Source organism: Anabrus simplex, chromosome 7 (assembly GCF_040414725.1).
Source record: "Anabrus simplex isolate iqAnaSimp1 chromosome 7, ASM4041472v1, whole genome shotgun sequence".
Taxonomy (NCBI): Eukaryota; Metazoa; Arthropoda; class Insecta; order Orthoptera; family Tettigoniidae; genus Anabrus; species Anabrus simplex.
The window spans coordinates 59883269-60027447 of record NC_090271.1 but is presented as its reverse complement, the minus strand read 5'-3'; the positions used below and the strand labels follow the sequence as shown (position 1 = coordinate 60027447).

Here is a 144179-nt window from a genome sequence, read left to right as displayed (position 1 = left end):
CTACGTTGCCCCTACTTAATTTGCAGCTCTCGTATACCGAGCGTACTTCTTTTTCAGTATCGCCACAGTTTCAAAGTTCATAAAACCTAATCGGTAATGCAGTGTGAACAAACTCTTTTACACCCCATGTATAAAACCATGCAATGCTTACGGATTTTGCGTAATGGCTATTTTCAAATTTGAATACGCACAATTTTTTCCGTAAGTTTCAGAAAAAAAAATTCACGAGATCAACTTACCTCAGATCAGATGCAACGCGGATTTTCAGCCAATCTCTTCTAGAAAACCACGTTTAAAGGCAGTAGATCCTTTTTGACGCAAAGCGTTTTGTGGAATTTGGCACGAGCGTGTTTGAAGTTAACTTTGGTTCTTAGTATCGCTTTCAGGGTGTTTATGGATAGCTGAGTTTCATTAGTTGCCCACAACGCCTTCATATGTGAAGATACTCGTTCGTTAGGAACATTAGTTCTAGGAAAGGAAAAAAGAGAGATTCCAGTATTTGAAGATATTTGATTTGCAAGATAGTGGTAGGAGTCAGACTTCGTGTTTCAGTCACTTTTTTATAATTCTGCTTAAGTGTGCTTTTTGATCTGCTTCAGTCTCAGCGTGTCCGATTCACAAAATGTGTCGTGTGACCCCGGTACTCATTGTCGCTGTTGATAATAAATAATGTAATTAGTAACCACTTTTACGGTTTTTCGGAGATGTCTAGGTGCCGTAATTTAGTCCCGAAGGAGTTCTTTTACGTGCTAGTAAATCTACCGACACGAGGGTGACGTATTTGAGCACCTTCAATACCACCGGACTGAGCCAAGATTCAACCTGCCAAGTTGGGGTCAGACGGCCAGCGTCTCAACCGTCTGAGCCAGGTAGCCCGGCAGTTGTGCAAAGAGAGATATTCGTTTCCCGGTCTTGCCAGCTTGTAATCTTGTAACATTACTTGATTGTACTCGACTCCACCGCTAGCCCATCTGTGCACAACGCTATAATCCACGCGTTCACTGATTGCCAAAGCGCTGCTGATGAAAAATTATGTCTTTGAGCGAATCAATGGGATCAAAGAAGGCGGCAGCACTCGACGAATCGATATGTTTGCCTTCTGAGACGACAATAGATGGATAATCGATTCAACGGTGAGAACAGACCCACGTGGAACAATTTCGATCACCTCGCTAGAAGGTAGGTTCCATCACCGTAATACTACGGTACCACTTATACGGCTCGATCCCTCGATCGTTATCTTGGCCTGCTAGAGCAGTCTGAATTCATGAATTCATCCTCTTAATTGAGTGACTTGACGTTTAATTTCCCATTTTATTGAGTTTATAACAGGCTCCGTAGCTCAGGCGGCAACGAGCAGGCCTCTCACCGCTGGGTTCCGTGGTTCACATCCCGGTCACTCCATGTGAGATTTGTGCTGGATAAAGCTGAGGTGGGACAGGTTGTTCTCCAGGTACTCTGGTTTTTGGTGTCACCTTTCATTCCTGAAACACTCTCCAATATCATTAACTTTCATCTGTCAGTCATTAATTCATTGCCCCTAGAGGAGTGCGACAGGCTTCGGCAGCCGGCACAGTTCCTTTCCTCGCCGCCAAATGGAAACTTCATTCCATTTCTGACCCGGTTGAAATTCGAAACAGTTTGCGGATTTTAATATTGCGTCAGTAGTATGATACTGAACTATTTAACCCTCCCATTTTAATTATCCGTATGTCTGTACAAATATCTTACTATAACACTGTCCTTGAGGGCAACGTCAGTAGTTGAGGAGGTCTGATATTAAAATTACAAATACCGGTTATCGGTAGTTATTAGTATGCTAGGATTTGTGAATGTGATCAAATGGTTAACTTCCAAAAACCGCGTAAATTCGGCCCACATAATATAAGTGGCAAAAATGAATGCCCAAAGGCGAGTAGGGCGGCATTTCATAAACTAGCAAACAATAAATGAAAACTATAAAGATTTGATCGATGATTTCGCTACCGTCAAAGTTTCTCTGGTTGATAAATTTATTTTCATTTCAGAAATTATCACATTGTGAATACTCTGGTTCTCTGTAATTTGAAATATTGCTTGTACGGTAAACCATATCTTGTAGAGTGTAGTTATTTCTAGTACTTGACTATTGTTCCTTTTTGGTGGGGGAAGGGGGAGGGCGCATGCTATAATTGTGCCGAGGGGGTCGCAAAATGTTCAATCCATCACGGGGGACACACAATTTTATTTAAGCTGACGTTTCCTTTTATAACGTCCCACCACTGACTGTAGTAATACTTGTATACTCCACACTGCTTTACTTCTAAACTGATGTTTTGGCCGATTTTGGCTCTGCCTGGTGGTTGTGCACTGAAACAAAGACATCCAGCCCACCGCCGTCTCAATCTCTATATACTGCCTGCTCTGTGCTTAGCCTAAAAGGAATGCAAAGCCTGCTCACTCGCAGTGTTCACTTCAGAAAGTGTCCGCCTGGCAGTGCGCGTCTTGACCGCTGCAGCGCTAGTATACCACCTCACATCAGCACTCAGTAGCATTGGTAACGGGAGTTAAAACCAGCACAAATTGACCTCTATACTATACTTCCTGTATATTATATACATTACTGAGCAGAATGAAGTAGAAAATAATTAATGTTCACCTTTTACCCCTAGGAGTTCAATTCAGCTGTGGATTTTCATTTCAGATAACACATATAACTGTCGAAATATATGTCTGGCATTTAAAGGATGTAAGGTCTTTACTAGATATTTTTACTACCGCACCATAGATTTTCAGTGAGAAGGAACGACTTTAACTATTTTCCTTGATATTTTCTTCTCATAATTTTTTTTTCTTATCGAGAAGTATTCTCAGCAATACTCATCTGCCATGCCATTAGCGTAGTTAGTGACAGAGAAGTGCAGAAACTTCTGCAGTATTATTCTGCTTTGTTTCCCAGGATGATCACTTTTCCCACACTGTAGAATAGGATTTTTAGCAACACGTGGCAACTGTATTTCGGTTAATATTTGTGCTGTTTTTGGACTGCCCAGCGTTACCGATAACATTTCGTCCCTTACTTGCCCCAGTTTCATCAGCAGTGATATAAAACTTCGCTTTGGATACCTGAGGCCACCTCTGTCTTTGATTTTTATTAATGACGTTAGTGGAGATGGACTCTGGATACTACTAATTTTATCAACACACTCTTGACATGGCATGTGGTCTTCGACAACTCTTACCAAATACCCTCCAACATATGCCATTGCAGTGCTCGACGGAGCGGTCACTAAGGTTCCATAACTTATTCTTGGTACCACCTACACAACAGAATAAGGAAATTATTATCATCAGAATAGGAGCAATAATAATAAGTAACCTAATTTTTGCCGTCTCATGGTCTGCGTATTTACTGTACCATACCTGGTCTGTTTATGGCTTTAATCCATAATTCCCTAGTTGGCTCTTAGCAAGGGAATTCATGGAAACTAGTTCCAGGAACTTTATTTCTAGAGCCTTGTTTACAAAAGGAACTTTATTTCTAGAGCCTTGTTTACAAAACGGAACGCAGCAGTACACCATCGTAATATGATTGACGTTTTTAACCATATCCTTTTCCCATTTGGCCAGTGTGTGAATTAAGCAGAAGGTGTCAGGTTCCAATTCATCCTCAATTTACAAGAGTTTCACCGTTTCACATCGGATGGTAAAATTATATTCTGCGACGTTTGCAGCAAGAGGTGAGTGAAACTTGTTTTATATTTCCCCATAACGAATTATTATCAATTTAACAAAATCAACACGGTGTTTTAAATAATGCATATTAAGATACGTAAAACTGCAGCTGCCTAAAAATACTTTAGAGCCTATTTGAGAGTCTATTTTAGGCAGTTAAAATAACATTTTAGCACCTAAAAATCCGAGATATAGTAATCACTATATCAACAAACACAAACACCAGTCCCCGAGCCAGAAGACTTAATTAGACGTGATTATAATCACCCATCCGGCCGGCAATCGAATCTGGGACCTTCTGAATCGAAGGCCTCAACGCTGACCATTCAGCCAAGGATTCGGACAAAACAAAATCATCATTGAGTTTCATTATTTCTATCGGTATTAACATTCAACTTTCGTCACCAGTAAGCATACAGTGTGTAGAAATACCGCCAACCGACGTGTTCATGTGAGGTTGAATTGCCGCTAGAGGCGCTGCAATTCAACCTCACATGAACACCTCGGTTGGCGGTATTTCTACAAGTTGTATGCTTACTGGTGACGTCTACTACGAAAGTTGAATGTTAATACTGGTAGAAATAATGAAGCTCAATAATGATTTTATTTTGTTCGAATCCTTGGCTGAATCGTCAGTGTTGAGGCCTTCTATTCAGAAGTCCCCGGATTCGATTACCGGCCGAATTGGTGATTATAATCACGTCTACTTAATTCTTCTGGCTCGGGGACTGGTGTTTGTGCTTGTTCCAACACTTTTCCTTTCATATTCAGACAACACACTACACTTCCAACCACCACAGGAACTTGATATAGTGATTACTAGACCTCGGATTTTTAGGTGCTAAAATGTTATTTTAACTGCCTAAAACAGATTCTCAAATAGGCTCTACAATATTTTTAGGCAGCTGCAATTTTACTTATCTTAATATGCATTATTGAAAATACCATGTTGACTTTGCTAAATTCATTATAATTCGTTAGGGGGCATATAAAACAATTTTCACTCACCTCTTTGCTGCAAACGTCACAGAATATAATTTTACCATCAGATGTGAAATGGGTAAACTCTTGTAAATTGAGGATGATTTGGAACCTGACACTTTCGGCTTAACTCACACACTGACAAAACGGGAAAACGGTATTGTTAAAATACGTCAGTTATATTACACTGGTGTACTGCTGCGTACCGTTTTGTAAACAATGCTCTAGAAATAAAGTTCCTGGAAGTAGTTTCCATGAATTTCCTTGCCAAGAGTCAAATAGGGAGTTATGGATTAAAGCAATAAGCAGGCAAGGTATGGTACAGAAAATACGCAGACCATGTGACGGCAAAAATTAAATCTTATTATTATTGCTCCTGTTCTGATGATAATAATTTCCTTGTTCTGTTGTGTAGGTGGTACCAAAGATAAGTTATGGAACCCTAGTGACCGGTCCGTCGAGTGCTGCAATGGCATATATTGGAGGGTATTTGGTAAGAGATGTCGAAGACCACATGCCAAGCCAAGAGTGTGTTGATAAAATTAGTACAGTAATATTCAGAGTCCATCTCAACTAACGTCATTAATAAAAATCAAAGACAGAGGTGGTCTCACGTCTCAGGTATCCAATGCCAAGTTTTGTTTCACTGCTGATGAAACTGGGGCAAGTAAGGGACGAAATGTTATGGGTAATACTGTGCAGTCCAAAAATAGCACAAACATTAACCGAAATACTGCCACGTGTTGCTAAAAATCCTGTTCTACAGTGTGGGAAAAGTGATTATCCTGAGGAACTAAGCGGAATAATAGGCTTACTGCAGAAGTTTCTGCGCCCCTCTGTCACTAACTACGCTAATGGCATGACAGATGAGTATTGTCGAGAATAATTCTCGAGAAGAAAAACAATTTATGAGAAGAAAATATCAAGAAAAATGGTTAAAGTCGTTCCTTTTCAATGAAAATCTACGGTGCGGTAGTAAAAATATCTAGTGCAAACCTTATATCCTTTTAAATGACACATAAATTTCGACAGTATGTGTGTTATCTGAAATGAAAATCCACAGCTGAATTGAACTCCTAGGGGTAAAAGATGAACATTTATTATTTTCTACTTTATTCTGCTCAGTAACGTATATAATATACAGGAAGTATAGTGTAGAGGTAAATTTGTGCAAGTTTTAACTCCCGTTAGCAATGCTATTGAGTGCTGATATGAGGTGGTATACTAGCGCTGCAGTGGTCAAGACGCGCACTGCCAGGCGGACACTGTTTCTGAAGACAACACTGCGAGTGAACAGGCTTTGTATTCCTTGTAGGCTAAGCTCTGTGCCGCGAGAATTGCGTTTACAGCGACACTGCAGATGGCAGCACTTACCGCACCCACAGCACATGTTGGTTAAATGAGACTTAGTTTAGAATCGTCCCACTGCTGCATGGTACATACAAATTTCAGAATTTTCTCGACACAAGTGACGGAGCACCTTTTCAGTCATTTTCTTACTGTTATTTACCAACAGTGGACGCTAAAAGAATGTCTATCACTATTTCGCTGACCCTTTGTTCATGACCAGATTTCAGGATAAGTTTTACAGCACATAATGCGTGCGTTCGCCATGTCATTAAATCCACCACCCAATCTCACTGAACTAAATAGAGCTTCTATTGCGTCCCAGAAAATCATCTAGTGAGAACATAAAATAACCGTTTTTGTAACAGATAAGACACACATTCCACTATAGATTTCACAGTTAACGAGACAGCATCTGCCGTCTCATTAGTCAGACAGTTCAGTTTTTCACGTTTTGATCCCAAACGAATTATTTTAACGTACTCGATGAAATCATCATTCAACCATTGTAAGTATTTTATCTGCTGGTGAATAGAAATGCACACAATTTTGATTGTTTTGCCGAAAGGCATTAGAGTAATCATTTCTAAACTAAAAGGAATGGATCGGTGACTCCTAAGCCTTTAACGAGGAAGTAGGCAGCAGGACTAGAGAACTTCTTTGAAAGTCGGATTACAAGAAAACACAACAGTTTATTCGCGAGAGCAGGAGATTTTACAATATTTGTGCCGCATACACCTTCAACATTGACCACGCAAACGAACTTGTCACTGGTTCGGTCGTAGAGGAGCCGTACGTAATTAGCCATTTAATCGGCGATTACTCTTGCACTCCTCTCTGTTGGTCTGAGAGTTTTGCATTCATCTCTAAGTCTTTCCTTCACTAATAGGGATGTAGGAAGAGAAAGTTCGCGCCAGATAGCGCTCGTGTACTACTGGGTAAGCGCAAGGCGATCGTCTTACGTTTATCCCAGTCAGCTGCGAGTAATGTATAGAATGTGACCGACTTTTCTGAGCTAAAGCCGATTGTATCTTCTCTAGTTTTACTACAAGACTATATTAATTAATTGTATAGGTATATCCCCTGGTATATTACGGACGATTTCCAGCGTTTAAGCCTTGAACAGCTGCAAAATGAGCTACGGGAAACGCTAAAACTAGCGGGAGGAACGAAGAATTAGTACCGGTACAGCGGTAATTAGATAGGAGTCAGCATGCCTTTTCCTTAAGATAACAATAACTTGAGTATTGTACATTGATAAATATATAAATATACCTCCACAAGACTTAAATCATAAATAGATATTTAAACATCCACTTGCTCCCCTTGCTTATAGACTTCGATTCGTGTATCTTTTAAGGTTGATGGCTTACATGAAACTGCAGATACAGCCTCTGTACACCACCAAAGGCATGTAAATATAATATTCGGTTCCTTTGAATATTTGACCATCAGCCATAAGGTGAAGATCACTATCACAAATTTGCATCTGATGGATTATTTCGCATTTAGAAAATCGGAAATAGATGGAACACCTGTTTCCAACTACAAATCATTGTGTTATGTTGGATACAGACTTTTCAGTGGAAAGTTTGTTTTGTTTATAAAAGGTTGAAATTCTAAAATGCAGTGCTGTGAAATCCGAGTACACAAAACATAAGACCTATGATGTGAAGTTTATTTTAGGATTACCTCGTGATATTATAGGAGGGGAATGTGAACGTTTTGCTGGAGCAGGCCCCAAGGCATGTTGTAAGCATATTGCTGCTGTAAGCTACGCATTAGAGCACTTGCCCAAGACTGGCATTATTCAGTGTTCAGAAACATGCAGCCAAAATGTATAAACTTTTCAGCATCCCTCTACCAAACGGTTGAGGCCAGTTAGCCCTATGAAAGTGGAATGTTTGCTCTTGGAACAAGTGCCGGGCTGAGTGGCTCAGACGGTTAAGGCGCTGGCCTTCTAACCCCAACTTGGCAGGTTCGATCCTGGCTCAGTCCGATGGTATTTGAAGGTGCTCAAATACGACAGCCTCGTGTCGGTAGATTTACTGGCACATAAAAGAACTCCTACGGGACTAAATTCCGGCACCTCGGCGTCTCCGAAGACCGTAAAACTAGTTAGTGGGACGTAAAGCAAATAACATTATTATTATTATTATTATTATTATTATTATTATTATTATTATTATTATTATTATTATTATTATTATTATTATTACTTGGAACAAGTTTTGCTATGTATAATCTCAACTGCACCAGTTATAACTCTAGTCGAGGGGCATTTCTGTCTGAAAGCAAGGGGGCTGTTTTCAAGGATATTTTCTCTATCAGGCCAAATGTTCAACTCTTTAAATTGGCAGTACATGAAATTAATCCAAACATTAAATTTCTCCCAACAGTAGTTTTATGGATTCCGAATTTAAGGCCTAGTTCTTTGTCAGATTTGTTGTCCTTAAGCTTCATAACAGTCAAGAAGAAACACAGTCTGGGTTCGGGAGGGAATATCTGTAAATTATATCTGTTTTCTCCCAGAACAGCAAACACCAAATTACGATGTTGGACGTCTACAAAACCTGTATAAAGCAATATGGCATCACGATTACGCATTGCTTGCTCAACAAGCAAATTACCTGTAGAATTTTTTGAGTGCTGGTGTCTTTGAAAATGGGAGTCCCAAATGTAACATGCACTTCTTCGGGTATATTCACGATTTCTTCCCGTACTTCAAGGGAGGTTATTTCTGCATATTCCGATATTGTAGGCTTATTGTGGTAATCGTGGTGGTCGACGGAAAAAGCGATGGAACAGCGCCCGGTTTTAATCTTGCTCTCTCACCTTTAAATTCAAACGCATAAATTCGGTGGTTGTTATCAAAATGCCTTATCAGTTTATCGGTAGAAAATAGGAATTATTCCCCTTCGTAAATCGCACTTGCCCAACAAAATTTTCGTGAAGTCACCGGGTTAAAAATAATGGGAACACCCTTTAATACTTTCGGTCAGATTCTTCTCACCGAAATTTTTCCCTCTAACAGCATGTAACCATTTCTTCCTCATTTCTTTATTTTGTGGAAACTGATGAAAAGAAAATGGGCTTCCCTGATATTTTCAAAGAGGAACACTGCAACAGCTCGACATAGTCACGAAAATAACAATTTAAGCAACTTAAATTCGTGGATATTTAGCGGCATGAGTACCCAGGAGACAAATGAAGAGCGCATTGCGCTTACCCAGTAAAACAGCAGTGCGCTCTATCGGTGCTAGTTCTATACATCCCTATTGGGAAATCCTGACAAACACTATCAACATTTCCCATTTAGGCTACCTGCCCAGATTACTTTGTGACGGAGCTGACACTAGACCAGGAGTCCTGCCATATTCGTACCCGTTTGGGGTACTATTCACCACGCCACATAGTACCACATGATTTGTTCTGACTGTCCGGATTTTGTCTTGAGAAAATTATGAATTGCATGTTTAAAACCGGTCGTTTTTTCTTTATATTTGGCTGCTTCCTTTACTTTATTCAGACGATCAATTTCTGGGTTGCCTTCGAATTGTCTTCGTAGTCTTTTAACTTCATTATGGTCAGTCATCAGCTGTTATCGCAGTCTCAGAATTCTTGATCGGAGCCTCTAATGTCTGATTTTCTGATCACTGCTGTCATTCTTCCTCGTTGGAATACTGACTTGGATTGATACATCGTTGTTCAAATGAATTTCGTACTCGCCATCCAATGTATTTCCTGCGGCTGAAGAGCTTGTTTTATCAAAGATTTCTTCCGATCTTGTCGCTGTCTGGTCTTTCGTGGAGCTATTTTCCTGGTTTGAAGGTAATGGGGATAATTCGAAGACCGATTAGGCACGCTCTCTGTCTTCAATATATTTTTCTTTTAGTTTTATCTTCTATCTCCATCTCTAAAATTCAGGCTACAAACACGAGAATAATCGGATGGAATCCATTGATTACCCTTGGTTGATCCTTGCCTTGATTTAGCCTTAAGCCAATTTTCCTAAAGTTCTTTACTTGGGTGGATAACAGATATCCTCACACCTGAAGAATTTGGATTTCTGCTTTGTTATACAGAGAGGAACACAACAATTAATCATTTTATAACCAGAGACACACACATAAATGCTCGATGCAAACGCACTAGAACACAACAACATGGGTACGGAGATAAGTTGGGTGCTTTAGCTGGCGCTCCTAGCGGAGTTTCTTGACACTAAGAGCTCACGCTGAGAAGCACGTTAACCGGGTAGCATAGAGCAGGCAGTATGTAGGATTGAGACGGCGGTGATCCAGCCCATCCCAAGCTGCCATTAATATCGACTTATATCACCAGAGTGCGATCTCAAAACCTGGTTGCCAACTCTAATACACAGTTCAAAAAAAATAGGGGAACATGTTTTTGAACGTATGCTATGCTCTACAAAACAATACCTCACACCCAGGTATATTACCAACTTAACCTTTATTCTTTACTGTTGAAGTATACAAAAGAACATCGATAGGTTCGCGTTCATATTCAAAACACAAACGGAAATGTCCAAACAGGGGCGAAAACAAAGTGATAACAGTCCTCCAGGGTGGATTTTTATCACAGTTGGAGAGCTTCAGTCTGGTGTATGTCCACCACGAGCATTTATCAGATCTTGACACCAACGGAGGTCACGTTGCGGTATCAGGTCCCATTCTTCATTGAGAGCCTGTTCGAGGTCTTGGAGAGTCTGTGGTGGAACAAAACGCCCACGAATACTTCTGTCAAGCCTATCCTACACATGCTCGATGGGATTAAGGTCGGGACTCACTGTTGGTCATTCCATCTCTTGAATGTCCAGTTCTCGCAAGACAGCTCTGGTGATGCGCGCTACATGAGCACTGGCATTGTCGTGCATGAGTACGTATTCAGGGCCAACACCGTATGCAACAACCAACACATTCTGTAGCAGTATCTGCCCGATGTACCCCGCAACGGTAAGATTACCACTGACAATGTCAAGATTCGTACTGCCATCAATACTGATGCCACCCCACACCATCACAGAACCTTGTCCAAATCTGTCGTCTTACTGGACAACATTTGGCATGTACTGCTCACCACGGCGTCTCCAAGCACGTTGATGTCCATCACGCTGTGTCAGGGGAAATCTGGACTCGTCTGTGAACAACACACGTCTCCATTGGCGAAGTTGCCAGTTGAAGTGGGTACGGGCAAACAGAAGGTGAGCTGCGCGGTGTTGCTGCGTTAAACGGGGCACTCGAACAAGACGTCTGGGTCGTAAGGACACATCTCTTAACCTGCCCCTTACTGTCTGGTTAGACACCGTGACTCCAGTGACCCTCCTGAGGTCTTGTTGCAGTTCTCTGGCAGTTGCTGAACGAGGCCGCAATGCACAGATGGTAAGATATCGGTCATTATGTGGGGTTGTCATGCGTTCACGACCATGTCCAACCCTCCTTGTTAACTGGCCTGTCTCACTGTAGTGATTCCACAAACGTTGAATGACTGACGGAGGGACATTGAGATCCACAGTAACACGACTAAAAGTCCATCCTTCCTGGATCAAAGTTACGGCCCTTGCAACTTGAACGTCGTTAAGGCGTCTCGTGGGATGTGCTGGTTTACGCACAACGTGCTCAAATGACAGCAGTAATTTGTGTACCTCACAACGACAAACGGACGCACCGCTATTCACTTTGTTTTGAGGAGTCACCTGACAGTTTAATGAATATTTACGCCTACAGTTGGAGTGTAACTTCGATTTGACATACCCTGAGTAGCTAAGATCTCAAGGTATGCTGTACGACTATTGAAACCCCATCTACCAAATTAACGTTCACATGCCAGACGTTACAAAACATGCCCCCTATTTTAACTGTGTATTGTATGATGATAGATGATGATGATGATGATGATGATGATGATGATGATGATGATGATAGCAAACACTCGTAATCGAGTAAATTTGTCTTCCAGGCAGGATGCCTCTTCATCTATGTGCTCGGAGGTGACTATACAGTCCAATGCGGGAGTTACACAATTTGCCACAGCGATGACAGGTAGTCCCAGGTGGAGCAGTTATGTTATTTCTATGTCTCCTCAGCACTTCTTTTTCTTTCCTACGTTGCCTCTTGTCATTCGCTGTACGTCGGCGGTTTTCTTCAAAGGATAGTGTGCCGTAATGGACTAATGATCCCGAGGATGAATGATCAAGGGCTAAGTTCTCCCAGTTATCAACATCAATGTTACATCTCTTCGAGTTAGCCTTGATTATATATTTAAATCGCTTCCTCTGACCGCCTACACAGCGTTTGCCTACTGACAGCTCAGAGTAAAACATTTGTTTGGGAATGCGATTATTGGGCATGTGAACTACGCGCCCTGTCCATCGTAGCTGGCTTTTTAAAACCATCAATTTTATACTGGTGGTGTGTGCCTCTTCAATAACGCTGATATTTGTGCGCCTGTCTTACCAAGTTATTTGCAGTATTCTCCTCAAGCAACGCTGATGATACCGTTCCAGCTTCTTAAGGTGTCGACCGTAGCATGTCCAGGATTCAGGTCCGTAGAGTAAGGTTGGAACTACAACAGAATTATACACAAGAATCTTTGTTGTGATATTGGCATCATGATTGTCAAAAACTCGAGATCTTAACTTAGCAAAGGATGCTCCTGCACGATTAATTCTGTGTTGGATTTCTGAAGCTGTATTTGCGCTTGATGAGAGGGTGCTGCCAAAGTATGGGATGGTGTTTACAACTTGAAGGCTCACTCCATCAATTGTGACATTGATATCCCTTTGACCATCCCCAGGGGCTGGTATTTGTGTTTTGCTGGTATTCAGTTTGAGTCCGATCTTGTTATACTCAGCAGAAAAATCATTGAGGATTATCACAAGCTCTTCTTGTGTCTGAGCTACGACAGCATTATCATCAGTGTACTGTAACTCAACTAATGTTGCAGACGATGTCCGAGTTCCTGCCTTTAAACGGCTCAAATTTAAAAGTTTACCATCCATCCTGTAAATTATATGAATTCCTGGAGGGATTTCGTCTCTGACAAGTTCCATGACAGCAGCAACATACAAAGAAAACAAAGTGGGGGCTATCACACAGCCTTGCTTAACACCAGTATTGATATGGAATGGCTCTCCAATACAGCCGTTGCCAATGACAGCTGCCATCATATCATTTTAGAGCAATTTCAAGATGGCAATAAATTTCTGCGGAAAACCATATAGAGCTAAAATTTTCCACAAAGCTTTTCGGTCACTGAGTCAAATGCCTTGGTAAGATCAACAAAGGCAATATAAAGAGGTCTATTTTTTCCTGAAGTTGACGAGCTGCGAATATCACACCTGTTGTTCCTCTAGAAGACCTGAAGCCACATTGACTCTCTGGAAGTATTTTCTCCACCAAAGGTACAATACGATTTGCCAAGATTCGAGCAATAAGCTTCCCCAGGCACGACAGTAAGGATATTCCCCGATAGTTATTGGAGTTTGTTCGATCCCCTTTCTTAAATATGGGAACTACCAGACTGTCTCTGAAATCAGGAGGTATTTCTTCTGTGCTCCAAATTTTGACAGTCAGTTCATGTACACTGACTGACAGAGCAAATGCAACACCAAGAAGGAGTGGTCAGAACTTTATGCCAATTGCAGGGTAGACTGACGTCACTGAGGTATGCTCATGATGTGAAATGCGCCGCTGTGCTGCGCACGTAGCGAACGATAAATGGGACACGGCGTTGGCGAATGGCCCACTTCGTACCGTGATTTCTCAGCCGACAGTCATTGTAGAACGTGTTGTCGTGTGCCACAAGACACGTGTATAGCTAAGAATGCCAGGCCGCCGTCAACGGAGGCATTTCCAGCAGACAGACGACTTTACGAGGGGTATGGTGATCGGGCTGAGAAGGGCAGGTTGGTCGCTTCGTCAAATCGCAGCCGATACCCATAGGGATGTGTCCACGGTGCAGCGCCTGTGGCGAAGATGGTTGGCGCAGGGACATGTGGCACGTGCGAGGGGTCCAGGCGCAGCCCGAGTGACGTCAGCACGCGAGGATCGGCGCATCCGCCGCCAAGCGGTGGCAGCCCCGCACGCCACGTCAACCGCCATTCTTCAGCATGTGCAAGACACCCTGGCTGTTCCAATATCGACCAGAAGACCAGAACAATTTCCCGTCGATTGGTTGAAGGAGGCCTGCACTCCCGGCGTCCGCTCAGAAGACTACCATTGACTCCACAGCATAGACGTGCACGCCTGGCATGGTGCCGGGCTAGAGCGACTTGGATGAGGGAATGGCGGAACGTCGTGTTCTCCGATGAGTCACGCTTCTGTTCTGTCAGTGATAGTCACCACAGACGAGTAGACGAGTGTGGCGTCGGCGTGGAGAAAGGTCAAATCCGGCAGTAACTGTGGAGCGCCCTACCGCTAGACAACGCGGCATCATGGTTTGGGGCGCTATTGCGTATGATTCCACGTCACCTCTAGTGCGTATTCAAGGCACGTTAAATGCCCACCGCTACGTGCAGCATGTGCTGCGGCCGGTGGCACTCCCGTACCTTCAGGGGCTGCCCAATGCTCTGTTTCAGCAGGATAATGCCCGCCCACACACTGCTCGCATCTCCCAACAGGCTCTACGAGGTGTACAGATGCTTCCGTGGCCAGCGTACTCTCCGGATCTCTCACCAATCGAACACGTGTGGGATCTCATTGGACGCCGTTTGCAAACTCTGCGCCAGCCTCGTACGGACGACCAACTGTGGAAAATGGTTGACAGAGAATGGAGAACCATCCCTCAGGACACCATCCGCACTCTTATTGACTCTGTACCTCGACGTGTTTCTGCGTGCATCGCCGCTCGCGGTGGTCCTACATCCTACTGAGTCGATGCCGTGCGCATTGTGTAACCTGCATATCGGTTTGAAATAAACATCAATTATTCGTCCGTGCCGTCTCTGTTTTTCCCCAACTTTCATCCCTTTCGAACCACTCCTTCTTGGTGTTGCATTTGCTCTGTCAGTCAGTGTATGTGGCTTATTAGTTCCAACCTCCTTCTTTGAGAGCTTCCACTGGTATACCATCAGAATCAGAGGCTTTGTGGCGCTTTGCTTGATTGACAGCATGCTTAACTTCATCTAGTGTTGGTGGGGAGCCAAGTTCTTCATTGATGGGAGCTTGTTTTAACTTACTGTATCATACGTCTGTTTATCAATAATCGAATCCTGGTTCAAGAGGTCTTCAAAATGCCACTTCCACCTATTCATGATGGAGTACTGATCTTTAAAAGTGTACTCTTATCGCTGGACGAAAGACGATTCTTCCCAAAATTGGTGGGACCATAAACTGCTTTGTCGCTTGGAAGAACTGTCGTGAATCGTTATCTGCTAGATATTGCAACTCTTTTTCCTTTGCTGTCCACCATGCATTCTTGAGTTTACGGGTTTTTCTTTGGACATTTGCTTTGGCAATACTTACGGCTTGTTTCTTAGAGTGGGAGTTTATGTCCCTTCGCCATGCTTGCAAGGCTTTTCTCTTCTTTGAGATCAATGCTTCAATTTCTTCATCATTTTCATCAAAACAGCCCTGATGTTTTCTGGTCTTATATCTTACTGTTTCCTTGCAAGTATCTTGAATAGTGGCCTTCAGACTTTCCCAGTGTTGCATTACATCAAGTTGATATTTCTTCGGCAAAGTCCGATGAAAGAGCTCTCGTATTTTGAAGTAATTTCTGTATTGCCAAACTTCTCGGTGTCAAAAGTATGTCTGAAGCTCTTCTGTTGTTTCCTCCTCTGGGTGGACAGTGACTAATGCATCACTGATCTAATAAGTCGGTGATCTGTCCAACAGTCATTGCTTTGGTGATGAGATCGCGTAGATCTTGCTGGCGGACGATTACATAGTCAATGAGGTGCCAGTGTTTCGATCCAGAATGCCGCCATGGTGTTTTGAAGCGATCCCTTTGGCGAAAGATGGTGTTGGTGATTATCAACCCATGCTCAGCACATTTTGAGAGGAGTCTAATAGCATTGGAGTTTTCACTGCCAACTCCCTCCTTGCCAATGACACCATACATCATGGTCCTTTCCCACTCTGGCATTAAAATCACCAAGCAAGATGATTTTGTCTAGGCGCCTGTTATATATTAACCACGTGGTTAACCTGTCTCGCTCAGCGTGTATGGTATCGGTACGGTTCACTATCTTTTGCGTTTTTCTCGGTAATTAGTGTTTTCCATATTAGTCTTTATCTCTCTAGTATAGTACAGTATAGCGTAGTTTACCGTTTATCACAGCATAACTTAGTACAATACAGGATTAACAGTTCAGTGTATAAAAATTGATGTAGTTCATTTACATCCGTGTTTTGATTAGTGTACTTAGTTCGTGCGTGTTTGCCATGTCTCATTGTAGTTCGGGAAAGACAAGTGGCAAGAAAGCGAGTCTGAGATCAGTGCAGTGTTCCTTTTGTTACCACAGCCTCCCTTCCTGTGCCAGCCATTAGCGGTGAATGATGTGTTGTTTCCTCATTCTCTTTTCTTCTTAATTATGTATTCTCTTTTTAGTGTCGGATGTTGTTAGTAAGTGTAGTTTTGTGCATTTTTTCAATCCCGATTCATTAGCTTTTCTGAGTACGGTATTGCATTTTACGAGGGCTGTTACCGCGGTCGTATTGTATCAGCTGTTCTCGCGGCAGTAGTGCGCTGGCAACAGAGGTAAGGCTATGCTCATGTATTTTGCGAAACGTAAAGCCGTGCAGAGCTTTTTTCTACACTGGCGGCGGGGAGGCCTACATGCTGTCAAGAGAAGTGGGGTGCGGGTAATTTGCCACTGCCCAATCAGACAAAAGTTCGCCTAGCGGTGGCCCTGAGAATTACTCAGTCGCTTAAGGAATTTGCCGCGCTCACGCTCTACAAACGTGACGTCACGCGTGGTGCTAGATGGCGGTGAATCTTAGGCCTCCCTGCAGTTATCATGCTGCTCAGCGTGAGCTCTTAGTGTCACAAACCTCCGCTAGGGGCGCCAGCAGACGCACCCAGTTTATCTCGGTACCCACGTTCTTGTGCTCCCGTGCGTTTCCATCGAGTATTTATTGTTCAGGTGTGAGGCTTCATGAAATCCCTCCAAGTAAAGAACTTTGGGGAAATTGGTTTAACGCTATATCAAGCCAGGGATCAACCACGGGTAGTTAATGGATTCAATGCGATTATTCTCGTGTCTTTTAGAGATGGAGATAAAAGTATAAAACTAAAAGAAAAATATATTGGAACTAGAGAGTGTGCCTAGTCGGTTTTCGAATTATCCCCATTACCTTCGAACCAGAACCACGAAAGACCAGACAGCGACAAGGTATCTCTTCGGAACAAATGTATGAAGAAACAAGCTCTTCAGCCGCAGGAAATGCGTTGGATGACGGGAGCGACATTCATGTGAACAATGATGTCTCAAACCAAGTCACTATTTCAAGGAGTAAGAATAACAGCAGTCATCAGATAATCAAACATTAAAGGCTCCGTTCGAGAATTCTGATACTGCAATAAAAGCTGATGACTAACCATAATGAACTTAAAAGACTACATAAGAAATTCGAAGATAACTCAGAAAGCGATCGATTGAATAAAGTAAAGGAAGCTACTAAATATAATGAATAAAAGAACGTTTATCTTTTAGATCAAATCCATAATTTTGGAAAGAAAAAATCCACGCGGACAGAACAAATCTTACGGTACTGCGTGGCGTGGAGAATACTACCCAAACGGTTACGAATATGGGAGGACTCCTGGTCTAGTGTCACCTCCATCACAAAGTACTCCGGACAGGACTAAATGGGAAATGTTGAATGTGGTGTCGGAATTCCCCAGTTAGTGAAGTAAAGACTTAGAGCTGAATGTAAAACTCTCAGACCAACAGAGAGGAGTGTAACAGTGATTGCCGATTAAACGGCTAATTAGGTACGGCTCCTCTACGACCGAACCAGTGACAAGGTCGTTTGCGTGGCAATGTTGAAGGTGCACGCGGCACAGATACTGGAAAATCTCCTGCTCTAATGAAAGAACGGTTGTGTTTTGTTGTAAACGGACTTTTAAAAGTCCCCTATTCGTACTACCTGCTTCTTCGTTAAAGGCTTAGAAGGCTCCGATCTTTTTCTTTTAGTTCAGAAATGATTAATGCCATTGACTGACAATAATAGAACCAACGTTCCTATGTTCAAACATTTTGGGGAGGGAAAAATGAGCACCTGTGTGACTCATCAATGTGATCTCAGAAGTAAACTTCTTTTCAGTTTTGACTATTACCATTTGATAACATATGTGAGATCCCAGTTCCTAAATAGAGAAATGACAGCAATGGCATCATCAGCTCCAAGTTTGTGAAAGAAGTTTATCGCACCCAGAGAGACTCGACAGTCAAGCCTGTTCGTAGTACAAAAAGAAAAGTATATCGAACAGAGGAATTTGGAAAATATGAATATTCTGCTGTACAAATATTTCACCAGCAGTTACTGCTGCTATTCGCTTTAAGAAAGAAAACCATGCCAATTTATAAACACAAATTTAGACTTTTCATACGCGAAGTCGACGGTGAGCTTAATGACATCAATTTGCAATATTTTCACATTCCACGACGTCATTGACAGAACTCAGCACGTTTGGCAAAACAATCCAGATTGTGTGCATTTCTATTCACCAGCAGATAGAATAGGCCTACTACAATGGTTAATGATGATTTCATCGAGTTCGTTAAAATAATTCAGTTAGAATCAAAACGTGAAAAACTGAAGTATCTGACTAATGAGACGGCAGATGCTGTCTCGCTAACTGTGAAATCCATAGCGGAATGTGTGTCCTATCTGTTGCAAAATTGGTTCTTTTATGTTCTCACTAGATTATTCTATGGAGACGCAATAGAAGCTCTATTTAGTTCAGTGAGATTGTGTGGTGGATATAATGACATGATGAACGCACAGACTGCAGTATGTGCTATAAAACGTATCCTGAAATCTGGTCATGAACAAAGGGTCAACGAAATAGTGACAGAAAAATTTCTGCGTCCTAAATAACAATAAGAGAACGACTTAAAGGGTGCTCCGTTATTCGTGTCGAGAAAATTCTGAAATGTTTATGTGTCATAAAGCAGGGGGATGAGGGGGATGATCCTAATATATCTACTGTAACTGGTAAAATTTTATATATTTTACGTTTCTATATCATAAGCCAAGCTCAAATGTGAAATGTTAGTTTCTGCGTGTGCATTATCTTCTCAATTAGTAACATTTTAAGGATTGTTTTTCATTTTATATTGGTGTTACGGACAAACTCTCATTTAACCATTTGTGGGTGCGGTAAGTGCTGTCATCTGCAATGTCGCTGTAAACGCAATTCTCATGGCACAGAGCAGGCAGTATATGATGATTGAGACGTACGAGTATATGAAGATTCAGACGGCGGTGGTTTGATACGACTGTCTACTTTTTATTTTTATCTTGCCATACGGACAATATGCACAGTGGCAATAGAAGAAAAAAAGCCTTTCGAAGGGAGTGTCTCGTGACAGAGATTAGCCTGGAAGTGCAAAAATACGTTAATAAATTATCTTTCTACTTGTCGTGCAGACAGTATGCGCCACGGCCATAGGAAAAAGCTTCTCGGAGGGAGTGTGGCCACTTGCCACTGTTCTCATGGCAGAGATTGGCCTAGATGTGCAAAAATACTTTATAGCTACTAAATGACATGGTTTTTTCTTTCTTTCCGTAAAGGAGGAATTGAGAAAGTGTAAGGTTATTGTCCGACGCCATGACACTTTCAAACTTCGCGGGCCTCTTTAGCCTTATTTCTTCTGCAGTGGTTGGTAACGAAATCTCTGTCTTTTCATCGGTGATAATGACGTCTTAATCTCGGCCAATTTCCATGATCCTTGACAAAAGCAATGGATAATAGCACCTGGACCATGACTTTAGGTTATAAAAGTAAACATACATCTTGGGGCGGGTGGTCCCTGTCAGGCGTAATGAGCACATCTCTCCTCCAGAATCATTTCTAGGTAAGAAAAGCAGCACTGAAACAAACAGATGGTGGTGATTATTGTTTTAAGAGGAAGTACAGCTAGGCAACCATTCTCTATATAACACGAATCAGAGAGAAAACAAGGGAACCGACACTTCGAAACGCAAACTTTGGTACTGAACCCATGACCTTTGTGCCCTAAGAACATTATGCATAAATTGACAATTCATTTAGAAGTTCGATCCTTGATGGCATGGATTTGACACGTGACGAGTGGGTGATTACCTTCGGTCCCACGCTCTGGGATACGTGACGTCAGCCGCACGTGTCAACGGCGGAAGAATCTCAAATCATTTTTGTGAACTATTTCAAAGCGCGTGTATATGGCGTGCCCCAAGCCAAGTCAAAAAAATATAGTGCCTATCAAAGGAGGTCATTTATCCCACTAATCGAACACGTATAAATTTTAAATGTCCATGAACACTACTGCCAGAAATGTAGCAAGTATGTAGTCACTTTCAAAACTCTCGTAATTACAGTTTAGTTAATTCAGAAAATTTATAGAAATTTTCTTGGCGGCAAAGGGAGATACCCGAAGAGAGGGGGTAACTGGTATAAATATGAAGGGACGCCATGACGAAGCCTCCTTCTCCTGCATTTTATGTACGAAGCGGACGATGAAGTGTTGAGCTGCTCTGTGAAATCAAACAACAAAAGTAGACTGAGTTCAACTGCAGATTTTAGCCGTTGTGGCTGGGGTCTTGACTTCATGAGGAGATAGTTTTCTTGAGTGAAATTATTGTATCAGATAGGACGGTTAAGGTACCGAATAAATTTGTGAAGAAAGTAATTCGTGTGCGGAAAGAAATTACAGTCCATCGTGTGCGCTCAACAAAAAAAGTGAAGGGCATTTCTTTTTTTATGCTTTATTCCAGGAAACCTGAAGAAATATAATAATGATCTGTAAAGCCATGAATGTAAAAATGGCTAAATAAAATGCCAGGGTCGCAGGTGAGCCCTATGACGACCACTGGTGTGACTACATGAGGTAATGTGACTTTCCATCTTACTACCTATTATATGTTGTTTCATGATCTCTAAAAGTGTATTTGAATGGAGATATACGACGCAGAGGTCACCCCTATTAAGTTTGTAAATGTTAGAGTACGACTAAAAGAGTCATTTGTTTATTTTCCATTTGGATAAATTTTTGAAGTCTTGCGAGTGCCGTATAATGTTATAAAAAGTAATTGAATAGGGTTTCGAAGTGATATCACGTCCAATGTAGATCGTCATTTCCGTGTGCTTATTGCCTATATTTTGTGATGTCAAATTAAGATGTTTATTCGACGTAAAATTTTCTGTCTGTAATTTTGACGTTAATAATATAGAAATCCATGGTTACTCATTTTCAATCGAGTGTAAGCGCGCTGTCGGGTGAGAATCTAGTGTGATGAATTTGGTCACGGAGTGAAACGTTTTTCTAGGCCCATTTTAAACTGTGTCTGACTGACAATAAAAGATCTAGTAGAAATTTTCAGTCATTTTTCGTAAAAATCAAGTTATTAAAAATACGATATCATGTTATGCGAAGCTGTTCATCATTAATGCATTTGCGTATTAGACGTCGTGAATTCTAGTAAGGATTTTATTCCAGTTCTTTGTCGATGATAGTTGTGGAGTTGCTAAACGGAGGTTAGTTGTCGTGTGAGTCAAGATGAGATTTGTGAATCAGGTTAGAGTCCTGTCATTGAAGCCGGGACATGGAAGCCTGAGGAATATTTTATAATGTTGGGAATGGAAAGAAATATATAGAAATCCATAGCGGTATTAATTTGCGACGCGTATAATTAGTGTGGGCATCTTGAAGCATAATCTGTGCATTTTGTTGGTTAGAATATTGTATATGTTTAATTATGTCGGCAGAGTTTAAAAGGGAGGATTTTGAGAAGCCAGTCAAGTAGAACAAACCAGGTGTTTCATGTTACTGCCAAGCGAACTTGGGGACGAGAGGCCTCAGCTGAGAGGGTTTCACCGTAAGATAACGGGACACGTGTAGGATTGAGATTTCATTCGTGGCGACGGAGACAAATAATTATGGAATCTAGTTGAAATTTTCATCCGGTAATAACCTGAGTGGTGGAATACTGTAAATTTGTTTAATTGGGGATGTAATGAACATTTGAAACCACAAACTTCGAGTATAAGGAACAAGAGTAACCAAATTCAGGGTTGTCCAAAATATAGAGCAATGGTTGTGATTATGGTTTGTCTGTGAGGGGTGCGCAAAATTTATAAATGGTATGACGATGTATGACATCGTAATTATATGCCGAGTTGCTTTTGGTTTGTACGTAGATTATTAGGATATCCAAGTGTTAATAATGGCTAGGATTAGATTAGATTTAAAGTGTGAGATCATGAGACAAGATATATAACTGGACATGAATTATGTAACAATTCTTTTCCAGCCAGATAAACATCACAGGATTGAATTTACATCACAGCTGCGTAGGAATTTGTGAAGAAACCAGAGTCCGCGGAGATAGAAAGTGTTGTTCTTTAACATTTCATTAAATCATTTAAATTTATTTAATTATTAAATTCAGTGAAACCGCATTTTGAAATAACTTTAATCAAGCGAATAACTTGGAGATGCATTCTGGAAATCTTAGTTTGTTTTCTGGGGAATATATAAATGGTAAAGTAACGATTAAGGGGACATATCCGAAGGGAATGGATTTTACTGCCACAAAGTTTGTGAGCATTGCTATTGTTGTAATTATTGGACTTTGATTGATCGAGCAGTGAATGTGCTGGGGATAGTAAAGTGGAAACTTTGGTCATCAACCGATGTAACTTAATTATGTTTGGCCCTCAGCTTAGAAACTTGGATGGTCAACGGGTCATCAACCTCAGTGACTTAGATTAGGGCCATATGCTACTGTAGCATCATTTTCCTTGCGGTCATCATCCACAATGACTTTAAAGTAACTTAGAAGTTTAGATGTCCGTCCATGACATAGACGCAGGTCACATCGATTCAATTAAGGGTCCATGCCGTAGAACCACTGTGTGGCATACACCGATTGGACTGCCTTAATTATACCCAGAGTCCAGAGTTCGTATTACGAGGGCTGGACCATAACGAATCACTATGATGGTACATGTGGTCTCACATGAAAGCCGAATTTAAGGATTTCCAGGCTTTCCTTTCTTTAATAAAAAATGAGACAATGGCTTCTAGTAAGAATGCCCATCAGACAGATACGCCAAAGGCTCACCAGTGTTCTAACCTTCTATGTAACAAAATGATTGTGGTGTCCAGTGGACACGTGTAATTTCAGTAATATCGTTGACATATCAGAATGCTCCAGAATTTGCTGAATAAAATGGAATCTTTTAAACAGACCTTTCATTCAAAGTAGATAGATTAGAATTACTGAACCCTACCTTTACCTCAGCAAGTGACGAAGAACCCGATACGACCAAAGAGACAGATCTCATGAACTTTGCTGATAGGTAAGAAAGGTAGGTATCCCTAAATATGGACCCAAAGGGTTCAGTACATACACGTTGCAATGATTTGTGCAAACCTCAGTTTATTTTTTAAATGCTCGGGAGAGGGTGTCCGATACAGAAGCAGCTTGCGCTGCGATAGTTATTCTTGTTTGATGGAAAAGAAAACAACAAAGCGAAAAGCAAAGCAGAGAATATGGATGAAGGAGAGTAGTGACTTAAGCCGTGATCGTTTAGTAACAGAGCTAAAAATAAGTCCTGCACTAGATTACAAAAACTATCTTCGAATCGATTTGCATTAGAGTCTACTGGTCCCTCAGAAAACCTTCTTCTTCCACCGCTTTTCCCACATCTGTGGGGTCACGGTTGTCAACACTGTGAACTGTATCAAACATGTGGATTTAGTGTCGTATGAGTTGCGCCGAGTAAAAGTTGCGCCGTGTTAAAATCAGTAATTCTTGCGCCGTGGTCATTAATCATTCTAGGAACTAGAGGTCTTGTTTGGGAATTCCACAGGGAAGTTTCGTGTTTCAGAATGTGACAGTGTCCAGTCCCTACTTACCCCTTATCAGGGTATTAAATCCTCGTCACGCACGCATAAAACTGTTCGTAATTTCTTACCTGGATCTCGTTGTGCATCGTTTGCTTGAAGAACGCGAGCGATGGAGCTCATCAAGACCACAAAGCGAAGAACAAACTTAGTTTTGGAAGGTTTTTGTTACCGATAACGAAGAACAAATAAAGACAATTCCGTTGTATGGCAATGTATCCACGAGAAAACCAAATGTTGTAAGGGGGCAGTAGTGAGCCTAAAAGATCAAGTAATCAGTAATCATGTGTGTGTTCCGAACGAAGCTGCCGTGGATGTGTGCGTTGCAGTCTCAAAAGCCAAGAAAAGGGCCAGAGAAGATGCCAGCACTTCAATTCCTCAGGTAGGTAAATGTTGGTTATTTCTAACGTATTCTAATTATGCTATTTTCGTAATCTGTCTTTAATATTATATCAGATTATAGTAGATCGAAACAACCAATAGTTGTGTACATAACATGTTAGTGAAAGTTGAATGAAAGTTGAATTTTGAAAATTAACATCTCCTTTTCAGATATTCAAGGAAGAATTGGAACCTCTCCAGAATAGAGGGCACGAGCTGATCACAGCAATGCCACAGTATGAGACCATGAAAGCGAAGTTGTATTCACTACGAAGGAAGGAGCAAGGAATCCTTAGGGAACCAGAACGTTCGGATGATATATGCCTTGACGAAAACATTCGTAATATGTCTGATGGAAGTTCTTTTCTTTTGGCTGACTATGTGGATGGTGAGGAAAGAATAATGATTTTTTGTACTGAACAGGGGAAAGAGATTATGAAAGAAAATAATACTTTCGTCATGGACGGCACTTTCAAGAGCTGTAGCAGGCAATTTACGCAGCTATACACTATCCACGTGGATTTAGGCAGCACACAGGAAGAGACGAATATCACTCCAATTATATTCGCACTTTTACCTAACAAAAGGGCAGAAACATACAATAAAATGTTGGTAATGTTGAAGGAGAGAATTGCCGACTGGAAACCCGAACGGGTGATAATTTATTTTGAGTCTGTCAGCATTTGTGCTTTTAAACAGTCATTTCCATTAGCTGAAATACAAGGATGTTTCTTTCATTTTCTCCAGTGTATTTGGAGAGAGGTACAGGAAATCGGACTGACAACACTCTACAAAGAATGTCAAGAAGTGAGCCTGACAATTCGGAAGTGCGCGGCCCTTGCCTTTTTGAAGCCTGAAGATGTGGAAGAGGGCTGGCTCTATATCCACGAAGAAGCGCCACAGAATCCTAAACTTGTCCAGTTTTTGGACTATTTTGTGGAAGAATGGCTCGAAAATCATAATGTACCACAAGCAATCTGGAACTGCCACGGAAGGCGCCACAGAACAACAAATGCTGTTGAAGGGTGGCACCACAAAATTAACAGTATTCTAGGGAGACCGCACCCACGAGTTAAAGATCTCATTTTGTGTCTCAAATCCGAAGCAGAAAGCTCGAATTTTAAGATTGCCAGGAATGAACTTCATCTTGAGGGCAAAAGAAGAAAAAGAAGTTACGTGCAATTAGACCAAAGGATCTTGAGAGCAACGGAGGTCTATTTGGAAAGCGGTAATGTAAAGAAATTCATCAGAAACATGTCTTACATCCTCCAACTGGATTAGACATTTAGTACTGAACCGTTCATTCAACGGTGCTTACTTTGTAAATATACAATGTAAATATTAGGTTTAAGACACTGACAAGGTTATACCGAAAATTTAAATCATGTATATAGGCATTAGTTTCCATAAGGATGACAAGGCCGAATGGCCGCTTTCTGTATTGCTAGACTTGGTTTGTTAAATAATGTCAAATCATTCAAGTAATACTTAAGCGGCTGTTTTAAGTTCAACGGAGATCGTCTCAATAAGACATAATGAAACAACGCTGATAAAATGAACATTTGCGACGGAAAACTGTAAATTTCAGTTACTGTTAAGATTTAAAAAGCTTTTTCATGACGCTGATGGAACGTAGGCTTCCCATCACTGGTCTGGGGGTTAAATCTACGATCACTTTAGATAGCGTTTATGCTGGACAAAGCTGGCGTTCAAAATATTATTTCTGATTTCTTCATATTTATATCAGCATCACTGTTTGAAACAATTTCATTTGTCATTTATTAATCTTTTATACCCAGGGGAATGCGACAGGCCTCGCCAGGGCACACAATTTCCTTTCTTTGGCAGTAGCTATGGTTCATTCTTGAGCCCTGTCACTTTATAAGGGGTGAATGTCAGGGAAACGTAGGGTGAGACAGTTTTTTTTCTGTTTTCACTGGTCATTCTTTATTCAACAGATTCGCTACATTTCATTTGCCATCTTTGTCCGCAAAAGCACGTCAGATCTCGCATTCGGCAGTAATTTCTTCGTTTAGCGGTATTTCATTCTTCATTCATTCTATTCCTGACCCTGTCAGTTAGCTACAAACAGGCTGTGGATATTCTTCATAAGACTGAAAGACTGATTCCATGTTTCCATACTTGGTTTGTAAATTAAGTCAAACTACGTAGTTATACACATTTCACCCACTGATATAAATACGATGCAGGTTTTCTAAATGCGCAAGAAACCAACATTGATAGACTGAATACCGAGCTCGATAGCTGCAGTCGCTTAAGTGCAGCCAGTATCCAGTATTCGGGAGATAGTAGGTTCGAACCCCACTGTCGGCAGCCCTGAAAATGGTTTTCCGTGGTTTCCCATTTTCACACCAGGAAAATGCTGGGGCTGTACCTTAATTAAGGCCACGGCCGCTTCCTTACCACTCCTAGCCCTTTCCAGTCCCATCGTCGCCGTAAGACCTATCTGTGTCGGTGCGACGTAAAACAACTAGCAAAAAAAAAAGAGTGAATAATAATTTTTATGTATTAATTTCAAAATCTCAGTACTACAGATATTCACAGACATTCCGTGAACTTGGAAATAACCCCCTGCGGTGCAGCGCAGGTAGCAGATACTTAAGACAGTTTCAAACCACTTCTACTCCCGGCGGGGAATCTCCACGGCGCAACTCATACAGAACCGTGGATTTGGCCCTGTTTTACGGCCGGATGTCCTTCCTCACGCCAACCCTATATGGAGGGATGTAATTACTATTGCGTGTTTCTGTAGTGATTGGTAGTGTAGTGTGTTGTCTGAATATGAAGAGAAAAGTGTTGGGAGAGACACAAACGCCCAGTCCCCGGGCCAGAAGAATTACTCAGACGCGATTAAAATCCGCGACCCGGCCTGGAATCGAACCCGGAACCATCTGAACCGAAGGCCTCAACGCTGACCATTCAGCCAATGAGTCGGACTCCCTCAGAAAATCTATATCGGTGAAATACCATAAATTGGGTACATAAACATCTTCACATCCTGCACCACTTTTTTTTGCTGCTACTGAGTTTATTAAGTTATCTGCGGTACCAAGTACGAAGGGTATGAATTTCGATACTCACTAGCGCCCTATCTGCTTTGGGGTAAATCTTCAACTTCACCAGTTTCTAATACGCCGCATCCTTCATATTCCTTATTTTATACACCTCACGCTTCACAGTTCGGGCAACTCGCGATAAACTGAGATGAACTCTCACCAGAATTCTTTATTAGCGTTTTTTGTTGACGCCATACTAAACCGGACCCAGGTATAGACAGGAAATGTCTTCACACGGCCAACTGTCATCAAACACTACCATAGACGTTCAAACCGCTTGTCAAGCAGCGTGTGTTGCCCAAGTTATTTCGGTCTCTCCCGATTTGTTTCAAACAGTTGTTCTACCAGTCAGTCCGTGCCATACATCATTAAAATGTTTGTGTAAAACGCTTTGTTGCGAAAATTGCTTTACCGTGTATGGGGGCCTTTACTGACCTCTTACGCCAGGCCTTTCCAACTCGAGCACTTAGTGCCGGGGTGCACCAGAGCTGCACTCGGCAACTCCTTTCCCCTCATTCCCCACCTGCCCCAAGCAGTGGTCGCTGCATGTGTACGTAAGAGACAGTACATTCATTCTCTGTGTGTGTGTGTGTCATTCTCAGTAGAATCTATTCGATAGAACAGACAGTGGAGCAGTTGGTTTCACCTTCATTAAAAATGTCGTTTAATCCTTCATGGGTGGATTCATATTTTGTTCTCACTACCGAAGGGAAAGCTCGGTGTTTAATTTGTCATGTCATTTTAAGCGTAAAGTCTTCAACCATTCGACGACACTACCACAATAAACATGTTTCACCTATGATGACATTGTTGGCGCAGCAAGAACCGAACAAATTGCTAAGTTAAAATCGGAATTGCTAAGTTCTTCAGAGATACGTAATAACTTACTCATTAGGAACTGTTTTACTTGCAAGTTAGGAGATTTGTTTTCGTTTTTGGTTTTGTATTATTAATAACGTCCGCCTCTGTGGTGTAGTGGTTAGCGTGATTAGCTGCCACCCCCGGAGGTCCGGGTTCGATTCCCGGCTCTGCCACGAAATTTGAAAAGTGGTACGGGGGCTGGAACGGGGTCCACTCAGCCTCGGGAGGTCAACTGAGTAGAGGTGGGTTCGATTCCCACCTCAGCCATCCTCGAAGTGGTTTTCCGTGGTTTCCCACTTCTCCTCCAGGCGAATGCCGGGATGGTACCTAACTTAAGGCCACGGCCGCTTCCTTCCCTCTTCCTTGCCTATCCTATCCGATCTTCCCATCCCTCCACAAGGCCCCTGTTCAGCATAGCAGGTGAGGCCGCCTGGGCGAGGTATTGGTCATTCTCCCCAGTTGTATCCCCCGACCAAGAGTCTGAAGCTCTAGGACACTGCCCTTGAGGCGGTAGAGGTGGGATCCATCGCTGAGTCCGCGGGAAAAACCGAACCTGGAGGGTAAACAGATGATGATGATGATGATGATGATTAATAACAGTTTAGAATTAGACTTAGATGTGCTGCTGAGAAAAAAACACCGGGCAAATTGGCGGCGCGGTTAGGGGCGCTCAGCTGTGATCTTGCATCCCGGAGATAGTGGGTTCGAACCCCATTGTCGGCAGCGCTGAAGATGGTTTTCCGTGGTTTCCCATTTTCAAACCAAGAAAATGCTGGGGCTGTTCCTTAATTAAGGCCACGGCCGCTTTCTTCCCATTCCTACCCTTTTCCCATCCCATCATCGCCGTAAGACCTACTGCAAAAAGAACCCACAATGATAATTATTTTAAATATTTTATCTCCCTGTCCCACATATACTTGAACCCAACACTTTAGAAGGCTCAGTTCAAGCACGTTATGGGCCATTGTTGCTCTGGAAATTGAAAAAAAAAAAAAGTTTTCTATTCTGAATTTAAATCAATGGAGAGCGCGGACTTAGGGGTTGTACTTAGAATTTCTACTGCCAAATCGATTTACCCATTATTGGTAAATTAGTTGCCGCAAAACGATGTCAGCGATCGACTTAAACGCTAAATGAACACTAAGGCAAACGCAAAGTATGTACAAAATAAATTGTGTGTTTATGTGTTCACAGAACTGTTATAAATACTATTGTTTTCATAAGCTGCGCGCTGACTTGACGACCTGCCTCTGCCACTTCCCCTCCTTCCCCCTCCACCACAACGGTGCTATAGCACGGCACCGGGGCTGCTGCCGGGGCCGTGGGAGCACCTCAGTTGGAATCGCTTGTCTTACGCCGTGCTGGATTAGTCGGACCCCCCGCTCGCCACTTCCCGTGACAGCATTTAGGCCGCCCGCCATTAGTGTGGAAAAGAGCTATAGTAGCACAGAACGCTCAGAGAACCTAATGTGTTATAACACGGGTTTCCAATTTGTAAGGGCTCGAGAGTCATAATGGAAACCTTAGTATTGATCGCGGGCCGCACTTGAATAATAGGGCAATTTTCGTAAAATTCTGCAGATAGTACAGAAGTATCAGTATGAATTATTATGCATAGTCCAATGAAAATGTAGGTATAATAATTTTAATTGCTTTAAAACATGATTTCACAATTGCAAAAGAGAGTGAAATTTGGAGCCCGGCTGAGTGGCTCAGATGGTTGAGGCGCTAGCCTTTTGACCCCAGCTTGGAAGGTTCGATCCTGGCTCAGGCCGGTGTTATTTGTGAAGGTGCTCAATTACGTCAGCCTTGTGTCAGTAAATTTACTGGTATGTAAAATAACTCCTGCGGGACAAAATTCCAACACCTCGGCGTCTCCGGAAACCATTAAAAGTAGTTAGTGGGGAGTAAAAACAACAACATTATTATTTTAAATTTGGATTTTAAATGTTTTAAATCAAAAGTAATCCATTCCGATCAAGTGAATACTTAAAAACGGGAAGTAATGTTACAGAATGAATTAGTTCTGATTTGGTTCTATAAGGCCCGCGGGCCACCATTTGGAAACCCCTGTGTTATAACTATCGAAGTGAAACATACGATATCCAAGGATGAACACGGCATATTGGGTACAAGAAGCTAGTTCGCTGACCACTTAGGCACCATGGACACATTCATCTGAGGAATCTGAATTTATGGTAGATATTTTCAAATATTAGAGTCGACATGACACCAGTAGGTTTTCGAAATATTGATGAATAATATTATTTAATATCAATAATGGTGTTCGGAATCAAATATTCCACTTTGCTTTACATATCACCAGTAAACCGGACTTTTTAATGTCCATAATCAATCTCCCTTCTTTCTTCATGTACGTTCATTTCCTTCTTATATCGTTATGAATAGAAGCTTCATCTTTGCTCGATTCCTTCTTTCTTCTTCTTCCTATTCTGACAGTTTCTCCTAAATATTTTTGGAGTCCGCTTCAATATGCATTTCACTGAGGATCTGGAGGTCCTGCTATTGTATCCTGTTCTTTCACGTCTTTCTTCTTTTTTGTCTTACCTTTATTTGTCTTCTTTGCTGTAGTTTCCTCCACTTCTTCATCCTCCTTGTTTTTTGTCTTACCTTTATTTGTCTTCTTTGGTGTAGTTTCATTCACTTCTTCATCCTCCTTAACAACCTTTTTCCGGCGGAACAATTTTCCTATCAAAGGATTTGGCTCCTTATTTTCTTCACCCTCTTCAGGAATTTCCATAGACGTCCTTTTACTGAAATTCCAAACAGTATTCTTACGAACCGTTCTCACTGTTTGAATTTCTACTTGTATCTCCTGCAAACTTTTACCTTTTGTTTCGATAACGAATGTGTATAAATAGAGTGTTGATAGAGCACACGTAGCAGTATAGAACCAGTGAACATGAATTACGCCCCAACTTTCCACCATTGCTGGAAATGTTCTAGAAATGACGAAGGAAAGTAACCAGTACACAGTAACACAGATGGATCCAGCAATTACTTTCACCTCGGCGTTAAACATTTCTCCCACTGCGAGCCAAACTATTGGGCCACTGCCAAGAGAATAGGCCATAAGATAGGCATTTGTGGCAACGACCGCCGGCCATCGCAAGTACCTTCTATATTCCACAGTGAAGAACAATGCCATAATGGCCATGCAGAGAGTCATGATAATATATGACACGAGCAACAACACCCTTCGACCAGCTAAGTCCACAGTGAACACTGCGATTAGTGCAGTTATCACCTGCAAGCCCGTCATTAGAATGGAATAATCCGCTTCTGACCAGTCAGTGCTCGGGTCGAAGATGGTAAGAGCGTAGTAACGAACCACATGACAACCACTCAGTTGTTGGCAAGAGATAAGGAGCAGCACTATTCCCAGCGCTTCACCGAACACTGAGAGAGAAGGGGAGGTCACCAGTCTCTTAAAGTCCTTCTCACGCAGAGTGGCTGCTATTTCTGCTTTCGCAGCTTTACTATCAGCCACCTGTAGCTTCATTTCTTCCAGTTCCTCTTCTATTCCACTCTTCCTGCGGAACCACATCAAAGCAATCTCGGCTTTGTTTATCTTGCCTTTCTTCAACAGGAAGACTGGAGATTCTGGTAGAAGGATCATGAAGATAAGTATCACCGTGGAAGGTACGAGACATGCCACAGATACTATAGTGATGCTGAACATGGAGCCGAAGCCGTATGTATACAGCATTCCTAATATAATATGAAGATAAAACAGGCATATGAGACCGCCGCGTATTTTCTTGTGCGCGATCTCTGCTACGTAGATAGGTCCTACCAAACAGAAGGCTCCTCCGGACAGTCCACAGAAGAGACGACCGAAGAGTATCATATAAATCCCCTTACTGAGGATCAGAAGAAGCCAACTTCCGAACACAAAGGGAATGAGTGCTAGTATCACCCACTTCCGGCCGACGAAATTCATGACGACGGCGAGGATAAGCATGGCGCATAGAGGGCCCAAGTAGATGATGTGGCTTATGTCAGGCATGGCGTCTTCGCCGGGGTCCAGCCTCATCTTCATATCCTCCAGACCAGGGGCCCACCAGGCTAGAGCACAGCCTAGTGAAAACCCTCCTTGAGTCGCTGCAAATATCAACAAAAATTAGAAGTCAACTTCAAACAAATCGGATAACGTGCGTGCACCGTGGCCAGGAAGTTGGCAGTTCTGATCCCGAATGGAATGTTGGCATGGTCTAGACGCTTACAAAATATTTCAACGGCCCTTAAGTCCAAGAAATGGCATACCAACTAAAAGTTAACTCATGAAAATACATAGTAACTCATAAAGATTCATCTAAGGTTCCAAAACCCCTGACTTTATCTGACTTGATGATTCAGTGTGTACTATCGGCCCTTCCAGTATAGGAGGTGAACATTATTTCCAACGCAAACGTGTACTAAACAGACAGAGAATTCTCTGCTCATTTAGACAATTTAAGGGGAGTTGGAATACTTTGACAGTTTCGCCCCACATAATAATTTGAACACTTGGGATAAATTTGACGTATCATTTTTTTAATGGATCTAGAAACACGTTTTTGACGTTTACTATGTTATAATACCATAGAAAATAACTTTAGAATGGTACCTATAGTTCAGACAGCCACGCAACATGGCATGCACTTACACAACCATCAAAATAGTCACTGTGGACCACTGTCCACGTTTGCTAGCGTTAGTATAGCTGTTGGAAACATTGCTGAAATATATTGGTAGGAAGATTCTGTATGGATGATTACAGTGATGTTCTTCTTGGCAGAATGAAATCTGCACCCACGTAGCTTTACTTTCAACCAGGAAAAAGGAAAGAAATCATACGATGCGATATCAGGTCAGTATGGAGGCTGTGGTAAAGCTGTGACTTGTTGCCTCGTCAGTTACTGTTGTACAAGCACAGAGGGATGAACAGGGGCGTTGTCATCTTGCAACAACCAGTTCTTCCCACACCAAAGTTCAGGACAATTAAGACGATTTGAATCACAAGAAGGATCTCCCTGTAGTTGTTTTTTTTTCCCTTGCAGTCCCTCCTTATGGGATGAACTCTATGTGCACAATTCCCAACGAATCAAAAAATATTTCAAGCATCACCTTGCCTTTTGACCTTTCTTATCGCGATTTAACGACCAGATGATTTGGGCGATTTCGGCTCTTTCATCGGCCAAGTTTTGCTAGCAGATTTGCCTGATTTTTGGCAGAACTTTATATTTGGCCATTGCTCAAACACAGACTTTCTCGCGTTCTGCCATTCGCGTTCATGATTATCATTACTTAAAATTCTCCATATGCATATATCTTTATCTTTTCCTCTCTCTTTGTCTTGCTTTTCTTCACACTGTTATTAATTTTCCAGTCTTCCCATTTCTCAGGCTGCTCTTAGAATCTTCTCACATTCTTTCCTCAAATTACAGTTTCATCAACAAACAGTACTGTGTCCATTTTTGTACCTTTGTGACTTCCTTGTACTGCCCTTGATGATATAATACATCACAATTACAAACAGTAAAGGTTGCCATGCATTTAATAGCTCCGAAACAATTCAATAATTTGAAGACCTAAACTTTCTGCATTGATATAGAACAGAGGTGCTCACGCTGGCATTCCGTCCCGCAGGCGCCCAGAACTGTAAGTGGGCGGGCTGGCAGGCTTTTAGTGCCGAGAGTGTCCGAGGGCATGTTCGGCTCGCCAGGTGCAGGTCTTTCTGATTTGACTCCCGTAGGCAACCTGCGCGTCATGATAAAGATGAAATGATGATGAAGACGACACATACACCCAGTCCCCGTAGCAGGGGGAATTAACCAATTATGGTTAAAATTCCCGATCCTGCCGGGAATCGAACCCGGGACCCCTGTGACCAAAGGCCAACACGCTAACCATTTAGCCATGGAGACGGACATGGCATCCACAGTGACGTTGTGGCTACGTCACAGGCCGTGAAGGCTGAGCGAAGTTCTCTCAGTCACTCTCGATCACTGCGGCGATACCCGAGTTTGAAATAAGGGCAGAAAATAATGGAAAAAAGGAGGACAGAAATAGACGTTATTTTCAATTTACGTTGTAATAAATAAGTTATTTATGTTAATTGCAGTTCATGTATTTTGACCGGATACAATAAAGAGTTAGACTAGACCTACCAGCTCAAATACTTTTATAATGTACGTAATGAATTACAGTTTTCACTAAACCAGTTTAAGAGGTGCTTTAGAAACAGTTCTAACATAATACGGAGTTAACGTGGATAAGCCGTGGCTTGTGGTTGTTTGGGTTTAAATAATCTGACAAACTCACCAACAATCCAATCGTGCTTACCGGGAATAAAATCAATGAGGTTATTTATTTGAACGCATACAAGTACATCCGGTAGATAAATGTATATGGTTGTTGTACTTTAATCTTGGATAGTAAATATCTGTCCTCACTCGTGATGAAACTCCCTCTCACCATTTAGAGCAGGGCACCCCCCAAAATCTCACGCGTGCAAATCGAGGCGGAAGAGCTCCTTGCACTGTGCATCGGTTCCACTCGGCTCGGCTCGGACGAACGCTTCGTCTCTGGGCTACTCGGCTAAGCTCGGCTCAACTCGGCTCGGATAAGGGGCGCCACGGAGCAAGTGAGGAAGAGGGAGACAGGGGGAGCGGGCGAGACAGGCGTGGGGAAAGAGAGAGACAGCGCTATTGCTCCAAATCGAGGAATGGGGGTCTGCACTCTGGTCAAACAAGCGAAGTCGTCTTTTGCACCGTGTACAGTGCATGCACCCTGAGAGGCCCTGATTTAGAGACTAGCTATTATCACCGGACGCCTGTTAAATTTTAAATACTATTTTCAGAAATTCAGTGAACAGGGAAAGTCACACAACACTACAACACTGTGTAAAATCGTTGTTGTATTATGTAATTATATTACTTTTTTGCTTAATGAATAACAGGAATTTTACTTTTTTAATGGAAATACTGTCATCCCCATCCAAGGAATTGTAAATCGTACCTTGTACGCTTAAACCCTGTACTTTTGCAGATTGTAACACAAGAATTATAACGTGTCAGTTTTCTTTGAATGAATAAATGTAAGAACATGAAATTGACTGTTTATGTTGAGCAGAGTATAAATCAAACCGGAATATCTTGAAAAGGTCACTTTTCTTTGTTGCGATTATGGAGTTTTATTTCAAACTAGCTGTTACCCACGGCTTCGCTCGCGAGGATTTCGTAAGTTGATAAAAATTAATTGTTCCTCGGTACTGCACTAAGACATTATCTAAAAATTCCTAAAGTATAAAAACTCGCCGAAAAATTGCATTTCATTTACGCTAGAACCTCTTTGTAAACCACGTTTGTGGCTTCGAATTTTGGGGCTAAGATGACCAAGCTACTGGCAGAGCTAAATCTGGAACATGCGACGTAGAACTCTACAAGTAAAAAACAGTAAAAAGAACGGGGAGGGGGGTTCTTTATTTCTAAATAAGATTACAAATACCAATTTTCACGTCTGTAACATGTTAAGTTTATGAGATATACTAACTTCATAAACTGCCCACTTGTTGGCTGAGAGTTCATCGTTGAGGCCTTTACTTCACAGAGTTCCGGATTCGATTCCCGGCTGGGTCAGATATTTTAATCGCGTGTGATTAATTCTTCTGGCTCGAGTACAGGTAGTTTGTGTTTGTCGCAACACTCTCCTCTTCATATTCACTCAACACACATCACCAACCACAACAGGAATGCGCAATAGTAATTACATCCCTACACATAAGGTTGGCGTCTGGAAGAGCGTCCAGTCGTAAAACAGCGTCAAATCCACATGTGCTACAGAGTTCGCACCCGCGACCCCACAGGTGTGGGAAAACCAGTAGAAGAGAAGAAGATACTCATTTTAAAATATCACACGCTTTTTTTAAAAACAAATTTCACCCCCTTAAGTAGATTTCCGCCAACGGCCGTAGCCGTGTTGAAACACCGGATCCCGTGGGATCTCCGAAGTTAAGCAACATTGGGCGTGGTCAGGTGCTGGATGGGTTGCCACGCGCTGTTGGTGGGGGGTAAGGGAATGGAGGAGCGGCCACCCTACCGCACGTAAACTCCGGCCCAGGAACACCTCTGCGGAGGTTCGGACCTGCCTTCGGGCTGAATAACCCTTACCTTACCTTAAGTAGATTTTCCAGAAAAAGTGCGTTCGTTTATTTTTAAAAGAGATTCCAAGTACGGCCTACCAATTTTAACGTATGTAACATCTTCCGCTTCTGAGATATATGTATCCTCATATAAATAATTAAATTCCTTCCTCAATTCTTTTCAACCCTCATCCCTTAAGTGGATTTTCTGAAAACAAAAATTTGTGTTATTTTATTTTGAGATTACAAATACCTAATTTTATGTCTGTAACATGTTAGGTTTTTGTGATATATTGTAGATAATCTCGCTGCTGTAAGCATACTGGAGCTGATGTTGCCGTGGTTACGGGAGTTCACTTCTTTATCCGATTCCTAGAGCAGAAGGCAACGGGAAACCACTGCATTAAAGATCCTGAGAGATATTCCAATAAATCTACATTGCATGGCTGCAACGTCAAGATCGGAGCTGGCCGTGTGGATCGTCTAACTCCGTTTGGAGACGATGGCTTAAGAAGAGGAGCAGGGGTAGTGTGGTGCCAGTATCTCAATAACGGTTGGTTTCAGGACCTTAAAACATGGTTTTCGGGCCCGCAGGGCTTACCGAGTTTTGTTCTTTGCGTCAAGGGGCTTAAAATGAGCTTTGTCTCGTCCTTGTACGACAAATTCGTTATTTCGCCTATATAGGCTAGTATTTTTATATCGCCACACGTCAAACCCGCCCCCCTCGAATTGTTTTGAAAATAAAATATGGCCTATAGCACTCAGGGATAATGTATCTTTCTATTACTGAAATAATTTTTAGAATCGGTCCAGTAGTTCCTGAGATTAGCCATTACATACAAACTTTACCTCTTTATATATTATTATAGATTAATATCGATAATGTACCCCAGTCAGACACAGATAGGTCTTATGACGACGATGGAATAGGAAAGGCCTAGGAGTGGGAAGAAAGCGGCCATGGCCTTAAATAAGGCACAGCATTTGCCTGATGTTAAAATGGTAAACAACGGAAAACCATCTTCACGGCTGCCGACAGTGACGTTCGAACCCACTATCTCCCGGGTGCAAGCTGCACGGCCAACTCGCCCGGTAAATAGATGTTTGAAATTATAAGATTTAAATAACAATATATCTTCGTTATTGAGATCACGTGACATATTATTCGTTTGAATGTGTTTGGTATTTATTTAACAGCAAACAAATGTGAGTGACTGCTCGACGTACCACCCTATTCGACTTATCTGCCATAGACTGAAGACATTCGAGCGAGTGCTGGACAGTAGGCTCAGAAACATTATCAGCGTAACACCCATCCAGTGTGGATTCATCAAGGGCTGAAGCACCATTGATGCAATCCATGCCACCCGCCTATTAATGGGAAAAAACACGTAGAAAGGCAGAAGAGTGTACACATGGCATTTCTGGACCTGGAAAAACCATTCGACCGAGTCCCACACGACCTTATTTGGCGCGCTCTTCGCTGTCATGGTGCTCCAGATATCTATGTCTGTGTGTACGTCTGCATCACAATATCACTAGTGTGGTTCAGAGACCAGTGGGAATCTCCGTCGTTTGATATCACTCTGGGGGTACATCAGGGCTCTGCTGTATCACCACTATTGTTCACCCTCAGCATGAACACAGCATCGGCTGATACACAGACACCCCACGCACATAATGTGGTACTTGCCTATGAAACACGCCTCGAACACCAAAAACAGGCGCAAACTTGGACGGAAAGAGTGGGTCTAAACATCCAGAAGACTGAATGCGTAGAATGTGGCCCCCAAACCAGTGATACCGTCAGAATTAACGATCACGATCCGCAGAAGACCATACTTTTTGAATATCTAGGATCCGTCGTCACCTCAAATTGCGATGTCTCTTCTGATGCCCGAGCGAGGGTAAACACAGCTTGGCTCAAGTAGAGACTAGATACCGGAGTCTTCTGCGATAAAAAGATGCCTCAACATCTAAGATCAAAAATTTACAGCACCACGGTACGTCCAGCAGCCATTTACAGGGCAGAGTGTCACCCAATTAAGGAAAACATGAGCAGGCTCTTCATAACATGGAGTTGAAGATGCTTCGTTGAACCTACTATCTACCGAATACTGGATACTGGCCGCACTTAAGCGACTGCAGCTATCGAGCTTGGTCTAGTTTTTTTGTTCGTTTTTTTTATGCCGTTCAAGTACTTCGGTGTTCCATACGTCATCCACCCCAGATATGTGGTAGATGTCTGTAGCACCACACTTTAACAAATTATAATGTTTTGATGGAACTGTGCAGGTCTCAGCACCGTGTATCAACACTGAGATCCAATCTTGATTTTGGTTTCCTCATCCGGATCCCACTCTTGCTTTAGCTGATAGGCTAGGTACTTGAGATGGTGATGATGATAATGATGATGGTTATTGTTTTTAAGGGATCTAACATCTAGGTCATCGGCCCCTCTAGGTACTTGAAATGTGGCACCCTTTCCGTCCAGAATGATAAGTGCGTTGATTGTCTGCTGATTGCTATGAATTTTGTTTCCTGAATGTTAATTTTTAGGTCCAAACTTCTTCCTTACTTCGTTGATGTTCTTCATAAAGGTTTGAAATTTTTGTAGATTGTCAGCAAGCATCACAGTATCATCTTTCCGGCTCCATGGTAAATTGGTTAGAGTGCTGGCCTTTGGTCACAGAGATCCCGGGTTCGATTCTCGGCAGGATCGGGAATTTTAACAATAATTGGTTAATTCAGCTGGGACGGGGTCTGAGTGTACGCTCGTTTTCATCATCATCCTCATCACGACGCGCAGGTCGCCTACGGAAATCAAATCAAAAGACTTGCATCTGGCGAGTCGAACTTATCGTCGGACTCTCCCGGCACCAAAAGCCACACGCCATTTCATTTTACAGTATCATCTGCATAGCGGGTGCTGTTTATTCACTTCCTGTTGATCTTATCAGTGTCATCAAGGGCAATTCGAAAAACAACTTCAGGGTATAAGTTATGAAGGAATGAAGAAAATATACAATCTCATCTCTTCCGGAACACGGACTTCTATTTTGATGTGAGCTATCTGATTCCAGGACGGCATCATGACGTTGTTACCAACTTTACTGGAAGACCAATATATTTCAATAAATCAATCAATCAGTCAGTCAAACGAATCATCAACATTGATCTGCAGTTAAGACTGTCGCCCAAGTGGCAGATTCCCTATGAATTGTTAAACCTAGCCTTTCCTTAAATGATTTTAAAGAAATTGGAATTGCATATAACATATCCCTTAATAAATTATTTAAATCCCTAATTACTCTTCCTGTAAACGAATATTTGCTCCAATTCTTCCTCTTGAATTCCACCTTTACATTCACATAGTGATATTTACCTCCTTTAAAAGCTTAGTTGTATACTAATGTCATTCCATGCCATTTCTCCACTCCTCATCAGCACTTCAACATTCGTAATGTCTCAATAACTAAAGTTTGGAATTCGTTTCAAACACCGTTGGTGACAGACGTTGAACGTGAGAGCTGATTTTACAGACAGTGACGCCAGACAAATGTCGCATGTTTAGCCATCGGTAGGATGGTAGATGAGTACGGCCGGAGCTTTATGGGCGTGTTAATGGACTATGGCAAATACAAGTATATGCATCGTATTCCTTGAAGGACTGCAGAAGCGTTCCCATTTCTCTTGGTGATGTCTGCACCTACTTCCCCATTATAACAGAATGATTACGGAAATCAGTCAACATCTTGCAATACATGCAGCTGCACTGTAATTCGGTCGGATACATTTCGACTATTTATACGCTTTGTACGCTTCGTATTCATCTTATCAGTATTTATGCGTAGCTCTGTAAAAGTGGCCATCATTTCTAGCTCGGTATTCACCTGTTGTAAATTTGGCGTTGTTCTGTTAGAAGAACAATGTAATCTGAAAATTTTAGGTCCGTAAGGGGATATCACTCTTTACAGAGGATGCCCATGTTGGATTTTGCCATTGTTCTTCACATTGCGAAATCCATAATTAATATGAAGAAAACGGTGACAAAATCCAGCCTGTCTGACACTCATCTGTATAATGAAGGAAAGAGTGTTCAGCATCTCGAATATAGGTACAAGTTTCTGAAAATAATTTTGAAGCGATCAGGAATTAGATGTTCCACGGTGATTCTCGGTTTATGCTGTCAAACGCTTTCCCAAAGTGAATGAAGTTAAACGGAGAGCTGAACCATCTCAATGCAATGCTCCATGATGTTTAGCAGACTGAGCAGTACCTAGTCTGTTCTTCTCGTTGCCTTTGATATGCCACGTTTCGTATTCGTTTTAAGAGAACAAGACTCAAGTATTTTCCAGATACCTGTCCAATTTGAATATTCAGTTAGATTTCCCTTCCTTTTAGGTGGTTTAACCATGCCGCCACGCCATCAATCTTCTGGAATTTGCTCTTCTTGTCAGCAAGTATCGATTGCACAGTCTAGTGAGACCTCCATATTTTAAGAGTCCGGATGATGACCCAAAACCAGATGCTTTGTTTCGTTTGAACGTTCTGATTACAGTGAGCACTTCTGTTTATGTAACAGTACCTGTGCTTACCATTAGATCTTCCGTTTTTGCCTCGTTTTGAAAATTGTAGTAAACGTTTTTTGGACCGTGTTGTTTCACGTTTCTATAAAGTATTCGACCCTCCAAACAGTTTGTTCATCCTTTGTGAGCAGCAATTTGCCATAGCTATTCTTTATAGAAATACTTCAACAGATGCTGACTCCATTAAGCTCCAACACGATATAATGTTTTGCTGTCATTGTGACGCTATTTTTTTTTTTTTTTTTTTTTTTTTGTATCTTGACCTCTTTGTTCAAACCACTCGATTTTGTCGGCTCGGCAACTTCTTTTGATGAAAATAAAATTTTTACAAATATAAGATCTGAATTACATTAATTCTCTAAAAGATTATTGACCCTCGTGTCATGATTCAGGGAATTGCAGTAATATATTTAAGCAATAACAAAGTCTTCCTGACAGAAAACTTACAAGCTATAATAACAGTTAACAACAATCCAATTATACTCTCATACATCTTAAGAAAAAGGAGTTTTGAAGAATCGACTGTATTTCCACATTTAGCCTTATTGTTCATAACAAAACACGATTTACATTGGAAAATATACATATACTGACACTCAAATTCGAAGAAAGGTTTCAATAGAAGTGATGTTGATGTACCGTAGCTTAATGAGGCATTGCACTATTACAAAAGTGTAAATATGAACGATTTTATCATTTATATTGCTTGGGGTAAATTCAAATGGAGAATTTGCATTATAGGACTCCTTTAAAATCCTAACCATAATATCCAAGAAATAAAACTGACTACTTTGCTGTATACAATGATAGAAGTTCCTAGACTGCAATGCTCCCATTATTAAACGTTGTTGAACGTAGCACATAGGAGATATGTGATGATGGAGTAAATGGTGCATGCTTATACAAAGGACTTTAAAATAAATGTACACGTTACTCATTGCAATAATTTACTTCACTGTATAATAACATATTCCACCATACACTATTCGTCAGATCATCATACAACCTGCAATACATCGCGATCATTTCACAAGACGACAAAAGAACTACAAGCTTACTGACATTCATAGACGAATCTGCGCAAAACAGATAGGGCTACTTCATTATTGATTTAAGCAAATTCGAAGAAAGGTGATAACAATAAATTTCAAAACAGTTAAATATAGGCATTACCCAGCAGCTTCAGTTTCGCCACCAGCAGTTCCGCCTCCAAATTCCCTCTGTATTTCTTCTAAAGTCTTATTTTTTGTTTCTATGACAAAGAAGAATATTAATACGGTTCCAGTGAAGCAAAAGGCAGCGTACAGCCAGTAGCAACCGTCACTGTTGATGGCATTTCGTATATCGTAGAATGTTTTGGTAACAACGAAAGCAAGCATCCAATTTACGAATGAACAGAAAGATCCAGCAATCCCTTTTATCTCAGCAGGAAAGAGTTCTCCCAACATGGCCCAAGGGATAGGGCCACTTCCCAGAGAGAAGGAGAGCAGATAAACGCATGTACATAGCACAGCAAGCCAGCCGATGTTTGCAGCAGCCTCCATTTCACGCTCCTTCATGTGAAAATAAACCCCCAGCACTGCCAAACAAACTCCCATTCCTGCGTGAGATATGATCAGGAGTATCCTACGGCCCACTCTGTCTATCAATACGGCCGCCACTACAGTCGCAAACACTTGACTCAATCCCAAGATAACAGTGCTCAGATCCTCGTTCAGTCCAGTTTTGGCATCTCTGAAGATGTCCGTAGCGTAGAACATGACAATGTTTATACCGCTAAGCTGCTGGCAGAACATGAGCAACAGCGACGTAGCAGTGGCTTTCTTACTCGCCTTCTGTTTAAACATATCCTTGAGAGTTCCTTTCCTTTCTTTACTAGCCCGAACTGATTCTTCCATCTCTTCTAACTCCGCGTCTATATTGGTGTTCTTCCCACGGAACCACTGCAGAGAGACCTTCGCAGCATCCTTTTTCTCTTTTCCCAAGAGATACATTGGTGACTCAGGCATGAAAATCATGAGAATAATGAACAACACATTCGGTATTATATTCATATATGACAAGAAGTCTAGTCTCCGAAGCAGCCCCAATGCAAAGGAGTACAAAATACCGATGACTAGAAGCAGTTGGAAGAAAACACCCAGTGTTCCGCGAATTTCTTTCTGGGCGATCTCTCCAATGTAGATAGGCGCCACAACGCAGAAGGAGCCTCCGCATAACCCCGAGAGGAAACGTCCGATCAGCAATGCAGGAATGGCTGCCCAGAAAGCCAGGATAAGCCAGGAGAGGATGAAGGGGAATGCTAGGCCTAGCATGACAACCTTTCGGCCAATACGATCGACGATCAAAGCCATCAACACCATGGCGGTGCACGCTCCCAGTGGCATGATACTTCCCGTCCAGCCCAATATGTACTCCGCCTTCTTCATATCACCATCGTAGAACATCTGAGCGATGGGGTAGCTGGCCGGAGCGTTCCATCCGATCACGGTACCGAGAGAAAATCCGCCCAAAGTTGCTAAAACACAAAAAATACTGGCTTCATACTCTCTGGAATACAAATCTAAACATCCCCTTTCACCCTTGTCCTTATAGGAACTAAAAACACTCACAGGAATTTATAGAATGTTTATCTATTTCTCTGCCTCCTTTTATCTCTCAGAGATATCCTAATATCACCTCCATTAACTATTTACATCCAAATGCTGAAAATCACCCGTAATCTACTGTATATGATCATTTTTCGAAACTAACAATACAATATTTTCCAAATGAGACGTATTAAAATGTGATGCTGGTGGAGGATGGAATCTACCAGAAATTTCTGAAATTTAAACATGAATGAAATGGATTAAAAACCAGCAAATTATATATGAAGACTGTCCTCATTGTGATCTGGTCTGCAACCACTTCCAGACAGCGACACACGCACGTTACTGCAGATATACAAATAACACATGGAGATGGAAAAATGTACCTGTTTACAGGAGTCGACTCAAGAAACAGTTGTGTGTTCAATCTGATTATTTAAACAAGTAAGGCATTTGAGAAAGTAATGAGACAAAAGTATTGAAATAAAAATAATTTTATTCAGCTAGATTACATCATGTTTTTCAAACTATCTACTTTTTTTTTTACATCCTGCTTGAAATGCGACTACCACATTGCAGATACAGGAACCAGATTTGTAGATTTCATCACAACTTTAATGGCCCTTATCTTTGATGTAAAGTTATTTCAGATACGGTACTCTGCATGTGAAATCCAATATATTAGTGTAGTTCTTTCTTAATTTAGCGACAAATTATTAAACAAAAAATCAAGCAATTTATACTGGTAAATTAAGCCCATCGTAATTTTGATTTTGATTTTATCCGCCAGTATTTTCAATATTTGTGTGTAAAACTGACTTATAGTGATATCTTAATGTTACATCGCTAATTATTTAAAATACGATCCAATTAATTTTATTATTTTCTTAACAGTTAAAAGAAGCCTTAGATTATCTATGCAAATATCGTGTGCTATGAACGTTACCTTGTATACCACCACTCTAAAGACAAACTCAGTTTTTATCAGTCAGTCATCGATCATCAATGATCTGCATTTAGGGCTGTCGCCCAGGAGGTATATTCCCTATCAATTGTTCACCTAGCCTTTCCTTACACGTTTTCGAAGAACGTGGAATTTTATCGAACATGTCCCTTGATAAATTATACCAATCCCTTATTCCTCGTCCTATAATTTTTTTTTTTTTTGCTAGGGGCTTTACGTCGCACCGACACACATAGGTCTTATGGCGACGATGGGATAGGAAAGGCCTAGGAGTTGGAAGGAAGCGGCCGTGGCCTTAATTAAGGTACAGCCCCAGCATTTGCCTGGTGTGAAAATGGGAAACCACGGAAAACCATCTTCAGGGCTGCCGATAGTGGGATTCGAACCTACTATCTCCCGGATGCAAGCTCACAGCCGCGCGCCTCTACGCGCACGACCAACTCGCCCGGTGTGTCCTATAAATTAACATCTGTCCTAATGTGTCCTCTTGATTTCTTGCTTTACCTTCATATTATTATATTTCCTCATTTTAAAAGCTCCGCTCCAGCTTATCCGTCCACTAATGTCATTCGATGCCATCTCCCGCTGACACTTCGAAACATATCACATAGTTGAGCATCTCTTCTCCTTACTCCAAAGTCTTCCCAGCCGAAAATTTGCAACATTTTCGTAACACTGCTCCTTTGTCGGAAATCACCCAGAACAAATTGTCCTGCTTTACTTTGGATCATTTCCAGTTCTCTTATCATGTAGTCCTAGTGTTGGTCCCATACACTGGAACCATTATCTAATTTGAGTCTTACCAGAGACGTATACGCCCTCTCCATTACATCCTTACTACAACTCCTAAATACCGTCATAACCATGTGAAGAGATCTGTAACCTTTCTTAACAGCCTCGTTAATATGATTACCCCATTCAAGATAATTCTTTATATTAACACCTAGGTGCATATAGTGATCCCCTTGAGGTACCATCACCCCATCAATACAGCAATTAAAATTACAATTTGTAGCCACTGATAACACGCGCTGTTTTTTCAAGAACTTTTCTCTCTCGTGTCGCCCGTCTGGCATGGCAAGACTCAGCGACCAGTCAGAGCACCAACCCCCGCTGTTGAAGCATAAGGCTTCTGCTGGGTATGGTTCTAGGACGGAGCAACATCCCAGCACCTTATTCACACCCTGTGTACGGCGTCTGTGTTAGTGTTGAATTTTACTCTGTAAACGTGTGTCTCCAGTTTCATACTCCTTTTCGCTGACGGTGACTAAGTTACGTATGTTCATAACGGGATCTTTCCATGGGATTGGTCCATGGTACAGGCCAAGCCATACATGAAGCAATGGCAACAAAAAATTATGATCGTCAGCCCACACTTACTTAATTTACAACCCTCAACATTTCACAGACATCTCAGGTGTTACAACAGCAGGCACTCTTCCAGAATGACAAACATTTATGGATTTAACTGTCGATGATGTCGGTATGCTAAGTCAAGGCAGCATGCATACAAAATATATCTCACTAGATATTTCCACACAATTCGATTCTGAGCCCAGTAATGGTGATGATAATACATACATGTTCAATAAAAACAGAACACCTTGAGAAACTAAGAGACAGGAAGTTCATATTCATAGGGCATGTTCGTTAATATGTTCTGCAGAAACGATTAGCATTTAAGTTACCTAGGTTCAGCATGTGTCCTGTTACCTAGTAGGCACTGGGTCCTCCATGGTCACTGATAACTTGTTCCATGCGTGATGGCATCGACGCGTATAAGGCGCGAATGGCGTCCTGGGGTATAGCCATCCATACTGCATTCGCCCGTTTCCACAGTTCATCTTTGCTGGTTGGCATTGGGTCACAGAGCCGCACCCGTTGTCTCACCATATCCCACACATTTTCGATTGGCGACAAGTCCGGTGATCGGGCTGGCCAAGCTACAGTTTGACATCCTGTGACAACAAGAAGGCACCTGTTCGTTCAGTAACATGTGTTCCGGCATTGTCATGATGAAATATGGCCTCTGGGGTGTCATGCAGGAAGAGTGTGGCTACGGGTTGCAGGATGTCATTCACTTTCAAACTGGTCACAGTTCCCTGGACACGCACTGACGGTGATTTGGGATTGTACCCTATAGCATTCCACACAATAAGGCCTTGAGCTGGCGCTATATGTCTTGTGCGAATGCAGTCAGCGTGATGCATCTCCCCCTATCTGCAGCGAACCAAATGCGGCCATCATTTTCAAACAAACAGAACGTGGATTCGTCCAAAACCACCATCTGCTGCCGTTCCTGTCCCCAGTTACGTCGTTCCATACACCATGTTTATGCACATTAGTCAAAGGTAGGCGGAGGAATGGACGAAGCGCCGGTAACCCAAACCGTAATAAACGGCGATGGACTGTATCTTCTGATAGTGTACGACGTGTTACACTGTTCCACTGTTGCACCAGAGCCGAGGAGGATGCAGATCTGTCCTGCAATGCCACTCGGATGAGGTGTCGATCTTTCCGGGGGGTGGTCCGGGTGGTGCGACCAGGCCCATCTAGTCGTGTTCTACGGCCTCCTGTGAACCATTCTGTACACACCCGTTGCACTGCCGACACACTTCGTCCCATAAGAGCAGCAATTTCCCGGATGGATGCATCACGTTCTCTCACGCCAATAATGCGCCCTCCTTCAAACTCACTCATTTGAAGGTACGGTTCTCGCATACGTCTGCGAGGCATTCTGCACGTCTGCTCAAGTCACACTGATCAATTACCTTCGTTTTATAGCAACAACGAGAGCCACAGGCACATTTTACCAGTCGGTAGTGGTGCGCCGAGATGTGGACTTTGAACCTGAGGGCCGACATGGTTCAAACGCAAATCACTTCCTGAGGACATACTAATCCACACGTCCTCTGAATATGAACTTTATATCTCTAGTCTTTCTAGGTGTTCTGGTTTATATGAACATGAGTATAGGAATACCTAAGAGAGACCATCTTTCAAAGTTCGACAGAAGCTCCATAGGTGATGTTTCGTAGAATTCAAGGTTATCTGAAACTACACTGCTGTCTAAAACAACCGAGGACAATAAATTGCCTAATCAGGTAAAAGAGTAACTTAAATGGCCTCTGTTTTACATGAGTGATGGTGGTGTTTATTGTTTTAACAGGAATTACAATTGGACTACCATCGAGCCACGGTATGTAAATTGCCTCCTCTTTGTCTGAGAGAGCAAACGTTTTTAAATGTGGCAGGGGCGGATCCAGGGAGCGGTTTGGGGGAGGCGGAGGAGGACTTTGACCGCCAACCCTAATGGGTGTGAATATTTGGTAGGAAGAGGGGTTCGGAGCAGTCCCAAAGTGTCTGAAAGCTCTCCTAAACACCAGAAAGTAAATCAATAAATTAATCAATATGTTTTATTTGCAAATAGAGATATTAGCCCCAGGGACAAATTTCAAGTAAAATAGTAATTTAAAGGCCTCATACACCAGGTGCTGGCATAACACGCCACCTAGACTATCTGCATGTCAATTAGCACGTTCCGGTTTACTCCGCCAGATCGCAAGAGTGAACCATAATCCTCTTGGCTGATCTATGGATGAGTTTTTAATTAATTTTGTCGGGTAGATACTACATGTGCCACCAGAGATCTTCAACATACCGACATCTTACGACAGGTAATGCTCAGGATTTCTTCTTTTTTATATAGCCTTCGGAAATCTGATGCTGCCCGATCGGTATGGAAAACGGCAGGAGCAGGTTAAAGAAGCGAGGCCAAATTACACAATTAGCGACGATCAACAATGGAACAATGACTGGACGCAGCAGCGAGTTGGCCGAATCTCTCAAGCTACGATGGGTAGGCATTGCCATTATTCAATGGACAAAGCGGAAAGGTTGTGAAAGCATGTGGCATTGGTGAAGGATAGAAGCTCCTATGCTATGACACAACATTCTGTCGAAATGGCGCCTCATTTACCGACTCCGAAAGATTGTGAGATAGCATCACCTACGTAGGCCATTTATCCGATCGCATGATTGGCATCCTGGTTGTCACCGGGTCAACAATAGATCGCGTCATTTCTTATTATGCACCATAGGTAGGATTCCCAGTTGAGGAGCAATATTAATTCTAGACAGAACATACATCCACTCTAATGACGCCAGGGAACATCTATTAATCGGTGGAGACCTCAACTGACATACCAGCTATTCAAGAGATGGCTTCGAACGAGTGCATGGTGGATTCGGGTTTGGCATACGTAATGAAACTGGCAAACGCGCCTTTTAATGCGACTTGGTAAAAGTTAATTCGTTCTTCAAGAAATGCCCGTCCCACATTATCACGTACAGCATTGGTCGTCGAAAGTTTCAAATCGATTACTGGATGTTGAAGAGGAATGGTGTGAGGCTAGTAATAGACTGTAAAGTGACACCATATGACAACATCGCTCCTCGGTGCATGGACTCCTGGTTCATGAATTTCAGATTCATCTTCTCTCACCTGCCTGACCTGTCACCAACACGGAAAGCATCAAGTGATGGAAGCTTAATGACAAAGCAAGTGCTAATGGACTACTGACTGCCTTGCGAAGGATACATGGGTGACACCACTGCACGAATTCCAACGAGTGCAAAAGAAATAGTAGGACTGACGAAACCAGGAAAGCGTTTTCTGGACAAACAGATCTGTCCAGCGCGAAGTAAAGTCCAAGAAGGTTACCTACAGGAACAGACACCAATCTTTTGCGCTACAGGGAAATCATATCTATCACCAAACGAACAGCAGCAACTACCAAGGACAATTACTTTCGTGACCTCTATGAAAAATAATATCAACCCGGAGGAGAAAATGCTGCCTATAGAATCACCAGATCTCATCGTCGAGCAACTTTAGATATCGGTCATGTCATGCACATCAAGGATGAACATGGACATCTCCTTCGAAACCCATTGGATATATTTAGACACTGACGTGAACACTTTAATGAGCAGTTCTCACATCTAATCCAGTGCAGAGTGCAGTTCCATTCATCACGCCTGTCGAGGATGCAGTTGCCATCCGCGTAATGAAAAAACAGCAAAGCAAATGGGTCTAATGACAACCCTGTTGAAGTTTGGAAGGAGACGGGGCAATGTGGAACTGAACTTATAGAAAAATTCTACAACAAATGCATTGAATACAATAAGATACCATCCACCAGGAAGACCGGTATCACCATTTCCAATCTAGAAAAGCCAGGGTGGTTTTACTATCTGTGCTACCACCGAATTAGTCACCTCTGCCACACCATGAAAATATTGGTGCACGTGACTGACGCACGCCTAGAAGCAGTATGACTGTCTCGCCAAAGAGGTCTCGTCGAAGGTGTCCCGTCGAAGGCCGTAGAACAACAGATTCTATCCATGCTGTCAAGTTGCTTGCACAAAGGCACAGAGAAAGGAGAACAATGGTCCATATGGTCCTTTTACATTTAGAAAAGGCATTTGACCGGATCCCCCGTGAACTCATCTGGTATTCGCTCCGTACCCATAGTGTCCCAGAGAAATACTGTACGTCGGCTGGGTTCAGCTCCTCTACCAAAACTCTACAAGCTCTGTCTGCTCGCCAGTTAGCGTCACAGTACCATATGACATTCGAGCGAGAGTTCATCAAGAGGACGCCCTTTCACCATTCCTGTTCACTTCGTGCATGGACACAGTAACCGAGGACCTGCAAAGACCCCACCCAAGGATTCTTCTCCAAGCAGATGCTATGCTGATTAGCGACTCAAGAAACAGGCTTAATGATTTGGTTCTTCTTCTTCTTCTTCATCGTCATCTTTCCATTTGTGTCGTTAAGCGTCGGGGCATTACATCCATTTATTAAATTTCCTTCTGTCGTGCGCCATTCTCTGAACATCACCCAGGGTTTTCCCTCACTTCATGATCAGTCCCAAGACGTACTCCTCCCATTCAATCCGTGGCCTCCCTCGTGTTCTTCTTCCTGTTGGTCTGGTTCGCCACACCTGCTTCACTTTCCTTTCATCTTCCATTCTTTCTAGGTGACCAAACCAGCCCAATCCTCTCCTCTCAATGACATCCATTATCGGCTCCTGCTGAAGCTCATCTCTCACTGTGGTGTTTCTAATAGGGTCTCTTCGAGTTTTCCCTACAACTTCCCGCAAGTATCTCATCTCAGCGGCGACCAAACGACTTTCCAGTTTTTTATGCACTTTCCAATTCTCTGCACCATACAGAATGGTTGTCAGGTACACGACATGATATACCCGCATATTTTTTGTTTCTAATAATTTCTTTCTTCCCTATGATTGTGTTGTTTATACCATAATAAACTTGATTAGCTTTTCTAATTCTGTAGTTTATTTCTGCCTCTACTTTTCCATCCTCTCTGAAGATGGTGCCCAGGTACTCAATTTGTTCTACTTGCTCAATATCCTAATTTTTCCACTTGATCTGAAGCTGTATTTTTTCTCCTTTGGTGAACTGCATTACCTTAGTTTTGCTCATATTCACTTCCACCCGACGGTCCTGGAAGGCATAAGCCATTCAGTAAGAACCTGTGGGAGATCCTTCTCTTTCCCAGCCAAAATCAGTTACACTCCTTAATGACTTGGTTAATGAAGATCACAAAGAGAAGAGGGTTCAAGCTGTCACTCTGCTTTACTCCCTTCGCCATTTCAAATTCCCTGGAGCATTCACCAGCTATTCTCACCGCTCCTTGAACTCTAATGTGCATGCTCCCAATACGGCATAAATGAGTCTTGGCTACCTTTTCCTCTTCAAGTGCTGCCCAAAGCTGTTCCCTGGGGACCAAGTCAAACTAGGCCTTTAGGTAGACAAATGCAGCTAGAACATCCTTCCCACGACTGAGTCGTTTCTCTATAATGGTTCTTAGTGTGTATATATGGACGTGTGTTTGTCGATTTGGCCTGAAAGTACACTGTTCTTCTTCCAATTTTTCCTCTACTTCTTGTCTCAGCCTCCTCTCCAATATGCGAGAGTATATCTTCCCGGCCACTCTGGAAAGACAATTTGCTCGATAGTTTGCACAGTTCAGAGTGCTGCCCTTCTTATGGATAGGAACAATAATGTTCTTCTCCCAATCTTTTGAAATCTTCTGAATGCGCCATGCATGTTGGCATATCCTTGTTATCCATTTTACCACAGCCTCTCCTCCATACTTCATCAATTCCGATGAAATTCCATCCCAACCAGCTGCCTTGCCCACATTCATTTCAGTGATAGCCTCTCTTACTTCACTCTGCATAATTGTCTCCCTTTCTTTTAGTTCTTCCTCTGCCCCACTACCGGAGTCGTCTTGTGAATTCTGATCTGCACGAAACGCCCTCATAATAAGTGCTACACGTATCAAGAATGTCCCGTGGCCTCGTTTGGATCTTCTGGTTCCTGTTTTTAATGTTTCTGATTCTCTTTCCAATTTTGCCTTGGAAGGATCTTAGTATCTTCCAAAACTTCTTCTGATTATTTCTGTATTCTGATTCCATTTCCTCACCAAGTTCCTGCCAGTTCCTTTCTTTTGCCTCTTGTACTTGTCTCTTAGCTTCATTATGTGCTTCAACATAATTCCTCCAGTCTTCTACCCTTCGTGTTCTCATGTACTCCTTCCATGCTGCCTTTTCCCTCCTTAACCTTCTTTGACTTCCTCAACCCACCACTTTGTTCGTTTCCTTCGTGTGTTTACTGTAGTTTTCCCACAGACCTCCTCGGCTACTTTGATAATATTCGTCTTATATTCCCTCCCTATCTTCTAAGTTCCAGCCTCTCTCGGATTCTTCTCTTTCCGTTTACTTAAGTTTTCCCTCAACTTCTGAACATAATTCTGCCTTACCTGTTCTTCTCTGAATGCATAAATTCTTATTTTCTCGAATCTGAGATGAGAGGGGGTGGGTGTAGCCTTAAACTTTGTTTTCATAACGCGAAACCGATGTTCTGTACTCATTTCTGCACTGCGGAAGACCCTTACATCTAGTGCTACATAAGTCATGTTCTTGGTGTAACAAAAGCAGTCACTGCAACTATTTGCTCATCGGCCTACTGCCTTAAAAGTTATTTTACGGATACTTTTATGGGGGGAAAGGTGTTGTCAATCCTTCGCTCGTTATCAATACAGAATTCAGACAGTCTTCCACCACTGATATTGGTGGTACATTCTGCTCCATGTTGGCCCATACATCCATGCCCTCGGCGTAACCTGTTTTCAATCCTAGCATTCCAATCCTCCATCACAATAACATGACTACTTCTTTCCCTGCCTTTGTCTATAGCTTTTTGCATTCGAACATAGAATTGCTCCTTATCTACTTCTTGCATATCTTCAGTGGGGGAATAGAACTGCACTAGCGTAATACATTCTTCCAGTTCCACATCCACTCTAATAAGTCAGGAATTAATAGGTTCCCATCCTATCACTTTGTTTTCCACTGCTTCGGACATAATAATGGCCACTCCTTCTTTTGCCCGTTCATTCCAGCTGACTCCTGAGTATCTCATTACATGTCCCTTGTCCAAATTTATTTGGCCACTACCTTTTCTCTTGGTTTCACTGTCTCCAAGTACGGTAAGCTTGTACTTCTCCATTTCTTCAACTATTTCTACCTCCTTCCCTAACAGCGATGTCAAATTCCAAGTACAAATTCTCACATACTGTTTCGCGCCAGGTTGTTTCCTTGATATTCGTCAGGCTAATCTCATGTTTCTCTGCATAGTTAATTTCGCTCCACGTGGGTTATTAGCCCTACGGAAGCTAGCATGATGAGGGGGCTGCCCTCTTAGCTGTCATGCCAGCCCGTTTTCTGTCAAGGTATCTTCCCGTAGCCTTTGGAGTCCTCTCCCTATCTGTAAGGCAGCAGTTTGTGGTTCGCAGTTCCTGTGCCTACTCCGCCGTTGAGGTGTTTACAAGGTTCCTTCTTCCGCCTTCGTAGCCATTGACTGCCAACTTCTCATTAATTTATGGGCCATTTCCCGCACAAAGGCTTCATCTGGCCCCCTAAAGGGAAACTCCTCCGCCCGTAGGCATTGGTCCCCCTTCTGGTTGTCAGGTTTGATAATGGCCGCCTGACCCTCGGCCAGACAGTCGCAGGTCGTACCGTGTACTGTCACATACGGTAGCAGGATATTCCTGACCTGACCGCAATGAATTGGTTACCCAGTGCAAAACAAGGCTGGAAACATTTGGATTGCGACTAAACCTCACGAAAACAGAATAGCTGGAGTGCGGCACTCAGACAAAATGGACAATATTGGTCGACGACATTCCACTACCGAAGACATCTGCGTTCCGTTACCCGGGCACCCCCGTGACAGTTGACGGTCACACGCTTGTAGGCACTCGAGCACGAGTTAACGCTGCCTGGTTAAGTGACGTCAGATCATGGGCGGCGTCCTTTGAGACTGCAAGATCCCACTGTGCCTCAAATCGAAGATCTACCGCACAGTCATTCGGGCAGTGATACTGTATGCGAGTGGAATATTTGTCGGCGACAAAGAGAGACGAGCAGATCTTGAATGTTATGGAGATGTGCATGCTTGTATGGACGCTGGGAATCACGCGTCTAGACCACGCTAAGAACTAAGAGGTCAGGAACTGTGAAGATATCACTGTTTTCTTAACAGCTCTTTTCAGTCTTTTCTAGACAGGATATTTTAATAAACTGTTCTGTCTGATGTCTTATAATATTTGTTTAATTGAACACTTGCTTGTTAAAGCTGTGTCAAAAAAGGCTTGTATTCATGTCACCTATTCAACGCAACAATGGCTCGCAACACAGAGCTGGCGGCATACAATCTTGTCTCCTATAGCAATATCTATAATCTGTATCGTAACTTCATTGTGTGCATATCCACTTCCGCATTGCAAGGGTTAGCGTTATTATAAGGTGCCGTCCTCGGAGGACCGGGTTCGATACCCGATACTTTCAGAAATGTACGAATAATGGGAGGGCTTGTAATGTGCCTAAATAAGTACATGCAGCCCACCTCCATTGGGGGTATGCCTAGTAAGACACGAATGTACTTTACTTCACTGTATGCACAAATGATTGTCAGTTCTGCTGAATTGTCTGGAAATGTAGAGCATATTGGGATTTAATAACAAAATAAAAAAGTATCCATTATATCTTTCCCGACATTTCGAGGCTCACCTTGACGCAGGGTTGTTGGTCTTCATCCCCTCTATAGGTTACTTCAGTTTCTGCGTAACTTTTCAGTTATCTGATATAACAGAATAAAAATTCCCTATATCATTACAAAGCAGAAGGAGCATGCGGGACAATTGGCCCTGCAAAGTGGCTTCATTCCTCAAAAGTTGCTGGTACACGGACACCTGAAAGTAGCCTTAAAGGGACGCTACATCTTCGTGTTTAATACAGCTGTACATGACACAACGTCCAGTTTCCTGGCAAACCTTTACAGCTACTAATAGAACGCATACAAACATTTTACAGAAGTTGAAATCCTAATTATTTCTGATAATTTGCACATTATTTTGGTTTATTCGGGTAACAAATGCGCCAAAACACATAAAAGATTACTATTTCCTGGAATAATTGTTCGAGGCAGGCAGAAAATATATGTAAACTCCGAAGTTATTATATGTAATCTCGATGGGTTCTACATTTGAATAGCACCAAAGCGTTTAGGTTTCCAGGTATATACTTTCCTCCGACTTGCACATGTTCTTTCCCTGAATGGCCGCCTGAATAGACAGTGTGTTATTCCAGATCGTGCACTCTAATTGTGTGTAAAATTCAATCCTTATGCATCAATTCCTTCAGACGTGTATGTTCCACAAACATCCAAACATATTTCATATTCACATGTATTAAATTACTAGAGTAGAACGCAGCCCGGAAGGCGGTTTCGTTGCGCAGAGAGAGACAGAAGTATGAGGTGCGGTGATGCCAATTTGCCTACTCATAACAGCATGTATGTGTAAATATTTTTTCTTCCAGTTATATCTTGAATTCCAAAGCGATGACCTGTACTTTTCGTGGGCTTAAACGTTTCCTAAAAGTCCAAATTCATTTTTAACATCAAAACCCGCGAAAGTGTTGAGGAAAATTTTCGAGATATTAAGGAAGGTAAATGGACGGTCCAGTTTCAATGCCTTAGGATATTCGCTGTTTTTATACATATCAAATATTGTTGTACGTAGAACATTTTCATTGAAATCATCGAGGGCCGTCACTAGCTTCTTCCTCTAAGGGTTTTTCTCTGGCCACCTGAACACCGCATTATTTTTATTTCCGAACCTTGTTTTATCCTCTGTATTGTTCGCAGGTCGATACCACACGCGAGTGCTGTCTTCTTTTGAAGCGTGGCAACATGGCGTTCCTCACCTTCTCGGCCTATGAACGCCTGCTGCTGCATGCTTACAAAATACAAATACACTTTAAATACTATTTCCCTCACCTGTCGACGGAATACTTGTTTTTTTTCTCTTCCTGGATCTATCGTACACACGCAAATAGTTCCCTAAATTCGTTGATTATGATATTTACAAATAATACTCGAAACATTCACTTGTGACCCGCACAAACAGGCACCTCTTACTGAAATGATTCTATTGGCTCAGCGGAAAGCACGTCATACTACAAAGCGCGCGAATGTTACGGCGCAACCCTCTTCAAACCGCCTTCCGGGCTGCGTTCTACTCTAGTATGTAAAAGTATCTTTCGAAATCCGAAATTACTACGTTAAAAGTAATTTAAAATTTAAAGTGAAAATGCCAATGTATCTTGAAAATCCACAACCTGTTCCCAGTCATTTGACCGGGTCAGGAATGGATTGAATCTAGCGGTTAGGATAGGTATTGTGACGGCTGCCGAAGTCTGTCGCACTTACTAATAAAAATGACATTGGATCTAGTCATAATTACTGCAGTAGATAATGTTACTACTTGCACCGAAATGACAATGTCACCTCGCAGAATGAGAGATATTGAAAAAAGCATGATGCGTGCGGAGTTCTACCTTGCCCGAATCATATCTCTACAGTGGAAATACCTTGTACTCAGAGGAATTCATGCACAACCTGCTTTTAAAAAAATGTCGTTGATAAATGGCAGTGTTACTTGGATCAGCCAGATGTGATTCAGGTTGATTGGGCATTTGAGCAAGTGCCTCATGAACGCTCGGCATACGAGGTAGATTATGGACGTGGGTGAGGTCCATTCTGGAGGGTTGACTCAGTGAGTGTTGTATGGAGGGGCCCGGTCATATCTATCAAAGTGACATCAGGAATAGTTCAAGGTCCCCTGCTCTACCTCGTATTAATACTCAATCTTCGCGGTTGTGTAAGCGCACACGTGGCACAATATGCAGAAGAATCTGTTCTATACAAAAGTATAAAATACATAAAAGATAGCCAACAACTGCAACCAGACTTGCAAAATTTATCTGTGTGGTGTTCCGTGAATGGTCTAAACATAAATTTAAATACATGTAAATATATTACGATAAGTAGATCACGAAACTGCCTAAAGAACAAGTATGAATTAAACAAACCAAGCTGCAATCGGTTAAGTGCGGCCAGTATCCAGTATTCGGGAGATAGTGGGTTCGAACCCCACTTTCGACAACCGTGTAAATGGTTTTCAGTGGTTTCCCATTTTCACACCACGCAAATGCTGGGGCTGCACCTTAATTAATGCCACGGACGCTTTCTTACCATTCCTAACCCTTTCCTGTCCCATCGTCACCATAAGACCTATCTGTGTTGGGGGGACGTAAAGCAACTTGTAAAAAAAAAATAATAATAATAATAATAATAATGTAATACCATAGTGCTCAAATATTAAACTTTTAGGAATCATTGTCCCTAGCGATTTGAAAATGAACCTGCAGACGGAGGAGGCAAGGCAAGAAGCGGTGAAAATTGTGGGATTTCTTAGCAGGAACCTAAAAGGCTTCAAATCCCTTCGAACAGACTATCTCAGCATGTTGAGATCCAGACAAACCTATGGTTTTCCTGCCTGGAGTCCAACCACAGTTGCAAATCTAAATAAGGTTCAGAGAATACAGCGTCGTGTGGAGAGGCTAATAAATTACCGCTCCCATCTTCATTCGGCTAACATTTCCTCAGTAGAAATTATTTATTGTCAAAAGAACAGACTTGATCTTCCTTCGAAACTCCTTCGCCTGCTCCATTAACCTTGGCCCTTTTCATCGCCTTTCCCTATCATTTCGCTCTTTCCGCAGAGGTAGTAATCTTTTCCCTCAATTTACCCGTGCCACCTTCTATTAATCCGATTACTATGGCCGCTCTTCACGACTACAACCTAAACCAAAAGCCTTCCCTAGAACGAAGTTTACAATACGTGTTAACATAAGTGGTAAATCTCTGTGTGTACATGAACGGGAGTGAAAGTGAGCAATAAGTGTTAAGGAGTGAATGAATTACTGTACGAATGTAAATATGTGAATAACGAAATTATTGTAAATATTATATACAGGGTGGTGTATATTTTAATTGTTATTTTTATTGTTTTTCTTTGTAGGAAGGCAGAGGGATGGAATGACACAAGAGGAAGGGATAGAGCGGGCATATCCCAAATGTTGGTGGCAAAGGTGAATAGAGGGAGGTCGACAGGGAGAGAGGGAGACGAGGTGCATGGCGTACTGGATTCCAGCACGCGTGTGACCTGTAATCAAACGGAATTGTGAAGATATAGCTTTGTCAACTGTGTAGAGGGCTGGACGTGTCGTCCAAGGGAGGGTGGCTCCTTTTTTCCTCACCAGGCGGTGGCGGGGGGGGGGGGGGGAGGGCGGCACGGCCGGTCAGTAAGGTAGTTATAAAGGTGGCTCTTGCACGTGGCCCGGTTTTCCACCCATGTGAGAGTCCACATGGTAGATTTCGTTCATTTTCTTTTTTCTTTTAATTTTTTCTTTGTAACGGGAACATGTATTTTGGACAAAAGCCTGTATTTTTCTTCATCAATAAATACATATCCAGGGTGGAAAGTGGATAAGAACACACCGAGTCAAGTAGGCTTCTGCTTAACAGGAACTTTTAAGAGGAAGTACAAGTGGGCAACCACCCTCTATTAACACTAATCAGACGGGAATATGGAAGAGGTCAGACACTTCGAAATATGAATGTAAGAGTCGAAGAAAGACAAGGGCCACGAAGGGCCGAAAATGAAAGACTCCCTAGGATTCGTAAACCTAAACCGTCGTGGTCAAAAGAGAACAAAAGCTGAACAAGGGATATCGGATAGGAAAGACGGAAGTGCGGTACCTAATACAAGTAAGTGGAAAAAATGTGGCCTAGCGGACCCACGGTCGCCAACCCTCGCTATCCGGGTTGAGAGTTCCTGGGGTCTCCTTTCAGTCGCATCTTACCACGAGTCAACCCCATCTACAGGGGTGGAGGAGTTATTATCCCTAGGTCAAGAAGACAAGAGCTACGTATGAATCGTGAGGAGAAGTGGCGATACACAGCTACCGTCTTGAACTCCAGTCTTCGTTTCAAACCTCTCTGACCTACGGTACCAGTTTGGATTTGAACACAGCTCTTAATCTCTTGGTAGAAATGTCTTACAGGGTAATAGTGTATTCTGGCACCAGCGACGTGTAAGGCTGGCCTGGTGTCGAGAAAGATCGACATGGGTCGACGAATGGCATAGGATCGTCTTTAGTGATGAATCGCGCTTCTGTCTTGCCCGCAGTGATCACCGGAATCGTGTGCGCCGACCTACCGGGGAGAGAGGCCGCCCATATCTTATTGTCGAGAGGCACATTGCTGCAATTCAACATGCAGGACGAGTGTTCGGTTGTGCTTCTATGATTACACTTTCAGGTCCCTCTGACAGCAAGTTTGGACAACAATCAATACAGGATGTGCCCATAACGAGCTGCAATGATTTGATGAATTCGTCGAGGCATGGAATCAATAAGGCCCTGGATCGCTTGCTGAGGAAGTGTGGCCCATGCTTACTGCACTGCACGGGTCAGTTGTTCCAGAGTTGTGGGTGGCTGAGGACGGTTGGCCAGTTGTCGACCCATCATGTCCCACACATGCTCAATAGGATTGAGGTCCGGGGATCTGGCGGGCCTTTCTAAGGTTGCGATGTCGTGGAGAGCTTCTCTGGAGATGTGTGCTGTGTGAATCCGGGCATTGTCCTGCTGAAACAACCCATTAGCAATGTTCGCCAACATAGGGACAACCACTGGATTGAGTACCCTATCAACGTACTGTCGAGCAGTCATAGTGCCCTCAACAAGCACTAATTGTGATTTCACATTAAAGCCAATAGCTCCCCAGACCATAATACTCGGTGTTGGCCCTGTATACCTCTTGACAATAAGATCTAGGCGACCCCTCTCCCCGTTACGTCGGCGCACACGATTCCGGCGATCACTGTGGGCAAGACAGAAGCGCGATTCATCACTAAAGACGACCCTATGCCATTCGTCGACCCACGTGGATCTTTCTCGACACCAGGCCAGCCTTACACGTCGCTGTTGTGGGGTCAATGGAACACCTTCTGCAGGGACACGGGCTCGTAAGCCAGCTGCACGCAGGCGATTACCAACTGTTTGTTGTGTAACGTGGGGTGCCACAGCTGCTCGAATTTGCGCTGCTGTTGCATGGGGTTACATCCGGGCCATGCGAATGATGCGGCGATCCTCTCTCACAGTTGTCCGTCGCGTTGGGCCTGTGTCAGGTCTACGAGTGTGGGTACCTTCATTTGACCACTGCTGCCATACACGTTGTACCGTAGATGCCTGTCGGCCAACACGTGCAGCGACAGTCCTTAGCGATAATCCAGCCTCACACAGCCCGATTATCCGAGCTCTCTCAAACGACGACAGTTGTTGATAGCGTGCTCTTCTCTGTCGTCGAGGCATGTTTGACGGGGAATACATCACTGCACAGACTGCAAGTCATCTACGCTACACCAGAGTCCGTATACTGGAGTTGATTCCTCCGCGACCAATCACGTGGGGAGAGCTGTAGCAACAATCCAATGGGTCTGAAACTTTGATCGTTTACAAACCTACATGGCATCGTTCCATATCTTGAAAATCAACACAAGCGACCAATGCCTTCATGGTGTTGCAATTTCCATTTTCTTAAGTGTAACAAGATGCAATGAGCACTTGTTACCTGTACGAGTTAACAGATGTGAAGTTTCGCCATATTACAGTATAAACCAAGAACGTTAATCCATTAAATCATCAGGCAAACAAAATGTAAACCCTAGAAAGTATTTCAAGAAAAACCAATCGCGAGATTATTACAAAACTTTCGTCAGATATCTTCAAAAATGTGAACCCCAACATTAATGCTGTGGGATAATTCAGGAAAGATGCCCATAGCAACCAAGAAAATGCAGTGATCCTCGCAGAGACATTCAACAAACTTCTAAATTTCAATTACCCACTAGAAACGTTTCAAATAAACACCGACACACCCATTTACCCCCCACCTCCTCTTCCGATCTAATAGATCCTCCAACCATCATCGCAGTTGAACTCGCAAATAAAGAACTCAAAAATGACAAGGCAAGTGGTGAAGATCTAGTCTTTGCAGAAATCTGGGAAAGTGCCAGAAAACCTGCGATCAGAAATCTCCATCAACATCCAATAATATTCATATCACGGACGAAATTCCGGAGCACTGGACCACAGGAATAATACGTCCGTTATTTAAAAATAGGAGATAAAACCAACCCAGAAAATTACAGAGGAACAGCCCTTCTTGACTGCGCATACAAAATGTTCTCTCTCATAACATACCTACGCTTTCTGATCATGCATTGATAATAACTCTCACACCTACTGTAAATATATCAACAGTAAATTCCATCAATTTTGTAACGAGAATTTACAAAACAAAAAATGTTAAATGGAATCATTTCCAGCTGTCGGCTGAAAGATGTCTACAGAAAATAATGGAAGAAATAGTATCCTGCAGTACAAGATATGAGCTAGATCAACTAGTAAACAATTTAATCGACATTATAATGAAACTTGCTGAAAAGAATTTACCTAGAATCTCTCCGAAACCTAGTAAAAACTTCTGGTGGAATGAAAAGCTGGATCTAATGAGGAAACGGGTACTAGCTTCTCGTCGACGACACATTCGAAGACGTTGTCCATTGTTACGTGAGAGATATGTTGAAATATATTTGGCAGCCCAACAAGAATACAAGAACTTAAAAAGGAATCTAGAAATCTGGAAGGAATTTTGCTCTATTCCGACAAATAGTAATCCTTGGGGTCTGATTTTAAAACTCTCAAAAATCCAGAAAATTTTAATTAACATCTTAACACAATCATGACTGAAAATGGATTTGCTAAATCATTCAATGATAATGCTGAAGTCTCGGTCAACTCATTTTTCCCAGATGATACCACCGATTCTGTCTCAAAAAGAGCTACTAGCAACTTCTCTCAATTTCCTCCTGACACTGCTGATGACTTGTCCTTCTCTTATGAAGAGGTTTAGTGCATTATTCTATCAAAATATGATACGAAAGCTCCAAGTTGGAATGAACTATCTGCTAACATAATTAAAAATGTTCACTTCTGGTTGCCACTCCTATTTTTGACCCTATTTAACAAATGTCTAACCTTGAATTTTTCTCTACCTTGTGGAAACTGGCTATTGTCAAAATAATTCCCAAAGACAGTCCCCTTACAGAATTAACTGTCAAATGTTTTCGACCGATTTGCCTCCTTCCAGTGCTAGGGAAGATTTTGGAGAAGTTGATGATTGATCGTGTTATGTACCACATGTATTACTATCATCATCTAAGCCCAAAACAATATGGCTTCACGCCACAAAAACCCACTGAGGACGCTGTTCTTGCAGTGGTTGAATGGATTCAGGATGTATTCTCCTGAAAGAAAGTAGGTTTACTGATTTTATTTGATATAACTGGCGCCTTTGATAACGCCTGGTGGCCAAAATTCTTTCCCAGTTGAAGAACTAGCAATGCCCAAAGAAATTATTTCAGCTAATACAAGTTTATTTCAGCAATTGGAAAATAAAACTTCAGATTGGAACTGCATTCACTTCAAAAAGTATCAATAAAGGATGCCCGAGTATCTGTCTGCAGTCCTGGGTTTTTTTTATATCCTCTACGGTGAGCTTCCACAGCTGCCCCTTCCGACTGGTTGCAAGAACGTAGCTTATGCTGATGACGCTCTTCTCTTAAATGAAGCTGATAGCGCACAGAATTTGAGCAACCGAGTTAACTCAACCTTAAACATTTTATTTCAGTGGGGCACTGAAAATAAACTGCAGTTTAATCCTTTAAAAACCAAAGCTATGCTCACCACGAGAAGAAGGAAATTGGAAAAACCAAACATCATGATGAATGGTCATAATATACGATTGGAAGATCAAATATCATACTTGAGTGTCACACTAGACAAACGCTTAACTTCTAGAGGACACCTGAACAAACTGCAGCTGAAATCAAGTAAACTATTACAAGGCCTATCGATTGCTTGCAGACCATCTTGGGGTCTTCATTCGGAAGTTTTACGAGTAATCTATTACACAGCCTACTTTCTACTAATTTTTACTGTGTTTCGGCTTTTCGAAGTAGTTTGGAAAGGAAATGACTCAGGTTAAACTGCAACAGATTCAAAGGGGTTTTGCTCTTCGAATCTCACGGGCCTACCGTACAACATCTACCGAAGCTGCTCTGGTAATTACGGGAATTGAGCCATTATTTCTAACTGGGATCGGTAAAGCTGAATTGATTCTGTGTAAGAAAAACTAAGCATCACTTCTACCAGTTTTAAACACTGTTGTTGAGAGAAAGTGTCGTTTTCTGCAGTGTGGCCATCCTAGCTATTTCAAAAAACTTCTTTGCAACAATTGCTCACATGTTCATGACTGTATCATCTATACAGACGGTTCGCGCATACTTCATACTGATGGAATTCACAAAGTTGGATGTGCCTATATAGTCTATCAGGATGGTGTTTAAATTTTTTCAGCCCAGTATAGGCTTTCAAATAGCTGCTCAGTTTTTCAGGCTGAACTCTGGGCCATAAAGAATGCAGTGCTGTGGTGTAAAAATAACAACAAGAATGTGAAGATACTCAGTGATTCGCAACCAGCGTTGAACTCCATTAACAAGTGCAATATGAATCCGACAGCCGCTAGTACAAGGACAGAAGCTGGAGAATGTCCTCACATCTGTTTGTCTTGGATTCGTGGTCATGCAGGATTTGATGGAAATGAAATAGCAGATTCTTTAGCAAAATTAGCCGCCACATCAAACACCGGAATTACATATGATGAACCTCCAGTGTGCTATGTTAAGCGACAAATCAAGAAATATATTAGTTATTCATCGATGGAACAATAGCTGGACTTCTAGCTTGAAAGGATCTGTTACAAGAGAACTATTCTTCCCCGAAATTAAAGATCGACTTCAGAATAAAGCATTAGTGCCTAACTTTGTCCTGGCGCAATTTTTATCGAGACATGGACGATTTAAATCTTACCTTGAGCGATTTAAAATCCAAATTACAGATGGATATTTATGCTTTTGTGGTTCTACTCAGACAGTGGATCATGTACTTGTCTCCTGTCTCGTGTTTGGAATGAAAAGACTTATATTTTAGTACCACCTGAACAGTTTTGATCATGTATTTTCTAAACCACTCCGTGATATTTTCAAGAAGCCTTATTTTTATAAGCAATTCTTGACATTCATTCAGCACATCTTTAACAAACTGAACTCTTAATCTTCCGTTTTAAAATATTTTAAGATTATAAACTACAGCCCTAATGTACTCTTGTGAAATAGAGCACCATGCTATACTGGATATTCAATAATTATAATAATTTACAACAGGATCAAAAAACACTGGAACCACAACTTCGAGAATACCAAGGAGCATTTCGCCAATACAGAAGCTGCCCAGCTTCTCAGCCTGAAACTAATAATGGAATATTATAAGTGCAGAAATGAACAACTCCTTTATCGCATATAGCTTTCAAAAAAGCATGCATTAGTTTCTATAGACCCACGTTTTAAAAAATCCTTATTTCATAATATGTTCCTCACAAATGAATAATAATCATCAATCTAAGTTTAAGTGACACGAATTCCAAGGTAAAGTTCATGGGAGAAGTGGCAAAACTTTTTACAATAAACGGTGGTTTTGGACAAGGTACCGGATTATCTCCACTGCTTCTTCATTATGTCTCTCGATTACATTATGAAACTTTGGAAAAAGGAAAACTCATCTAAAATCAAAACTGGAACAAAACCCTCAATAATAACGAACTGCTTGGGATTTGAGGACGATTTAGCTCTTTTAGCCCTTGACTTAGGAAAATTTTGTGCCCAGATCACCAGTCTCCAAAAAGTCGCCCTCAAATTAGAATTACGAATATCCTTCGAAAAACTGAGATCATGCCCATGAAACAGGTGAGCATAAATAAAGTCTTCATAAGTGATCAAAAAATAACATAGTTGTGCAATATAAATACCGTGGAGAACTCATTACTGACAATTTAAACGAGAAACATGGATGAATAGAACTCATCATCATCATCACCTTCATTGGCCGATACTCCTATCCGAGTTTATGCTTCTCACCTGCAAATCCGTAAACCATTGGTCCACACGATGGAGGTGGCAATGATGGCTTATCAAACAAATTCTTGCATAAAACGTGCAGCCACACATGTTGCATCCGATGGAAGGTGGGGGGCGTGATAGTATTTGACATTGTTTCTTTTTCTGGCGACCGAGCTCGATAGTTTCTGGCGCTTAAGTGTGGCGAGTATCCAGTATTCGGAAGATAGTGGGTTCGAATCCCACTGTCGGCAGCCCTGAAGATGGTTTTCCGTGGTTTCCCATTTTCACACCAGAAAAATGCTGGGGCTGTACCTTAACTAAGGCCGCGGACGCTTCCTTCCCATTCCTAGGCCTTTCCTGTCCCATCGTCGCCATAAGACATATCTGTGTCGGTGCGACGTGAAACAAATAGCAAATTTCTCTGGCGAGTTTCCTCTTCCTACACAACTGTAGAACTACTGCTGAGATGGTAGCACGCCAACGAGTACGGTCCACTGGAAGAGTATGCCAAGTATTTGGGTTTATATCTTGGTCTGTTTAAGATGATCTTTATATCGCTTCAGAGGAGCACCACGAGCTATCTTGCCAGTGCTAAGTTCACCGCACAGGATCTTCCGAGGGAGTCTGCTGTCACTCATACAATGAGCATGGCCTGCCCATCTAAGCCGATGACCAATGATGATGGCTCCTGTACTGTTTAGCTGTGCTTTCTCGAGAACCACAACATTAATTATATAGTCATCCTATTTGATGTTCATAATGGAACCAAGATTTTGTTAGTGAAAGCGTTCCAGTTTCTTGAAGTCCTGACGGTATAGCGTCCAGGCTTCACATCCGTAGATTATCGTAGAGATAACAACAACTTGACACACCATCATTTTTATGCGAATTCTTAGATCTTTGTTCTGTAACACTCAATGTGAGAGATGTCCAAACGCCTCAGCCTGTATTCTATTCTCTACGTCCTTCTCAGAGGTACAGTGCATTGAGAAGTACAAGAAGTGATCTACCCTTTCCAGACCCGGGGATAACAAAATCTGGGATGCTGGTTCCAGGAGCGGGCTGAGCAAGCAAGCACTTTGTCTTCTGAATGTTAACAGTTAGACCAAACGTTCGTTCCTATGCTCTTTTGAAGCAGATATTGGCGTTTTTCAGGTGTATGGGCTGGAGAAGCATTGTCATCTGCATATTGTAATGCTGTAATCCGGATAGAACAGGTTAGTCTTTTAGAGCGAAGACATACATTTTCAGCAGAAATGACACTGAGAAGTGTACACAGATTTCAGACGAATTGAGAAAATTACAATCGGAACGAATAAAAAGTACTGGACACATCGCAAGAACCAAACAGTACAACCTTCAAGGAGAAAGTGAACATGGAGCGATTCAAATGGTCCAGTGTGGCCTATTAATCATAGTCCTTAACTGCAACACCGTGTGTATGCCATCTAAGAGTACTTTGATCAAATCTATAAACTATCAATAAACTATCAATATTTACAATAAATACCTCGTAACAAGATGAACATCACAGGAAGGAGAATCATCAATATCCATGAAAGACCTTTAATCTTTTACCAAAACTTGATAAATGGGATAGGAAAGGCCTAGGATTTGGAAGGAAGTGACCGTGGCCTTAATTAAGGTACAACCCCAGCATTTGCCTGGTGTGAAAATATGAAACCACGGAAAACCATCTTCAGGGCTGCCAACAGTGGGGTTCGAACCCACTATCCCCCGGATGCAAGCTCACAGCCACGTGCCCCTAACCGTACAGCCAACTCGCCTAGTAATCCTCTTCATCTGAGTCCATTGTCCTTGTTTGAAAATACTAGACACCGCCTAAATGATATAATGAACTACCTGTATATAGAAAAGAGGAAGTCAAGTTTAACATATTTATTAAGTGTGGACACAATGTTAAATGAAACAGTATTCAACATTTAACATGTTGATGGTGTCACCAGTTAACATTTAACACTTTTAACATTTAACATGTAGTTGTTAAATGTTAATCAGTGGAGACCGCCCTTTAGGATTCCTCATCGGAAACTAATATCACGGGTTGAACACAACACGGGCAGAAGAGTAATAGCTACAGTTGCAGATTGCTGTGAAATTCTGTAGAAAAGAAAGTAAACAGTTGCAGCTCTTTTCACTGAGTAAGTTGACTGAACGAGCCGTTTCGACGATTGAGAGGATTAAAACATTTTCTGCCTTCCACATTTAGAAAACTCCATAATATAAAGGCGTATGGCCTCCGGAGACGGCGTATTAGGCGACCTGCATGTCTGTGAAAATGAGGGTCCTACCTAGGATGATTTCTGATGTTGAATACGCCACACATACGCAGCCCTCGTGCCATTGGAATTAACCAATTAATGTTAAAATCCCCGACCCGGCCGCGAATCGAACCCGGGACCCTCTGGACCAAAGGCCAGCACGCTAACCATTTAGCCATGGAGCCGGGCAGAAAACTCCATTCACCCGCGGTAAAAAGCGGTAGGCCCGTAAAACGAATTGTCACTCAAAGTTTCGCAGATGGTAGGTTACTTGATGAAACGTATGATGTAGCCATAGCTGCCATTCCGGATTGCTGCTTTCAAGCTTTGAAGATTCTTCCGCGTACGATATTTATCGATATCGGATATGATTGGTTGTAAATCGATAGTTGTAATAACACAGTTACGTCACATGTAACTAGCGCATTATAGTATGTTTAGGTGTACTATGATTGGGTACATTTGTGTCCTTGAGTATGCCAGAAGTATTAAATTAAATGGTTCGGGCAATCTGGAATTTGAAGCATGTGAATGTATCTTATTCAGTAAGGTGGCATTGTCATTTCGGTACAAGTAGCAACATAAACATCATCTACGGTACTAATTATGAATATCGACTCTGTGTAAGATACATTAACACGTGCATTTCAAATGTTAAATTATCTTCCACAGTAATTTTGACAGTCGAAGACAGTCTTACATACTAGTGAAATACAAGGTGCATCTAAAAGTTCGGTGAATGACACCGTAACACAAAGGAAACAGAAGTTACAAACAAAGTACCTTTAGCCGCCTTCAAAGTGCTCATCATTGGCCACAATGCACTTTTGGCAACTTGTATACAGTTGCCAAAAACTGGCAGCAAAGCACTGATGTCACACATATTTGGAGTTCCAGTATATCAGCACAATGTGTACCTTCCAGGTTCGCTTGAGACGGAGGAGCAAAAAGAAACCTGTAGGCGCCAGATCCGGAAAATACGGTGGATGTTCAAGACGTGGCGCATAATCAAGAATTTCCTGTCCGTAACGGAAGCGTTTGAACCAGTCGTAAATACACTTTTGCTTATAACTTATGTTGAGTACACTTGCACCAACATCGCAAGCGTCTCCTTTGCCGTTTTCTAAATTTGTAACAAAACTTGATGTGTATGCGTTGCTCCATTGGACCAAGACTCGAGTCTTCACACGTACGTTCGACTGACCGTAGCAGAATAAACTGCTTCAGCTCCGTGTGTTCAACCAACACCTCCTAGATATATAAGGCCTCACAACTGTTCTGGGATTATACTGTGACGTCAAAATCGGGAGGCAAGCTTGAACCTTTTCAGTAATAACACAGCAATGAGTTTGGCCATGTAACGCTGAAATTAGAAGAGTTTTAATTCGTTTAATGGTGCCAGTTGTTAATACCGTTGTACGTAATGGTACTGATGTGTTGCGTACTCAACTTTAAGGAGAATTCCGGCAGTGATAACGAAGTGCATGCATTAAGTTTACGAAGGACGAGGTTATGCGGCAGATATGTTTACGTGCAATTCCAAGACAAGACTACAGATTTACTAATAACTCAATGGTGAGTAACTATTATTATTACATTCTCACACAATCATAATGAGTATAGGCCTATGACGTATTAAACTACACGCAACAGCTGGTGATATGTAGGCATATTTACTCTTCAATGATATAAGGTTATGTTAGATCACAATCATGGAATACATTATTTCAACGGTATTATTATTATTATTATTATTATTATTATTATTATTATTATTATTATTATTATTATTATGATACGCATTAAAACATACCACCTACAGGAGCTGCTGGTGTAGGCCGATTCACTCTGTAAATGCACGAATTTCGCTCACGGTAATACATTATTTTACAGGTATGCCACAGACATTTCAAAGTCGGTGATATTTTATGGGAAGTAACTGGTACTGATCCTGCCAGAATGTGACTATAAATAAGATGGGCAGTTGGAAAAGATATAAGCCACTGCTGTCTCTGACAATCATGGTCTTGGAAGAGGAGTAGTTAAAAGAACCAGGCAAAAATGTAGAATAGAAAGGAGCAATAAACAGGGCCATTGAAGATAGTACATATCTCATACACAGAATTTCAACACAGCTGAAAAGTACAATAAACACGTTGTTACCTGATGGTTGTTGTACTGTGATGAAGGGAACGTAAGTAATTTTTCTGTACGTCGATACATCAAGGCAGCCATACTGCATGGCATATGTAATCATCTTATAAGACATGGCCTTTATTCTAAACGGGTTTTATTAAAGTAAGAAATATTTCTAATGTATATGTGGACAAAATTACTAATAAAAATGCGGTATATTCTTTAGTTACAAAACATCATAGCTGCATCACAAGGAATGAGTGTAACAATGTGTAGAAAGATTCAATAAATAAGTTAATTCTAGTCCTAGTTGGTGAATTGGACACCGAGGATGATGTCCCCACAGTTAATTTAATAGCCATAGTTAAAACATTTCTTAGTTCATAAAGGAATATGTGTATGATTTTCTTGTTATTTGTTCAACCTTCTGTCTGATATCTCCTCATGTTTACAAATTTATGCCCGACCCCGTGGCGAGAGGATATAATGCCTGCCTCTTACCCGGAGGCCCCGGTTCGATTCCAGGCCAAGTCAGGGATTTTTACCTAGATCTGAGGGCTGGTTTGAGGTCCACTCAGACTGCGTGTTTACATTTGCGAGCTATCTGACGGTTAGATAGCGGCCCAGGTCTAGAAAGCCAAGAATAACGGCTGAAAGGATTCGTCCTGCGGAACCCAAGACACCTCGTAATCTGCAGGCCTTCGGGCTGAGCAGGATCAAGGCCAAGCCCTTCAGGGCTGTTGCGCCGTGCGATTTTTACAAATTTAGGAGACAGTAGCAATTTAATGTTGCCACAATATGTCAATACTTTTAAAAGAGTAGGCTCCAGTCCGAATGGTAGTCCAATATTAGGTTAGAAACTTACATACTTTCTGGAATACATAAAGGTTTTGAAAAGAATGACAAATTGGTAACATCGATGGTAGGTGAAATTCGCATTAAACCATACATGAACTTCAAGGGAGGAAACATTGTAGGCTCATGTGCAAATACTGCCAGTGATGCTACATCAGCTTAGATGTTAGGCCTATGCTAATATTATACGTGCTAGTTTTCTTTTAAGATCATGTAATTCCTATTTAAATTGAAATATGTTTGTAACATTCTGTTGTGATGTTAGCAATTCGGCCTAAGTGAGTTAACATTGCAAGATTCTGTCGTGTTTTACAACTGTTTGCTGTTTATCTTTAATGGCAGAGTCACTAAAATACGGTAATAACGACAGTATAATTCAATATCCTTCAAATTTAAACGCTATTTGTTAGTAAATAAATTATTCCATTGGCAAAAAATATTAAAATCAAGTCTGTGTTTAACCATGTTCCGCGTTTCTCTGCATTGCCATCGCCTCCGTAGCGTGACGTCACTACGCTGTTGTTAGGCCTTATTATCTAGGAGGTGTTGGTTCAACACTACATAACGCTTTTCGAGATGTCTCTCTACTCACAGTGTTGCCATACGCTGCATTTGCGATATCGGCCATTCACCGTATTTTTAGACACATCCTGTATAACTAACATAACAGATGAGTAACAAGATCAAGTATATATGGATAACAACAGCCCAAATCGAAAACCATTAGGATATCCATGCCCGTAACCAAGCCGTCGTAAGTCCAGATGGCGGCAAAACAATTTCCCATTAGCTTATTTTTAAAGGATTATTTAAACTTCTGGAAAATGCTTTTACTTGATGCTATATCAAGCTCTTGTCTCGTATTATTATTGTTAAAGACAGTTGGGAGGCAGATGAGAAAGGCTCGTTGGGGTAGCCTATTGTGTTTTGAGTGTGGGGAATGTGGATGTCTTTGACTCTGGTGGTGCGGGAAGGAATACGGGGATAGAACACTGAAACAAGATAGTCTGAGAAAAAGAAAGATCCAGTTAATATTCCATGGAAGAAACCCAGGTCTGCTGTCTGTCGCTTAATATGAAGCTGCGGAACATCTATCATCCATAATGCTATGAAGGAGCCTGAGGACCGCAATTCAAACACGAAAACTGGACGCGTTAAGGAATGACATGGTTAGAAAGGAAGCTGGGATTGGGACACTGTTAGATCGGGTCGGCATATCCAGACTGAGGTATTTCTGGCATATAATGAGGATGGAGCCAATAAGGACAGGTTGAAGAGACATGTGGCAGGAAAACGAATGGTGGGAAGACCGAAAATCCACTGGATGGAAATCGTAAATATGGATCTTGCAGATCGGGAAAGGACAATAGGGGACGTCATTAATAACAGAACGTATCTTAATAAGACAAAATGGAAGAGACCCACCAACAGTACCCGGGAAAGTGGAACTGTAAGAAGATGATGACGATAATGATGGTGATGATGATACCTCCTGCTTAGACTGATTTCTAAGCTAGGGGTTTATGTTCCTTCCTATGGCAGCTCAAGCTATCACAACTCCATCATCTACACAGACGGTTCTCGAAGATCTGGTGATGATGATACTGACCAGGTTGGATGCGTTTTCGTTGTATATGAAAATGACATTGGAATATTTTCAGCACAATACAAGCTCTCCTCAATATGTCCAGTTTTCCAGATGAACTGTGGGCCACAAAATCAGCACTGCAATGGTGTAAAGATAACAATAAAAACGCAAAGCTGTATAGTGAATCACAGGCTGCACTTAATGCAAGAAACGACAGGTACAATATGAACCTGATAGTTGCTGACCTAAGGGCACTGATTCAACAAAGTGTCCACATTTGTCTGTCCTTCGTTCGTGGACACACAGAGACTACCAGAAATTAAAAGTACAACAAAGCTCCAATTTGTTTTTTGAAGAGGAAAATTAAAGAATATACTGCTTCTCAGTGGAATGATGTCTGACCGCTACATCGAAAGGACCCGTTACGAGAGATTTTTTCCTGAAATCCATCATCGACCACAGTGTAAAAATCTTACACCGAACGGTGTGCTTACTCAGTTCCTATCTGGCCACGGTAAATTTAAGTCATACTTCCAGCGATTTAAGATTAAGACTACAGATGGTTACTCTTCCTTTTGTGGATCATCTCAAACTGTGCATCATCTTCTATTTGACTGTCCTATTTTTGGAAGAGCATGATTTTTCTCTAGAATGCCATTTAAACTCGTGCAATAATGAACTGGCTAAACCTCTGTACTCTATCTTTAAAAGACAGTGTTGTTATTCTAATTTTCACAAATTCATTCATCACATGTTCAGTAAGCTTTCATGATAACACTCTATGCGTGTAAATAATGTATATTCTGATTTGTTCATGTATAAACCCAATATACCATGTAAACTATAGTTCTTTTCTGAATGGGGATTTCAATAATAATGATTCCAATGGCAGCGAAGAAAGGACACTGCTCTATCTAACTGATTAATATTGGAGGGGTTTGCTGTTGTCCAAATCAGAGATGGTGAGGAAGTGATAATTGTTTCAGAGGAAGTACAACTGATCGTCCAACCTCTATTAATACTAATCAGAAGAGAAAAGGAAGAGGTCCGACACTTCGAAGAATGAAGGTATCGGCAAAAGGACGGCAAGGGCCACGAAGGGCTTGAAAATGAAAGACACCCCGGCCCTCGCAAACCTAGTACTTCTCAGAAACGAACAAGAGTTTACCAAGGAAGGTCAGGTAGGAAAAATAAATTTGACGAGACTGTCAAAAGACTCAGCTGTGGGAACCATGGGTGCTACCCCAGCCACCAGATTGAGAACCCCTGGTTCCACTTTTAGTCGGTTCTAACGACAGTTAGGGGATACTGTGGGTGAAGAAGAGGAGACGAGCAGTGGATCAGAGATTTATCTAAAACGGTAGAGAAAGCCTAGCGATTTCATAACCTTGGCTGTATAATGTTACCATGTTGCGCTTGAATTGTAATTTGGTATCGAATATAATACATAATCCTCGCTGTTGCTTGTCGAGTAGGTGCTACAGTATGATGTCAATAGAGGAGATTACGTAGGGTTATGGTCAAGAGCCTGTTTTCTTTTGGATTGGGGCTATGTTTATGAGTACGGCACCAGTCCGAGCGGACGTTGAGTAAGGAATGTAGAAGAACAGCATTTGCTGAATTCCTGGTCGCCCTAAGTACCTTGTAGTTGTCAGCAAAGCGTATTTGCTGTTTCGTTGAGTAGATGGTAGATCGTCCAAAAACAAAGAAAACAGCAAAGGATCAGGAAGACTTCCTGGTAGGACAACGGATGTGACGGGTAACCTGGAGGATGATCTCCCTGATATTACCACTCTCTGCCAACGGGTATGTAGAAAGCCAGCAAGAACAACCAGAAGACTGCTGTGTATGTCGAAAAGCTTAAAGAGCAGCAGGGAATGGTCCACTCTAAGGAAGCGAAAGCTTTCGAAATAGCAGGTATCTAGCTGTGGTTTAGCTGCAATGGCGTGTGAAACGAAACTATGTAGAGTAGCCAGGCAGAATAGCAATAACTGTTTTTTATGCTCTCAGAACTTCTCAAAGGGTACTCGGATAGCAAAAATAAGGTCTAGTTTATCTGGTCGGAATCCATGCTGTTTTTTCGTCTAGTTCAGCCTCTAGATTTTTTTGTATTTTGCGTTCACGACTGGACTCATGAATTTTCAAACCAAGATAGAGCAGAGACATTCTCCTACATTTTTCTTGACTCCTTTCTTTTAATAGTGGAACGATTACTTCTTGTTTTCAGTCTTCGGAAAAGTAATTTTCTGATCAAATCTTTCTTAATACTCTATACATCCATTGTTCTTCCACTTCCCCCAGTAGTTTTGATCATATCAACACAGAATTCTATTAAACCAGGTGGGTTCTTTTTTCCTTTATTAGATTACCCTTTCTATTTCAAGTCAGGTCAGTATTTCGTATTCTGCATCATAACTTCTCATAATTGGAGGATCATCGTCATTAATCGTGATTTTATCATCGTCTTTACAGTTCAGCAAAGTATTGAAATATCACCTGAACTCCCGTAATATTGGTGTTGCATTTCTCGTAACTTCTCCATTTGGGAGCTCTGTTAATCTGACTATCTCCACGTTATTTCTCTGGATTATGATCACGTCGAACAAAAGTTTTATGTTTCAGTCTTGATCCAGTTTCTTTGCCAGATCGTACTTGCACTTATGATTTTCGGTTTCAACAAATTTTTGAGCTCCTTTCTCGGTAAGTAATTAGTCTTTCTTCTATTATACTTGGTTTTCCTGGGATTCATCCTCTGTACATAGCCCGTCTTATTGATTTATATCGTGAAAGCTCTCTTACACAGTCATTCCTTCAAGTTTCTTTGGCTTTTATGAATTTACACTGCCACCCACAGACTTTCCCAGAAGTCTCAAGTATTGTGTTCCACTCTTCTGTGACAGACTTTTAACATCATCTTTTGGAAGTATTTTGTGAATATTTTCGGTAAATTGATTCAGAAAGGTGCCAAGCTTTTATCTCCGGCGTTTTCATTTTGTACTCTATTTAGTCGTTTCTTTCTCACATTACCTATTAATAATATGTGGTCTCCATGCAAACTTGCACTTAAAATGACTTCTACATCGTTTACAATTTTCCATACCACCTGGTCTGTTACCAATTATTATTATTATTATTATTATTATTATTATTATTATTATTATGTTATTTATTTATTTATTTATTTATTTATTTATTTATTTATTTATTTATTTATTTATTTATTTATTTATTTATTTATTTATTTTGCACACTTTCGTGGTAATGCTATTCAGGCAATTTTACTGATTTTAGGAAATCAAAGTACAATAAACCTTAATTTACACTACACTTTTACGCAGAATTTGAACCCATGAATTTCCGTACAATTCCAGTCGTGGTAATGACCACCGTCTTCTGCATGGTCTGGTAGATGTTGGTGTTGACATCCAACTTCTTCAGCCCTTCCACCATAGTTTTAGGTATAGCAGCTGTACTCGAAAGGATGATTGGTACAATTATCACCTCTTCACAGTGCCATATTCTCTGAATATGTTCTGCCAGTGGTGTATTATTATTATTATTATTATCATTATTATTATTATTATTATTATTATTATTATTATTATTGTCGACCCAGAGAAGTGCACAGGCTTCGGCACCCGGCACAATTCCTATCCTCGCCGCTAGATGGGGCTTCATTAAATCCATTCCTGACCCGGTCGGATTACTGGAAACGGGCTGTGGATTTCCATTATTATTATTATTATTATTATTATTATTATTATTATTATTATTATTATTATTATTATTATTGTGCAGGTTTCCAACATTTAGAATAGTTTGCAGTATTCATTATCAAGGCACCCGATGCGCTGAGGAGATTGATTATTACCTCGATAAGGAATTGCGTAACGTATTCGAAATGTCTGAAACCTGTAGGCCTACATATTGTACATATAACATCTACACAAAGAACGTAATACAGTAAGAAGTGCTCAAAGCGGAAGTTGAATAAAGCGGAAACATGTCCACTACAGAATATTTTATCGGTCCCGGCGAAGCTTACGGCATTATAATGTTCTTACTTTTGTATAATGCGGAATCTCCTCAACGCGGAAACCGAAACGAAAAAAGGAAAGAAGTATTTAAAATCTACTTGTACAATGCGGAAAATATTAGGAACTGATGTATTCCTACGAACAATATTTGTGCATTTCTGGTCTGGTATGATCAATGTCATTGTTTGGACAAACTCATAACGCACGTGGTTTGGAAAGGGTGATATCATGCATGGTGTAACGATTGAAGTGATTGAAAACGCATCGGCAATATCCAACTTGTGTCAAGCAAGAACTTACGACACACAACATTTTCAAATTACTACAGTCCTTCTAGCAATGAGAAAGGCTGAGAATGAGAAGACGCGTATGTAGGAGATAGGGATCTGCGCTCAGATGGCCTTCACTTAAACCGCAGAGGTAGGTATAAATTTGGAAATTTGTTTAGAAGAGTTATAGGGAGGAACATTCAGGAAAATGGGGTGGTCTGGGGAGCGGTGGTAAGGGAACAAAGATCAAGAAGTCAAGCAGGGATGAAATAAAAATGTTAGTGCTCACCTGTACAATTACTGTGAAGAAAGGAATAGAATTAAGTAATTTAATACATATGTACTTACCAGATATTGTAATAGGAGTTGAATCATGGCTGAGAAATGATACAATGGACATAGAAATTTTCTCACGGAACTGGAGTGTTCATCGTAGAGATAGGATAGGAATGGTAGCAGGGGGAGTAGGCCCTATTCATTCTAGTGAAAGAAGAATTTGTAAGCTACGAAAATGTTTAAGATGACAAACATGACATTCTAGGTGTACGGCTTATCTCTAAAGATAATAGGCAACTTGATGTCTTTGGAGCGTACCGACAGGGAAAGGGTAGCGCTGAAGCTGATTCGGAAATATTTGATAAAATAATCAGCTATGTGGGAAACGATATGGAAAGGAACGTGATTGGAGCGGGTGATCTGAATTTACCAAATGTCAATGACCAACGAATAACAAATCAGTTAATAATTGGTGTTAGTGATCACGAAGCTGTTTTTGTTGTAATTATAAATAAACGTGATAGAAAGGAAGCCTTAAAGCAATACTGGAAGAAAATGACAAACAGGTTTGTACCTTCTGTTTTTTATTTCAATTAAAGGTGGTGTGGCTTTTAGTGCCGGGAGTGCTCGAGGACAAGTTCGGCTCGCCAGATGCAGGTCTTTTGATTCGACTCCCGTAGGCGACCTGCGCGTCGTGATGAGAATGAAATGATGAAGACGACACATACACCCAGCCCCAGTGCCAGCGGAATTAACCAATTATGGTTAAAATTCCCGACCCTGTCGGGAATCGAACCCGGGACTCCTGTGGCCAAAGGCCAGCACGCTAACCATTTAGCCATGGAGCCGGACAATTAAAGGTGGTAAGAAATGGTAAAGACCCATTATATTATAACAGAGAAGTAAAGAGACCAAAAATGAGGTGCAGATTGAAAAGAAATAGAGTTACAAATGGCTATGGAAGTAAGGAGAAACTAAAGAAACTTACAAGGAAATTGAATCTAGCAATAAAGCATAATTTGCAGTCATACAAATTTAAATGAAAAATGGGAGGATATGTATAGGTACATAAAGACAGAAATAGTATGGGTAAAGAAGTGGAATCAGAGATAAGGATTTTGCGGTTGATGTTATTTTGTACAGAGTAATAATTAAGTTACAAGATTGTGAGCAATTGCAAAATGGCCTCGATAATGTTGTGACATGGATAGTAGGGAATGGTATGATGATTAACGGAGTTAAAAGTCAGGTTGTAAGTTTCACAAATAGGAAAAGTCCTTTCAGTTTTAATGAGTGCGTTGATGGGGGACTGTTCCTTATGGGGATAATTCTAAGTACCTAGGTGTTAATATAAGGAAATATCTTCTTTGGGGTAATCACATAATAAAGGATAGAGATCTCTGCACATGGTTATGAGGGTATCTAGGGGTTGTAGTAAGGATGTAAAGGAGAGGGAATATAAGTCCCTGGTAAGACTCCAACTAGAGTTTGGTTCCAGTGTATGGGACCTTCACCAGGATTACTTGATTCAAGAACAAAGTAAAGCAGCTCGATTTGTTCTGTGTGATTTCCGACAAAAGAGTAGCGTTACAAAATGTTGCATAGTTTGGGAGAAAGAAGACGAGCTGCTCGACTAAGTGGTATGTTCCGAGCTGACAGTGTAGAGATGACGTGCAATGACATTAGTAGACGAATAAGTTTGAGTGGTATCTTTAAAAGTAGGAAAGATCACGGTATGAAGATAAAGTTGGAATTCAAGAGAACAAATTGGGGCAAATATTAGTTTATAAGAAGGGGAGTTAGAGATTGGAATAACTTACCAAGGGAGATGTTCAATAAACTTCCAATTTCTTTCCAATCTTTTAAGAAAGGGCTAGCAAAACAGCAGGTAGGAAATCTGACACCTGGGTGACTGCCCTAAATGTAAATCAGTAGTGATTAATTAAATGAGGAGACGAGCAAGATGATCAAAACAAGATCGGAACGCACGAACAGGTCCACATTACTTTTTGTGACGTAAAGTAGTTTATCATTACATCTAATTTTTCCACTCTTCTTGAACCAATGTACTCAGGACTGCATTCAGAAAGACACGATTAGAAAGGAGAGCAATCATGTTTATGTGTTTGTTCTGTGGAAGGAAGCTTAATGTTGGGATTGTGAAGTACTATATAGAGTTTGTTACGGAAATAAATTTAAGGAGCGTATACCCAGTATTCTGAAATATTATAATATAGTGTTGAGATAGTGCCAAAAAGATTTACAGAGTATCATTCTGTAAGTAATAATAAAGGGCAGTAATTATAATTATTATTAACAAATCTAGAATACTACGTAAATCAATCTGGATAGCCGAGAGTCATGCATAGGCAGATTCAGGTAAGCTCTAAATAATGTTCAAAATTACTGTTTTAAGGCTAAGAAAACAATGTTTTGTGCAATGCGGAAACTTGTCTAAATCAGTAATTATTTTTGGTCCCTTGCGATTCCGCTTTGCCCAAGATTTACTGAAGAAGCAATTCAATAAACTGTAAACTCTAATACTCAGATACCATGCAAAGGATATCGTCAAGATTCCCTCCCAAACCTATAAAATGCCGGGAAGATTCAACAGCTATGGTGAACCTCCAGGAAACGTGAGCTAGATGTACGTACCGACAAGTGCTGCAACTACCTGCGGCGCGTACTTGGAAGTTTTCCCCCCTCCTTGTTGAGCGTTTTCCGCAGGCGCATCTGCCATCGTGATCCTTCACGACGAGACTCCAAGACCTGGTGACGATCAAAAATTATTATATTAGAGACAAGGAAATGCCAGCACATTTGCTAACTTCAATAGTAAATTTAGCTCATTCCGCTCAAACTACGTTAAGTGGTGTTGGTGGTGGTGATTATTGTTTTACGAGGAAGTATAACTGCTCGACCATCCTCTATTAACAACAATCAGGAGAGAAAAAGGTCCGACACTTGGAAAATGAAGGCATCGACAAAGAAAGGCAAGAGCTTGAAAATTAAAGAATCCCTAGGCCTCACAAACCTACTACCATCGGTGTCGGAAGAGAACACGAGTTGACCAAGGGAGGTCAGATAGAAAGGATGATGATGATGATGATGATAATAATAATAATTATTATTATTACTATTATTATTATTATTATTACTTTTTGCTAGTTGTTTTACGTCGCACCGACACAGATAGGTCTTACGACGACGATTGGACAGGAAAGGGATAGGAGTGGGAAGGAAGCGACCGTGGCCTTAATTAAGGTACAGCCCCAGCATTTGCCTGGTGTGAAAATGGGAAACCACGGAAAACCATTTTCAGGGCTGCCGACATTATTATTATTATTATTATTATTATTATTATTATTATTATTATTATTATTATTATTATTATTATTATTATTATTATTATTATTATTATTATTATTATTATTATTATTATTATTATTATTATGGCGTGTGGCCTCCGAAGAGGTCTGGTGCTGGTCTTTCGAGTTGGCGCCGTATAGGCGACCTGCTCATGTATGAGGATGGGAGCCAACCTATGAAGAATTAAAATAATGAAGACGGTACGCCCAACAAGCCCCGAGCCATCGGAATTAACCAATGGAGGTTAAAATCCCCGACCAGGTCGGGAATAGAACCCGGGACCCTCTGAACCAAAGACCAGCACGCTAACAATTTAGCAATGGAACCGGCCATACTATCTGCGTCTGACGAAAAGTCGCGGCAGCTTGTAGGTACGGCACGGGTAACGGATACTACACTCTTACCTACAAACATCAGTCATGACAGACAAATTATCAAACTGTTCATTATGGAGCACTTACAGTAAATGTATAACTAAGACAATTGCACAACCACTTCGAAATTTCATGACATCACCTCAGTTGGCAAGAATCACCGCGTATAGAACAGTTGTTTATTGTCAAGCCTTGAGGCTTGAGATAGGCGCATGCGCGGCAGCCATGCTTACCCTGCATCCACGTGACTTCTCGTCAGACGACCATAGTAGAAAAGATGAAGGCGAGAAACATGACACAAGTAAGTGGAAGCAATGTTAGGCTCAGCTAGGCGACATGAGGTCACCAACCCACACGCCCAAGATGAAAACCCGCTTAGGCCCCCTTTCACGACACGCAGGGGATACCATGGATAAATTCTACCATCCCCACCCACATGGGTATACATGCAGAGAAGCTTGTTCAGCTTTCTGCACTTCCTTTTCTCTTCGGTGTTGATCGTTTTGAGTGTTAAGTAGCCATTAGGTGACACCTGCAATACAAAAACGCAAAGTAACTAATTCGCACAATTAATTGGTGGTTGCTCTTATTTAAGGGAATAGTAGCGATGCTTTTAAAAATCCCTCTCTTTAAAAGTTCAATTCTGAAACATATCGGCTGCCTGGTCGAGGTGGTAACGGCGTGTGGTTCACCCAGAATGAAGTGTGTTCGATTCCCAGTTAGGAAAAATTTGGAGTAGGGTTTTCTACTTCTGGGGAGGCATATCACCGCGAGATTCGGAAGTGAGTACCTGGTTTTTCCTAGGGTTAGACGTGGCCTAAACCAGAACTAATCGCTATATCCAATGCAGGGGAAGTGTTCGGTATCAGCCTCCATTCGGGAGATAAAGGGTTCGAATCCCACTATCGGCAGCCCAAGTCTCCCTTTTTCACACCAAGCAAATGCTGCGGCTATACCTTAAGTAAGTCCACGGTCGCTTCCTTCCCACTCCTAGCACTTCCCTATCCCATTGCCGCTAATAAAACCTATCTGTGTCGCAGCAATGTAAAGCAAATTGAAAATAAAAAGGAAAAAAAGGTGTTTGGTTGGACCAGGTCCGCCTCTATGGTGTACTGGTTAGTGTAATTAGCTGCCACGCCTGGAGGCTGGGTTCGATTCCCCACTCTGCCACGAAATTTGAAAAGTGGTACGAGGGCTGGAACGGGGTTCACTCAGCCTCGGGAGGTCAAATGAGTAGAGGGGGTTCGATTTCCACCTCAGCCATTCTCGAGGTGCTTTCCTGTGGTTTCCCACTTCTCCTCCAGGCAAATGCCGGGATGGTACCTAACTTAAGGCCACGGCCGCTTCCTTCCCTCTTCCTTGTCTATCCCTTCCAATCTTCCCATCCCCCCTCCCCCACAAGGCCCCTGTTCAGCACGGGCGAGATACTGGTCTACCCCCCCCCACCAAGTTGTATCACTGGTCCCATAATCTCAGTCTCCAGGGCACTGCCCTTGAGACGGTGGAGGTAGGATCCCTCGCTGCGTCCGAGGGAGAAACCAACCCTGGACGGTAAATAAATTAAGAAAGAAAGGAGAAACAAAGAAAGAAAGTTTGATTGGGCCAGAGAGATTGCATGAAACTAGGTAGGATGATCAAGACACCAGAACATCGCTGCACATCTGCTGTTGTTACATAGGCTCTCCACAGCGTAACAGTGATTCTGAACAGGAGTACGGCAGTTACCTCGTTTGTGTTAATAAAATATTAACTTTCTTAATCCGTTTCCCCTCCAGGATTGGTTTTCCCTCGGACTCAGCGAGGAATTCAACCTCTACCCCTCAAGGACAGTGTCCTGGAGCGTGAGACTTTGGGTCGATGGACACAACTGGAGAAGAGGACCAGTACCTCGTAAAGGCATCCTCACCTGCAATGCTTAACAGGGGCCTTGTCAGGGGATAGAATTGCTGGTCAAGGAAAAGAGAAGGAAGCGGTCGTGGCCTTAAGTTAGGTAATATCCCGGCATTTGCCTGGAGGAGAAGTGGGAAACAACGGTAAACCACTTCGAGGATGGCTGAGGAGGGAATATAATCCCCCGCCCCTCTTCTCAGTTGACCTCCAGAGGCTGAGTGAACCCCGTTCCAGTCCTCGTACAATTTTTCAAATTTCGTGACAAAGCCGGTAATCAAACCCGGTCCTCCGGGCGTGGCAGCTAATCGCACTAACCACTACACCACAGAGGTGGACATCTATGGGTCGTCGGTCATTCACAGCGATATTGAGAAAACGAGAATATTTCAACAGCTGATAATGGTTCCATTTTGTAACTGCCCGTGGTGTCTCTGTTTAAAACTTGCAACCCATCCATGGATAAATCCAGTGAATCGAGTCAGTCCTATTTCTCGGGCCTTTTCCAAACCACAAGCACGAATATCCCTGTCGTGAACATTATCGCTTAGAACAGCTCTCGCCAACCTAAATTTTTCAGCTACATAATCGTCAAGCACGTGAAGTTCTGAGCGCTGGCATTTCTCCCCTTTCTCTACCACGTGACGCAAATATCGTAGATGATGTATGCCTTGCAGCATACGATATAGTTTCTGTACTGAACTGAAACCTTAATCTTTTAGTTTTCCCAGAATCCTGAATGCAACTGTCTCTTTTGCCTTTTCAAAAGAAATACCACCCCACTTCATCCTCTTTTGTGGGCTTGGCAGATAAGCTTCCTTCACTTTTTTACAACTCTTCTTCACTGTCAGGTTCTGGACCATCCATATTTTTCTCACAATCAGACAAGTTTTCTTCTGCGTATTCATATTATTTAATATAGTCTATTATATTTTCGTGATGGATATTATTACCACTGGTTGCCACTGTTTCGTCTATCACATCGATTATGAATGCAGTTACATTTCTTTCCTTTACTGGAATTTATGTGGATCTTCTTTTGTGTTTGTATGGCTAACAATCATGCTCACTTTAATTGCAAGATTCATTATCACACGATTACGCCCCCTCTAGGGACACCATGACCTTGACGTCGGTGTGGGGGCTTGTGAACTTGTTGATCCCGAGGGCTGTGCCAGCACAGGTTTACCCATGCTGGATTGGCCTCGGTGTAGGGCCAGACTAACAAGGTGTCCCCCGAGTTGCCTGAGAGGTGTCTGTGCTCTTTAGATTTCATAACTATTTCTACCCTTCTATACTCACCTTAAATTTCTTTCCTCTTCCTGTCCAACCAACCTCTCTGCCTCGGGTAGAATAGGATAGTATGGAGGTTTTATCCTCCCCCGATCGCAAGTTTCGGGTCGTGGCGAGGTGATGCATGGCTACTGGGAGAGTAGTTCCTAGCGACCCCCCTCCAGATACCGGGCGCCCTCTGGAATATATAGCCTTGCCTTCGGTACGTCAGGGCTCTGCCGAAGGTCGACCTTTTATATCCCGGGTACTCGTGGGACTATGTATGGTTTTTGAGTTTGATTTTGGTTCTAATTCGTCGAAGGCTGCAGGCCTTAAAACTGCGTCTTTAAATTGTACCTCAAAAAACGTAAACGTTTCAACAGAGCCGATGATTTGTTCAATAGGGAAACGTCTGAGGAAAATCTGCCTCGATTTCTGGTTGCCTCCAGAGTCGATGGACAGAGCTTCCTTCCAGAAAATCCGTTTCTAATTAGTAATGCTGTGGAGGATATTGTTGGTGGAGAGGTTGATGAGATGCGGAAGCTACGAGACGGCTCCGTACTTATCAAGACCACTACGGTTGTACAGAGTAAGAGGTGACTGGAAGCTACAATGTTCGGACCAGTACCTGTTAAGGTGGAAAAGCACAAGTCCCTGAACTCCATTAAAGGAGTCATCTTTCACAGGGACTTAGTCAAAGCCTCTGATGATGATCTCATCCGAAGCCTTGCACGTCGGGTAGTTTCCGACGTCAAAAGGCTCAAGAGGCGTGTCGGAGCTAATCTTCACGACACAGGTGCTTTCATACTCACCTTCGACAAACAGACACTGCCCAAACGAATTAAAGTTTGAATGTATACGCTGACAGTTCGACCTTATATTCCAGCACCTATGCGCTGTTACAACTGCCAACGGTTTGGTCACACATCACCGCGCTGCCAAGGCTCAGCAACTTGTGGGGAATGTGGAAAAAGGGCACATACCGGTGTAGAATGCACACCACCACCCGTGTGTGTAAACTGCACAGATGAGCATGCCCCCCGATCCAAGAATTGTCCTATATTCAAGGAAGAAAAGAAGATTCAGGAGATTAAGACACTGATTAACTATCTTATCCAGATGCCCGGAGGAAATTTAAATCAATGGCCCCTCGGGAATTCTCCGTCTCCTTTGCTGAGAAGGCAGCGAAAGTACCAATAACACCAACAAGTTTTGTAGCAACCGCTCCGGAGAAACCATCAACTAGCAAGCAGACAGTTCCTCACAGCACCAGTAACCAAGAAAAGAGAGAACAAATCCCAACAAAAGCATCGGTAAGCAAGTTATTGCCAAAAATTCTGGAAAGGGCACTTCTCAGACACCTTCGGCTGGAAAGTCCTCTAGTTCAAGTGCGGGGGGAACGACTTCCCCAAATATGGCTGGAAACCCTTCTTCCAGCCTTCCTACCAAAGCACAGTTCAAGAAGGAGGAGAAAGGGAAGCCACAGCACTCCCCTAAGAAGTTGGAAAAAAGTCTTCTCCAACCCCATCGGGGATCACAGCATCCCCGAAGAAGACCGGCAACCAATCTGCCGGTTCTCCTTCAACGAATAAGGAAACGGTGGGTAAAAACTAGAGGCTCCGACGGTCTCATGTTCGATCCCTTTCTGGGGAACTCAGTTCTCCCAGGAAGAAGGCCTACCATTCAAAAACAGAGAACACGCCATCTACGGAGAGCTCAGCCTCCAAGTCGTCCCCCCCCCCTGCTGGGGACACAATGGAGACTTAAGCCATTATTATTGTAGATGGTGACGGTGACATAACGGACACCGACAAAGACGGAGGAAATTGGCAGGTAGCTGATAGAAAGAAAGGCAAGCAATTGTCCTAATTTCCTAACGCTACCTATCCACACAATGGCACTATTGCAGTGGAACTGCAGTAGTTATCACTGTCGCCTAGCTGAGTTACGTCAATTGATGTCCGTCTCTGCGGCCTCCATAGTCTGTCTACAGGAATCTCGTTTGAGACCTGGACACGACACGACTATGAGAGGATATCGTCTCTATTCCAAAGATAGATTAGCTGTGGATGGCGCGGCAACTGGGGGCGTTTGTACCCTAGTTCGCTCCGACATCTTCAGCGAAGAAGTGCCAGTAATGACAACGGTGTGCAACGTGTACTTTCCACCGGACTACGATCTAGCATGCACTGCAAAATTTGATCGCTCAGTTGCCTCCTCCTTTCCTTATGCTAGGAGATGTGAACGCCCGTAGCACACTATGGGGTTCTCCGTCTTCCTGTGCTAGGGGGAGGCTGCTAGGGCGACTGATCAATCTGTTTGATCTTTGCGTGCTTAATACAGAGGAACCGACACACTTCAGCAGCGCACATGGCACATTCTCACACCTGGATGTCACGTTGTGCAGCCGTGCGCTAGTTCCCATGCTACGGTGGCAAGTACACGATGACCTCTCTGACAGTGACCACTTCCCGATAATTCTATCTATATTGAATCAAAGACAGTCCGAAGTACCCAAGCGCTGGTTATTTCGGCGGGCAAACTGGCCAGAATTTTCAAAACGCGCAGTGATGGCCGATGACATGCTGGAGTCTGTTGACGACCACGTCTCTTCCATTACTACGGGAATTTTGGGTGCTGCAGAGGAAACAATTCATTCCTCGTCCGGAAACAGGTCCCATGGTGGACGGACGAAATTGCAGCAGCCATACGTGATCGCCGACGGGCTTTTAAGCATTATCGTCGGAATCCTACGATGGCCAATCATATCACATTTAAGCGTCTGCGCGCGAAGGCCCGTTTTTTGATTCGAGAAAGTAAGAAAGCTACGTGGGAAAAGTATGTGTCTTCTATGACGGCACATACTCCGTCATCACAAGTGTGGACGAAACTCCGCCGTATTGTCGGCGTACATAATGTGCCCTCAGTACCCAGAATCTCCATTAATGGAGATATAGTTACGATTCCTTCTGTCATTGCCGACCACATCGCGTCACATTTCGCAGATGCGTCCAGCTCTGGGAGATACGACCCTGCATTTCTACCAATTAAGCGTGAAGCAGAGGCACACCACCTCTCTTTCGCCTCCACTGCTTGGCATCCCTACAACGTGCCCTTCACGGAGTGGGAGTTGCGAAGTGCACTCGTGCTATGCAGGGATACGGCTCCTGGACTGAACAAAATCCATGAGTGATCTCAAGGATATCCTCACCCTCTTCAACAGAATATGATGTGAGGGAGTATTTCCATCTCAATGGCGTGAGGGATTGTGATACCAATTCCCAAGCCAGGTAAAGATCCAAAACTTCTGGGTAGTTATAGGCCAATATGCCTTACAAATGGCCTCTGTAAGCTATTTGAAAGGATGGTTAACCGGCGTCTTGTGTGGGCGATGGAAAATTAAGGTCTCTTGTCTAACTACCAGTGTGGGTTTTGCTCTCATCGGTTTGCCACTGATCATCTGGTCAGACTGGAGAGCGCCATTCAGGAGGCCTTTCTCCGGAAGGAACACCTAGTCGCTGTGTTTTTTGACCTGGAGAAAGCTTACGACACTACCTGGCGATATGGGATTCTCTCCACATTACACCAGTGGGAATTTCGGAGAAATTTGCCAACGTTTATTGAGAACTTCATGTCCCTCCGTCTCTTTCGAGTCCGAGTAGGGAATGCATTTTCTCAATATTACGTTCGGGAAAATGGAGTTCCTCAGGGATCTGTACTGAGTGTCACGCTGTTCGCAATCGCCATCAACGGCATAGTTGCCGCTGCTGGGCCCGCAGTCGTGCCATCGCTGTATGTAGACGACTTAGCTCTACATTACAGCTCCGGAAGGGTGGCCTTTGCTGAGAGACAGCTACAGCAAGCTATTAACCGAGTCGACAGTTGGGCCCTGCAACATGGTTTTCGATTTTCAGCAGCGAAAACCTCAGTTGTACACTTCTGTCGACGTCGGCCTGTGCATCCTGAACCAGAGCTCCGCTTGCGAAACAGTGTCTTACCAGTGGTTGACACCTGCAGATTCCTGGGTCTCCATTTTGATAAGAGACTAACGTGGCAGCCCCACATCCGTCAGTTGAAGGTTGCCTGCATTAAGAGACTTAACATGCTTAAGTTTCTCAGCGGCACGTCGTGGGGGGCTGACCGTGCGGTACTGCTACAATTTTACACGGCGACGGTCCTCTCCCGAATAGACAATGGAAGTGAGGCTTATGGCTCGGCATCAAAATATACGCTGAGCCTTTTAGACAGTATTCACCATAGTGGAGTAAGGCTGACAACGGGAGCTTTCCGTACTAGCCCCATTCCCAGCTTACTCGCTGAAGCGGGAGTTCCACCTTTACGGATAAGGAGGCAGCAATTACTCCTCACCTACGCTGCCAAAATTCGTGAAATGCCGCTACATCCAAGCTATCAATGCATCTATCGTACCCAATACCACCAGAGGTGCCAAGACCGGCCGAATGCCACACGGCCGGTTTGGTTTCGGACTGATAGCTTGTGTCATGATTTGAATATCAATATCGGTGGTTGTCTTGAACAAACTCTTAGCGAGGCACCTCCGTGGTTGGTTCCGCTACCGGATATACGTCTAGATCTGCTCCGTGGACCCAAGGTGAACACGGATTCCTCCGTTTATCGGAGGTATTTCCATGACTTCGTTCACCAATATCCGGCTGCGAGACTGATCTTCACGGATAGTTCTAAAATCGGAGATAATGTTGGTTGCTCTTTCGTCATTGATGATATGAGCACGAAGATCTCGCTTCCTAAAGTATGTAGCGTGTATACTGCAGAGCTTTATGCCATCTTAGAGGCTCTGCAGTTTGCACTAAGTGACGAAAGAAGCCACTGTCTTATCTGTACCGATTCGTTAAGCTCTCTGCAGTCTATTGAAACCTGTTTCTCGCAACACTCACTGGTACAGCAGATACATGACCTTCTAGCCAGGTTAAAGGTTTTTGGCATCAGAATCACTTTCGCGTGGCTACCAAGCCACGTTGGGATTGCGGGAAACGAACTTGCGGATGAAGCTTCAAAGGAAGCTGTACTTTTACCTCCAAGACCAGTCAATGTACCTGCTAAGGATATTTGTTCTCAGCTACGTCGAACCATCTTGGCGTCCTGGGAATCGTAGTGGCTAGATATCCGAAATCCCAACAAGCTGAGAGTAATTAAGAAGACAACTAGCGTGTGGCGGTCCTCTTTCCGACCTTCACGGAGAGAGGCCATAGTACTGTGCAGGCTGAGGATAGGTCATTTACGATCCACGCACTCTTATCTCCTGAAGAGGGAAGACCCCCCAGTGTGTTATTGTAGTGCCGACTTCACCGTGGCCCACATCCTCACAGAGTGCGCCGATGTCTCTGGCCTAAGATGGAGCCTCGACCTGCAGGAAACACTCGAACGCATACTAGCCGATGACGCGACTACTGCTGATCTCGTCATCCGCTTTATGTGCGACAGTGGACTTATCAAGGGTATATAAATTACAAGTGTAACTCAGGGAACGTACGTTCCCTTTTGATACGCTAGTAATATTTTCGCCCTAATTATATAATTGTTTTTTGTTTTATTTTGTACTGCGTTTCAAAATTCCTTCGTTGAATAAATAATTTTGTTTTATATTTTAAATTTATTTTCCACTAATTTGTTCAGAGAGGATGATTACCTCGTTGTACTTCCTCTTAAAACAAAAATCACCACCACCATCATCACACGATTACGTTAACAGTGAGAGTAACGTGACTCACTACGAAATCGGTAGCACCACAAACGGACGAATAAATTGCGGGGTTGATGCAACGTAGACGGGGGTCACTATTACACTGGTTTCCTTGCTCTTATGCGTCGTGTCTGTCTGGTTCCCCTAGATGTCACATCGGACACCTCGTCAGGTAACTTTCGGTACGCCGCGGCGTGTGTCGACACTGCAAATAACTACATTAGCTGTAGCTGTCGGCCCTTAAGGACTCCTGGGCGGTGTCCTCCCTAAAGAACGAAAAGGTTCTTTTATTTTCTCTAGACCTTTGAAGTCAAACATTGGGCTCGAATAATGCTAATAAAATCACATTTCATTGCAAAACTGTAAATTCTCATCCATACGGAAGACTGTTCGGCAATATCAAACTTAGGTGACTGACTAACTTTCAGCGCAGCTCACTGGTAAATGTTTCAGGTTGAAGATACGGCACGGACTCTCGAGCTTCCGGCCGAGCATATAGTGTGGGTGAGGGGGTTGAGATGTAAGAGGGGCAGCGCGCTTGGTAGACAGTTTCTGGGAGAGGAAGAGTGCGGGAAGAGGCTTTCACATGGGCAGAGTCCGTAGCAGTAAATATGTCCTCACAAACCCCTATACGAGCATGCGCCAGCCAAATCTTCTCCATAGTCGCATACAATAAAATTAAATACTAATGTATGGGCTTGTTTGCCCTATAATTTCTATTTTAAGAAAATAATAAATAATTCTATTAAAATGTAACATTTGAGACCAGGGATTTTGATTCAAACTGAGCCTCTGGTTTGCATCCCGCATTTTGTCAGGGTTGGCAGCAGTGAATTAGTTTGTAATCGCGCGGAAGACTTGAATGAGTGCGGTGGTACTGAAATGAAAACCTACAACCTGTTTTCCAGTCAATGACCGGGTCAGGGATAGGAATTGTGCCGGGTGCCGAAGCCTGTTGCACTCTTCTAGGGCAATGATTAAAGACTGACAGATGAAATGAAATGATATTGGAGAGCGTTGTCGGAATGTAAGTTGACAGGGAAAACCGGAGCACGCGGAGAAAAACCTGTCCCGCCTCCGCTTTTTTCAGCACAAATCTCACATGGAGTGACCGGGATTTGAACCAAGGAACCCAGCGGTGAGAGGCCGACGCACTGCCGCCTGAGTCACGGAGGCTTTGCTGCGGTGGTACTGGTCAGTAGCAAATAGAGTTGTGGGGGAAAAAAGTACTGTGGCCGCCCTCCCGACCTGAGAGTCCACGGCCACCACTGTACATTAGCAAGAGAAAACATGTTTACGATGACTAAAGTCACGATATCAAGTTAGGTATGGTCCACTGTGAGCGGAATATCGGATCTCCGTAACTTACAGTGTAACTGGCGATGGGATTTAGTTTATACATTTTTGTAATTAACACCTCAAACTCAGCACTCAACTGCAATGCGATCGCAACTTGCGCTAACTCCCTTGATAGACAGAGCTGCATATTTTGTTTTAGCAAAATTCTTTAGTTTCCAACATATTATTTTGACACCGTTACGTGACATATAAAATCATGAAGGTCGTCAGGAATTTTGGCAGGTACGCGGGCCAAATTTGATGATTCCAGCTTCGACGAATGTATGGTAAAACAAAATAAGTATGTGAGAAATTTAATAAAACTACACTGAATCTAAATTTCCACCTCACCCTAAAGTATATGTGATCGAGATACTACGAAACATAGCACGACCATAATTCTAGGTCTTTACATTGTAGGTAAGCCTGTCAAATTTGCGAACTTTAACCGTCCATTCCGCGAGGATGAACACTTAAGAATGTGTAAAAAAAAAAAAAAAAAGTAAGCAATTTTCCCAGGTCCAAAAATCCAGCTCAGTTTTTTCCAGTATAACCAAAGGAGTCCGCCTCTGTGGTGTGGTGGTTAACATGATAAGCTGCCACCACCGGAGGCCCGGGTTTGGTTCCCGGCTCTGCCACGAAATTTGAAAAGTGGTATGAGGGCTGGAATGGGGTCCACTCAGCCTCGGGAGGTCAACTGAGTAGAGGTGGTTCGATTCCCACCTCAGCCATCCTCGGAGTGGTTTTCCGTGGTCTCCCACTTCTCTTCCAGACAAATGCCGGGATGGTACCTAACGTAAGACCACGGCCGCTTCCTTCCCTCTTCCTTGTCTATCCCTTATAATCTTCACATCCCCCCCACAAGGCCCCTGTTCAGCATAGCAGGTGAGGCCGCCTGGACGAGGTACTGGTCATCCTCCCCAGTTGTATCCCCCGACGCGATGTCTGATGCTCCAGGACACTGCCCTTGAGGTGGTAGAGGAGCGATCCCTCGCTGAGTCCGAGGGAATAACCAACGCTGGAGGGTAAACAGATTAAGAAAGAAAGAAAGAATAACCAAAGGTGATCCGATGAAATGTAATAGGACCTACTTCGATAGATCTGCCAAGCTGATCCCCCTGCCTGTCATAAGAGGCGACTAAAAGGCACCCGAGGGGCTCTGAGCTTCGGAGTGCGTATTGGCAACCAAAGGGCACATAGGTGAGTCCTGGTATTGCTTCCACTTACTTATACCAGGCTCCTTCCTTTCATCTATCATACCCGACCCTCCTTGGTCAACTCTTGTTCTTTTCCGACCCCGACGGTACTAGAGCATTCGAGGCCTAGGGAGTCTTTCATTTTCACTCCCCTCGTGACCCTTGTCTTTCTTTGGCCGTTATCTTCATTTTTCGAAGTGTCGGATCCCTTCCATTTTTTTTCTCTCTGATTAGTGTTATATAGAGGATGGTTGCCTAGTTGTACTTACTCTTAAAACAATCACCATTACCATCACTCTACCAAGTTTGAGGAATGTAGCTGTGCATTAGATGTGAAAAATTGCTTACGAACTTGCGTAAAATGTACAGTAAGTTACCAACAATGCAATGACATTTTTTTAAATAGACACGCTTCTAATGAAGAGCGCCTTGGAGTTTGGGGGCGGAGCTTCCAATGACCGAAAGCGAGTTTAGATGACAAAGATTTCATACTGCGTAATATATACCGCATGCAATAATAATAAACTTACAGAATGTTGTTTACTGTATCACAGAGACACCAAAGCAACCAAACCCCAAGACGCAACAGCCCCGAAGGCCTAGCAAGCAACTGCTGCTCAGCCCGAAGGCCTGTAGATTACGAGGTGTCGTGTGGTCAGCACGACGAATATTCACGGCCGTTATTCTTGGCGTTCTAGACCGGATCCACTATCTCACCGTCAGATAGCTCCTGAATTGTAATCGCGTAGGCTGAGCGGACCTCGAACCATCCCTCAGATCCAGGTTTTAAAAAAAACATGTGCAGAGATCTGTACTCTTTATTTACAATCATATTCATGTGATTACCCCAATGAAGATCTTTCCTTGTATGTATTAACACCTAGGTACATACAATGATCCCCAAAAGGAACTTTCACCCCATCAACGCAGTAATTAAAACTGAGAGGACTTTTCCTATTTGTGAAACTCAAACCTGACTTGTAACCCCGTTTATCATCATACCATTGCCTACTGTCCATCTCACAACATTATCGAGGTCATTTTACAGTTGCTCACAATCTTGTAACTTATTTATTACTCTGTACAAAATAACATCATCTGCAAAAAGCCTTATCTCTGATTCCACTTCTTTATACATATCATTGATATATATAAGAAAATATAAAAGTCCAATAATACTGCCGTGAGGAACTCTCCTCTTAATTATTACAGGGGCAGATAAAGCTTCGCCTACTCTAATTCTCTGAGTTCTGTTTTATAGAAACAGAGCCACCCATTCAGTCACTCTTTTGTCTAGTCCAATTGGCACTCATTTTTCCAGTAGTCTCCCATGATCTACCCTTCAAATGCTTTAGATAGGTCAATCGCGATACAGTTCAATTGACCTCCTGAATCCAGAATATCTGCTATATCTTGCTGGAATCCTACAGGCTGAGCTTCAGTGGAATAACCTTTCCTAAACCCAAACTGCCTTCTATTAAACCAGTTATTAACTTCGCAAACATGTCTAATATAATGAGAAAGAATGCTTTCCCTAAGCTTACATGCTATGCATGTCAAACTGACTGGCCTGTAATTTTCAGCTTTATGTCTATCACCCTTTCCTTTATACACAGGGGCTACTATAGCAACTCTCCATTCATGTGGTATAGCTCCTTCAAGCAAACAATAATCAGATTACTTCAGATATGGTACTATATCGCAACCCATTGCCTTTAGTATATCCCCTGAAACCTTATCAATTCCAGCTGCTTTTCTAATTTTCAATCTTACTGTAAATGTCATTGTTGTCATAGGTAAATTTTATTACTTCTTCAGTATTAGTCACCTCTTCTACTTGAATATTATCCTTGTAACCAACAATCTTTACATACTGCTGACTTAATACTTCTGCCTTTTGAAGATCCTTGCATACACGCTCCCATTGTTCACTAATGATTCCTGGAATGTCCTTCTTGGAACCTGTTTCTGTCTTAAAGTTCCTATACATACTCTTCCATTTTTCACTAAAATTTGTATGACCGCCAATTATGCTTGCCATCATGTTGTTCTTAGCTGACTTCTTTGCTAGATTCAATTTCCTAGTAAGCCCCTTTAATTTCTCCTTACTTCCACAGCCATTTCCAGCTCTATTTCTTTCCGATCTGCACCTCCTCCTTAGTCTCTTTACTTCGCTGTTATAATATTGTGGAACTTTATCATTCCTTACCGCCTTTGAAGGTACAAACCAATTTTCACATTCATCAACAATTGCTTTAAACCCCACCCAGAGTCTGTTTACATTTTTACTTACCGTTTTCCTTCGATCATAGTTACTTTTTAAAAACTCCCTCATGCCTGTTTTATCAGCCATATGGTACTGCCTAATAGTTCTACTTTTAATACCTTTCTTTCACATTTAGTTGTAACTACAGTTAAACAGTTTCGTGATCACTAATACCATCTATTACTTCGGTTCCTCTATACAGCTTATCTTGTTTTACCAGCACTACATCCAGAATATTCTTCCCTCTAGTTGGTTCCATCACTGTCTGAATCAGCTGCCCTTCCCATATTAACTTTTTTGCTATTTGTTGGTCATGCATCCTGCCATTCGCATTACCTTCCCAATTTACATTTGGTTAATTGAGATCTCCCGCTGCAATCTCATTCCTTTCCATGTCGTTTCACACATATCTGATTATCTCATCAAATAATTCTGAATCAGCGTCAGCGCTACACTTTCCCGGTCTGTACGTTCCAAAAATATCAAGTTGCCCATTATCTTTAGAGATGAGCCTTACACCTAGAATTTCATGTTTCTCATCTTTAACTTTTTGTGGCTTACAAATTCTTCTATCACCAGAATGAATACTCCACCTCCTACCATTCCTATCCTGTCTCTGCATTACACACTCCAGTTCCGTGAGAAAATTTCTGCATTCATTGTATCATTTCTCAGCCATGATTCAACTCCTATTGCTATATCTGGTAAGTATATATCTATTAAATTACTTAATTCTATTCCCTTCTTTACTATACTTCTACAGTTCATCACTAACATTTTTAAGTCACCCCTACTCAACTTCCAGTTCCCTGTTCCCTTATCGCCGCTCCCTAGGCCACCGCGTTTCCCTGAATGTACCTACCTATAACCCTTCTAAACGAATTTCCTAACTTATATGTACCACTGCGGTTTAAGTGAAGGCCATCTGAGTGCAGATCCCTATCTCCTACCCACCCATTAGGATCTAGAAATCTCACTACCATTTTCCCACATATCCACTCGATAGTCTCATTTAAACCCACAATCACCTTCCAGTCAGTATCCCTCCTACACAGTATTCGACTGATACTGCGCTTCCTTAAACTCCACTCGTGCTACATTTACCGGATCCCACACATCCCCAACTATGTTGGTACTTATACCTGCTTGTCTTACGTTGTTAGTACCAACGTGAAACGCTACCACTTTCCCCTTTTCCATCTTCTCATCTTCTATTTTCCTCAACATTTGCCTCAACCTAATTCCTGGATAACACTCTACCCTGGTTCCCTTTCCTCCATGCACTTTCCCCACATGTCTAACAATGTTTGCACTGTTTGAAGGAGCTTTAAAGAAAGGAATGCACTTAGAATTGTGATGCGCGGGGATATTCGTCTGTAGAGGCCTCAGTATAAGGAATATATCCGCGTGCTGACAAATGTCAAGAGATGACAAGGGCAATTAGCAAGGGATCACTCTGTAGGGGGCTGGAAAGTGACCTCAGAGATAACGGGCCCCACTGCTAGAAACAGTTACAAGCTTCCATCATCGTGTCAGCTTTTGTACCTCGGTTCCTGGAAACAACAATTTCGCAGGGTCCCTGGCTCAGAGTGGTCGCGATTGTCGGGTTGGACCGTGGTTGAGAGATGTGCTGTATTGAAGTTGCAGTTTTGGGAAGACTGTGACAGAATTGTGAGCTGCATGATAGTTCTTCATTTTGTGCCATGTTAGTGACTATTTTGAAGATGGAACGTTTTGTCATAAAGACGCCAAAACCATGTACATCCTCGGTTAAGTTATGAAAACTTTGTTTATTCTAACAGCAGCACTAGCATGTAATTGCAAGACATGATCACGGATGCGTGCATATGTTCTATAGGTAAGCCTGTCTAGTTTTGTCTAATGCCCAGAGACTGATTGGAACCTCAAATAGCTCCATCAAAAGTGCGGATAACTATTTTATAATTGGCGGGCGTGATAGCTCAGTTCTAATGGGTCTATCTTTTCATCAGGGGCCGATGACCTATATGTCAGGTCCCTTTAAACAACAAGCATCATCATCACCAACTATCTTATCACCAAGACGGCCGTGGCTTGAATCGCAGTCGATGCATGCAAATTTTTTGAAATGGAAAGTCACGTTCTTTCAATTAGAATTCTACTTAAAACCGTAGATCCCATCGCTAATGTTCGAACCCTAAGCTTGCCTACTTTTCTTTAGTGCTTTTGAACCATAACCATAATTTATGGTGGTGTAATTTGTGTATCCAAACATTCTTGGGGCTTACCTTGTACCTTAAGTGGTGGGTGGATGCAGTGGCGTACCCATAAAATAATTTCAGTGGGTGGGGTATACGTCCAGGCCAGTAGCGTGGATACGAGTTTTCCTTTGGAGAAGGATATAAAAAAGGGCGGTCCTACCGAGTGCGGTGATGGATCTTCAATAGATATTGATGGTTTTGATTGTTACGATGCAATTATAACCAACAATCGAAATCACATCTTCCGTACTGTTTACTTAAACCGGCTGCGTTATTGAAATTGATAGTAAAATTAATAATATCGTCCTTCGTTTCTGAGGAGGTAGAATCTTCATTAAATTTGTGTTAAAAATGGAACCATTTTGAAACTATGCCCCGTGAAGGTGAGTACCTTCCAGGTCACAGATATTTCGATTACGGGAGACTCTAGGCCAACTCTATTGCACCCACAAACAAGGCTGTATCTTCCCCATCCCATGCCTTTCTTAACTTTGTCACTGTTGGGAATGGAATTCAGGATGCCTTAAGTCAAATTCTAAAATAAAGAGACCTAAAAGTAAACAGAGAAGGAAACTACATCCCTGCAAGGCTCCTTAGATAGTTCTTCCGTCCGGTCTCGTGCATTTAGTGCAGTTGGAAAATGTACATCTTAATAAATGCTCCTCATACAATGTAAAAATGAATAATAAATGTATCTATTTATGACAATAAGAACAAAGAGCTCCTTTTAAAGTGGCTCAGTTGATTGAGTCGCTCTGAGTCCGAGTTCGCAAGTTCAAATCCCGCCTTGTATCGGTGGCCCTTAAAAGGGTGTTGTAATGGCAACATCTCCGTGTCATTGGCTTCTGGCACGTCCAAAACATAAAAAGTGCATACGTATATTAGCGTCACAGAACTGTAACGTTATACTACTATATTCTGTATCCCAAGCATGAGGGAAATGAATAGGACAAGGTAAACTCTATTTACCATATGTTATGACATGTATTTTTCTTTAACAACTAACAAAATATCTATACCTATACCCTTTACATATATATACGATGTGTATGTGTGTCTTCTGCCCCACATTATTTGGATAAAATGTCACTTCTTTATAGTTTATCACACCATGACCTTTATTATTACAATAAAATTACAGTATTTATTCTAAACCAGAATATTGCATCTTTACTCGAAATATTTATTCTTGTATCCATTTCACTTGCATTCGGAATATATAAAATGCTGCAGTTATGCTGGGAAGGGAATAATAGATGAAGACGAGGGTGTATCCAGAGGTCGGGGGAGGGGGAGTGTCCAAGGAGTCCAGATACCCCAGAAGTTTTAGCTAACGTACTTTCATTAAGCATTTTATATATAATATATAATTATTATTAGCTTCCGGAATCCGCACGAATCCACCACTTCCAATGCTAATATTCTCTTTCACAGTGTGATCTCGAAGAATATTCTGGAATACGTGTAGTTGTAATACTGCAGGGACATTCCTAATCAAACATGTTGATTCCGTCCCCTCCCAATTACAGCTAGAAATTATTGATCTCCAGTACGGCAAGGAACAAAAGGACAATTTTAGAAACAAAACACACTTTAAAGATTACTATTAAAAGTTCCCTCGTTCAAGGTTCCCACATTTAGAAGCCAAGGACACTCATTTCCTTATTAGGTATTCTATAATTCCATACCAACTAAACTCTCTGGAAGTTCGGACACCAACCAAAATAAAATTCTGGATGAAGACCTACCGTAATGCCATCCAACCCCTCCCAAACTGAAATCCTGGCTGCGCTACTACTGCGTAGTAAAAACTAACGATAGCAGAAGTAAAATGCATAAAATGCAGAATCACACAAGCAAGGAAGGCCTTCTTAAGAAAAACGTACAGACTTCGAACATTTATATTAAAAAGATGTTTCTGAAGACTTTCGTCTGGAGTATCGAATGGAAGTGAAACATGGGCGATAACAAGCTCAGAAAGAAATAAAATAGAAGACAATCCTTGGGATCTTCTGGCTTAAAACATATCACAATGACAAGATCTCAGGGAAACGGTCCTTATAAAGGCCAATTATATAGGAAGCTAGGTCGAAGTATCCAAATAATGCAGATCAACAAAGGACTAAGTAGATCAAAGTGTCAGTTTTTATCAAGACTATCTCTGGAAAACAATACTGAAATGGAAACTGAGTATGGCTTTTAGTGCCGGGAGTGTCCGAGGACATGTTCGGCTCGCCAGGTGCAGGTCTTCTGATTTGACTCCCGTAGGAGACCTACGCGTCGTGATGAGGATGAAATGATGAAGGCAACACATACACCTAGCTCCTGTGCCAGCGAAATTAATCAGTGATGGTTAAAATACCCGACCCTGCCGGGAATCGAACCCCTGTGACCAAAGGCTAGCACGCTAACCATTTAGCCATGGATCCGGACGAAAAGCAATATTGATGTAATTTCTTTACAGGAAATTCACGTAACAAATGAAGATCAATTGCATACAAGAGGTAAAATACCAGGTTATGAACTTCTAGGTGCAACATTCCTTCACGCATACGGAACTACAACATACGTACGAAATACAGTAGAGAATACCTCCCTCATTTCCACAAGCACAAGAGATGATGTCCATTCCATTTCAATCAAGATAGGAGATGTCACAGTAATCAATATCTATAAACTTCCTGCTTCCACATGGCCAGCACATGTCATTCAACCATACCCTCACACAGCTGTCTATCTAGGTGATGTTAACAGCCATCATGAGCAATGGGGATATTCTGATACTGATTCCAACTAGGACGCTTTAACTTCGTGGGCTGAAGAGCACAATTTCCAATTTCCTTATGACTCTGAAGATCGGCGTACTTTCAGATCAGCTGCTTGGAGGAGAGAGTACAATCCTGATTTATGCTACGTGTCTGCCAACTATAACACTATGCCTCCACCAACCATACGATGAGTTCTCCCTGTTTTTCCCCACAGCCAACATCGACCAGTTGCAGTGAAAATTGGAATTAAAGTTCCAATAGTGTCCTCAGTTCCTCGTCCACGCTGGAACTTTCAGAGAGTAAATTGGATTGGCTATGCTGAACACCTTGATAAGTGTCTACGATGGATTCCACCTGTAAAAGACAACTACGGGAAATGTTTTGGTGCTATAAAAAGCACAGCAGAGGTTCATACCTAGAGGCTACCGAAAGGAATATATCCCTGGGTGGAATGAAAACAGTGATGCTTTCTACCAAGAGTTCCTTACAACTGGTGACCCGTGCATAGCAGATGAATTACTCCACAGTATGGATGCTTCCCGCAGGCAGAAATGGACAAAAACAGTTGAATGTCTTGACTTCACACGCTCAAGTCGAAAAGCATGGTCCATTCTAAGAAAGCTAAGAGGGGCGGTCCAATAACTGTAGATACGGTTGCAACACAGATTGTGGCCAACTCAAAAGCTCCAGAAGATCGGGATCATACTATACGGATAAAACGTGAACTGAAAACACTGAAGGCAACCAGTCCAGAAGAGAGTAGGCCTACTTATTCCAGACCATTCACTCCACGTTATATATCAAATGCCTTACAAGATATGGCGTCAGGCAAAGCCCCTGGTTTTGATGGCATTCACCCTGAATTTTTTATACACTGTGGAAAATATGCTAGAATATGGTTCACTAAGTTCTGCACTGACATCATGCAGAGAGGGTCTATCCCTCGGCTTATGAAAAGGACAAAGATCATTGTTATCCTAAAACCAAAACAATCTAACGATCAACCCATAAATTACCGTCCAATTGCTCTTCAGAGCACAGTATACAAACTTCTGGAAAGGCTACTCTATAACATACTTAGTTCCGTCATTTTTCATAATTTTTCTGTTGAACAAGCAGGGGTTCAAGCAAATCGTAGCTGTACAGATCAGGTTTTTTCAATAACGGCATTTATTGAGGCTGGCTTTCAAAAACAACTGGAAACTTCTGTGGCATTTATTGATTTGACTGCAGCGTATGATACTGTGTGGAAACAAGGACTTATTTGCAAACTACTACGCGTTTTGCCATGTAAGAAGATTTCACGACTTATTGATAGCATGCTCACCAAGAGGAAGTTTCGTGTAATACTGGGAAATGGCACTAGCAGTGAGAAAACTTCCCCAAGGTTCTGTATTAGCTCCTCTGCTTTTCAACCTGTACATAGCTGATATACCTGAAACTAGCTCTAGGAAATTTTAATATGCTGATGATTGGGCAATGGCAGAACAAGATAAATTTATGAAAAACACTCAAGAAACACTGACAGCTGATCTTACCATCTTAGGACAGTATTTTCGCAAATGGAGATTATAACCGAATCCAAATAAAACTGAAGTTACATGTTTTTACCTTAGCAACAAAATGGCCAATTTTGAACTGAAGGTTCAGTTTGAGAACACTTGGCTTGCCCACAACAGACATCCACAATATCTAGGCATTATTCTCGACATAATTCTGTCCTTCAAGAAACATCTTCAGAAAACGGCTGCTCAGTTACGATCAAGGAACATCTTACAGAACCTGTGTGGAACCACCTGGGGATTATTAGCATCTACCCTGTGGTCTTCAGCTCTTGGTCTTGTGTACTCTGCTGCAGAATACTGCTTATCGATATGGCTGAACACCAGTCACACCAAATTAATTGACACTCAGCTGAATCACACTATGCGTATGATATCAGGGAAAATTATATTTACTCCCAGTTTCTAGCTACCTGTTCTATCCCATATTCCACTACCTCCCCACCGTCGAGAAAATGCTCTCCTACGAGATTATAAGAAAATAACTAACAGTCAGTTGCCAATCCATGGTGACAGGTAAAATCTAGACATCCACCTTTTAGAACAGCCAGAAACCTAGGAGACGCTAACTTTAATCTGCTTCAGGCCTGGAAGCAAGTATGGATAGCCAGTGCTCTATCAGAATATCACAATCTACCATGGCTGAAAAACAAACCAGAGGGTTTTGATCTTCCACGTTTTTCTGCTCTGACCTTTGTGTGTTGACTATGTAAATAACTTGAACCTGTAAATACTTCAAACTGTAAATATTATGTATTACTACTGTATGTACATGTAATGTGATGTGTTAGCCATGCGCTAAATAAATTAATAAATATTTTGAAATGTGGTAATACAGAAGAATGCTGGGTAGTTCGATAGATCGAATCACAAATGAAGAGATACTGAATCGAACTGGTGAGAGGAGATCGATCTGGGTACGTTTGACGAGAAGAAGAGATAGAATGATAGGAAACATCATAAAACACCCAGGACTTGTTCAGTTGGTTTTTGAGGGAAGTGTAGGTGTTAAGAACGGTAGGGATGGATCAAGATATGAATATGACAAACGGACTAGAGGGGATGTAGGATGTAGTTATTGCGTAGAAATTAAAGGTTAGCACAGGATAGGGTGACATGGAAATCTGCATGAAACCAGTCTATGGACTGATGACCCAAACAACAACATCTAAATTTGATGGATGCATTTTAGTGAACTCAAGTGCCCAAATTACGGACATTTCAGTTAATTATCTTTTTGTTTATTTATTCACTTCAAATTCGAGGCATGGTAAAATAGGTTAGGTTACAAAAGACGCCCAGACAGTGAGGTGGTGGTGGTGATTATTGTTTTAAGAGGAAGTACAACTAGGCAATCATCCTCTATATAATCAGAGAGAAAAATGGAAGGGATCCGACACTTCGAAAAATGAAGGTATCGCCAAAGAAAGACAAGGGCCACGAAGGGCGTCAAAATGAAAGACTCCATAGCCCTCGCAAACCTAATAGCGTCGGGGTCGGAAAAGAACAAGAGTTGACCAAGAGAGATCGGATAGGATAGATGAAAGTGAGGAGCCTGGCACAAGTAAGTGGAAGCAATGCCAGGACTCAGCTGAGGGCCCCGTGGTCGCCAATCCACGCTCCAAAGTTTAGAGCCCCTGGGGCCCCTTTTAGTCGCCTCTTACGACAGGCAGGGGATACCGTGGGTGTTATTCTACCGCCCTCACCCACAGGGGGAGCCCAGACAGTGAGTCAAGTATCAAAATAACATTACACCTCCAAGGTTAACATTCTCTTTCACAATGTGATCTCGGAGAATATTCTGAAATACGTGTAGTTGTTAGGCTGCAGGGACATTCCTAATCACATACGTTAATTCCGTCCCTTCACAGTTACAGCTAGAAATTATTAATCTTCAGTGTGACAGGGAGCAAAAGGCGAAACAAAAAGTACTGTAGAGATTACTACTAAAAGTTTCCTCGCTCAAGGTTCCCACATTTAAATAATCACATGACTATAATGTTTTATATACTGTACTTGTGTGGGCAGCTATTTTCGGTTCTACAACAACAACAACAACAACAACAACAACGTCTTGAATATCCAGAGAGGCCTGGTGCAGGTCTCTCGAGTTGACGCCTCATGGACTACCTGCACGTCTGTGAGACTGAAGACGGCACACATACAGACACGCACACCCTGCCTCGGAACCATTGGAATTAACCAACGAAAGTTAAAATCTCCGACTGAGGTAATCGAACCCGGGACACCTTGTACTAAATGCCAGCATGTAAACCACTTAATCGGACTTTTCAGTTATAAAACTGCGTTCCGATGAAAATGTGCGCAGAATACAGGGTCCCTCATATAAACTAAGACCGTCGAAGCGGCGTTTTTACTCTCCGATCCGTAAGCTGCAGTATGGGAGGCGTGCGCATAGTTATTTAACTTGCAAGCAGCCTTGCACGTGCTCGACATGGCAAACATCAGTCCCCAGTCTGAATCCCAGCTGCTAACATGGTGAGACAGTTATCATTGCAACACCGATCATCTGTTTACCCTCCAGGTTCGGTTTTTCCCTCGGACATAGCAAGGGATCCCACCTCTACCGCCACAAGGGCAGTGTCCTGGAGCTTCAGACTCTTGGTCGGGGATACAACTGGGGAGTATGACCAATACCTCGCCCAGGCGGCCTCACCTGCTATGCTGAACAGGGGCCTTGTGGAGGGATGGGAAGATTGGAAGGGATAGGCAAGGAAGAGGGAAGGAAGCGGCCGTGGCCTTAAGTTAGGTACGATCCAGGCATTCGCCTGGAGGAGAAGTGGGGAAACCACGCAAAACCACTTATAGGATGGCTGAGGTGGGAATCGAACCCACCTCTACTCAGTTGACCTCCTGAGGCTGAGTGGACCCCGTTCCAGCCCTCGTACCACTTTTCAAATTTCGTGGCAGAGCCGGGAATCGAACCCGGGCCTCCGGGGGTGGCAGCTAATCACGCTAACCACTACACCACAGAGGCGGACAACACCGTATTTTCGTATGTAAAAGTTCTGGTTTCATCTTAATGGTCCTGTCAACAGTCATAACGCTCGCTATTGGTGTGCAGAAAATCCTAATGGTGCTTATGAAGTCCCTCATTGTGAGTAGTGTTTGGTGTGCTGTTAGTGCAAGACGAATAACTGGTCCTAATTTTTTCGAGACGACAGTAAATGCAGAGAGGTGTCAAGATGACGTTTTGACGCCGTTCATCCATCAGTTATCAGCAGAAGAAAAATCACGTGGGTGATTCCAACAAGATTCAGCTCCTGCTCATATAGGAGAAGTTCCCTTCTTACAATCCCGGAAGTGTTTGCAGACAGAGTGATTAGTGCTTGTATATTTCTCCCTCGATCTCCAGATCTAACAGTGTGTGATTTTAGTTTGTGGGGTAAACTGAAAGAAAAAGTGTATCGAACAAATCCTCTTACATTGGAGGAACTGAAAGAAAACGTTACGAATGAAATCAGAAACATTACAGTGGCAGAACTCACTCCCGTCAGCCAGAATTTGGTTACCAGATACAATGCCTGTATAACCCAGGAAGGACGACACTTCCAGCATCTTTTATAAGATAAGATTTCATATAAGATTTTATACACACTCGAAGCAAGGCGGCCGCGCGCGACATTAGTTCGGCTGAGGCAGCTGCCGTAGCGCAGAGTACAAACACCCTGCGTCCGGTCTTAGTTTATATGACAGACAGACACTGAACGCTTGGTTAAGGGGTGAAATGATAAGCAAGCATGAAGACATTAACAGATTTATAAAAACAAACATATTGTTTTCAACAGAATTATAGTATTAAATTTTGTAAAAATGCGTAAGAAGTTAGTTTAGTTTGATCGTATTTATAACGTTTGCTATGGCAAATCTGTACATACATATTATACATAATATTATAAATACCCCACCATTGCGCGAATTAAAGTTACGAAACCCCTGAAGCAGTCTACCCTTAAGTCTGAAATCTGCCATAAATTATTTCTTAGTCTACGAGTTCTGTTAATATTTTCGTTCTCAAGCCCACATGTGCTAAATGGAACTAACATCCTTGTACAAACAAAGTCAGTAGGCTACTGAATCACTTGCGTACTTGCCCAAAGCATAATACAACGACCGCCAGCATCAAGCCCAGTGAACACACTGTATCCAGTCGCCAACATTCGAACAAGACGTGTAGGTTAAACCACTTAAATGATTAATCTCACAAAGATATTAAAGGACTGTTCTAAAAGAGAAGACTTCTTCGCACATTCATCGGTTCAGAATGAAGCCTTTCTTCGTTGTGTTTCAATACGGGCATAAAAGAATTGATAAAATAGGCCAATTTCTAACGCTAGAAAAATATATCTAAATCTGTTTGTATTTATTTTACAAACTAGGAACCACGTGATCAATGTTTCACACATTTTAATACTTGAAGGACACGTTAGTGCTATCATTGTACGAAGTTTATGAAACGAATGTCAGCTCAAATATGTTTTGAATTTTAACACAGTATACTAAGGTCCGTTAAGAAGAACATTGGTACAACTGTCAAACGGTGGGTGCCATATTCGTATCGTTATGAATACTGATTGTGAGTAACACAGTCATCAAAATTAAGACAGCGAATTCATGTGAAATGCAAAATAATTGGCCCCATCTCAGTACGTGGGATTAGACTGTGTGTATGTGTTTTATCACCATTCACTAGACAAAAGAGGTTAGAAGTGAGTGTATACAGTTAAACAACACTGTCGATCGATATGGGAAGGCAGTGGTCGGGATGTCAGTGACACCCACCGTGAGAGAGTTTTACCAGGTAGTTATCGAAAGAGACAATTTCATACTTCTAGATTTCAGCATAAAACATCAGATTCTCTTGAGTTATCTACTTACGGGTGTGTGTTGTTACATTACTATAACCTTGAGGATCTCTTATAAGTATATCGCTCAAAATGCACAGTTCATGTCATTTATGAACCTGTAGAGATACCAAACAAGAAAATAAATGAAACACTTCTTTTGACAATAGATTTTCAACGCCTTGTATAGATGGAAGTTAAGAATTTCGCCGGTCATGAATGCACGTGTTCTGTCATGGCCACCTAGAAAGAAGTAACCTGTGTGGAGCAAACTAAAGGAAAAGAGAGCGTTACATACCGCACACGTATTAGGCCCGTTACACACACACACTGAGAAGCGCCCATGACTCAGGTGGCAGCGCGCCGGTCTCTCAGCACTGGGTACCATGGTTCAAATCCCGGTCAGTCCATGTGAGATTTGTGCTGGACAAAGCGGACGCGGGACAGGTTTTTCTCCGGGTACTCCGGTTTCCCCTGTCATCTTTCATTCCAGCAACACACTCCAATAATCACTGCTCCAGAGGAATGCTTCAGGCTTCGGCAGCCGGCATAATTCCTATCCTCGCCGCTAGATTCATTCCATTCCTGACTCGGTCGAATGACCGGAAACAGGCTCTGAATTTTAATTTTCACACACACACACACACACTAATTCAAAACAAAAGTGATAATGGAGTGAAATGAAATGAAAGGGCGTATGGCTTTTAGTGCCGGGAGTGTCCGAGGACAAGTTCGGCTAGCCAGATGCAGGTCTTTCGATTTATCGCCCGTAGGCGACCCGCGTGTCGTGATGATGATGATGAAAGTCACCATGCCAACGAAATTAACCAATTATGGACCCCGGTGACCAAAGGCCAGCACGCTAACCATTTAGCCATGGAGCCGGACTGTAGTGGAGTAAGGTCAGGTGAAGCACGTAACTTAAGACCAGGAAATTAAATTACTAAGGAAATAGAGGAACTTTGCAAGAGATCGGTCAGAATTTTGTGCCACCAAAATGCGCGTAAAGCGAGCTGGGCTAGCAGAGAAGAGGAATTGCGAGTACACTCAGTGGAGTAGGCCTACGCCGAGCTTGAGGGGGGTGGGGCGGGAGGAAGTGTTACCGAGTTTGAACACCCCACCTTTAACGTTTAACCACTTTTTAAATATTAGTCCTAAATATAATAAAAATGGCATTTTTATTTGAGTATTTAAAAAGGTCCATACTCGTTCTCTTCAAGGTGACCCAATCACCAACACTGTCACACCCGACGCAGTAAAATCCATTGAAAATCTGAAATCGGTGTCACTCTAAATGTACGCTGATGACATGGTCCTAGGTTCGCAGACCAAAGCTGACATTAAACAAACTGAACATTTGGGCTGAGAAAAATAAATTCGTCATAAACCAGGAAAAAACGGTTCATATGGGTTTTCGAAAAGGGAGCTGGGTTCCAGCCGAAGACAAGACATTAGTAGGAACTACTGCAATAAGAGCCATGTACGATCTGAAGAATATAACGAAACTCTCTATGAATACAGCTATGACTCTGTTCAACCCTAAAATAGTAGGCTACCAGTTATCACGTATCTGGGAATTCCTAACTTTCAAAGATCTAGAGACAATAGAAAAATTAAAAGCCCGCTTCCTAAGAAGAGCCCTCGGAATAGCAAAACACGCGCCCTCAGGGCAAGAGAAACCTTCATCATTGAGGACTTGAGATGTCACTTAATGCTGCCATCAACCAGTCGAGAGAGGAAACTACTGACCCTCCGACGAGACAATCGGATGAAAATAGAAGAAAATTGCTACTCTACAGGCGCCATGAATACCATGAACCCAACAAAGACTGTTTATGTAGTTTGTGAGATCAGTTCTGTGACAAATATCACTTCTCCTGGTGCAAGAATCACAAGAGATCCCTGCTAGATTATAGCAGAAACTAACCACGCACAATTCTCTATGTACATTTATACGCTCTTATTAATTTATATAATCGTTCTCTCTCCTCTACTTTCTCATTGTCAGGGCAAGGAAATCTATCGGCATCATGAACAGTCCACCTTCAGTAATATCATCCCTGTGCTTGGGCTGCAGCACGTACAGTACATCACTCTTCGAGGGGCACAAGTGGCTATCATTCAACATTCTGCGAACGCGGCAATGCTCGCACTGGCGCGGCGGTTGCCGAAGCATCAAAGCCATCCCGCTTACTAAGAAGGCACAATAATAACATCGACCTTGTAATAAAATAAGGCCGACACCATATAAACTTATCTGGGCTGAGTAGCTCAACTTGGCAAGTTCGAACCTGGCTCAGTCCGGTGGTATTTGAAGGTGCTCAAATCCGTCCGCCTCATATCGGTAGATTTATGGGACGTAAAAGAACTGCTACGGAACAAACTTCCGGCACCTCGGTGTCTCCGGAACCCGAAAAAGGTAGTTAAAGTTCTTTCCTGAAAAACAATATGGCCTGCTGTTTGGGATTCTACCGCTAAAGTTTCTGAATTTGTCGACACGCCCAAATTCCTTGAAATATTTGCAAACATTCCTGGTTGTTTGGATGTAGACGATAGTGACGTAAATGCCTGGTTGCAGAATGACAGTGATGGTGGTTACGGCATGATGATCGATGACGAAATTATTGCTGCTTGTGATACACAGAAGGAAATGATGGTGAATTGGAAAACGAAATTAACTGGAAAAACTAATGATTTACCTAGAAGGTCAGATGGAAACAACTCCAGCCGAAGTGGTTTTGGCGAAACGTCTATGCGATCGTGCTGCTCTCAAACACCACACAAATCTGAAACAAAAGAAACGTACACACTATCTAAGTAAATAGCAGTGAGTACAGTACGTAGTTTATTGACTTTATGTGTCATAAGTGTTTTATTTTATTCTTGTTAGGTTCAAAATAAAGGTTTGTATAAATTAGCTGCCTATATTAATTTATTGGTTTGTATCCGGCTTACCCGAATTTTCGACATTTCGGATTACCTCTGATCCCACCTCGTCCCGTCGGAATTCACTTATTTCTTCAGCATGCACGCAACCCATTTTAATTCTTCTTCTTCTTTATCTATTTATCCTCCAGGATCTGTTTTTCCCTCGGACTCAGCGAGGGATCCCACCTCTACCGCCTCAAGGGCAGTGTCCTGGAGCTTCAGACTCTGGGTCGGGGATACAACTGGGGAAGATGACCAGTACCTCTCCCAGGCAGCCTCACCTTCTATGCTGAATAGGGACCTTGTGGAGGGATGGGAAGATTGGAAGGGATAGACGAGGAAGAGGGAAGGAAGCGGCCGTGGCCTTAAGTTAGGTACCATCCCGGCATTTTTCCGGAGAAGTGGAAAACAACGGAAAACCACTTCCTGGAGGGCTGAGGTGGGAATCGAACCCACCTCTACTCAGTTGACCTCCCGAGGCTGAGTGGACCCCGTTCCAGCCCTCGTACCACTTTTCAAATTTCATTGCAGAGCCGGGAATCGAACCCGGTCCTCCTGAGGTGGCAGCTAATCACACGAAATTTCATTTATTAATTCATCCATTTATTCATTAATTAATGCATTCATTCATTTATTAAAATTCTGCTGTTCGTTGACTTCATGGCCTTCCTTTCACGAGTGCCGTCCAATAATGTGCCCTCCAGTAGGCCTACGGTAAATTGTAGTAGCGGCTCGTGGCTCAAATGGCGGGTTGGACTAATGCGGGTATTATTATTATTATTATTATTATTATTATTATTATTATTAATGTAGTTTATGTTGCTTCTGCTGTGATATATACACGCATATTAAACGTTTTCATTACATTTTTATGGGCAGTATCAGTACTGTTAAGCATGTTTGATTCTAATTCATGCTAACAGCAAAATACTTCAAAAGTGACCTCATTTATAAAGGAACTGTGCTCGTCAATTTTTCCGCGATGTAAACAAATCAATCACTTTTCGGTTGAATTCCGGAATCTCTGCAATGATGTCCTTATGAATACTAAGCACAGGTAATGCGTTTAAACGTTTTTGTCCCATAGAGTTCCCTAGATAAGTTATAACTCGTTTTACAGTACTGAAACAACATTCTGATTCCACGGTTGAAACTGGGGTTGTTTTTAAGTACTAATTCTGCCAGTTTGTTTACTTCTGATAAGGCTGTTTCTAGATTGTTTTCCTTCATTAGGGTCCAAAGAGAAAGTACACTCGTTACACTCGCAAATGTATCATTCCTATAAAGCATAGTTAGTTCACTTTCTAACTTATCTTTCATAAGCATGGGATAATATTTCACTGCACTGGTTACAAGTACCCCCCTCAGTGGGTGGGGGCGGTAGAATAACACCCACGGTATCCCCTGCCTGTCATAAGACGCGACTAAAAGGGGCCTCAAGGGCTCTGATCTTTGGAGCGTGGGTTGGCGACCACGGGGCCCTTAGCGGAGTCCTGGTATTGCTTCCACTTACTTGTGCCAGGCTCCTCACTTTTATCTATCCTATCCGACCTCCCTTGGTCAACTCTTGTTCTTTTCCGACCCCGACGCTATTAGGTTTGCGAGGACTATGGAGTCTTTCATTTTCACGCCCTTCGTGGCCCTTGTCTTCGTTTGGCCGATATCTTCATTTTTCGAAGTGTCGGATCCCTTCCATTTTTTCTCTCTGATTAGTTTTATATAGAGGATGGTTGCCCAGTTGTACTTCCTCTCAAAACAATAATCACCACCACCTTACAAGTACCCTAGGAAAAGCAACTTTTATGTTCTACGAAAAACTGTGGATCAATTAAAGAAAAGTGTCATAGGTATTGCGCCGGCTCCGTGGTGTAGGGGTAGCGTGCTGGTTCGAGGTCCACTCAGCCTACGTGATTAGAATTGAGGAGCCATCTGACGGTGAGCTAACGGCCCCGGTCTACAAAGCCAAGAATAACGGCCGAGAGGATTCGTCGTGCTGAACACACGACACCTCATAATCTGCAGGCCTTCGGGATGAGCAGCGGTCGCTTGGTAAGGCCAAGGCCCTTCAGTGCTGTAGTGCCATGAGGTTATTTTGTATGCTGCGCTTCTTTGAAACGGCGTTTCATCTGATTCACAATTATGCCAAACGCTTCTTTAGTATCGGCACTTAAGTTCACTTCTTTCCGCGCACGTTTTGTTGGACGTTCAGAATTTCGTTCCAACTCAGGTAAATTTATTCTGATGTCATTTATTGCAGTTTCGAAATGCTGAACGTGTATCAGAACGGAATTTAAAAAATGAGAGAAATTATAGGAATACATCATCATTCAGAAGTTTAGCTAGTCCTATTCCCTCTCTAACTGTAACGTCATCCCAACCTTCGTCGTTTTGAACGGTGTCAAAACACTCAAGAACAGCATCCTTACTGTTCGAGGCAATATTAACAACTCTGCTATGAAAATCCCAGCGCGTTTTTACAGTTTTAGGAATCGCACTGCCAGTGTGCTTGGAAGAAACAGAAAAAATTATCAAAAGTCCGATATATTGATGAAAAACAAACTTCACTTATTTCACAGTCGAGCACGCTTTCTGTATTGCCAAGTTTAGCTGATGGGCGTGACAGTGGATGAAATGTGCATGAGGAATTGTATCTCTTATCTTTACCTGAACCCCATCCCCCCGCTAAACACGGTTGCACTATCACAGGACTGAGGAATCAACTTCAGTTCTAATTTGTACGGTTCTAATTGTTGTTTCAGAACAGACGTTAAACCATCTGCAGTTTGATACGAAAAAAGGAAATGAATCTCTCAACTGGGCCACTACGAACAAAATATCGCAACAATAGCCTATAACTAATTGTGACATGCATTATCTATCGGAAGTTTCATCTGCGTGAATGGCTATATATTTAGCTCTTTGTATTTCCTGTACTATCATCTCTCTATAGACCAAAAACATACAGTTCAGTAATTCATTCTGAATTGTTTTCGAGGTTTTTTTTTTTTTTTTTTTTTTTTTTTTTTTTGCTAGTGGCTTTACGTTGCACCGACACAGATAGGTCTTATGGCGACAATGGGATAGTAACGCCCTAGGTCTTGGAAGGAAGCGGCCGTGGCCTTAATTAAGGTATAACCCCAACATCTGCCTGGTGTGAAAATGGGAAACCACGGAAAACCATCTTCAGGGCTGCCGACAGTGGGATTCGAACCCACTATCTCCCGGATGCAAGCTCACAGCTGCGCGCCCCTAACCGCATGGTCAACTCTCCCGGTCGAGGGTTTTTTTTTTTAATTCTGTAGAACTGAGAAGGTGATCGCTTCGAATGCTGTCTAATGGCGCTAGTTTCGACAACAAATCCAATAATACACCGCGATTGTGTGGACTGCCACCTTCGTTATGACCTCGAAGAGTTAATACAGATAATTATCCTGTTTAAAATGTATCTGTTCTTATCTACAAGTACGTTGTGACGGTGATTAGAAACAAGGTAGCCTTCATTTAACTGAGTCAAAATGTTCACAGAACCGAAAACATTATATTTTATGTTGTTTTCAATATGTATCTCTGCAGTTTCGTGTTTCTGAACTCTTTCTGATAGATGCTTACGATCAGTTATGCCTGTCACAGTCCAACTATCATCTGCACACTTTCTAGCGATAAATTTGTATATGGGTTTGAGGAGTAAGGAGGGAGCTCTCCCGGTTCCGTTAGTACTGCCAACGGAATGGAAATGAAATCTGAATTGAATCGATAATATGATCGATCGATATGAATTTTCTAAACCTTTGTTATCTTAAGCCAACAACTGTGTCACACACACATTATATAACATTATATAACATTTCTCGATGCGAATCTTATTCCTAGAGTGAATTCTATAGTTTGGATTTGCTGTGTAAATATCAACAGTACTAGTACGTAAAGTGTACGCCAGATGTCGCACAGCGATGCATAAGCGATTCATAGTTTGTGTTTCAAAGATTGCCAGTACCAATCTCGAAGATTGCCGAGGTCGACCGATTCAGAACTATGATGTAAATCTATCGTTAAAAAGTGCGCAGATAATAGTTTCCCCACCAAACAACAAGCACACGAAACAGAAAAGCGACTTCATTTCTTCACTCACGGTCAGCCACGTCAAACCAAGATAACGCAAATGTTCTTTTTTGATTCTTGAAACTCTGATGAAGCTTAAAATCTCTAGGTCCTATTTTGTCTTCGAAATTTAATGATGAGAACTGAGATTTCACAAGAGTATCTACCCTATTCATAATAAAAGACAAGTTATTAATAGTTTCACTACGTACTATTCACTATTTTAAACCTACATACTAATCACTGTTCAAAAAACTATCAAGAACTTTCGCTCTCCACTCCGCAACTGCTAAAAGCGAGCTGTAAACTAAAATTTGGAACGTATCGAAAGCTTCACTCTGTAAATGGTTACAAGAACATGTTACATGAGATTAGAAGAATATAAGTAAGTTTACAATAACATCGCCATAACACCCGCCGCTACAGCTTCATCTATATTGTTCTTTTTTTATTGCGGGCATGTCAAAGCTAGTTCAGTTTTAAAATGCATTGAAACTTTCACTCCCTCAAAGGTTCACTAACCTTCAAAACAGTTACCAAAGCTCACTGTGAGGACTGAGAGTGAATTAGCCCCTGTGTCAGGATAAACGTACGAAACATGTAATATAATCATACTTTCAGTTTCTCATATCATTAATTACTTCAAGACAGTGGTACTGCGATATAAATTTGGTCTCATTAAATGAATTGAAATGAAATGGCGTATGGCAAGTTCGGCTCGCCGGGTGCAGGTCTTTTGATTCGACTCCCGTAGGTGACCTGCGCGTCGTGATGAGGATGAAATGATGATGAAGACGACACATACACCCAGCCCCAGTGCCAGCGAAATTAACCAATTAAGGTTAAAATTCCCGAACGTGCCGGGAATCAAACCCGGGACCCCTGTGACCGAAGGCCAGCACGCTAACCATTTAGCCATGGAGCCGGACATTAAATAAATTAAGTTACCTCGTTTATAAAGGAACTGAGCTCGTCGATTCTTCTGCGATGCAAACAAATCAATCACTTTTCGGCTGAAATCGGGAATCTCTGTAATGACGTCCTTATGAATACCAAGCACAACTAATACGCTTAAACGTTATTGTCCCATTGAGTTCCTTGGATAAGTTTTAACTCGTTTTAGAGTAATAAAACAACGTTCTGATTCCTTAACGACGCACCGCCTCTGGTAAACTGGTGTTTCAAGGTAGGTGCAGTAAACACCCGTTACAGCTCTGAGTCAGTGGCGGCGCGTGACCCTTATCAAAGTGTTAGCATACTAGGTTCTAGAAACATGGATAAAACAATGCATGGATATTAAAGCTTAAATTTAAAAAATGGCGTATGGCGTTTAGTGCCGGGAGTGTCCGAAGACATGTTCGGCTCGCCAGGTGCAGGTCTTTCGATTGAAGCCCGTAGGCGACCTTCGCGTCGTGATGAGGATGAAATGATGATGACGACATATACACCCAGCCCCGGTGCTAGCGAAATTAACCAATGCTGGTTAAAATTCCAGACCCTACCGGGAATCGAACCCGGGACCCCTGTGACCAAAGGCCAGCATGCTAACCATTTAGCCATGGAGCCGGACAAAGCGTAAATAGAAGCGTGCATTTACACAGATCAGTGGTCCGTGTACATCTGCATATATTACTTCTTGTAACACAGCTCTATCCGGCGATTTTTGGCAGCAAAAGTGTCTATAAGAGAATCATGGAAACCCGGATTTTTCGTACAGCTTTTCAGAGAGTTCGTTTTAATTATTCCTGTTTCACAAATGATACATGGCTGTGTGGCTGAAGGAAATCGTGTTCCTTGTATTGCTGGCTTTGCGTTTTATTTTCAACAGATACGAACGTACATAATAACTGTTAACATCACAAACTCACTTTGTTGTCCAAACATTCCTTCAGCCACACAGCCATATATCATTTGTGTACCAGGAATCATTAAAACGATGCACTTTGCCTGCTCTTCCTGTTACCATAGCAGATATACTGAAAGTGGGTCTCCCATTGTTTAGGATTTATATCTTAGCAGCAACAGTTCGGGTGTTTTAGTAATCATCAATAACACAGCAGCATTCGTCTTCCATCATAACTGAATCTTCCTTTAGCAACAAAAAAGGGCAGAAGACACGCTCTTAACAATCATCACTGAACACTGCAAGCGATTACTGTTAAGTTAGCCTCTCGACTGGGACAAACACGCGAGCATATTAGCCAGCGTGGTCAGCTCTGTGCAGTGTTTCCGAGTAGTGATGGGACATTCGATTCATTTTACTGAATCGATTCATTTGATTCCGTGATATAGTGATCCGATTACTGCATCTATGTAGTATGTGCTGGTAAGACAGCAGCAACAGCATTCAGTGCTCGCAGCTGCCATCTGGTCTTCATACTATGAACTCCTTTCTTAGAAAAAAATGCTAGTCACTCTAAAACATCGAAGGCTTCCGGCAACGCAGAGTGGGAAAGGTTAGGATTAGGAAGGTAGCAGCCATGGCCTGAATTAAGGTACAGTCCCAGCATTTCCTGGTGTAAAAATGGGGAAACTACCTTAACGGTTGCCGACGGTGGGATTCGAACCCACCATCCCCCGAATACAAACGCATAGCTAAGCGATACTAACCGCACGGCAACACGCTCAGTCATTTTTGAAAATATGTATTTTTCTATCAGCTGAGGATTTTTTAAATCGTCATATTTTGTATAGGCTACCCGAGATGTACAGTAGCCCGCTAGTTTTCTGATTCAACATACTGTTGGTTAAGTTATTCCGTCTGTCCACATATGATTGAAGTCTTGTGCAACGATGTGACATATGAACTGAGAGAATACTGAGCCGTTCTTCCCAATATAAAACAGGTACTTTTGAGTGGTCATGAGCATGACTCAAAGTCATAGGGCAGGCTAGAGTCGAGTTTAATTGTCAAATGTCACCTAAGTTATAATACTAAGATTCATTAAACTAATAAATAGTATAACCTAATAGCCTACCTACTTACTAGCTACTTCAGAATTACGTTTTGACTACCTTTTTAACACTGCAAATAAATCCATCTATTATTTAAACCTCCCTGTAAGAAGAGGACAGTGAATGCAAATGGGTATTATTTTCAAATGAGCTGAGCTCGAGAGTCCATTACAGCACACGATTCTTTCAGTGTCCCATGGCTCACTGTATGTCTCGCTGCAGCGGAAGCTCGGCTCTCCGCCAGTGTCCAGTGAGCCGATAAGGAGTCGTGTGTATCTTGCGTCTCACTGAGCCGAGTTCGTTCACGATTCTTTCGATGTGCCATGATTCACTGTCTCGCTGCAGCGGAAGCTCGGCTGCCCGTCAACGTCCAGTGAGTGCGCCACCCAGCACTCTCCGCTGGAAGTAAGCTGAATCGTGTGCCGTGAGCTCGCCGTTCCTGTGAATCGATTCACTCGGACACTTGAATTAATCGATACACTGCTTCGAGTCATGCATTCAGTAATCAACACTATTTCCGAGTGCATAGAGTGCGCAAGCGCGCCCTGGCTGAATTCATGCTCCTCATGCTTGCCTCTGCGAAACGGAAAACAGGGCGCACAGTCGGCATGTCTTCATCATTCGATAGATGCGAAGATTTTGTCACTTAAAGTGATATTTATGTGTAAGAGAATTAGGCTATATTATTGTTATATTATACGGTATTACATAAACTGTTTATATGCCGGAATAGTATGTAGTCATATTCGTTGATCTTTCGTTTTAGATAGTGTTAGCCCTCCTAACACGGTAAACAGACCCACCGATCCTGCTGTGAATCACAAGTCAGGAGACAGTACTGTCATTGGAAAGGCGGGTGTTTTGGAAGTCCACATTGGCTACATATTATATGGTGTTTGGCAGGTGGGACAAACGTAAGGACACTCCGACCGCCGTCTTGGAATCCGCCATCTTTAACTCGACTCAAGTTTTGTAAATGGAACGATAGGCATGTGACACACAATTTGCACTTGTATTTTCTTGAAGAGTTCAATGCCACAAACTGGTCTGTCTTATCGTGAACCGTTTCCTAATTATGGCCCGTTTTATCTTTACAGGTATCACCAACTGAATAATGGTGCTGACGAGCTAAGAACGTGAGGAGATCATGACGAGTGGAAATTGGAGCTCGCGAATGATGGCTGCAGAGTTTAATGCATTACACCCCGATAGGGAGCGATCTCTCGGAATGTGCTGATTTGATTGGTCACACCATTGTGGGAAATGGGTCATATGGTTTCTTTGGATTTGTCCCACACCCCCAAAACATCATATGTGACGAATGTGGACATCCAACACACCAGCCTTTCGTATGTCATTGCTACCACCTGACTTTTGGCTCACCCTGTCGTTTTACTCATGTAACGGTTCAAATCCCGTTACAAACATTCCTCAGTTATTATTATTAACTATTATTATTTTTGAATTCAATTCTATAATCTGATTTCGCTATTTATTTATTATCGCTTGCTCCATTTCATTTCATTTATTATGTACCATACATATGTATGTGTGCTGGCATTAAAGGAACGTGTAATATTATGAGATTTGCTGCTTAATGAAAGATATAAATTTATTATGTGAACCAACGTTTAAGACGTTGCACGAGGTGGTGTAATACAGGTACATTTAGTGTCAAGTTATGGTTCTGCACCATACGTCACCGAGCTCGATAGCTGCAGTCGCTTAAGTGCGGCCAGTATCCAGTAATCGGGAGATAGTAGGTTCGAACCCCACTGTCAGCAGCCCTGAAAATGGCTTTCCGTGGTTTCCCATTTTCACACCAGGCAAATGCTGGGGCTGTACCTTAATTAAGGCCACGGCCGCTTCCTTCCCACTCCTAGCCCTTTCCAGTCCCATCGTCGCCGTAAGACCTATCTGTGTCGGTGCGACGTAAAACATCTAGCACCATACGTCACTGCGTTCATTTTGAAACATGAGGTGCTCGGAGGGAGTTTTTAGCCCGCCTGATGCGATTGCCACATAACGTGCAATATTTTGAAGCTTGGTTTGAGTAAGGTCATGGTCTGTTTTAACCATGAAGTAGGCGTAAACCATGTGACAATTAGAATCTATAAAAGAGCTTGTATCCCATAGCAGTCAGTTAATTGGATGGAGAGTCTTGCTCGATGGAGAGTCTTAGTCAGATGCACTGCCTTCGTAATGTCCAGGCCGTACTGTACCTCTGATGACGTCACGCTTTGGGGGGAACTTGAAGGCGATACGCATACGCTCCGCTTGAACAACACACTCGTTTAAATTACTTAAAGAACTGTTAACACCTTATAAAACCAAAACCTATCGTCAAATATTTATTAATTCTGACATACAATGCATATTCTTCTCCGTAACGTTCTATTTCTCGCGTATATACGTTCGTTTGCGTGAGTACAGCCTAACATTTTGAGACATATTCTTGCGATTTTATCCATTTTCTGGTCAACTGGAACATTCACATCATACACACTGACAGAAAACATGCAGCCAATTATCATACTATTTATTACAAATATAAATTATTTCTGTACCTCACTGGTTCCACTTCATGAACACTTCAGCTTTCCTGGACCTCTTACAGGAAGTTACACCAGTAAGGAGTAGGTCTGCTCTCTTTGAAGCACTTTGTTGAATACACAAGTCGGTGTGAATTTTGGAAAAATTATTTAAAAACATATTCACCCAAATATATATACACTGTCCGGCCAGGTCTTCCAATTTCTTCCCGCAGTCACAAATGACTAGGGAATCTGCCAACTGCATTGACTCCAAAGCCAAGGATTTTGTGACACACTTAGGATTGTCTGAATTTAGAAATACCATCTTATATGTATCTGACACTAACACACAAAATACTTTGTACACCTCAATTCTAAGTTCTATTGACATGTCTGATGGATACTTTAAGCCCCCTCGATTTAGGAAATTCAGATATCTTACTTCTGGAGATAATTCATATATAAGATCTGAATCTGTCAGAAGATAAAATTTACATAAATCACACTGCTGTTTGATACTTTTTTTTTGTTGCTATTTGCTTCTCGTCGCGCCGACACAGATAGGTCTTACGGCGACGATAGAACAGGAAAGGTCTAGGAATGGGAAGGAAGTGGCCGTGGCCTTAATTAAGGTACAGCCCCAGTATTTGCCTGGCGTGAAAATGGTGAACCACGGAAAACCATCTTCAGGGCTGCCGACAGTGGGGTTCGAACCCACTGTCTCCCGACTACTGGATACTGGCCGCACTTAAGCGACTGCAGCTATCGAGCTCGGTGATACTCATAAATAAGACTTGCATTTTCAAATACAAATTCAGATAAGCCATAGGTCTGATTACATAAAAATACAGGGCCTACCCACTGATCTCTATACCTGGATGGCTGGTAGCTTGGGTAGCAGTAAGCCGAATAGAAGATGACTGGCGCAGTAAGATGGCAGTGAGCGCACGGTGCAGTAGACCACGAGGAGCGCGCTTGCTTTGTTTATGCTTAGTTCAGTGACGCCAGGCCTCTTGATTGTAGTTCCACGAGTGTTCTGTGCTTTGTTATTGCAAAGTAAATAGTAGTGTATTTTACGAATTTAGGTTCGTTGCCTTGTAGTATACTTGTGGATTACAAGATTCAATTTAAATATGTATGTGTTTATCTGAGTCCGCCTCTGTGGTGTAGTGGTTAGCGTGATTAGCTGCCACCCCCGGAGGCCCGGGTTCGATTCCCGGCTCTGCCACGAAATTTCAAAAGTGGTATGAGGGCTGGAACGGGGTAGAGGTGGGTTCGATTCCCACCTCAGCCATCCTGGAAGTGGTTTTCCGTGGTTTCCCACTTCTCCTCCAGGCGAATGCCGGGATGGTACCTAACATAAGGCCACGGCCGCTTCCTTCCCTCTTCCTTGCCTATCCCTTCCAATCTTCCCATCCCTTCACAAAGCCCCTGTTCAGCATAGCAGGTGAGGCCACCTGGGCGAGGTACTGGTCATTCTCCCCAGTTGTATCCCCGATCAAGAGTCTGAAGCTCCAGGACACTGCCCTTGAGGTGGTAGAGGTGGGATCCCTCGCTGTGTCCGAGGGAAAAAGCCGACAGATGATGATGTGTTCATCTGAAATATGAATGAAGAAACATTCTACGGGGCATTAACATACCGCAGTGTTCAGCTTATGGATGTACAAACAGAACCGATCAGTAGAAGGAGAAATCATTTCATCGGGGAGTTTTATACTGTACATAAGAATCTTCCTAGGGTAGTGTTTTGAGTTTTAGGTTTATTGTATCTTATTTCGCATATTCCGGGAGCAAAATGGCAATTAATTTTTGTAGGTTTCCTTTCTCGAGACGCGAACATCTACATCGATTAGGAGTATCAGGCGGGAGAATTGGGAGCCTTCTAAAACAGCTGTTCTCTGCTTGGTCACTTAGAGGAAGACTGTTTTGATAGAAATGGACAAACTGTACACTTTAGAAGTGATGTACAGCCAACTGTTTTCAATTTTACTGAACATTAACTGCAAGTAAAAATTTACTTATATTTTTTTATTTCTCGTAATTAAACTGACGGTTTCGATGAAATAATTGACGTGACCTTATAACAGTCTTAGAAAATGAAGTCTGGGGGAATTCTAGACCTTATTTACATCAGTAATAATTATGGATGGGAGAAGGGAAAGTGTGGTGGGTGTTTGGGGCTATCCCATTATACAATTCGTGGTATTTGGGACTCTTAACTGGTGTTACTTATATCTGATGATGACTATCAATATCGCTTTGCTAGCTGAATTTAATTAAAGAGGTCTGTAATAGTAAATTAAGCTTCAGGTAATGTGATATATTGACAAGTTTTGAATATTTGCTGGTTTTATAAATGTGTACATTTGCTTCAATGATATTTTAATTTGATAATATGCGCGTTATTTCATGGAAACAGGAAACAGAAATTCATTATCAAGCACCGATTACGAATGTCGAATCTAGGCCTGTATAGTGAGCTACGTTTATAGGTACATCATTTTAAGAATGCATAATTTCATGGCATACATGTATACAATTTACAGCAATGTTTCCAGAAACTGGTTTTCACTTGTATTGTGTTACCGATCGCTAATTGCATGTATTCAGCACCTAAGTTAATATTTGTCGGCCGTTATTATACACTCATGTTTATTGCTATCCCGGAGATTTAGTGACCTCGGAATGACGTGTCAGTGATCCCAATGTCCTTATGCTTTGAGTGAACATGTCTCTATATTTTTAATTATTCCAATGCGCCATTAATTGCGACTTAAAATAGACTATATTATCATTGCTTCCCCATAAGGAGAGCTCTAGGTTGGGTACGCCAACATGGCGAACCGCGCGCTCAACTTGGCGTACTTTCTCCTGCAGCGGAGACCTGCCATCAGCGATCCATGTATAGAGATCAGTGGGCCTACCTAATGGGACCCATGTTTATGACATAATAAAAAAATTTACCTCACCATCTGGACGTGACACTCTTATTTCTCTCAGGATGTGATTTTCAGGAAAGTGCTTGATACACACAACTGTGTTTTGATTAACTATTAAATTCTCCCTGAGAATAGCCTTCTTCCATAACTAAACTAGTTCTTCATCAAAAGGAAACACAAATACCGGAGTGTACTCTCCTTGTTTATAATTGGCTTTGCAGCCAGGCACACAGCAACTCTAAGGCATGGTGATTTCCCTCACTGATCATCTTAATTCAAGTATATACAATTCGTGGTTAATAATAAAACACAGAATGCAGAAACTCAATTAATTTAACACTATAAATATAACTTTACACAAATAAACTACAAAATTAAAACACCGAAGAACGATCTTCTTAACCTATAGCTTCACATAAATACACGCTCACACTAAGTTTTCTTCACTAATTAACGACTTTCCACTTAATAATGCAGTCGATGACGACTCATTCTCACATATATCTGAGTGAACATGCAGCCATCGTTAAAAGTTTCAATAAAACTGCCAAAAACTATGTTTAACTCTACTAACTCATGTGCTAAACTTCCCCCCTAACGATCAGCTGATTGCTTTCCCGCGCTAGTTACAATACGGCCTGGACATCACGAAGGCAGTGTCAGATGGTAGTGAGCGGTCAGATGGAAGGAGACTCTCAGTCAGCCGGTCAGGCAGATGGATGGTGAGCAGTGAAATAGTCATATGGATGGTGATCAGTCAGTTGGATGGGAAAGAAGCAGGTATGTGGATACGGAGTCTTCAGTGATCAGATGTATTAGATGTCCGGAGTGTGTTCCGAGTATGTGTTCGGTCGAGTCTACTTGTGTCGTGCCGTGGAGACTAACAGTTCGGTAGATTACGTGTAAAGTTGATGGATCACTGTGGTTATATTTATAGGCCATGCTATCTTTCGTTGGTGAAGGTCAGAGGATTGTTGTTGTTGTTGTTTGAGTCATCAGTCCATAGACTGGTTTGATGCAGCTCTCCATGCCACCCTATCCTGTGCTAACCTTTTCATTTCTACGTAACTATTGCATCCTACATCTGATCTAATCTGCTTGTCATATTCATACCTTGGTCTACCCCTACCGTTCTTACCCCCTACACTTCCTTCAAAAACCAACTGAACAAGTCCTGGGTGTCTTAAGATGTGTCCTATCATTCTAACTCTTCTTCTCGTCAAATTTAGCCAAATCCATCTCCTCTCACCAATTCGATTCAGTATCTCTTCATTCGTGATTCGATCTATCCATCTCACCTTCAGCATTCTTCTGTAACACCACATTTCAAAAGCTTCTATTCTCTTTCTTTGTGAGCCAGTTATCGTCCATGTTTCACTTCCATACAATGCCACGCTCCACACGAAAGTCTTCAAAAACATCTTTCTAATTCCGATATCAATGTTTGAAGTGAGCAAATTTCTTTTCTTAACAAAGCTCTTCCTTGCTTGTGCTAGTCTGCATTTTATGTCCTCCTTACTTCTGCCATCGTTAGTTATTTTACTACCCAAGTAACAATATTCATCTACTTCCTTTAAGACTTCATTTCCTAATCTAATATTTCCTGCATCACCTGCCTTCGTTCGACTGCACTCCATTACTTTTGTTTTGGACTTATTTATTTTCATCTTGTACTCCTTACCCAAGATTTCATCCATACCATTCAGAAACTTCTCGAGATCTTCTGCAGTCTCAGATAAACATTGTAAACATTGAAAAGGAGAGGGGACAAACTGCAGCCTTGCCTCACTCCTTTCTGGATTGCTGCTTCTTTTTCAAAGCCCTCGATTCTTATAGGTCACCAAATTAGGTTTGAGATACCTACAGCTTATGCCAGATACAAGGAATACGTCATAATAACACTTAAAAGTGTCCAAGGTACTGTAATGTGAACAGTGAGGGATACATTTCCTGTAGAGATTTCAAATGTCCGGTGAAGAGTGTTTTAAATTTAATGCCTAGAGCTTCATCCAGTTATAACTTCAAGAGTTTAATATTGTAATTTCAGTATCGCCACAAATTTCACTATTTCATTCCAAATTTAAGAATATAATTTGTTTTAGTATCAAGTGCAGTTAATTGATTTATTTCATGTTAGATCAGATAACCTCAAATTTTAGTTGGGAACCAAACGACAATATCCTTTTCCCAGAAATTACAGTACATGCTATGCTGTCAAAGTAAGCTCATTACCCTACACCCTAGAGACTCTCATACTATTATTGTTACATGTATTTGTAGCCGGCGCCCATCATCAATTAAATTATTAGTATTTCTGGCTATTGTATGTGTAAATAATCAGATAATTGCCCAACAGCAAGGCATATTTTATGTGGAAACCAGGGGGTAAGTTCAAAGTAGCACCACATAGTGCGGCGATAAAGTACACTAGTGTCCAAAAATTAAGCATAATCACTAAACGAGGCCATACCGTCTGATAAGAATGTAAGACGGATTGCTGAACAAACGGAAGCTGACTCACACACCATATGGCACACAACTTGACCAAAAAAAACAGTGTCAGAGAGGTTCTATTAACTAAGGTACACCTTTGACAACAACTAACAAACTTGGCAATGTCTTCCGCAACAAAATATGCTGTTGAGAGGGTGTATGGTTACCCCTAACGGCCACACATGCTTCGCAGCGACGTGGCATGCTCTCTATCAGATGGTCCAAGAGCTCTTGTGGCAGTCGATCCCATTCCTCCGAAAGGGCAATGCGAAGGTCTTGGAGGGTCCTTGGTGGAGGCTGACGGGATGCAGTTCGCCTCCCCAATTCATCCCAGGCATGTTCTATAGGATTCAGATCCGCAGACCTCACTGGCCTGTCCATGCGACGAATATCTTCCCCAGCCACAAATTCATCCACCATAGCTGCGCGGCGCGGTCTGGCATTATCGTCCATTATGAGGCAGTCTGGACCAACCGCACCTCTGAAGAGTTAAACATGGGGTCTCAGCACCTCATCCCTGCATCTCCGAGCGTTAACAGTGTTCCTCGGACCACCCATGAAGATGTGCAGGTCCGTACGGACATTCAACATGATGCCGCTCCATATCATGATGCCACCACCACCATACTGGTCCCGTTCCACGATGTTCCTGTGGTTGTACCGTCTACCCGGTTCTCTCCAGATTAAAGTGCGACTGGAATCGTTCTGCAAACTGAAGCGGGACTCATCTGTGAAGAGCATATGCCTCCATTCATTCATGGTCCAGTTTCGATGTTGACAGTTCCACAGTAAACGGGCCCGTCTCTGTGCTGGAGTGAGCGGGACGCACACCGCCGGACGTCGGGCAAACAGCCCTGCTGTTCTGAGCCTTCGGTACACAGTTTGCCGGGAAACGGCAACCCCTAAGACGGCTGCAAGCTCCGCCGACAATTGTCTTGCAGGTGCACTACGATTTCGTCGGTCGGTTAAGGCCAGATATCGGTTCTGCTGTGGGGTGGTTACCCTTGGTCGACCTGGTACTGGTCTACGACTAACATCTCCTGTTTCTCGAAATCTTCTCCAAAGCCTGGAAATGACACTTTGAGGTACATTCAAGGATACGGCGACTTCGGTCTGTGCCTGGCCTGCTTCCAGGCGGCCGAGTATTCTACCATGCAAAACGGAGTCCAAATGGCGTCGTTGTGCCATTATGTTGTCACGTTCATCACGAGACTACACTCCGCACATTATAGCAGGGCAAACACGACTGGGGGAATATGGGCCGCAGGCACTGGCTGTTTATTTTGCGGTTACGCCGCTAGTCAAAGCAGGGGACAGAGTGCACGGTACTAGTAACAGAGCGCTCTGGCGGAGTTCCGTACAAGGTTACAGTTAAGGTAATTACGTTAGCTCATTATTGTTAAACATACAGTATTATATTTTACATTTTAATGTTATGTGATTCAGTGAAGTCTGTAATACTTCGAATTTATATTACAGCTTGACAATCAACGAAACTATGTTGAATCATTCTCGCTAAAAATACAAGTGTTGAAAATCGTTGCTCAATCTCAAATGCTGCTTGCACCGACTTGTAGTTTTTCACACTCATTTTTCAATATTACTTGACTTTCCTCCAACAAAATGTTCACTGCAAATGACGGAGCATTTGGTGGGTTCCCATGGAGTTCCATCTGCACTGAAATGCAGGAAGACATTTATTATTATTATTATTATTATTATTGTCTGTCTGTTAGCTCATCAGCCCAGAGGCTGGTTGGATCCTCAAATAACACCACCAAAGGTTATGCGTTTATAAGGAAACCGCAAAAACCAATGGCAGCACCAAAATGAGGCGTACTAGGCAAGACGAGGAGTGAGGTCGTTTGCCATTGCTTTCCTCACTGGGTCAGAAAGTGCTATTACAGCATGACTGACCCTATGAGCAACACCTTTCATATCACTCATTGTCAGATGCACTAGTCGTGCTCTGAATGTCATTACTCAGCACCACCCATACCCCAGCAGCTTCCATATTGTCACAGCCATGGATGAGACTGGGACTTCGGTGGAAGCTACACTTTACTCTGGCCGGTGCCAAGAGATGGAATTATTATTATTATTATTATTATTATTATTATTATTATTATTATTATTATTATTATTATTATTATTATTATTATTATTATAAATATTCGGCGTAGTCAAGACACGTGCACATTGAAAGACATGAATGTAAACATACAAGCCTGCTGCAATGCATACTTGAAATGAAATGTACTACCGGTATTTCAAAGTGTACTTAATGAGCGTGTTCTTGACTTGGCATACCTGGTGTGTTTGAAATGTGGGATATGAAATGTATGATTTACGTCACAAATAAAATAAGGTACTGTACTTGCTGTATTCCTCCCACAGCCTAAATCCACTTCCTTGCGTCTGTCCGATTCCCATGGACGACCAGGAAATGTGTGAAATGTAATTCCTTTTCCTTACGTGTTTCTTTGTGTGTTGTGGCAGTTCACTGCACAACAGTTTCTATTTGATTTGGGCATTTTGATACACTACTACCACCACAATTTCACACCCACAGTTACACAGCCTGGACTGACCACTCAAGACAAAATCACCAAAACGTTACCGATTTCTTCCATTTTGAGGCGCTAAGAGCGACCATGCACGCTCCGTATACAGAGCGAACACGTAAGGTTGATAGGTGCATATGTCGTGCGATTTGCGGTCTATTTCCTGTTGCCCTGCTTACTCGTAACTTCCGCTTAACTCTTGGACACTAGTGTATTTTGATTTATCAACATTTAATTTTTGGAGTAATAATCACACTCAACAACATTAGACAAGCAGATTTCTTTTTAATTTCTTTCTGTGGCTGTTGCCATGGTAGAGCGAAGTTTCTCAACAATGGAACATATCAAAACGTACGTGAGAACGATTATGGCCGGGGAACGCCTTGTAATTTAACAGTGATTTTAATTTTTTTTATCAGTGAATCTGACTGGAGGGTGATCGGGTGAGATACTTCATGTGAACCTGAGAAAAATTAAAATCCAAATAACTACTTCTCATCTCGCCTAGGACTTCTCACCGCACGTTTCTTCGTACTTTTCACATCGCATGATGTATTAAAGTCCATACACGGAATCTGTGAAGTAGCAGTAGAAAAACAAGCCTTTTGCGCAGGCAGCATCATATCAGGTGTCTTACCGAAGAGTTGTTAGAAGCCTTTACTCTGGTGTTTTGGAAGATATCTTCAATTTCGTCTTTGTAATGTGTAGGTGGAGCCAGACCAAAATAAAGACGGCTCTTCAGGTGCGTCATAAGTAGGGCCCGGATTTTTAGGCATTAATCTATTTTTTTTCCTCGCTACTTAATTAATAAATTACAAGATATACAGAGTGTCTGAAAATAAATTACTGATCATTTATGGGCATAATAAACCCAATAATATAAAAGAGGATCCGTTATCCATATTTTCCTAAACTGTTTGGTTAATCGCTAGGGGCAAGTGGTTCACATCTCTTATGTCCTGCGACGTAGTGCACTGAATTCGCAACAGAACGTTAACGGTAAAGAGTGTTAATATTAGCATTAAAAGTTCCCAAGGAAAATGCATGGGATACGCAGAAATTATCAGAATCTCTATTAGCGAACGGAGCACAGACATGAGCACGTGACTGACGACCTCACGGTATCAGCTGTTCACATTTGCTTTGCAATTGGCAAGCAGTACAGTAGTGTACATTGCGCGACTCAACGCATTCAGGGGAGGGGAATGAACAAATAGGGTTTCGGGAAAGATAAATTTAAAGCATCAATTCCTGTAAGTTTTTGCGTTTGTGCCGTGTGCCGCGTGAAACACGCTACCATGAAAAAAAAAAAAAAATATTGATGTTCATCACAGTATGTACGATACATAAACAATTAACAGAAATCAGTTATCACTACACATATCTCCTCAACGGCCTAAAGACTACAGTCGAGCTAGAAACACTCAGCCTGTTACGACAGGAAATCTAAATAACGTAAAGATGTTTGGCATTAATGACGGTGTACATTTCTGATTAACACCTTCCAAAACACAATTGTAACGTAGGGATCTACTTTGGACTTCGTTTTATTAGCCTATATTCTAGGATACTCTGTTCTAAACAGCCTTTAATACCTGCCAGTACCACAGGGCGTGCTTTAAACATTTACTTTTATTACATAAGTTACGTAACGTGGTTATGACATTTCAGTAATTATTTTGTAGTGTGGCGCACATTGAAAAACACCTATATGCTTCATAGAACAAATGCACTATGTTCATCCGAATCCGGGAGGAGTTTTACTACAAGGATTTCAGTTTTGTATACCTGTACCCCACAGGTGTGGAATAAAAACGGTAAAAGAAGATTTCAGTTTTGTGCGTCAGTCGGTTCAGGATACCTTAGCCAATGATTATCAGAATATAGACGCTGCGTTATCCGGACATGATGATCAGATACTGCTCTGTGATACGCCACCATTACTATATAGCACGGTTTCATGCTAGCGAGCGACAGGTCAGCGTAGCGCACCACCCAAGGTTATCAAGCAAGACAGCTTAACCGGCTACACGCTGCATAGGATGACACAGAAGTTGCTCACGACTGAACTTAGATTTTTTGTCAATGTGATGCATTTAATGGTTGTAACCTGAACTATCTCCATCTCACTGCTTATCGACACACCCGTTGCACTGCTGATATACTTCGTTCCACACAACCAGCAATTTACCGGATGGATGCATCATGTTCTCTCATGTCAATAATGCGTCCTCTTTCAAACTCATTCATTTTACGGTACGGTTCTCGCATACGTCTGCGAGGCATCCTGCACGTCTGCTCAAGTCACACTGATCTATTACCTTCGGTGTATAACGACGAGGGCCACAGGTACATTTTACCAGTCGGTGGTGGTGCACCGAGATATCGATGTCGACCTTGAACCTGAGGGCCGACATGGTTCAAATGCTCATCATTTCTTCAGAACATACTAATGCGCATGTCCTGTGAATATGAACTTCCCATCTCTAGTCTTTCAAAGTGTTTTGTTTCTTATGAACATGAGTGTATATTAGGGAGACTTGTAGCGCCACAATAAAATGGTGTCCGGCTGCTGGACGAGCCCGGCAACCACTCGGTGTCTCGGGACACACACTAAGCATAGTTTCAAATGTAGCCTATCATATTAGGACACTGGTGGCGACGCCTTTCCCTTCCCTATCCGCTTATTCCTCAATCAATTTCACTTGTGCTGTTCTCAAAATAGGTTGTTGATTGGGTTCATGATGTCTGAGGGAAACGATATGAAGAAGAGTAGTCTGGGGATAAGATGAAAGAATTTGCTCATTTAATTGAAAAACAAATGAATCAACAAGCTAGAATGACATAGAGGGGCTGTATGCCTGACATCAGCGCTCCTTGCGGAGGCAAGTTCATAAAGAGCAGCCGTGTTTCGAGTTGTCAAAACAAAATGAGTTGATGCGAGAACATATGATGAGGTGACATGGAGATTGTGCGTGGCGACTGAACATCGTGAGTTTTAAGAAGTGAAAAGTCAGATTCTCGCCTTCAGGAATGCCAGCCATATGTTCAGCGTACGGCTACGCTAATCGGAGTAAGGTGTTGCATATATATAGAGATTGATAATGTCCCCTTTTTCCAACTTATGACGAGTGGTGATTTATTGGTACCTGTTTATCTTTGAGCCTTGAGATTTCATTCACTTTTGTTGCCATCTGTTGTTGGTGGTGCATGATTAATTGAAATTTGATATTCAGTGTCTGTCCTTTTTTACTGACCGAGTTGCTCGTGTGTTCAACCGCTTTAATATTTAAAATTAGGCTACACTTTATACTGAACAACTTTCAAGGTTATGTTTCAGCTACTAATCCCAGTATTATACGGTAATGGGGAAAAATAATATGTCCCCTACATTATAACAAATAATTTTATGGAGTGAGCGGGCCTTGCCGTTAGGGGCGCGCAGCTATTAACTTTCATTCCCACCGTCCACAGCCCCGAAGATGGTTTTTCCATGGTATCCCCTTTTCACACCAGGAAAATGCATGGGTTGTACCTTAATTACGGCCACAGCCGCTACCTTCCCAATCCTAGCCCTTTCCCATCCTTTCGTCGCTAATAACCTGCGATGTTAAACAACTAGCAAAATAAAAAATAAATACATCATTACATTAAATAATCATAGTGGTACTCACGGGGATGCAATACGTTTAAAGATATGATCAGAATGAGGTTGTAACCTACCGTAGGTCGCTTTCATGTAGAGGATTTCCTTCATAAACACTTATTTATATCCACGGTTTTTACATTAATCTACGCTTAACCACAACAGCCAAGCAAGATAATGCTCTTGTTCAGATTTCGTGGCCTCTCCGTATGCCACTGTATGACGATTCTCTTTATAACCTTTTCAAACTTCCCTACAATCAGCTGATCGGTGTGTTGTCCTCGCGCCACAACATGGATGAAGTGGCGCTATTCGCAATTTATGATTAATGCTCTAGGCTTTTGGCTAACGGTCTTTAATTTTGCAGAAGTGATTCTATAATGCGTGTTTTCAACCTTTTCCGCCATTCGAGAGCGACGCCCCCTTGCTTATAAGACCACTGAAAACATGGCGGACGTTCGTTAAATTAGCTTCAGCCAGGCAGCGCTTTCGCCTCTCTATGTTATCCTAGCTCGTTGAAATTAATACAGAGGACTTAATAGCTCAAGCTAAAAAATACCCAGCGTTCTGGAACAGTACAAGCGACGACTATAGTGAAGAAATGACAAAATAAATGCATAAGCAGAACCAAAACATCTTTTTAAAATTAATCTAAACATAATTTCTAGTGGCGACACCAGTGTCTAGTGAATTTCTGCGTTGGTGACACCTTTGGCGCTACCGGTGTCGCCACGAGTCCTTAGGTGAGACAGCCGGTATTTGGTAGGACCAGTGAGCAGTCAGCGGGAATGGAATGAAGTGAGATAGGGAACTTTCTCATTTGGTTGTTCGGCTTGAAGCAGAGAACATGTCGAAATGCGAAAACGAAACCTAGCTCATACTGAAAATAAAAAGCCACATAACGGTAGCCTAAAAGATGTCAGATGCCAGATGTTCGGCTCCTTGGCTGAATAGTCAGCCTACTGGCATTAGGTTCAGAGTTTCCTGGGTTCGATTCCCGGCCGAGTCGAGGATTTAAATTGTGTACAGTCAACTCCTGATTCCGGCTGATTCCAATCAAAGTGCCGATTCCAAGTAACTGGAAAACCAGGAAGAACAAGAAGCCTAAAAGAAGTCAAGTACATCACGCCAGAGTTTTGGTATGTGTTGTGCATATCTGCGTTATGCATGGAATAGAATGTGGGACTGTTTCGTTTTTGAGACTCCCGTGAGTTGTTACTCGTGACCACACTTCACAAATTCCATCTTAAGACTTCAGTATGTTTTTTTAGAAAATCGCGACACACTTCTCCTTCAGCAGGCCGGAGGATATTTCCAATAAGTAGAGTCGTTAGAATTCGTTACTCTCCACCAAAGTTTTTACTCGATCCACCATTGCGTGGCCAGTCTTCCCTGATAGGAACTCTACTTACAGAACCAACAAACAGGGGTCACCAACCTTTAGAGATCACTAATTCCTTCTTTCAGACCTATCGTTGAGCCAAATCATCTCGGAACCACCTTCTTCTCACTCCTTCCCAAGAATGCAGCAAGTAATTTTCTCATTTCCACAGGGACAGTATACAGTTGATCACGATCTAGAACTGCAACAGAACTGCAATATGCCTTTCATCAGTAGTGGTAATTATTGCTTTAAGGGGATAAACAATACAATTACCAATTCCTCTTAATATATTTAATGGAAAACACAAAGAAACAATTTTACCTCAAACTGAAGCTCAACGAATGAATTTAAAAATTTTAAAAAAACAGAAATAACATGTATAATGGTAAAAAGCGCTCCGGTGCTCCCTGAGTAACTACACTTGAAATTTAAAACTCTTTGATAAGCCCACTCTCGCTCATAAAGTGAATGACGAGAACAGTAATAGAGATTAGTAGTAAGCTCGCCACCTGATAAGATGAGATTTACTGTTTCCATCGGACTAAGGTTACGTCTGAAGTCAAAGGATTCGCATACACACAATGGGGAGATCACAACTATGGAGTCACCGATTTCCTTCAAATTGTTGGAGACTGCTCTACATTTTATGCTATCGGACCTTTTCAAACGATGAAATGGACCTTTAAATGTAACAGTCTGGATACCTATTGCAATTACCTCTAACGAATTCAATTCCGCTGAGGGGAGGTAAGGGAGAAAACTCCCGTCTGAAGTGTTGAAAATTATTCAGAAAGTTTTACAAATAACTGTGAGGCGTTTCATGCTCAGCTAAACAGATTGTTCTATTCCTTCCACTCACAGACATTCTAATTGACTGAAATGTTAAAGAACATCCATTGCGATGCACACATTCTTGTCAAGTCCAAATGTAAGGTACAAAGCCAGAAACATATGAAAGGGAGCCAACTGAGGAGGGTAATGGACTAGTATAACTTGGAAACAGTTCTCTAAGCCCATGGGTAAATATTGAAAATATCGAGCTCGATTAGTAGCGGTTATCATTATGACTTGTGAGGTGTGGCTATAAAGTTGTTTACGTTTATTATTATTATTATTATTATTATTATTATTATTATTATTATTATTATTATTATTATTATTATTATTATTATTACCGAGCTCTATAGCTGCAGTCACTTATGTGCGGCCAGTATCCAGTATTCGGAAGATAGTGGGTTCGAGCCCCACTGTCGTCAGCCCTGAAGATGGTTTTTCGTGGTTTCCCATTCTCACACCAGGCAAATAAGGCCACGGCCGCTTCCTTCCCACTTCTAGTCCTTTCCTGTCCCATCGTCACCATAAGACGTATATGTACCGGTGCGACGTAAAGAAACTTGCAAAGAAAGAAAAATTATTATTATCATTATTATTATTATTTCTTCTTCTTCTTGCGTTCCGGCCTTCTAAGGACCACGTTACAATTTCAATTGTTCCTCCTTAGTTGTTCTTTCCTTTCCTTCCAGTATTCTTTCATGGTTTCACTGTGTTTCTTTTTCCTATCTTCAGTCCACTTCGTGCCTGTCTTCTTTTCCTTCCTCCCTTGGAATCCTTCCATTTGTAAGACTTTATTATTATTATTATTATTATTATTATTATTATTATTATTATTATTATTATTATTATTATTATTATTATTATTATTATTATTATTTACGTAGTTATGTACGGATTTTATTTGGTGCAAATCTTGGTCGTATCATTTATTATTTGTATGTTGTATGATGTCTTGTGTAACAAAACATGTGAGGTTATGTCATGATACGTCTGCTGTATGTATATTAATATGACTTTATTTAATGTAAGAACACATAATTAATAGTAAATAATATGTTATTACCTGTAAATATGATGTATAAAGCAAATGTAATGTTGTGCAACACAGGATAATAGTCCAGAACAACGCATCTTTGTCATTAGAGTTGTAGAGAACATTCAATTTCATTTGTACATGGGTTATTGGAGACTCGAGAAAATACGAGAAAACATGTTATACTTTTCTAGAAGCCTGGCCAGGCAAGGTATATAAAGAGACAGTCTTGGGTAGTGGAGTTGTTATTAGCGAAACTTATTAGTGAAAGTCGTTAGTCGAGTGGCTGAACTCATGTTGTGATTTCGTTGTGTTGGTAATCGGTTAATGTGTGTGTGTATAATGTGAACATAATCTATATATATAAAATAAGAGTTTTGTCTGTACATTGCTCAGAATTTGAAAAGAATGGTATTTCTATACCGGTATCGGTCATGCCCATGGTAACAAGGAAATGCACTTTTTACTTTTCCGTAATGTCTGTCTGTCTGTCTGTCTGTCTGTCTGTCTGTCTGTCTGTCTGTCTGTCTGTCTGTCTGTCTGTCTGTCTGTCTGTCTGTCTGTCTGTCTGTCTGTCTGTCTGTCTGTCTGTCTGTCTGTCTGTCTGTCTGTATGTATGTATGTATGTACACGCATCACGAGAAAACGGCTGAAGAGAATTTAATGAAAATCGCTATGTAAAGTCGGAGGATGAGCCACTACAATCTAGGCTATAAATCATTTCATGAGTGAAATGGTAGTTTAGGGGAAGGCCTAAAATTCAATTCTCAAATATTTGTGTTATCCAGTGGTCCTATCTTAATGAAAATCGGTATGCAAGGTCAGAGAATAAATTGCTAAAATCTAGGTCATAAATAATCTTACGCTGAATGAAATGGTAGTTTAGGGGAAGGCCTAAAATTTAATTCTCAAATATTTGTGTTATTAGTGGTCCTATAGACAAATATTACATAACTAAAGTTAAATAGTATTAAATTTCCGATCATTTATGTCTTATACATTTTTACCGTATCGGCTATGATAACAGAGATATTCATGAATTTTGATTTTTGTTGCTAAGTCCATATCAGCGCCGAGGCTCGAGAAAATGGGTAAACAGAATTTAATGAAAATCGGTATGCAAAGTCTACAGTCTATGCTATACATATTTTTGTAAGACACCCTAATATCACAGATTCGAAAGAAAACTAAATGTGAAGGTCTACAATACAGAGAGCTCATAACAATGATCAACAATAACATTACACTGACCATTGTTTGTTGTGTTGTGCTTTGTGTCCCTGTTGCAACTCATAGTTGCGAGTTTTAAAAAAAAATCTTTACGATAACAGCCTGCCTGAATATTGGCGGGAAGTAGCTGGGGAGTTAGATAACTTTCTTCTTTAGCAGGCCATTCCTCTGGTTCATACATTTTCTGATATTACTGGTATGTAACACGCTGGTTCATCGTAGCATGCGAGTTATTCAATCCGTACTCTGAGGCACTGATTGGAATGACCAGTGTGCATATTTAACGGAATAATGGCAGAAGAGTGTTCACGGCTGTCTGCGGCCTGGTCATTCCAGCATTGGAACTTTGGACTGTTAGATCGGCACCATAGTACTGTTCGTTAAAGTGAGAAAATGTGCGGTTTTTCATTTGATCGAATATTTGGTATGATAACATTACTTTTAATTACTAAATTCCTACTTAAATTTTTGTAATGGTCTAAGTTGACTTCTGTTAGGAAAACCATGAAGACAGTCTTTCTGAGAATCAGCTAGTTTGTAAATAAAATAATGTACACAACTGACAGCATCTCGTATGTGCGTCTTTGTTACTACAACACATACAATGAAGCTGTTGAATATTATCGGTTGCCATGAGCAATACAGATCAGGAAGATATAATTCCTAAAAGTTGTGCCAAACCCGATCATGGGTAGACCTACTGTTCCATGTGCCTTTTATGTTACGTTTCTTGCGCTTTTCCCACACCTTTCTTAAGGTGGAAACAGCACCTTCTGAACAGACAATCCTCAATTCATTTTAAATAAAATTATGGAACATAACGGACGTACGATAACAAGATGTGATTTCGTTATAAGTGTAGCTTCTAAACTTCTCTCACCGAGCGAGTTGCTATCGCACTGCTGACGTCCCTGAAAATGGCTTTCCGTGATTTTCCATTTTCACACTTTAATTAAGGCCAATAAGTATGCGTGCACACATACACACACACACACAGAGAGAGAGAGAGAGAGAGAGAAAGACACGTAGTAATAATAATAATAATAATAATAATAATAATAATAATAATAATGGTTTTACGTCTTATAACTTGTACAGTTTTAGGAGATGTCATTACGTTTGCACACATACACATGATGATGATGATGATGATGGTTGTTTTTTTCAAAAGTGGCTAACATCTAGGTCATCGGTCCCTCACATAATAATAGTTTTACGTCTTACTTATAACTTGTACAGATTTGGGAGACGCAAATAAGTTTGCGCATGCACCTACATAATAATAATAATAATAATAATAATAATAATAATAATAATAATAATAATAATAATAATAATAATAATAATAATCGCAATCATAATAATGCTTTTACATCTTACTTAGGCCTATAACTTGTACACCTTTAGAATACGCCAATACGTTTACGCACACGCACACGCGCGCACACACACACACACACACGAATTAATAATTTCACGTCTTACTTATAACTTGTACAGTTTTAGGAGATACCAATAAGTTTGCGCGCGCACACACACGCACACAGTAAGCAGGTGAGATGTACACGTATTAATAATAATAATAATAATAATAATAATAATAATAATAATAATAATAATAATAATAATCAGTACACGATGGCTAACTTAGGTTACTTACTTTAAAGCACTGTTGCATCTTACGAGTCAGTAATGAAGTAAATACTGGTTACTGGATTTTAAGTGTTAGCGAGCAGACTGCATGCATGACAATGCGGGAAGGTTCCAGACTACGCTGTGTTCCGTAACCTTGCATTGAGTGTATAATTACATTCTCACCACTTAGCATAGTAGCTTTCATCTAGACGTGTCAATATTTTGCAAGCTATCAGCTTGATCTGCCAGCCATCCTGCATTGTCATACCTGCAGTTTCTTCGCTAACACTTAGTAAACCGGGCGAGTTGGTCGTGCGGTTAGGAGCGCGCAGCTGTGAGCTCGCATCCGGGAGATAGTGGGTTCGAACCCCACTGTCGTTAGCCCTGAAGATGGTTTTCCATGGTTTCCCACTTTCACACCAGGCTGTACCTTAATTAAGGCAACGGCCGCTTACTTCCGATTCCTAGGCCTTTCCCGTCCCATCGTCGCCATTAGACTTATCTGTGTCAGTGCGACATCACGGGGCCGGCAGAGATTATTACAAAGCCTTTGGTAAACAATTGCAATAATACACCCCCTACATTATTGTCGACAAATAAAGGTGCCGTGTGGTCAGCACGACGAATCCTCTCGGCCGTTAAGCTTGGCTTTCTAGACCGGGGCCGCTATCTCACCGTCAGATAGCTTCTCAATTCTAATCAAGTAGGCTGAGTGGACCTCGACCCAGCCCTCAGGTCCAGGTAAAAATCCCTGACCTCGCCGGAAATCGAATCCGGGCCCTCCGGGTGAGAGGCAGGCACGCTACCCCTACATCACGGGGCCGGCAGAAATTATTACAAACCCTTTGGTAAACAATTGCAAAAATACACCCCCTACATTATTGTTGACAAATAAAGATGGAAAAATAGCGCACAAGAATAAGGAAAACACACAAATCATGGCGGAAACATTTAACAAGCTCTTATACACATGCCCCGATAAAGACCAAACCATAAAATATACCCCCACCTACAGCAAAAGAAGATGGAACAGTACTTAAGGAAATGAAGAACCACAAAGCGTGTGGAGAAGTATGGAGTGGGTATGTGAGAAAGTGGGAGTGATATTTCTAGATCCTAATGGGTGGGTAGAAGATAGGGATCTGCGCTCAGTTGGCCTTAGTAGGTATAATGGATGGTTCTAGCGCCGCCTCCTCCTCCTCCAGCTCCCAGGGGCCCGCTCCTCCGCCTCCTCTCGAGGGGCCTTCCCAGGGGCCCGCTCCTCCACCCGCGGGATATTTGAATTTGTAAACAAAGCCACGTGCTTTTTGACATTTGTCATCGACAACAACTCATCGCTAACCTCAGTGCTGCCCCGTGATGTAGGGGAAGCATGCCTGCCTCTTACCCGTTGTGTTCGTTTTCCTATGCTGACGGGTAAACGAAAATGAACCTTAAATGCATTATGCTGTAGGAGTCCGTACATACGTCATGCAAACATACATCCCTACAGTACGGTACAGTAAGGTTCGATTTCCTTTACACATTGGCATACGAAAATGAACACAAGAAAAATTGTTCTGATGGACTGCATATCCATACGTGGCTGGGAGGCGTGACCAGTCTTAAGGAGAATAATGAATAGTAAGGACATTATGGGATACGATGTTTTGCCGGTGCAGCGACGATATGCATATCAAAACCTGCTCCTGGATGTGTAGCCTATAAAGTTTGGTCGAGATTTATCCAGCCATTTCCCCGTGATGGCGGAACAGACAGACATGAAAGCTAAAAAAAAAAAAAAAAAAAAAAAATATATAAAAAAATCCTGATACGGTCTTGAGTTGATCTTGAACAGATAAATATACCAAAATATGGTAAAATACACGTTATAGACAGCGGACCTCCTACAACTTTATTTATAATTACGTGATGGAACGGCCACCAACACCAGTCATAAAGGGGAAGTGATTGTGTTGCTGAAACAAGAGCTTCAGAGGCCCCTGTGTAACGGTTCAAATCCCGTTACAAGCTTTCATCTGTATTATTATTATTATTATTATTATTATTATTATTATTATTATTATTATTATTATTATTATTATTATTTGTACTATTATTGTAACTATTATTATTGTTTGATTCAGTTCTATAATCTGATTTCGCTATGTATTAATTAACTAGCGAATGTACCCGTGCTTCGCTACGGTATTCAACATTGTATTCGAATATCGAAGTAAATAGTGTACATGCAGTAAATAAGATTATTTTAAAATTGCATGTCTCTTAGCGTTATCCGAGAAAGAGCATGGGAAGGTCCCAGTACGTTGTTTCCAATGTAAAGTGTTTGTTACGGATTTGTGATATAACGGCAAGCTCACTTGCCTACTGGCATTCACAATCGAGTTGGGAAGTTTACAATATAATTGCAGGCCCCATTGCCTACTACGCGGACAGAATCTATTTCGGGAGTTTTCGTTAAAATGGCAGCCCCCCCTTTCCTACTTCCAGACAGATTACAGTTGAGGAGTTTCTATTAGAATGGCAGGCAATTACCCTACTATCACTCGAAATTGAGTTGAGCAGTTATCATTATAATGCCAGGCCCATTTTCCTACTGCCAGCCAGCTTACTGCCAGTCACACCAAGTTGGTGAGTTTCCATCAAAATAGCAGGCCACTATGCCTAATGCCGGTCACATTTTAGATGAGGACATTTCTTTATAATGGCGGGCACCCTTGCCTACTGCCAAACACAATCGGGTAGGGGAGTTTTAAACAAAACTGCATGCTCACTTGCCTTCTGCAAGTCAAATCGAGGAGTGAACTATTCATTACAATTGTAGGCCTTCCTTACTAATGACAGTTACACAGAAGTCGGAGAAGGAACCCTTTCCTACTGCCAGTCAAAGTCCGTGTTGGGAGTACTGATTACAATAGCAGACCAACCCTTTCTCGATCGCTACAAATCGACATCAGTGAATATATATAGATCGACATACGAAAGTATATGCGTGTTAAAAATATTGAAGACCTTCATTTACAGATTAACTGCTACTAAACGTAGGTCATATCGACAAAGGATTATACCATAAGACACGCCGGATTTAGTGGCCTAAATGCCTGGTCCTATGATATGTCATCTATTCTTGGGTAAGATTGAGTTAGAAACGTGGAACAGGGTAAAGTTTTTGTATGATTATCTCACATTACATTACTTTTCGGATGATTATGTGACAGCTACATACATAGCATTTGGCTCTCATATGGCTACTGGGTTGGCCAATTTTCGTGAAGAGTTTGATGATTCTGTATTTCATATAGGTAACTGAAAGTATGAATTATGCATGTGAAAATTCCAACTTGACTTAACATCGATTAATAGAGAAAAATCAAACGTAAAAGGGATACAGATACGGCAAAAAGTCATAAGACCAAGGTTGTAGATCATTCCAAATTGAACGAATATTGTGCAATCCGTTATGTGATAGGAATTTCCGAAGGTCTGCACCATCATTAAAATTGCCTGCATATTTCTATATTCTTCGCGAATAAAAAGTGAAAAATTTAATGATCTAGGATGTTTTCCGTTCGTTACAGGCTAAAACGTATAATTTTGTCAAATTTCAATTATCTTCTTTTTCTTCTGGCAGATTATGCTGCAATCTGGATTTTGGGCGAGGCGGGTAAAAATTAGGACTTTCAGGAAACTAAACCAAAAATTATGCAGATGGTCATTATTACCCCTTAAACGGAAAGCTGTACGAAAATTTCGCCAAAATAGTCAGTGTAGAGGCACACAGTCGTTACGATTTGATTTATATAGATAAGGAATCTGCTCCATGTAAAACACCTTTTGGGCTATGTCCGCTGGACTTAACCTGCAAAACTGACCATTCATGATATCTCCCTTATTAATCCTCCTTACGAAAAAATGCACATGAAGAAAAAGTTTTAGAGGTGGAATTCCATCACGTTTGGTCGATTTCCAGTCAGGTTGGTCTTGTTCTGTATACATTGTGGAAGAGTAAAATCACCATATCGGTTCCCTATAAACCGCCAGTCCATTCCGGAACATGAAAAATTATTTACGTTTAAAACCTACCTTTGGGCAGGTGGATGCTAAATATAAATTTTGGTTCGAATGTCTTCAGTAGTTTTCAAGTTGTAAGGAATACGCTTTACACGCACCCGCTCGTGAGTTAAGTCCGATGGGACTTGTACAGAAAAACGGTCCGTTAATGATGTCTCCCTTATTAGTCCTCGTATCGAAATGATGCACATGAGAAAAAAGGTTTAGAAATTAATTTCTGCCAAGGCAGGTAGATTTAAATTAACGTTGGTTGTGTATATTTTGTGGAAGTGAAAAATCACTGTTTCGGTTTCGTATAAACCCCCAGTCAGTTCAGGGATTTAGAAACAATATTTGCCCTAAAACCTATCAAGGACAGGTGTATTCTAAATATGAGTCTTGGTGGAAATACATCCAGTAGTTTGTAGCACTCGCGTACATACGGCGTAATTAAGGAAGAAAATAATACAGTTAAGAGAGTTGAAAGTAATAGAAAATGGATTATAACTGAGGACAGTCGGATAACGACAAATATGTAAATGCCAAGTTAATGTATTGGAAAATCAAATGCCCCTCAATAAATTATGCTAGTGTGAGTTATGGATATAATAAAGCGGTAACAGAGGAGAAATTTAGGTCCAGTGATTCCTAGGTAAACAAATAATAAGATTACTAATGGTGTTATTACTTATTACTTATTATTCGAGGGCGGTTATAATATCCAACGATATTCCGCCAATATCCCGCAGATAGGCCGATTGACGCCTCTCTTGCCTTCTACCCAAGGAACAACCACGAATTTAAAAGCATGATGAGGAAAATGGCAATACGTTACTTCCCTGCCGGCATGCAGTCAGAGACGTTGCCATGGTAACCTGTAGGTTCGTTGTCGGTCTGTCGGTCACTCAATGCAGAGCATGATACCAGCGGAAAATTGTAAATTTCTCCGTCATGTGAAGAGTAAGGTAAATTGTGAACATAACGAAAGTTGTTTATAATGAAGAGACGTTTCACGTACGGTAAACGAAGTTTACAGAAAATCAATAGTATAAGAGAAAATGGGGGAAAACCATTCTGGCTTTCCTATAAACCCCCCGTCTGTTCAAGGATTTTAAAATGATATGCATATTGAAACCTTCCCCGGTATGAGTATACTCTAAATATGAAGTTTGGTTGAGATCTATCCAGCCGTTTCGACGTGATTGTGGAAAAACCATTCTGGTTTTCCTATAAACCCCCCGTCTGTTCAAAGATTTTAAAATGATATGCATATCTAAACCTTCCCCGGGATGAGTATACTCTAAATGTGAAGTTTGGTTGAGATCTATCCAGCCGTTTTGACGTGATGGTGGAAAAACCATTTTGGTTTTCCTATAAACCCCCGTGTATTCAAAGATTTTAAAATGATATGTATATCGAAACCTTCCCCGGAATGAGTATACTCTAAATATGAAGTTTGGTTGAGATCTATCCAGCCGTTTCGACGTGATGGTGGAAAAACCATTCTGGTTTTCCTATAAACCCCCGTGTATTCAAAGATTTTAAAATGATATGCATATCGAAACCTTCCCCAGGATGAGTATACTCTAAATATGAAGTTTGGTTGAGATCTATCCAGCCGTTTCGACGTGATGGTGGAACAGACAAACAGACAAACAGACAGACAGACAAACAGACAAACAGACAAACAAACAGACACGAAACGTAAAAACCACCGATTCGGTCTTGAGTTGACCTAAAACGGATAAATATCTGAAAAATTGGCAAAACAAAAGAAATTACAGACAGCGGACCCCCTACAATTTTATTTATATAGAAGACTAGCGATTGTACCCGTGCTTCGCTACGGTATTCTACATTGTATTCGAATATCGAAGTAAATAGTGTACATGCAGTAAATAAGATTGTTTAAAAATTGCATGTCTCTTAGCGTTATCCGAGAAAGAGCATGGGGAGGTCCCCGTACGTTGTTTCCAATGTAAAGTGTTTGTTACGGGTTTGTGATATAACGGAGAAGCTCACTTGTCTACTGCTATTCACAATCGAGTTGGGAAGTTTACATTATAATTGCAGGCCCCATTGCCTACTACGCGGACAGAATCGATTTGGGGAGTTTTCGTTAAAATGGCAGCCCCCTTTCCTACTTCCAGACAGATTACAGTTGAGGAGTTTCTATTATAATGGTAGGCAATTACCCTACTATCACTCGGAATTGAGTTGTGCAGTTATCATTATAATGCCAGGCCCATTTTCCTACTGTCAGCCAGATTACTGCCAGTCACACCAAGTTTGTGTGTTTCCATCAAAATAGCAGGTCACTATGCCTAACGCCAGTCACAGTTTAGATGAGGACATTTCTTTATAATGGCGGGCACCCTTGCCTACTGCCAAACACAATCGGGTAGGGGAGTTTTAAACAAAACTGCATGCTCACTTGCCTTCTGCAAGTCAAATGGAGAAGGGAACTATTCATTACAATTGTCGGCCTTCCTTACAAATGACAGTTACACAGGAGTTGGAGAAGGAACCCTTTCCTACTGCCAGTCAAAGTCGTTGTGGGGAGTACTGATTACAATAGCAGACACACCCTTTCTCGATCGCTAAAAATCGACATCAGTGAATATATATAGATCGACATACGAAAGTATATGCGTGTTTACAATATTGAAGACCTTCATTTACAGATTAACTGCTACTAAACGTACGTCATATCGACAAAGGATTATACCATAAGACACGCCGGATTTAGTGGCCTAAATGCCTGGTCCTATGATATGTCATCTATTCTTGGGTCAGATTGAGTTAGAAACGTGGAACAGGGTAAAGTTTTTGTAAGATTATCTCACATTACATTACTTTTCGGATAATTATGTGACAGCTACATACATAGCATTTGGCTCACATATGCGTACTGGGTGGGCGAATTTTCGTGAAGAGTATGACGATTCTGTATTTCATATAAGTAATTGAAAGTATGAATTATGCATGTGAAAATTCTAAATTGACTTAACATCCATTAATAGAGAAAAATCAAACGTAAAAGGGATACAAATACGGCAAAAAGTCATAAGACCAAGGTTGTATATCATTCCAAATTGAACGGAGATTGTGCAATCCGTTATGTGATAGGAATTTCCGAAGGTCTGCACCATCATTAAAATTGCCTGCATATTTCGATATTCTTCGGGGATAAAAAGTGAAAAATTTAATGATCTAGGATGTTTTCTGTTCGTTACAGGCTAAAACGTATAATTTTGTCAAATTTCAATTATCTTCTTTTTCTTCTGGCAGATTATGCCGCAATCTGGATTTTGGGCGAGGCGGGTAAAAATTAGGACATTCAGGAAACTAAACCAAAAATTATGGAGATGGTCATTATTACCCCTTAAAGGGAAAGCTGTACGAAAATTTCGCCAAAATAGTCAGTGTAGAGGCACACAGTCGTTACGATTTGATTTACATAGATAAGGAATCTGCTCCATGTAAAACACCTTTTGGGCTATGTCCGCTGGACTTAACCTGCAAAAGTGACCATTCATGATATCTCCCTTATTAATCCTCCTGACGAAAAAATGCACCTGAAAAGAAAGGTTCAGAGGTGGAATTCCATCTCGTTTGGTCGATTTCCAGTCAGGTTGGTCTTGTTCTGTATATATTGTGGAAGAGTAAAATCACCATTTGTGTTCCCTATAAACCGCCAGTCCATTCCGGAACATGAAATGTTATTGACCTTTAAAACCTACCTTTGGACAGGTGGATGCTAAATATAAATTTTGGTTCGAATGTCTTCAGTAGTTTTCAAGTTGTAAGGAATACGCTTTACACGCACCCGCTCGTGAGTCAAGTCCGATGGGACTTATACAGAAAAACGGTCCGTTAATGATATCTCCCTTATTAATCCTCGTATCGAAATGATGCACATGAGAAAAAAGGTTTAGAAATTAATTTCTACCAAGGTAGGTAGATTTCCATTAAGTTTGGTTGTGTATATTTTGTGGAAGTGCAAAATCACTGTTTCGGTTTCGTATAAACCCTCAGTCAGTTCAGGGATTCAGAAACAATATTTGCCCTGAAACCTATCAAGGACAGGTGTATTCTAAATATGAGTCTCCCATTTTCACACCAGGCAAATGCTGGGGCTGTGCATTAATTAAGGCCACGGCCGCTTCCTTCCAACTCCTAGGCCTTCCCTATCCCATCGTCGCCATAAAACCTGTCTGTGTCGGTGCGACGTAAAGCCCATAGC

At 41.9% G+C, this 144179-nt stretch overlaps 1 protein-coding gene across 2 annotated transcripts; it reads right to left on the bottom strand.

Moving 5' to 3' along the window:
• Positions 1 to 42114: 42114 nt before the first annotated feature.
• Positions 42115 to 131348, bottom strand: LOC136877243 (facilitated trehalose transporter Tret1-2 homolog). 2 transcript variants are annotated; one of them, XM_067151104.2, is made up of 4 exons: positions 131206 to 131348; positions 108310 to 108396; positions 79407 to 79520; positions 42115 to 43693 (listed from the first exon to the last, which is right to left on the bottom strand). In XM_067151104.2, the coding sequence occupies exons 3-4, from the start codon at positions 79489 to 79491 to the stop codon at positions 42345 to 42347; spliced, it is 1434 nt and encodes a 477-aa protein (XP_067007205.2). In that variant the 5' UTR covers positions 79492 to 79520; positions 108310 to 108396; positions 131206 to 131348; the 3' UTR covers positions 42115 to 42344. The 2 variants fall into 2 exon arrangements, with proteins under 2 accessions (XP_067007205.2, XP_068084669.1); XM_068228568.1 differs by lacking the exon at positions 131206 to 131348 and adding an exon at positions 113585 to 113792.
• Positions 131349 to 144179: the final 12831 nt, after the last annotated feature.

Bases quoted from the DNA above. Each gene is read 5' to 3' on its own strand.
- LOC136877243 (XM_067151104.2), bottom strand. From the start codon at position 79,491: ATGGCAGATGCGCCTGCGGAAAACGCTCAACAAGGAGGGGGGAAAACT. The intron at 43,694-79,406 runs GTACGTACATCT...TTTGTGTTTTAG, and splicing joins GGTAGTTGCAGCACTTGTCG to CAACTTTGGGCGGATTTTCT.